This window comes from Cydia fagiglandana, chromosome 9 (genome assembly GCF_963556715.1).
Source record: "Cydia fagiglandana chromosome 9, ilCydFagi1.1, whole genome shotgun sequence".
Classification (NCBI taxonomy): Eukaryota; Metazoa; Arthropoda; class Insecta; order Lepidoptera; family Tortricidae; genus Cydia; species Cydia fagiglandana.
This window is the reverse complement of record NC_085940.1, coordinates 5,721,931-5,866,109: the sequence shown is the minus strand read 5'-3', so window position 1 is coordinate 5,866,109 and position 144,179 is coordinate 5,721,931. Positions and strand designations below refer to the sequence as shown.

Genomic DNA, 144,179 nt, shown 5'->3' with positions numbered 1-144,179 from the left:
GCGAATTTTGTTATGTTTAAGGCGTGACAAGCAACGTCAATCACAATGATATGGCGTGGCGATGGCGTCCATTGAAGACAATATTTATTTTGTATGAAAAATAGGGAGTCTTTATACTTCATAATTTTTAAAAGTTGTTGAACAAAAGTGTCACCGTTTGAGGAGTACAATCTATGTTTTAATCATTTGCTCGTGTTACAGGCCACACCCGGTATTTAAGATATGTAACTTCTACTTGCTATTATCCTTTCTCTAGGTAAGTTACCGAGAAATTTTGAATGCAAATAAATCACAAAGCGGTACATAATTTCTTTATTACATTCTTCTTCCTCGTTCCCTCAATGCTGAGGATCGCGACCACATGCAACATGTCTCCATTGATTGCGGTCATAAGCCAAGTGGACTGCACGGTGCAGGCTGCCGCCACTCGTCTTCTTCATGGCGTCAGACCATCTCTTAGTAGCCCCAACTTGAGCGCGTTTGCCATTCATTCGCCCCAAGATGATACACTTCTCCATTATTACATACCGGGTGTGGCCTGTAATATGAGCAAAAAATTAAACTGTAGGCTGTACTCCTTATACTAACTAACATTTGTTCAGCGGATTTTAAAAATAACTTGTGGTTTGATTTTTAATACACTTTAAAGTTTATTCTAAGACGCAATGTATTGCGAATTTTGTTTTGTTTAAGGTGTGACAAGCAACGTCAATCACAATGATATGGCGTGGCGATGGCGTCCATTGAATATAGGTAATATTTATTTTGTATGAAAAATAGGGAGTCTAAATAATTTATAATTTTTAAAAGTTGTAGAACAAAAGTGTCATAATTATTTGCTCATATTACAGGCCACACCCGGTATATTTAGTACTTAAAAATTAAAACGTAAACTGTAGTATAGCGCCAAAAGAATAAAACACGTAATAAATATCAAAGTATAACCTCAAAGTAACATCGGTAAAAGACGGTATAGTCGCGGACGGTCTAGAACGCAAAATGACTAGTGTAATATTTTGCCTATATCGCTTAGTTTAGTCTACATCGCGAACGGTCTAGAACGCAAAATGACCACTTTTTTATATCACACAGGTAGGTTAGGTTCGTTAGTTATCTTCGAATGGCCGAAGGCCAAACCGCACAGAATAGGAGCCCCGAGGTAGCGGGGCTTCGTCGATTTCGCTAACGTAAAGATAAAACGACGCAAAATGATGTAGGCATTTTGCGTTTTGGACCGTTCGCGATGTAGACTAAGAGCGATATAGGCAAAATGTTACACTAGTTTTGCGTTCTTCTAGATCGTCCGCGAATAACCCTAACAGACATGTTGATATTTCATTTTGTCCTTCACTTTATTTTGCCACAAAAACTTCCATGTCTGATGATTATTTAAAGTTTTTCGGGCCAGTGGACCCCATGGTATGATTATACAAATAAAATAAAACTTTAATTTGCACGTTCAAGTTTTAAGCCAAGTTTTGTGTTTTGTTAGTTTTGTGTTATATTTGTGTGTTTCGTCTTAATAGAAATGTCAAAAGTTTGTAAGCAAAGAGCGTTATGTTAAGTTATTAAGTTTTTAATAAAAGTTGTTTGTGTTCACCAAGTTTTGTTTTGTTTCGGAATAATTAATTTTAATACTTGTTAATAATAGAGTGCGGTATGCCTGCGAAGTTTTCAGGTCTGAAATATACGATGTTTTACTTCAGTACTTTAGGAATCTAACTTTTGCGGTGTACTTCAAAGTTGGATTTATGTTTTGTGTAAAATTGATTAGGTACCAAACCAAAATGGCTGAGTTTATTATTATTTATGTACAGTCAGCAGCAAAAGTTGCTAAGCGGGCCAGGTGGTCAAAATGATCTTGACACGACTGTATTGTCAAAAGAATAAGAGCGCGTCAAGGTAATTTTGAACACCTCGCCCGCTTATCAACTTCTGCTGCTGACTGTACCACAAAGCATCATTGTGATTTTGTTATCTCTCTGATAAAATGAAATTTTTGGTATGGTGGTCTCTATCAAAGACATGATGGAAATATTCGCTATCTCGGTTGGTAGAGCGGCGGGCTAGTATCCCGGACTCGCGAGTTCGAGTCTCACCCAAGACGGTGAGCTAAAAGCTTTGTGGATAAACAAAATCTAAAATACGCTGACTGAAAAAGATAGGTGAGTAGGTTGAAAGCGAGTTTTTGTGATTTATGTATGTGATTCATTGATTGATGTTTCCTATACAACTTTTGAAAAACCAACTAGGTACTATGAAGTAAATTAAGTGTTCATTCACTAGTACACTTACCCTATTTAATTATATTTATAAACTATATAAACCATTCACTAACGTGTGACAGAACTAATCAGAGGCATCAGAGCACGATCACGATTCAACCGGCCGCAGACTATCGATTAGGTACTTTATACTGCAAAACGTAATTCAAGACCAAAAAAAGTAAAAAAATGTTGCCACTTTTTACTAACGCGTCTTGTATTTAAGCAACAATAATTAAATAAAAGTACTCTTTTAAATCGTAGGAGTAAAATTACTAATAAATAAATTATCTTAGAGTGATTATTTATCAAAAGGAATTTACTATTTTACAAACAAATTATTGCAGTGGCAACATCGTGTTACTTTTTTTGGTCTTGAATTACGTTTTGCAGTTTAGATAGATTGAATTGAACGTCACCGCCCTGTTAGAAATGAATATAACTAACGAATGTAAGTCCTATGTCAAATTATTTATTTATTTTTATTTACATGAGTCTAGTGTACCACTTCTGGGTAAGGCCTCATTTGGAGGAGGCATCCCCATTGCCACGTATCCCGGTTTTGACCCATCTCCCACCAGTTCAAAGGCGTCAAGGTCATCTCGCCATCGCTGTCGTGGTTTGCCGCAACCTCCAGTGCTGGATTAATCCTTAAGCAAAATAAGCACTTGCTTAGGGCACCTCGTCTAGGGGGCACCAAAAACTTATGCAATAAAACGCGCAGGCTGCATCAGCATTGCAGTTGTAGTGGAGTGTACAGCGCCATCTGTTTTGGATGTCAAACTAAAGGGCACCTTTTTTTCTCAGACTTTACCTCTCTATTAGAATCAATTATCTTTGGTAAATTGCACCAACAAGTCCGAGAGACAAATACAGAATGGACTTTCAAAATGAGACATGCTAAAAACCATATTCTGCGGCAAAAGAAGTACATACATGGGGGAGGGCTTGTTCCGGACGAAAAGGGTTAAAACCAATCGTCCGTGTGCGCCGGACCTATCCCAATCAGAGCACGCCCGCTGCAGACTGCGCTCGTTCACGGTTCACTCGTCCGCACACATGCGACTGTATCGATCTTCCAATTTCAAAGTGCAAAAGACAAACAGCCATTTAGATTTGTTACAGACAGTTACATATGTATTTGAAACTGAAGTTGGTGCCATTATAACCAGTGATCGAGGGGGAAGGGGGGGGGGGGGCACTTGGGGACAATGAACTAAATTTTATTTTATTTACAGTCTTATATTTTATAAATACATTACCTACGCTTAAAGCGTTATTTTTTTGTAATATTAAAGGTATCACGGGTTTAAAGGTTAAAAAATCCATGTTACTAGGATTTCAACTTGATACACCGCAGCCGCAGTCAAGGTTAAAAATATCTTATGATAAAAAGCCAAAAACTATCTACTTACTTATGTCTTAGTCATATCTATTGATCATTTAATGACATGGCAATCATTTCATGAAATCATCGGTTGGCCACGAAAAGTCAAACCTAACCTAACCATAAAGTGATAAATTATTCTAAGAAATGGCATTTCATGAAATGACCACATTCTATGAAACCACGTGACAGGGACGACATATGCACAACTTTAATATCTAAGGTCTAGGCAATAAGTTCACACACGCTTTTGTAAGTCATCCGAAAAAAATATACATATAATAGGTACCCACAAAAAATACCGTAGGTATACTTATTGAAAGTGATTTCGCCGGTGTTCTGACTAACGACTCACGCGAGCGGTGACACTGAGTCCTTATGCAAACACTCCAGTTTCCTTTGACCAGCGGCGCGCGGCTGAGCGAGTGGCTCCGACGCAATAACTCTGATATTGCCCGCCATACACATAGAGTAGTATAGAGAAGAGACGCGATATATCTCCTAAGTAACAAGCGTTTAACTAGATATCCCTAGAAAGCCCCCAAAAACCTTGAAAATGACTTTTGACACTGAGTCCTTATGCAAACACTCCAGTTTCCTTTGACCAGCGGCGCGCGGCTGAGCGAGTGGCTCTGACGCAATAACTCTGATATTGCCCGCCATACACATAGAGTAGTATAGAGAAGAGACGCGATACACCTTTAAACTAGGATTTAACCAGAAATTCCCCAAAAAACCTTGAAAATGGTAATGGTATCACAACATTTTACAAGAAATTATGTTATGAGCATAAATCTAAAAAAACCGGCCAAGTGCGAGTCGGACTCGCGCACGAAGGGTTCCGTACCATAATACAAAAGAAAAAACAAAAAAAAAAGCAAAAAAAAAACGGTCACCCATCCAAGTACTGACCACTCCCGACGTTGCTTAACTTTGGTCAAAAATCACGTTTATTGTATGTGAGCCCCATTTAAATCTTTATTTTATTCTGTTTTTAGTATTTGTTGTTATAGCGGCAACAGAAATACATCATCTGTGAAAATTTCAACTGTCTAGCTATCACGGTTCGTGAGATACAGCCTGGTGACAGACGGACGGACGGACGGACAGCGAAGTCTTAGTAATAGGGTCCCGTTTTACCCTTTGGGTACGGAACCCTAAATAGTAAGTAAATATTGTTTATTGCACCAATAATTTACATACATAAGTACATGTAAAACTACAAAGAAAATTAAAATAGTCATTAAGAAAACCTAGTACCATCGCCCACACTGTTAACTGACAGTTCGGAAACCTTATTACTTAAGGCATAAGGTCCACCGATGGACACTTAAAAGTGTTGCTGTTTGTAAAAGTTATGATGGAATTATGTTCATGCCAGGTCGGAGTTAGGTACATATATACCAACTAAAGTCAACTTCAGGATTTTCTTTTGCCTGCCCATATTTAAAAAAATCGGACAAGTGCTAGTCGGACTCGCCCACCGAGGGTTCCGTACTTTTAGTACCATTTGTTGTTATAGCGGCAGCAGAAATACATCATCTGTGAAAATTTCAATTGTCTAGCTATCACGGTTCATGTGATACGACAGCATGGTGACAAACAGACGGACAGTGGACTCTTAGTAATAGGGTCCCGTTTTTACCCTTTAGGTAGGTATGGAACCCTAAAAACAGGGTTGGATGACATCTGACGTGCAGTCTGTTTTTTGATTCCACCTACTCTGTGCCTCATTGAAATCTGCACGGTTCACTTGTTATTGGATTCTGTATGGAGCCCTCTGGATGGACCTTTATTATTATTTGCCTTTCAGCTATTCGTGGAGACAGCACTCATTCGTTGAGGACTCCGGATTTTATAAATGGGAGCATTACGTTATAGAAAATACTGTCAAACAACATAATACAATGTATTTATTTGTTATTTTTTTCAGCCAAAAAGGCCTGCGATCGATAAATTAATAACAATAATTCAAACAACAACAGTTCTTACATTATAATAATATACTTATCAAAAAAGATCGATTTCATTAATAGAACTGATTTAACTTTATTACTTCATAATCACACGCACTTTTATTGAGGAGTTTTTGTACACTTCCGCCAGTATTGAAAATGTATCAAAGTCGTCCCGCCATCTCCGTTTTAGTTTTCCTCTGCCCCGACATCCATACTGTGAGATTCAGTCTGTGGCTAGTTCGGCCAAGTTAGTGTCCCAAGTGCATTATGCAGACGTGCCCTGCACAGCCCCACTTTAGATAACTCGTATCAAATGCTAAAATAATACGGAACTTATGTACGAAATATCATTTGGACGTAGTTTAGAATAAATAATAGTACTAGGTACAGAAAACTCACTCTCTAACAAAACGCGTCTGTCACGATCAGCACAGATATGGCCGCCAGGTGGCGACAGCGCCACGCGCGGCTTATGGCAAACCCCAAAATTGGGGTCGAACGGATGTACTTTTAGCTACCTGTAGCAAAGCGACGAAATCGCGGAGTAAGCCACGCCTGGTTTAGGGTAAAAGATCCAATCCACAAAAATCTGTTAGTAAAATTTGAACTTTCTGTCAAACGGAAAATTCGTTCATTTAGGTATATGTATGACAAATTTTAGAGGATGGATCTTTCACGCTAAACTACGTCCATTTGTAATTTACCCGACGCAATTCGTTGAAAGAAAACATCGTGAGGAAACCGGACTAATCCCAATACGGGGCTATTCATAAATTACGTCATTTCAATTTAGGGGGGGGGTCTGGGCATCGGATGACGGTAGCATGAAGTAGGAGGAAATGGGGTCATTTCAAGCATGATTTTTGGATGATTATAGGGGGGGGGGGGTCAAAAATCGTCAAAAATCGATGACGTAATTTATGGACAGCCCCTAAGGCCTAAATAGTTTATCCTCTGGGTTGGAAGGTTAGATAACAGTCCTTCCGTAAAAACTAGTGCCTAAGTCAATTCCTGGGATTAGTTGCCAAACGGACCCAGGCTCCCATGAGCTGTGCCAAAAATGCCGGGACAACGCAAGGAAGATGAATCATATACTAAAATGAAACTCTTTGTCATATAGGTATGGTTAAAACATACCTATGGTAACTCACGTACAGTCAGCAGCAGAAGTTGCTAAGCGGGCCAGGTATTCAAAATGATCTTGACGCGACTTTATTGTTAAGAGAATAAGAGCGTGTCAAGGTAATTTTGAACACCTCGCCCGCTTAGCAAGTTCTGCGACTGACTGTAGGTTTGCTTTGTTTAACTTTGAATGGCATTTTCAAAACAGTCAATGCAATCAGAGAATCAACATAGATCGGTATCAGAGATAACATCGAAAACCCGGTTCAATTTTAACCTGAGCCAGATGCAACCTATTTACGCTTTGTACTGAAAATTTGACGTTCGGAAGCTCAAATAGATCCATCTAATAGACTAAGAGCTAGCGCTGGAAAATTATATTTATTTATTTTACCAAGGCACTAAACTACAAAACAAATGACATAATATATTTAAACACACATAAACAGTAATTTGATTTGTAATCCAGTAACTTTGTCGAATTTTGTAACCTGGAGGGCTATGATGGTTATGTCACCATATCATTAATCATTTAATGCATGATATGACGACTATCTGATAAATTATATAATTCGGTAAAAAGTCGCGAGGATAACGTATAAGTGGCTAATGATAGCGTGATATGTTTTGAGGTTTATAAAAATCAATTTTAAACTCGATGACTTAAGGTGTATATTAAAGAAAAGATGGTTAAATCACATTCTACCACTTATCCACATATGTCATTGAGAGTTAAAACTTATCCATGAATTGAGCTTTTGAAAAATCAATTCTAAACAAGTTTACTTAAAGCGTATTTTAATTAATAGTTCGCGAGGATAACGTATATGTGACTAATGATAGCGTGACATGTTGTGAGGTTTTGAAAAATCATATTTATACTCGATGACTTAAGGTGTATTTTAAAGAAAAGATGGTTAAACCACATTCTACCACTTATCTAGATATGTCATTGACAGTTAAATTTATCCATAGTATGAGCTTTTGAAAAATCAATTCTAAACAAGTTTACTTAAAGCGTATTTTAATGAATAGTTAGCTAAATGACATGCCGCACACACCACTTATGCACATGTGGCATTGATAGTTAAAAGTTATTGGATGGTTTAAGATTTTGAAATATAGATTCTAATTGAGTTTATATAAGGTTTTTTTGAAGTGAATCTCTTATTCCATCGCCTCAAATTTAACCGTCTTTATCATGTCGCAAAATCTACTTTATTTCTAGTACTTAGAATTCATAGTCTTTGAAATAAGCTAATACATTATCGGACGAAAGTAGACTCGGCTACAATACTTAATTCACGATTACTGATATTTGCTTGTAATGTCATACAAAATTTTAAAGACAGTAGTCGACCTTATTAACCTAAAATCAAATAAATAATTCTGCCGTGCTTATTAAGAGCAGTAACTTATTTTGAAATCTCTTTCAATTGTAGAACATATTGTACAAGTACAAAGTATCCAATTGAATGACACTTCAAAATGAGTTAGAGTTGGACCAAGAAAAGTGTGCAGCGGATTTGATAGCCCACGCAGTGCAAGTGTTATTTATACGTCATAATTTCATAGAAGTTTGACGTCTAAAATAACACTTGCACTGCGTGGGCTATCAAATCCGCTGCAGACATTTCTTGGTCTGACTCTATTGCTCTTATTAAAAGCACGGCCGAATTGTACAGTCATCAGCAATAGTATCTTACACAACTAGGGCCGCAAAAATATGTGACACGTTCTTATTTGGAGCGCAATAAGAGCGCGTCATATATTTTTGCGGCCCTAGTTGTGTAAGATACTATTGCTGATGACTGTACAATCACACACACTGTTAACTGCACATCGGTGGACTTTATGCCTTTTGAAATAAGGTCCACCGATGTACCTACAGTTAGGAATGTTGCAGTTTAGAAAAAGAAATTGTTTATTTGAAAATAAAACATAACCTATTAGCGAAAATAAAAGAATTAACAAAATAATTAAACTAAAAATTAAAATTAAAACTAAAACTAAACTCTAACAACTATATACACATATTTACAGATAAAAAATGGGAGCTAGCTCGGCGCCGGATGGTAGGGTGCCCAGAAGGCTGGTGGCATTGCCGCGCTGAATGGCAATGCCAATTCGTTGGGCAAGGAAGTACCCAGCCCTCTGGTCACCCGTAGCATCATTAAGACGCTTCGCCAGCTCCCTAAATATTTGGTGTGCCCCGGGTCCCCAAGGCCCGAGGGTTTCCACCCCAAACGGCTCAAACATGCAACCAGAATCAATGGCTGCATATTTGCGCCGTTTGAGGTGCTCGGCCGTTGCAGCGGCCGTCCCGGCCTTGGTCGAGGTTCCCGGGAGGTGGGACTGCGCCATTGTGTCGACGCACGTGGCGTCCCACACTAGGGGCCGGCCCAGCCTCCAGGGAACCAAAGTCATCCCGTCGGGCCTTTTGCCGTCGTCCCTGGTCAGGCCTGTGGGTTCCAGGACGGCTGGTGCTCCGGCACTGGTAAAGGCCCGGCGCAGAATGTCATTGATGCTGGCGTGGCGTGTGATGCGGCCCGCGCTCCTGCTGCAAGACAGACCGTGCAGGCCCCTACCAGTGACGGTGGAACCACAGTGGCATGTGTGCGGGGCGACACAGACTGCACCGAGTCGCAGTGCCACCGATAACCTAAATGTCTCATTGCTGAGAAGAGTGCCAAGATTTTTGGAGGGTAAAGCGTGTAACCACGCCCCCGACTCCCACTCGGAACAAGCAAGGAGACGAGCACGCTCCACGGGACTGGTGAACGTTTCGTGCAGGTGATCCCGTACCAGAGCGCAGAGCGGCTCATCCCATTGTCGTTGCGAGCAGGGGGTCGTAGGCAGGTCAGTGTTGGGGCAGTTCGCCCTCCAAAAATCTATCGCATCAGTGGCAAAGGAAATTTTGAGATCAGGAGGATTTTTTAGAATTTTGGCAACTAAATTTTGGGTGCTGTGAATTGATGAAAGAAATGCAGGAAGAGATATGATCGAAATTTTGCGGATCCCTATACCTCCGTGTCTAATAGGTAGGGAGGCTTGGGACCATTGGTTGTAGTCCAAATCAATATTTATGACTGATGCAAGGGTGGTTTTAATTACATCATCAAGTTTTTCTAAAAGGTCGGGGTACATCCAAAGATGGCTGCAACGAAGGGCATATGTAAATTTTGGAACGAAAAGGCAGTATTTAATTAAAGTGTAAGCCATGTGAACATTGATTTGTCGCTGGGTGCGATATGACAGCGGACTTTGAAATGTCACATGGCTGGCTGTCATTACGAAGAGAACAAATAATTTCAATGAAATATTGTAATTTACATATATTCTATTTGAACACGTAAATCTTCATTTCCCCTCTAAAATGGCATAAATGGCACAATCAATAAATTTCAGGTAGTACACACACACGGACTTTCTCATGGCTGACTTTACGAGAAGTAAAGAAATAAAAATCGAATAACGCATTTCATATAGGTAACTAAATATCTGGAAGACCGAGCTATGCTCGGAAAACATATAAAAACCTAGCTAGCAGTGGCGGCGCGTCCATTAAAGCCGATTCCCACCGGCTTGCCTGTTTTTGAATGTTTGAGCAGAGTTGTAAAGGAAATATCTAAGCCATATTAGCCCCGGGTTGCCTATGGATATGTTTGACGCGCCGCCACTGCTAGCTAGATCAATTTTTCGCCCCCGAAACCCCCATATAGCAAATTTCATCGAAATCGTTAGAGCCGTTTCCGAGATCCCCGAAATATTATACATATAAATAAATAAATATCCAAAAATTGCTCGTTTAAAGGTATTAGATAGATATGACTGTAGTGTCGTTAATAATGCAGACTTTTCTTGTTTTTCCAAAAGGATAATAATAGGTTTTGGCTTAACATGTGCAAGATGTACCTAAAAGAAATCAAATATGAAGATCATAAGAGCCACACCATTGAAGCTCCTGTACCTAATTCGTCAAGCTTCAGTGACAAACGTCCTTGAATGTAAGCTGTTTTTTTCTGTTTTTGCAATCTTTGACGTAGTACATACATAATATTATGAATATTATGATCCATTAATGTAATAGAAAGTAAAGAAATAATTTATTTTTTACAGATTGATTCTAGTCGTTATGTTACGAGTGGAAAATGTGATTGTGTGTACGTTAGGAGTAAACATATCGCGGCTCTGATGTACTACATCAACTACTAAGAAAACTTCCCAAAAACCAGTGAAGATCAGCAATTGGGCAGACCTAGTGCCAGACAGTTCGCCAAAGAAAATAACTCAAAAGGGAAATACCTACTTTGAAGAAATGTATGCACCTGTAAAGAAAATTAGGTGTAATCCTTTGCCGTTACATGTTGGAATTGAAGGGAGAGTCAACATTAAAGTTAATAATGGAAGCTGGTGCTTTATTTATTATTATTACTTTAAATACACAGATACGTAGGTAAACTCCCTAGTAAAAAGTGACAGTTGGTCTGCCGAAAGTTTCTTTTTGGGCCACGGTGCGCGTTGCGATCGATTCGTGGTTCTCCAACCCAGCGAATCATATGTATATCTTCTAGTAATAAGTAAAACTAAATGACTTAACAAATACAATATTACCCCCACTCTGATTATAACCCGGACGTAATGTGCCAAAAATACTGGCGGCATTACCTCGCTAAATGGCCAGTGATATTTGTTGGACAAGGAAAGAACCAGAGCGAGGGTCACAGCCCCTTTCCCGTAAGCGTCACCTTATACTAGTCCTATATGTTGCGGCAGGAGCAAATATCGTCAGTCATCGCCTCCCGCTTAATACTTTGTCTGAGATGATAGTTTCTTAGATGCTATCGTGAATTAAAAAAATGTCAGCCGGTTGTATCGCTGTGGAAAGACCGTCAGTTGATCACATGAACATGTAAAAAAAATTTTTTTTCAATCATCGCCTCCTGATACTTTGCCAGATGATAGTTTAGATGCTATTATAAATAAAAAAACCGTCAGCCGGTTGTATAGCGGTGGAAAGACCGTCAGTTACTTGCATAAACATGTAAAAAATACGGGCCTACCATTTCATGCCTTAAAGGGGTGGAATTTTGTATGGGGACTTAACAACAACTGCACAACAAACATTGTCAATAGGAACTGTCCCGCCCGCGCGGTGTAGGACCGGCGCTGGTGCAGAATTTAGTCAAAATTTGGTACGGAGATAGTTTGAGTCCCGGGAAAGGACAAAGGGTGATTCAAAGGGGGATTCAAGAAATCACCCTTTAAGGGGGTGAAAAGGGGGGTTGAAATTTGTATGGGGAATCAACAAAACGCAGATTGAATAAAATAATAGCTACTTACCTAAATTAATAATTCCACGCTGACGAAGTGCGGGCAAAAGCTAGTATTATAAAGGCGAAAGTGTGTGTGTCTGTCTGTCTGTTACCTCTTCACGCTTAAGCCGCTGAATCGATTTAGTTGAAATTTGGTATAGAGATAGTTTGAGTCCCGGGGAAGGACATATATTAGGATAGTTTTTATGTCGGAAATTATCAAAGGAAGGAAAAAATCAAAGGGGTTGCATGTAGCCCTTAATGGCCCGTCGTTGGAGTTCTCTATGCTAGTTTTCTTCGATAGCAGCAGCTGCCAAGAAGAAATGATATTATTATCTTGCCATCCCTACAAATAATGTACGTATTGATAATGTTATATGTAAATTCAAATATAATTCAAAGTTCAAATTGTATATATTATATTTAAGAAAAAAAAAACAGATACTTACCTACTGATATTTTAACTTCAAGAAATTTTTCACCACTTATATACCACAAGAGCACTTATGACTTATGAGTGAAGTGCAAAAAATTTGTACATAGTTAAGCACCTGTAATTAGTCCAAAGTTAATTGATTCCATTGTGTTACCACAGTTAAGCCATTTCTATTTAAGTTAGATGCATGAAAGTGTGTTAGCGAATGCTATAGACTTATATGTGTACGATTTAAGTACAATAAAATACAAACAATACAATTTCCATAGTTAATTTTCGTAACACAAATGAATCAATTAATATAACACTAATCACAGCTTCTTAACTGCGCTTATCGTGACCCAGTGAGCACTACGATAAATTAATCAAAGGCTAGCCGTCAAAAATCGACTATATGTCTAATTATCCAACAATCGTAGCCATTTACCGTGTATTGTTGTCCAAGTGGACAAAACGGTATGAATGTTATAAAACTGTATAAATCTAGACAAGTGGCATTTATATCATTTAACTTATCCACTTATCCACTAAGTTTAAGTTGGAAATGTAGACAAATGACATATTATCCAACGACCATGTTATGCAGTTAATCATTTAACGATTATCGCTGTCAAAAGTGGAAAAGACGACAAATCAATAAAAACTGGATAAAATGTCAGTTTTATCATCATTTATACAGCCATATCATTTATCCAGTCGACCATCATAGCCTTACTGGCTGTTTTGCGTCAAATCCGGTAGTTCTGATTTTTTGCAGACTTGTTTATGATGTTGGCCCAATAAATAATCCAAGTTTGTGACCTCGAGCGCCGAACGCAACTTTGTCAAAAATCGAATAAACCGCAATTTTTTTTACATTTGGGCGATTATAACCCTAAAGTACTAGTTTTTGGTAGTAACTTCTTAGGGCGTTTTTAAAGTAGACTAAATTTGCTACAATAAGACACTAGAATTGTCTCTGAACATCTAATATTTTCCAAGATAAAGCCTTTCAAAATTTCTTAGGTATAATATAAGGGTTAGGTAAGTAATTTATATGGAATTCATCACGGCCACGATCTACAAAATATTTATTTTCCGTAATTTTTTTTTTCGAAGTAGGCACTCATACATTTTTTTTATGGATAATAAATATTTGATAGAACGTGCGGTGATGAATTCCATATAAATTTCCTACCTAACCCTTATAGCTAAGAACCGATGTAAAATTATAAAATTTTGAAAGGATTTATCTCTCGGAAAATATTTGATGTACAGAGACAATTCTAGTGTCTTATTGTAGCAAATTTAGTCTACTTTAAAAACGCCCTAGTACTGGTTATAATCGTCCAAATCAAAAAAAAATTGCGGTTTATTCGATTTTTGACAAAGTTGCGTTCGGCGCTCGAGGTCACAAACTTGGATTATTCATTGGGCCAACATCATAAACAAGCCTACAAAAAATCAGAACTACCGGATTTGACGCAAACGCAAAATGTATAATTTTACTGTATTATTGGGCGACGACGTAATTGCGGGGCTCTGTTGCGTCTTTTGATCCACAAACAACATGAAGTGCACTTAGTTGCGCGACGCGGCGTGTAGCCAGTCTTCTTTTCTTTGATATAATACATATTAGATAAGGAGGTAAACAAAACTGATCTACTTAGTTTGCTACACTATCTTTATTTCTTTATTCCAACTGTAAAGTTTTGCTGGCGTGTCTTTCTGACCTTTACCGACGAACCGCTTTCAGCTTCTTAGTAGACAGCTTAATAGCATGACAAACAAACAAACGTTAGTATTTAATAGTACAACAAACTAATTGTGTAGTTTCGATGTTTTCATTATCATTTTCCGGGGTTATCTCTCCGTGCACAAAGGCTACACAATCCATTGTTTGTGAGCTTACAATGTTACCTATTTCCGATAGCCGATAGGAGATAATTTATTCATTTAGGTATTCGCTGTCCGGGTGAATAGGCAGCAAGCACCTCACATTCAAACTGTACGTTTTATTCACAGATCTACAATGTACAAATCACATACATACATAAATATAATCAAACTGAAAACTGGCGAGAAATGGTACATGGCCTGGATCAGTGGCGAGCAATCGTGTTGGAGGCCAAGACACACTTTGGGTCGCTGCGCCAGAGGAGTAAGTAAGTAAGTATATAATCACGCCTGTTTCCCGGAGGGGTAGGAAGAGACCACGGATTTCCACTTGATACGATCCTGACATACCTCTTTCGCTTCCTTTACTTTCATAAAATTCCTCATACACGCTCGCCGGTTTAGGGTGCTCTTGACCTACAAAATCTTAGTGTACAAATTGCCTGTCAAATAGCAAAAGTGTGACCTAAATCGAAATGATATCACGACCGTGTCATTGGAAGTATTGAATTCAGAAATAAAACGTGATTGTGACAATAATTTACTTTTGTAACGGTATATTCCAAGATTGTATACCGTGTTTTTATTGAATTCCGTTAACTTCGGGGTATGGTTAAGTACGTATAAGAGTACTAAATGGCATAGTTAATTTGCAAAAAAAAAATATTTTTTGTTTTTTTTTTTTAATTTTTTTTTAGTTTAAAAAGTAATTAAATGTAGCATATAGCGTTGTTGTAACACGGGCATTACATTTAACTCGACCAAACAATTGAAATCTGTGACATATCAATGTCATTTCGAACATCGATCGACCGAGATTGTACTTAAGTTTAGTAGTAAATGTACGAACTCATTCTAAACACTAATCAATATGTAAACCGGCCCTAAGGCAAGTGTACACGCTTGTAGAGGCCTTATAGGAAAAAAATAAATTATTGATTATCTCCGAAATGGAGTAAATTAGAATATCGGTGTCTTTGGGAAAGTTACTCGATTTAAGCTCAGGAATGCACCCTTGAAATTAACGGAAATAAAAAAAAACACGGTGTATACCCGCTGCAACTCCTGAATATAGCTTTTTGTAGTTTCCAGTTCAGTAACTTTACGTTTTGGTACATTCAAGTAGCTTAATAGTCGTCACGTTAATAGTATGAATATGAGAAGAAAAATGCATTAGATAATAGATACTTACACTTTTTCCACCCGATATTGTGACCCTCGAGAAAACCTATACACAGTATGAAATTACAGTACAGGGACCCGGGTATGTCCTTAAACTACGTCCAAGACCACCGGTGGACGGGCAGCAGCGTCCCTCAAATTCGGTGTACTCGACTGCGATCGCCAACCCGCCTGTCAAGCGTGGCGATTATGGCATTCACCCCCCATCCGGCACGCATGGAGGTCCAAGGGGGAGGCCTATGTTCAGCAGTGGACGTCTTATGGCTGAGATGATGATGATGAGTATGAAATTACAAACTGTATTTGGTTCATAGTCCTAGATATCGAGTTCTGTTGATCACCCAAGGTAAAGAACCTTAAAAAATGTGAATATTGTAACATGGTAATATGTATTTTTATAAATAACTATTAAAGTGTTTTCTTTATGCTGTAACAGTAACCATCAAGCCACAATGATACAGTAATCAATTTTCTCCGGCCTTCCAGTGAGTTTTGCGACACTCATTCAATAAAGGAAATTGTACCTTATAGAGTACTATTACGGTTTAAATTTCTTAGTTCAACATCTGTGACTACAAACGCCGTTGGATATCTTTTGAGAAGTCTTATCGCGCCGTTTATGTTCGGTCTAATTTCAACTTTATGAGGAACATGTTAAGGTCGTATTTTATGTGTTTTACTCGAGATCTGTAAGACTAAGTAAGGATTACAGTTAACACGCCATTAGCGGAGGTGCCATCAAACTACACTTAGCGAAATGACGGTGATGTTAAGTGTTTTTAAACTATCAATTTGTATACTGTTTTTCTTGATTCAGGGTTGAAACAAATGAACTTTATCGAAAAGTTAAATGATTTAGGCACTTGCATGTTACATTGTACTTATAATATAAGGTCTTGCGGGGTAAAAGAGACATACCTAAGGTACTTGGTTTATTTTCTCCGGAAAAAATGACAAACACGGAATCATATCCTCCGGCTCCGAACCTTACCCCATGTAACATATAATAATACTTTCTACTTATCTATTGTTATAATAGGTACTACTTTATTTTGTACTTGTAACTCTACTATTAGAATTAGACCAACTTGAGCTGGCAGCGATTTTGATTGCACAGACTATGCAAGTGTTATCTTTCTATAAAGTGTCTAACTTTTATGAAATTATGAAGTTTAAAATACTTAACACTAGCACAGTCTGTGCTATCAAAATCGCTGGCAGCTTAGCTTGGTCGCTCGCTAATTGACACCCCAGTTCACCGATCCAACCCCATTAAAACCCCGATAGCATATGCGATGTCAGACTCCAACAACAAAGAAGAAGAAGTCACATACCTACACCCAACAACGGATGACGCCTACATAATGCTTATTTTGTACATGTAACACATTACATTTCATGGTATCCGTCTTTGAATGATATCATATTTCATGCTGGTTCTGGTATTACTGGTTCTAGTGATCTACTCGCTCGCTAATTGACACCCCAGTTCACCGATCCAACCCCATTAAAACCCCGATAGCATGCGATGTCAGACTCCATTGCTGCTGTAACTCCCATCACAATTTATAACCGCAATTCCGGGAAAAATTGTAGGAAGAATTTATTTATTTTCTACTTGTAAAACATTACATTTCAAGGTAACTGTGAATGATATAATATTTCATACTTAGGACCTATATACTATTACTGGTTTCAGTGATCTACTTGTTCGCTAATTGACACCCCAGTTCACCGATCCAACCCCATTAAAACCCCGATAGCATGCGATGTCAGACTCCATTGCTGCCGTAACTCCCATTAAATATCGTTCAACGGAACTGTCAGCCGAAAATTACTGAGGTCATTTAAAAGGCTTTTAAGTGCTTATGAGAAAATTGAGAGGTTCTGGAAGTTTGACAAGCAAACGTGGGTAGACGTGAAGAACTTTCTGTATACTCTGTATATTTAGGTACTTAAATAATTTGTACATTTTCGGGTAGTTACAACATTTATTGATTAACCAACCAAATATAAAACCACCTGGATCTGACACTGAACGACATGACTTTAACCTACATTATTTGATCATGTAATGTTTTCATCTACCCTTAATTGGCTTAACCTTTTCGCCGCCACGTCAATAAAGTAATTAAGTGTCATCAGCGCCATGTCAAAACTTGCTCGTATACAAACCTGACCAAAACTCCGACTTGATATCAAGTCGTGGCGTGGGGGGCACGAAATGTTCGGACTTCATATCAAGCCAATGGCGGCGAAAGGGTTAAGAAGCCATTTGAGGGTAGATTTTGTTTACCTACTCTCTTTTAAATACCTACAGATGCAGACTATAGGTATGATGACTGCTATATTAGGTAATTATAGTAATACGCGCTTACATAAAGGTAGGTAAGGTATATAGGCGCAGATAAAACCCTATCTTAACAACGCTTTAATTAACTCGTAAAAAACATAAAATTTATGAAATACTACCTACTTAACTTTAATCAATTCCTATGAACGTACGATAAGTGCGATATACCTACATAGTTAGATCGTAAAAAGTCTGCAGCGATTTTGATAGCCCACGCAGTGCAAGTGTCATTTTAAACGTCAAACTTCTATGAAATTATGACGTATAAATAACACTTACACTGCGTGGGCTATCAAATCTGCTGCAGACTTTTTTTGGTGCGACTATATCTATGGAATAGGTAGAATAAGTGGAAAATAGGTACTAAAGGTTTATTTCACTTCTGCAGCCAGGTTCCTTATTAATTACTATTACCATACAACTAAAGGCAAGGACACAGAAACATTCTTGTCATGTGTAAGGTGATTTGACTAAACTAATAATAATTTGAGGGTAATATTAGAATCGGTTGCAAATTAGTTGTCACTGTCAGTTATGACAGGTTGGTTGGCGGGAAGTGAAAGCATGGCGGGCATTCTCGTGTTAACGGTCGAACGGGTCGGACGTCTCGGTCAAGCGAAGAGTGTTCAACCTAAATTGTATAAGTACCACACAGTACCTAAGTAGTGATCAAATAAACTGTATATTCTATCATATTGTGGAGTTTTACTACAGATCAGACGTGGTAAGTACATGCCCACACATTTTGTCAGTGTCGTGATTTAAATATGTGCTGCGTGTGTGTAGATGTATAAGTGTTTAAACATTATGTTTCATTTTTGAATGTTATGGCTAGATGCGCGTACAAAGAATTATTTGATTATAGGATTTTAATAATATGATTTTCGCTTAAAATGACATTTTTTTGAATGTACTTTTGATTTTGATAATACTTACTTGCTCTGACGGATCTCATGATTTTTACAAAGTGTTAAATTTTGAAGCAACAAATAACGGCTCTTTTAATGAATTCGCCATAATGAGGTCGCCATTGCTGTATGCTTTGTGTGTGCAGTCTTAAAAATATATTTCTTTAAACAATAGAAATACATCGTGATATGATGACGATGACATACCCATATGTGATAGGTTATTCAGAGTGGGGTTTATAAAAGGGGAATGAAAATTTGATTATTTTTGTGCTACGACGCACGGTTTAGGAGATACAGCTCTTTAAAGATATTCTACTTTGTATGACTGTGACTAAGTTTTCCTTGTTTACAATGGTATTTGATACTGGCAATACGTTTATAACATATCTTGGCAGTGAGTATTTGAACGTTAATTTAAATTACTGAACGTTTTTACACATTGTTTAGCAACCACGTGGCTGAAGCATTGTTTAATATATTATGTATATGCTATCTAAAAAGTTTATAGTGTCTTTCATAGCTGTTGGAATACCTTGTATAAATAAATAAATAAATAAAATATTAAGTGTACGAGTAGAGAAAGTTGGGTTAAGTTTAGTTTTACGAGAATAATAATATAATAATTGCTGTACATATGTATGCAATTGGTTAATGCGTGCAGAGAGATAAAGGATCTAGATACTAATATTTCTCAATAAACATGTCTTAAGTAACTATGTGTAATTGAGACATGTTATTGTTTATGAGTTCCAGAATATGAGTGACAAGGAGCCAGATCGTAGCCGGCGCTTGCGAACGCCTAGCGTTCGGCGCGAAAGCGGAATGAGAGACAATCGTACCAGCCGGAAAAGCCGAACTCCTGAAAGACGAGGGGATTCTCGTGGAAGTCGCACGCGCAACCGAAGCCGCAGTCCAATTCGGGGAGACAATCGAGGTAGTCGACGCAGCCGAAGTTATACCAGACGCAGCGGATCTAAGGTTAGTCGCACTCGTCACAGGAGTCGCAGCCCTGGTAGACGCAGCGGAACTCGCCGGGGTACAGAGGAGGACCTGCAACGAAAATGTGAAAAGCTGGAACATCTAATGGCAGAGCTTCGCTCAGAGCAGCAAAGATTGCGTGGCACTACTAGTAAGGTTTCCGTCGTGACAAGGCCAAGCTACGCAGGACACGGTGGACAATCTTCGCAGCCACTAGCAGGGGAGGAGCGTACACGTCACCATGAAGAGGAGCGAAGTAGAACCCGTGGTAAACGGTCGGCTAGCCCTGGTTTTTCTGCTAGAGATGTAGCTAGTATTTTGAACTCTATAAAAAAAGTAAAACCACAGTCGTCTCAGCCGCAGCATAGCTCATTCGATAATAACAGCGGCAAATTAAACCATAAAAATATTCTACCAGAGTTTGATCCGTCTGTGAAGACGCAAACGATAGACACCTGGCTTAAGAAGGTCAATGAATGTGCCACCGTCTACGGCTGGGACGACAAAACGATAATACATTTTGCTGTGCAAAAGCTTCAGGGATTGGCCAAAACCTGGTACGATAGCTTGCAAACCATCCTGTTTACTTGGGCAGAGTGGCAGGATAAACTTAAAGAGGCATTCCCGTACGAACAGAATTATGGCCAATCCCTCGAAGATATGCTTAGGCGTAAAAGTAAATACAATGAGCCTATCGAAGTCTACTATTACGAGAAGATTGCTCTCCTGAACCGATGTGGCATTGAAGGTAAACATGCGGTAGACTGCATAATACACGGATTAAATGATAGAACTATGAGATCTGCAGCCAATGCAATTCGATGCTCACAACCCGACCAATTGCTACAGTTTTTACTTACAAATAAAGACATTCCTCAGAGTTTTGAGCGTCCTCAATTTAAGAATAGATTGGTTGCAGATGCCAAGTCCAGTAATGGTAATGCAGATAATAAAAATGGCGATAGATTTAAAGTAAACAATCAAATTACTTGTTACAATTGTAAAGAAAAAGGTCATCCTTACTCGAGGTGCCCTAAGCCCTTATCTAAATGTGCAAATTGTAATAGGCTTGGTCATGCGGCTGACAACTGTCGAACTAAGCTAGGCAGCACGGAAACTAAAGATGAGGTAGCTCGCAAACAGATGTGCATTAATTCAGTTGGATCAAACACAAAATATTATAAGGACGTTTTGTTAAGCAATACGCAATTTCCAGCTTTCATAGATTTCGGGAGTGCAGCAACCTTAATAACAAAATTCGCGGCAAATTCGTTAGGGCTCGTGTCTAACAATGCTCCTGTTCCTTTTAAAGGATTTGGCAATAAGATTGTGCAATCTTACGGAAGTGTAGTTGCTGATTTATCTGTTGACGGTGTGTCAGCTCAGATTAAAGTCCATATAGTTGATGATGACCTTCTTGACTCCCCGATACTGGTAGGGCAGTCTTTCACGGAACTACCCCATATAATTGTCATTAAGGACCCTCTAAATCTGATGTTCTACGATATTGGGAATGAAATTCCAGCTCCAAAGAGCGTAATAGATGGCGATAGGTCTGTCAGGGTTAAGGTTTTGTCATGTGTTGATTTAAGTGGACCTGCTACTGTTAGAGTCGTTACTGACCCGATTATTGATGGCGAAATTCTCGTAAGCGGCAAAGTTGTAGGAAAACCGAGTCAACAGCATTTCATAAGTGAAGGTATTTGTCAAGTTAAAAATGGTCAATCTCACTTAAATATCATACCCATTTCAAGCCGAGTCCAGCTGCTGGCCGGAATGACTTTGTGTCGGGCAGAAAAAGTTCAAATCGTCAAGCGTATTATTCCTGATGGTAACAATTCGATTCGATTGCCCGAACAGTTGGACAAGGACTTGGTACATATAGGAGAATGTGCCAGCGAAGCTGACAGGCAGAGACTTTATGATATATTGCATAAATATAGACATTGTTTTGCGTTTGAATTAAAAGAGTTAGGCTGTACTGATGCGGCAGAAATGTCTATTGAATTAAATAGCAAGCGCCCTGTAGTTTACCGCCCATATCGCTTATCGCACAAAGAACGCGAACAAGTTCGCAGTATGGTAAATGATATGTTAGATGCAGACATTATACGGGAGAGCGTTTCGGAATTTGCGAGTCCAATAATATTAGTACGCAAAAAGGATGGTAACATGCGCATGTGTGTTGACTATAGGTTACTTAATTCAGCTACGGTTAAGGAACGTTACCCGATGCCAGTAATCGAAGATGAGATAGCGAGGCTTTCGGGGCAGGCATATTTCATCACGCTTGACCTGGCATCGGGCTACTATCAGGTCCCAATATCGGAATCATCCAAAAGTCTGACGTCGTTTGTAACACCGGACGGGCAGTACGAATTTAATCGCATGCCCTTCGGTCTTGCAAACGCGCCCGCTGTCTTTCAGCGTATGATGAACCGGGTATTGGGATCAGCCCGTTATAACGAGGCTACTGCGTACATAGACGATGTGTTGATTTATGGCAAAACTAAAGATGAATGTCTAGATCGATTAGACAAAATACTGGGATTACTTGATCAAGCCAATCTGACGTTGAATCTGGGGAAATGTAAATTCTTGCGAGAGTCAATAGATTACCTCGGTTATGAAATAAGTGCTGCCGGTGTTAGACCGGGTGACAAGAAAATACAGTGCGTCTTAGATTTCCCTCGACCCACAAATCAACACTCGGTTCGACAGTTCTTGGGATTGGTTGGATATTTCCGCAAATTCATTAGACATTTTGCCCAAGTAGCGCACCCATTGTGTAAATTATTAAAGAAGGAGGCTGTCTGGTCTTGGACAGACGAACAAGAAAATGCGTTCAAGCTTCTGAAAGATAGACTTGTAGAGCGACCAATCTTAGCTATATTTGACCCCAATGCAGAGACAGAACTACATACGGACGCAAGCAAAGTAGAAATAGGCGGTATACTTTTGCAGCGCCCGCGAGGCAGTAATGATACTTTCCGTCCGGTTGCATTTTATAGCCGACAGACTAGCCCTGAGGAAAAACATTTCCATGCTTATGAGCTGGAAACTTTGGCAGTAATATGCTCCCTAAAGAAATTCCGCGTGTATTTGATAGGTCAAGATTTTAAAATCGTGACAGATTGTAGTGCTTTAAGGAGTACGTTTTCTAAACGAGATATCATACCACGTGTGGCCAGATGGTGGCTTCTCTTACAAGAATTTCAATGCTCTATCGAATACCGCTCCGGTTCCAAAATGACGCACGTGGATGCGTTGTCTCGTAATCCTATTCCAGATAAGGAAACACTTGACGCCTTAGATTCTTATCCATCAGTAATGTCCATTACTAGTGACGATTGGTTACAAACTCTTCAACTAGGGGACACTGAGCTAAATAGAATCAGGGACATTCTTTCGTCAGATATAGATGTTGAAGAGTTGAAAGACATTAAGGATAGCTACGTTATTCAGGACAATAAGCTGTACAAATGTATAGATGGTGATAAAAGCCAATTACGTTGGGTCGTTCCGAAGGGCGCGAGATGGCAGTTGTGCCGTCTCAATCATGATGAGATGGGTCACTTCGGTGTTGAAAAGACACTTGATCGAATTAAAAATACTTATTGGTTTCCGAAGATGGCAAAGTTTGTGAAAAAGTATGTGAACGCTTGTGTCCAGTGTGCTTACGCCAAGAAATCGTCCCATTCAAAAGAAGGACAGTTGCACGTCATTGAAAAGGTTGACATAATTTTTCACACCGTGCACATCGACCATCTCGGGCCCTTTGTGCGGTCGAAACGGGGAAACACCCATTTATTAGTCTTGGTGGAGGCCTTCACCAAATTTGTCTTCATTCGTCCTGTCAGGAATACGAATACCGCGAATGCAATACGAGCGTTACAAGATGTATTCTATACATTCAGGTTTCCAGACAGATTGATCAGTGATCGAGGTTCGTGTTTCACATCCAATGCTTTTCGTAGATTTTGTCTTGATAAGGGCATAAAGCATATTTTGAATGCCGTGGCGAGTCCGAGATCGAACGGGCAAGTGGAACGATACAATCGTTCTATCTTGGACTCACTGACGGCGCAAAACCTGAATCATGACGAGAGGGAATGGGATGAGAGAGTTGGTATTGTACAGTGGGGCCTTAACAACACGAAACAGAAGACAACCGGCAGGGCTCCTTCTGAGATCATGTTTGGTGTTTCAATGAACTCTGAGGTAGACCCGAGGCTTAATGAAGTTAGGCAGAGTTTACAAGAAAATAGTGACGTGACGGCTATACGAGAAGAGGTTAAGGATAAAATCAAGGAGAGCCAGATAAAACAAAAAGAGAATTTCGATAAAAATAGGAAACCTGCTAAAATTTACAAAATAGGAGACTTGGTTAAAATAACGAAGGTGTCTTTCAACAATGATGGCAAAAGCACAAAACTTATGCCATCATATATTGGTCCTTATAGAGTAGTTACAGTTTTAGGTCACGATCGTTATAAAGTGGCTGCTATTCCTGGCTTAACTGGTAGTAAACACAAACGAGCTACAGTTGTTGCGTCAGACCGCATGATGCCTTGGGTGCATATAGCTGCCCTTGAAGTTCAGGATAGCGATTCTCATGATGATATAAGTTGCTCCACGTCAGATGGTGATTATGATGCATAAACATTGTATTTATCGCACACGGCGATTGAATATGTCGATTTTGCTGTTATTATTATGTATATTATGGTTGTGGTTGGTACCAAGTATACGAATGTAGAAGTTTTCATGGATAAAGGTTTAATATGATTTGTTAATGATTGATTGTGGATAATGTTACGTTATGTTGAGCTGGATATTGTGATTTATTTTTGCTAATATGGATTGGCTAGCAAAATAAGATTTGTTAATATACTCGTGAGAATCGATGGGTTCACGAGATTTGCTTTGGTTGTGTTTGGGATGAAATACATTTTACTAGAATGGATGGGTTAGTAAAGTGATATTTCTTAAAATAATTGTGCCTCGTGAGAATGGATGGGTTCACGAGGTTGTGAAATTAATTTCGCTAAAAGAGAGAAAAAAAATGGAAAATTGAAAAGTTGATAAGCGAAAATCAAAAGAGAGAAAGAGAGAAATATAGATACATCTCCTTTGACAGTATAGGAGAATGGTTGTTTTGTTGATTACGTTGGATGGATTGGATAAACTAATGTTTAAAACATTTGTAATAATAATGTTGTTTTGATATTGATGTTCGTAATCATAATCATGACTTTAAATTAAATATTTTTGTAAACCCACGATGCTCTCACTTGCCGAGTGTAAGGTCAAGGTGTAGTTTGATTTAATACAACCACCCTGGCTTCGTGTATGGGGACATACACGCGGTCAGGATGGACGAGTGTAAGGTGATTTGACTAAACTAATAACACACACACACATACACACACACACACATACACACACACACATTACAGCATACACATTTCAGGTCATAATGGATTGCATACGTTGCGTACGTGGGCACAAAATAAATAATAGTACTAGGTACAGAAGACTCACTCTCTAACAAAACGTGTCTGTCACGATCAGCACAGATATGGCCGCTAGGTGACGACAGCGCCACGCGCGGCTTATGGCAAACCCCAAAATTGGGGTCGAACGCATGGAGTTTTAGCTACCTGTAGCAAAGAGACGAAATAGCGGAGTGAGCCACGCCTGACGTGGGATAAGTGTGTCCCGAGCTTAACACTTTACACACACACAAACACACACGCGAATATATAATTCAATCACGCTCAAGACTTAATTCCCACCGCCGGATATTGAAAGTCTAAAGATAAAATTAATATTAGGATACCTTCAAGCGGAGGTTAGTCGGAATGGGTTTTAGGTTGATTAAATTTGAATTGAAAATTATACTCTATTCGATTCGAGATTTTCTCATACGTAGCTATACGCCATATTTACACTTACGAGCAACTTGTTAAGAGGATTTTAAATTATAACGTGATGTTAAAAAATGTTAGCCTGGGAAGTTGATTGAGTACCTACCTAAAGTATTATATATTCTTGGTCACTTTACAAAAAACAGTGCCCAGTAGGGTGGAAAATGGACATACATGTTAGTAAACTGGAGATAACGGTCACGGTAAAGTGTCATTCTAAAGAACTTGCTAACTATGTAAACAAACCGCCATATTGAAACTGTCACTGAATGATGATTTCAGTATGGCGGTTTGTTTACATAGTTAGCAAGTTCCATAGAATGATTAAGTACTTTACCGTGACCGTTATCTCCATTTTATTAACATGCATGTGCATGTGCATTGTCTAACCTACTGGGCACCTCTTATAAAGTGACCAAGAATTTAGGAAAAGAAGGCCAACCAAAATAAACCTTAAAATCTTGAGGGCCTACCGCGAACCACGTTCGTCGTTGTTGCACTTGTAAATTCGTACGTAAGTGTGACAGGTCGAACGTGGTAGGCCTTCTGATATATTACTCTGATGATAATGGTATATTACTAGGGAATGCAATCTCGATCTCGCAATTTCAAGATCTCGCGAGATCTCGCAGGAATTTTCGAGATTCAATCTCGTTAACAGGAAATCTCGATTTTAGCAATCTCGGTCGAGATCTTGATTAATATTTTCGAGATCTCTAACGAGATTGAACGATTGATCCATGTGAATTACTTTGTTTTGAGTAATCTTTTTGACCTTAGGTTCATGTTGTTCAGGCAGTGCTATTGTATGCGGCCGGCTTCAGCTGACGATAAAAGCACTGTGGCGCGCTCTGTGCGGAAAAATCGGATAAACTTAACGTACCAGTCACAATTATTTATGATTTTTGCTCGCTTATCCTACATTTTTTTGTAAGTTGCTGAGTGCTTGTCAAAAATATCAACTGAGCATGTTACTGCCTCTGCTTACAATTTTGTAAAATTAATAGTACATTTCGATGCTAGTGCGGAAGGTATGTCATTACTTCACGAGTACCGAGTGGCAAGACTCGGGACGAGTGAAGAATGACATTTCCGCACGTGTATCGAACGACGTTTTTTAATACAGTTGCGAAAAAATAAGAAAAACATTGTTAATCGTACACTAAACAAAAGTGGTAACAGTGACAGCTCGGTTAGACGTCGTCTTTAAGTATATTATATCTCCAATATAATATACTTAAAGACGACGCTTATATTATCTTTCCAATCAGCGTGATCTGGTTAAGTACTAACCTTTATTTCTACTTTAAACTTGTATATATATATATATATATATATATATATATATATATATATATATATATATATATATATATATATATATTGTATTGTATTGTATGTATGCTAGTATGTATTTTATGTATTTTATTCGATAATATTATTTATGTATTTTATGAGTTGACAATACGTTAGTTTACTTTTTCTAAATATTACTGTACATCCCGTAAGTTTGTCTATCTGACCTGACTGGAGTTTTCCTCTCATCTAATCGAAGGTTAGCTGGAAGAGATCCCTTATAGGGATAAGTTCGCCTTTGTACTTCCATTACTGTAATTTATTTTTGTAAACCTGTGTTGTGTACAATAAAGTGATTACTACTACTACTACTACTACTATATCTATGGGCGTTTGGCAGCTATTCCGTTCCATTCAGTCAACTTATTAAGAACGGAATTTTCAATATTGAATATTAAAAAATAAACGTGTTATAATGATGAAGAGGTAAGTAATTAAATATGAAATATGTAATATTTTTCGTATTCTTACATTAACGGTAGGTTTTTATGCTGATTACGACGTTTAAAGGAAACTAATATTAACACTCATCAATAAGTAGTCGTGAATTGGAAAAAGTGTAAATTTAAAAAAAATGGAAAAGTAAAAAGCACTAGTTCGAGATAACCAACTTTCCGCACGCTAAACAGCTACGTAAAGTAGCACTTTTTGAGCTACTGTATTAAAAAAATAATTAATAGCACTTTTTCTTAATTACATGCAAATTAGAGCCACACATACATTATTAGATTTTTTTATAAAATAGATTGTTTTATATAATAAAATCACTTTTTTTTATGAATGTTTATTAATTTGAAGATCTTCAAAATAAAACATGACGTAGGTACTCTAAATATTAAGTAGTATATAGGGAAATTTTAGAGATTATTGCTCAAAATAACTCAATTTTAATTACTTTGTCAAATCTCGATCTCGTCGAGATTAATCTCGATCTCGAAAGTGTGACGGTCGAGATCTCGAAACACCCTATCTCGATTCAGATTTTTCGTGCGAGATCTCGAATAGCCAATCTTGGTGCGAGATTGTATTCCCTATATATTACAAATGGAAATTTCAAGTATTTCCTCCTCCATAATCCAAGAATTCCACGTCTTTCTACGAAAACATCACAATGTACGGGGGACTATTCACGTAGCCAAGTCGATACGACACGACACGGTTCTATGTGAAACGTATTGTACCCTTGTCGGTGACGGCTGACAGCTGAACTATTATTCTCGCCCCGATTGTGTTCAAAATGTACGCTTTAAATTATATTTTATTGTGTACCTTTGAATATGTAAGGTGTATGTAGATATGCGTACTAGAAAATATAATCTCATTTCAATTTATAATAATAGGACCTGGTGTTGACTAAAAATGGTTTCGTTTTGCTATTATGACCACGCATAGACCTAGTACTACATAGATGAGCTATACGCGTGCCTCCGTGAGGGACAAAACATACGCAAAGCGACAATATTAAAAACACGTTTTAATATTCCTGACAAATACCAAAAACAATCTACGTAATTCGGTCGGGTTAATTGTTGCCCACCATAAACCATACTAAATTTTTGGTGGGGAACAAACAAAAAATGAGACTGTGACAAGGACAAGCAATAATACCGCTTTCTCTGCTACTCCTACTGAAATTTCCATAAGTGCATCTCTTTCGCTCGTTTGGCCCCTCCCCCGTGTCATCTCTATATTGTTGTACCTATATGTGACCACGGGAGTAGTCAAATGATTAAATGCGGGTAGTTATTTGACTCAAACTCGTGCAACCAGAATAACCTCTTCAAATTATGTTTTATCCCTTTCTTACGGGGCAGAGGTGTACGGTTGGAGCCGGTAATAGTACATTATTGTCGAGGCTCGGAAGTAGCTACTTGCAGGCTGAGGGTTCGTTTTAAACGGACGACCTTGGGAGTCCGTTTAATTGAATCCGAAGCCAGCAAGTAGCCTTCCAGCCGAGTCATATATAGTGCTTTTCTCAAAAAAGGTGCAAGAAATATAAATATCATAGAAATATTTTACAAAAGCAACGTTCTTACATACAGGGTGAAATTTAAATCACTGGCCATATTCATTCCCGGCACTAGGTTACACTTAAGGAATCTATTTAGCGAAAAAAAAGAGTACACTTTTTTTTAATTTTCATTTTTCAATTTTTAAATATTTTCCACGAGTCGTGGTCACCCTATTACCACAAATGTAAACAAACCTAATAGTAGGTTTTAACAACAACATCAGCAAAACCCTTATCTGACCTTCACTAAACCTTATAATCGTTGCAATAGGGTCCACCCAGTTACTGTTGGCGATAGTAGGCAGGTTTATCAATTCGAGGGTAGTCTAAACTAAACCATTCCGCGCTAGCGGTAAACATAACGGTAAGCATAAATGATTAGTTACTCGTCACTCGCCAACCTTAAAATAATAATCGCGCGCGTACTAAGGTTAAAAAAAATGTTTTCGAACCGGGAATATTACGAAGTGGTACGGTGTTATTTATTAAGTGGTGAGTGTTTACGTGGTGCACAAAGATTATACGAAATGGAATCCGTTCCACGCCTTCGCAGACAAGGATTGAATCCAAGAGTACCATCTCGTGGGACTTTCGTTAATTGCGTCGATTTTTAATCAAATGTACGTAAGTTGATTCAATTTTTTAAATACGCCTGAATGCAAAGATTCCTGACCTAGTTTTTACTCATTGTTTTTAAGCCACGGACGTTTTGTTAATAATCATTAGTCAGAAATAAAATTTTAGATTAAAAATGGGTTGCCTTTCCATTTTGACGGTTCTAAGCCCGTTAATATGAAAGGAAAAATTAGCAACTTATGTAGGTAATCTCGCTGCAATAGGGTTCATAATTGGTGACGCGATTGCAAACAGCGGGAGGGGCGGGGTGTCAATGACCTTAACTGATAAGAGAGATGCGGGTGTAGTGGGTAGTTGTTGGTTCACCATAACGTACGAGGTTTTTAGGACAACTTGATGATGAGTTATTTCGAAAAAAATGTACTGAGCGGTATTAAAAGAAAAAACACGTGTTTAATATTTTTTCGAGTTCTTTCGGTTGTTTCAATTTGGCCAGTGAATTAAATTTCACCCTGTATATATTTTGACAGAAAAAAGCCCTTGCCGCCTTTTTATTTTTTTTTATAAAAAAATAGAAGTGTATTTTTCTGCCAAAAATACGCCAACCTATTTGAGACATCTAAATAGTCGCGGTATTAATCATCTGTTTGGCTGTTTAATGGGCCTGTGCCTTCATTTGATATGGTCATTTCAACTTTTAAAAAGTTTGGAACTCGACAAATAAAGGAATTTGTATGCAACATTGCAGTCCCAAAATCGAGACTGCAATGTTTTTAACTTTTTAATTTTTGACTGACCATAAACTACGCGCTTCGCGACCTATTTTTTAGACGGCAAAGTCGACTTTGCCGTCCATTTTTGAGAAAAGGTTTATTTGACGTTCATAAGCGCATTGTAATATGCCTACTTGAATAAACTATTTTTTATCTTATCTTATCTTACGAATACATTAGTTAAAATGACTGATAAAGGCAGACGATTCAATGTATTAGCTAGGCCAGTAACGCGTTTATGAATAACCTACCTACATAATTTAGTATTCTTCAAACTATGATTTTGATAAAAAGTATAGAATATTTTGGTGTAAATAAATATAAGTTTAGCGTGTTTCAATGACCTACGTTTTAGTGAAATAATGTGTGGAAATGGTAAAGATTCTAAAACTGTTTTAGTACAGTTAGGTAAGCGTATGCAATATAACTCGCTATAAATAAGGTAAAATCTTTCATCTTTTTTTTTATTTTAGTATAGCCTCAGATAATTATAATGGATATAATTGTGCTATTCTCAGCCAAAAGGGTTCTTATTGTCGCTTGTCAATAAGCAATAAGGTGTTATTTCAACTTATTTCCATAAAGATTTAATTTGAAATCAACCTAATCGACAACAGACAATGTGGTATCTTTTTAGTCTGTAGGAATCCGGCCTGTTTTGAAAAAAGTCGTCGACATCTCTTCTAAATACCTAAAACTGGTATGGATGTGTTCCTCGTGATCTCTAGAATACGAATTGACCGGTTTTAGTTTATGGAGGGGGGGACGTAACGAAAAAAAGGGGGGCAAAGATGGCGGCCGACCATCATTGATATTTGTTCACATCTTGAGTCCTATGGGACCGATCGGTTCGTGTGAGGTGTCTTTTGAAAGAGTATTAAACGTGCTATTATTGTTTCATAATGACCGTAGTTATAACTGTAGTCGTTTACAAAATATTTTATTATATTTGATTTTTTACCGTGCATGGATGGCATAAGTACTGCTTAAATATGCGTCTAACTTAATAAATTACAACTATACCGCAATTATTTTATTACAAAATATACGAGACATTTCATTAGCTTACCAAAAACATAAGTTTTATTGGTGTATGATATTATATAACCAAGTAATAACGCATTTTGTTCAGCATGGGTCACTACACAGCGTCACGTAAATGGCGGGCGACCGACGTCAACTTTTCATTATTTCTCGGGTTCTAATTTATTGATAAATTGGTGATAGATACCATTTGAAAGAATATTAAACGTACTATAATTGGTTTTCAATAACTGTAGTCATAACTTTAGTCATTTTTAAAATAATTGAAAACATATAATTTTTTACCGTGCATGCATATGAGTACTAATAAAACATGCTTCTAACTCAATAAATTATAACTTTACCGCAATTAATGTTATTACAAAATATACGAGACATTTCATAAGCTTTCCAAAAACATAAGTTTTATTGGTATATGATATTATATAACCAAGTAATAAAGAATTTTGTCCAGCATGGGTCACTGCGCACTGTAATACCATAAATCCCAACAGACAATTAGGCGACACTTAGCACCTATTTTCTTACCTAAATACATAGCCTGGCTAGATATCTAGAATAGCTACATATTTAGTCTTAGTTTACAGTTTACAGGCTCTGGTGACATAAAAGTGTTTAAAAGGTTCATATAAAGATTTAAGATCTACAGTAGCTGTTTTGGGCGCTATAATGCATGTTAAGCTGCTAGTGTTATAGCTTGTAGCTCAAAGTGAATAGAACAAGCTTAACAGCTATATGAGTAATAATCTGCAATTTGCACTTAAGGTTCTAAACGTGTGATAAAGTCTTCTACTTATAGCTTTTTATATCGCAATCGCTACTTAACTCTCTTGTATGACTTACAGTCGAATAGAGAAGTTATGAGTCGCTATTATAGATCTAAGATCATGTAGTTACAGACGAGCGTTATTTAAATACCGTAGCACTCTAATCTCATAACTGTCAATAGAGTCATACGTATAAGCTAAAACTATAATGCCAAACGCCATTCAATGAATCAATAGATAAGCGAAAACTATAAAATAGACCGTAAAATAAAATAGTAAATAAATAAAGATATTTTATTCAATAATGACTTGTTTTTATTTACTCTCCATAAGATTTTACTTCAAGTGATCACATTGTGAGCTTACAAAAATGCAACGAAAGTAGATAGTGGCAAAGGAAAATAATGTGCAATTACCTTCTTGAGTGCCTAATCGCCTATTACAAATGTTGACCATAAATGTTTTTTTAACTTCTAAAGCTGAAACTATCACCTATGTGGACCTACGCTGCTACTCAAATAGTAGTCACTTATTTTGCATCCTGGAGCGTGCGGCGCAAATATCCATTTAAAACGCCACAAGCCTCAGATCTCAAGGCAATTTTAAATTATTAACTACGGAGTGGGTTTGAAAACGTTTTACGTGTAGACGTGAGTCAAATAACAACACAGATATTAAGTACTTTATATGCAGTTACTTACAACTTAACGATGTTATAAACCTAGAACTGGGCTTTTGTCAAAACATACTTAAGTTTCCTGTGATAAAATACAAAACAAACAAACCATCATTTTATATCGATATTTTATAACATAACCTCACATTTTGGATACCTAAATTATAAAATGTACTGTTTAACAATAATAGAATGCTGCTGGTAGACCAACAAGCAAACACACGGCGCGGCGAGCGCCTTCTACCAGGCGCTCGCCGCGCCGTGTGTTTGCTTGCTTGCTTGGCGAAATTGGTCCTGACATACATATATGTTTATAGTTGTACGGTAACTAAACAATATTTTTGGAAAGTTAATCAATAGTTTGTTGATTTTGTCCCAAAAATTTCTCGCTATATTTACTACATTATCTCTTTCTCAAATTATTTCAGCCACTAAGCAAACCTCTTAGGTAAAAATTAAACATCATATTTAATATTTTTTTAAATGGTTAATTTTGGGCCTGAGATTTCAAACAATCAAGTATTCACAGAAAATTTAATATAATGCACATGTATCCACCAAGTATTAGAAAAATAGAACCGGAAATATAATGAAAACTCAACGATGGCCGGGCGGCATTTACGTGACGGTGCACAGTATCTTTGCTGAACAATTAATGATTACATAGTTATACAACATTATACAGCAATAAAACTTATATTTTTGGATAGCTAATAAAATTTCCCGTATATTTTGAAAACATTTATTGCGGTGATGTTATAATCTATTGAGTTAGAAGCATGTTTTACCAGTACTTGGTCCATGCACGGTAAAAATCATATATTTTCAATTATTTTGTAAATGACTACAGTTATGACTACGGTTATTAGAAATCAATTATAGTACGTTTAATATTCTTTCTAAAGGTATCCATCACCAATTGATCAGTAAAATATAACCCGAGAAATAATGAACAGTTGAGGTCGGTCGCCCGCCATTTACGTGACAGCGTTTAATGACCCATGCTGAACAAAATTCGTAATTACTTGGTTATATAATATCATACACCAATAAAACTTATATTTTTGGAAAGCTAATTAAATTTCACGTACATTTTGTAGGAATATTATTGGTGTAAAGTTATAATTTATTGAGTTAGACGCATATTTTTTATCAGTACTTATGCCATCCATGCACGGTAAATAAAACATATTTTAAAATATTTTGTACATTACTAAAGTTATGACTACAGTTATTAGAAACCAATTATAGTACGTTTCATAACCTTTCAAATAGTACCTATCACTAATTGATCAATAAATTAGAACCCGAGAAATAATGAAAACTTGACGTCGGTCGCTCGCTATTTACGTGACGCTGCGTAGTGACCCGTGCTGAACAAAATTCGTAATTACTTGGTTATATAAGATCATACACTAATAAAACTTATATTTTTGGAAAGCTAATGAAATTTCTCGTATATTTTGTAATAACATTAATTGTGGTAAAATTATAATTTATTGAGTTAGACGCATGTTTTGTCAGTACTAATGCCATCCATGCAAGGTGAAAAATCGTATATTTAATTTTTTTTTGTAAACGACTACGGTTATGACTACAGTTATTATGAAACAATAATAGCACGTTCAATACTCTTTCAAAAGACACCTCACACGAACCGATAGGTCCCATAGGACTCAAGATGTGAACAAATATCAATGCTGGTCGGCCGCCCACTTTCCCGCCCTTTTTTTCGTTACGTCCCCCCCTCCATAAACTAAAACCGGTCAATTCGTATTGTAGAGACCACGAGGAACACATCCATACCAGTTTTAGGTATTTAGAAGAGATGTCGACGAAAATCGTGAAGGAGAGGACTTGTGTTTAATTTGCCTATAGACTATTTAGTTTAAAACGTCAATTATATTCGTGTAGTGTAAAATGTCAGTAGTTCGGAATCAGGACTGCATTTTAAAAAGCTTAAAGTATTATTTTATGAGCGAATTCTAGGTCTATGATTTTATCACGACCCAAAAAGTATGTTGACAAAGAAAATTTAGGAATATTTTTCTTACTAACATGTTTTTTACAAAATGACATAAATAATTAGAAGTACATACAATTATTTACCTAAAACAACCGCAAAAGTATGTTAAAATTATGTACTATATTGCGTATTTTTATTTCAACGTAGTTTATACACAATAAGGTAAACGTACTGGTGCTCGACGCGGTCCCAGTATATGTCATCTTGAAACTGAAGTCATTGTCAATAGAGGTGACAGCAAGGTGTCATCTATTAGGCATTAGCATGTCGAGCACTAGTACGATTTCCTTAGCTAACAATTAATATTCTAGTCTTTGAAGAGCCCAGGGGAGTTCGTAGAAAGTTAACAATGTAACCGGCGTCTTATGGATTTCCAATATAATACCTACATTAATGTCACGGGGTATTCTATGGACGAAGCTATCGAGTGTCTCTTTGTCTTGCTAAAATACGGCTGTCACAAGCAAATTAACAAGATTTTGGGATGTTGAAGGGGTTTTTAGGGGGCAAAACCTACCAGTACTTAATCACTACCACTAGGGTCTCTATTGTTTCCCAAATAGTTTAAGTCATAAAATGTCATAATGTATTGTTTGTCCGAAATTTCGTTAGTCATAATTGGTTTTTCTCAGAAATGCGTGACTTCTTAGGATTGTCATAAAATAAACCTAACCTAACCTGTCTATAGAATAACCTTACGAAAATCCTGAAAAGTTAACCGTTTCAGTTTTATGACTAACGGTAATATGACAAACAATACATTATGACTTAAAACTTTATGGGAAACAAAGGGGGGTCCCTTATTATTATCGTTATCTTTATTATTATCGATATCTATAGCAACTACGCCTGCCCATGTTTGATTAACTCAGAAGACAAATACTCCATTCAATTACAAACGTGTTACATATTCACCTCAAACTAACTCAAATCGATTAGTCTAACTCTAAACACTGGTGATTTAGCGTTATGTTTTGTCACCTACATATAACAAGTTTACGTTCAAGAGAAACACTCAATTTTGCACCTTAACCCATCGTAATAAGGCGAGAGATGTGTAGATATTTTTGACGTCAACTGTACGTATGTCGATAGTACAGACACAGATCACTTGCCTATCAGATGAATCGTGAGACTCACGGTCATCAACTCATCACAAGTTGACACTCCGAAACATTATGGAACGGAAATGCAACAGTTTATTTCAGTTCGTCCACGTCCACGAAAAGTCTGTATAGGTACTCCTTTTTTGAAGATAATGTAATCAAAATAATTTTAGTTTATAGGAGAAACATAGGCTGCTGTAGTAAGCGGTTTAATAGAATCTGATAACTGATTGTGCTCAGTTGCATGAAATCAATGTGATTACCGGCTACCACCTTCAAACGCAATGCATCTTACTTGCACCGATATCAGTACCTACGAAGGAGATGCATTAAATGTGACTTAGTTTATGAAGTCGCTAGTGAATATGACAGTGACAAACTCTTGGTAAGGTAAGGACACTATTATAGTACAGTGTATTGCATCCTTAGATTCCTTAGGTGTACAGCTCGCGGCACAGTGTTAAAAAATAATAAGCAGTTTCGATTTATTCACAGTGTTAGTGATGGTACTTGCCATAACTATTCCAAATTTCAGGTACCTACATCAAACGGTCTTTGAGAAAAACGCATTTAACCGATTTGCAAGACCGAAGTGATCCCATAAGAGCACCGTGAACAAATTTTTGTACGGTGCTCTAAAAAGTAGCTTAGTGACCCGCCCCGGCTTCGCACGGGAATAAATTATACACTTAATTCCTTAAGAATCACTCTATTGATAGGTGAAGACCGCATGAAAATCCGTTCAGTAGTTTTTGAGTTTATCGCGAACATACAAACAAGCAGACAGACGTGACGGGGCACTTTGTTTTATAATATAAGGTAGTGATAAAGTGGATTGTTGTGTGTTAATCGCATTTTTGTAACTGCTATATGAACAACTACCTCCAGTTTTGACATAACTCCAATACTGATGGAAGATATTTAAATAAACTTCACTACTTGCCGTCATTTCTTCATGACAATCCCTACATTATCACTAAAAATGTCATTCCTTCAAAGTAATGTCAGTATTCATGATAGTATCCGGCCCATATGACATTGACAGATACGCTCGCGTCTAACGTCTAAGTAACTTACTTTCGGCGCGATTCGGGAAATGAATTAGACATTCACTAGATATTAAATAGTAACGATATGTGACGTTCCACGACAAAAGGTACCTTATGGCCGCAATCATATTGGAGCGGCGTTAATAATAGCGTAAGCACCAACCGCCATAGGGTACCTTTTGCCGTGGAACGTCACATATCGTTACTATTTATTTTCATATCTAGTGAATGTCTAATACAGTTCCCGAATCGCGCCGTTTCTATGCATCTCGCTCGTACTCGCATATTAGTGCAAGCAAGATGTATAGAAAGAATTCACGTAGACGCGAGCGTATCTGTCAATGTCAAAACTGGTGGTAGCCGTAATGGAGTCCATCACCGGTGGTCTATCAGTCCAGCACTCATTATATGTATGCTTCGTTGCTATGTCAGACGCTGCCGCCATAGGATTGTGCGCGTTTCCATACCTAAGTTTTGATTTATTGAACTGTTGCTGAAAGTAAAATGCATAAAAAAACCGGACAAGTGCGAGGACTCGCCCACCGAGCGTTCCATACTTTTTAATATTTGTTGTTATGGCGGAACAGAAATACAGCATCAGTGAAAATTTCGAGTATCACGGTTCATGCGATACAGCCTGGTGACAGACAGACAGACGGACAGTGAGGTCTTATTTATTTTAGGGTCCCGTTTTAACCCTTTCGGTGCGGAACCCTAAAAAGGCTGGAGAATTGTAAAATGCTACTTCTAAATTCAATACGATTTATCCTCAGTCATCACTCTCCACACCTCTCATAAAATCACTAGCTCATATCCCTGTTTCATTTCATAAGGTCTAAAGTGCGTGAGCTTAGACAATTTTCATAAAATTATACATTACTTACCTACTTAATTATGTAAATTCGGTTATATTATGCAAATAGGGTACTTTGTGTGCAAAGTCAACATGACTTTAATATATGGCTTAATATCAGAGTCGTTTTGTTTCAAATGATAATTAAAGGAAATAAAGGATTTTTCACCACACCAGCTCGGAAAGAATTACTTTCTTCTTCCTCGCGTTATCCCGGCATTCTGCCACGGCTCATGGGAGCCTGGGGTCCGCTTGACAACTAATCCCATGATTTGACGTAGGCACTAGTTTTACGAAAGCGACTGCCATCTGACCTTCCAACCCAGAGGGTAAACTAGGCCTTATTGGGATTAGTCCGGTTTCCTCACGATGTTTTCCTTCACCGAAAAGCGCCTGGCAAATATCAAATGATATTTCGTACATAAGTTCCGAAAAACTCATTGGTACGAGCCGGGGTTTGAACCCGCGACCTCCAGATTGCAAGTCGCACGCTCTTACCGCTAGGCCACCAGCGCTAAGAAAGCGCTCGGAAAGAATTACTTTGCACTTCAAAAACGAATAGCAAAGTTGCATTTTATCCACATGTGAGGCAAAGTAATCAAATGCAAATTTTGAGTTGTTTTCTTATTTTTGCTGGTAAAATTGACTTTTAAATGATGATTTTGGATGATAAATATTTAATAACATTCATTTGGATTTGATTTGATTTGAATTTGTTTGATATTTTACATTTAATATTTGCTTCGGGTTGGTGTGGTGAAAAATTTTGTGTTTCACTCGGGGGCAAATTTTGTTTAACCCTCGTGCTTTGAAACCCTCGCAACGCTCAAGATTCCGTTTTTCGAATCTTTCGCTTGCTCGGGTATCAATATTAGCCCGAGCGGTTAAACAACAACTTTGCCCCCTTGTAAAACAAATAACTATTGACTTATAATACAGTAATTCTATACATTTCGCGTTTGCGTTTAATCCGGTAGATTTTTTGCAGACGTGTTTATGATGTTGGCCCAATGAATAATAGAAGTCGGTGACTTTGAGCGCTGAACGCAACTTTGTCAAATATCGAAAAATCCCCGAAAAATTCGGTTTTCTTTTAGATTTGGGCGATTATAACCCTAAAGGACTAGTTTTTGATAGTACCTTCCTTAGGCGTTTTTAAAGAAGACTAAATTTGCTACAATACGAGATTAGAACTGTCTCTGTAGATTGAATTATTTCCGAAATAATGGCTTTTAAAAATTAAATATTTTTGAAATTGAGCTCGTAAGCTAAGTGAGTGCAGTGAGTATGCACTTTTGACTCAGGCGATGCCGCTTGGCACGATTTTTCCTAAGGTCAAACGTAAGGACCAACGGCCCACGTTCTTAATTGTCCATCGTCCATTATGCCTTTTTAAAATAAGGTCCACTGATGAACAGTTACGAGTGTTGCTGTTTATGTTTGTACGTCATCGTAGATCTGTGTCATAGACATACTTGACGTAAGACAATGGACACGTACCCTAGCTAGCTCATAGCATTAAACGGTCAATATGCATCCACCCACACACGCGTAGGCACCTGTGTGCGGCTATTAGCCCGTCGATACATCGCCATAACGTGGTAAGTGAAAATTTTCATTTTATAATCGATGAAACAAAACCGAATTCGAAATATTATTTATACATTATGTTTAACGCCGGTATTTTGATAAGACCCATTTAGAGGGCCTCGGATTTTTGCTCAGCAACGTGATGTGACCTTTAATTGACATAATATCATTAAAAAAATATATTTATTCAAACATTATTGCACAATACATGAAAATAAGTACAAATGGTGGACCTGAAGTACAATTGCGGCCATAACAAATTCTCTACTAGTTACTCATGGGTGGGCTACACCGAATATTCGAATAAGTATTCTTATTCTTACAAATGGCGGACTTGAGGCCAGAAGGCGACACCAGCCACCCATGGGTGGCCTAAACCGAAAGATTGAGTTGGTGCAGGGTCATTTTACAATCATACATACTAAAACAAACACACAACTAAGTATAGTATACATAATTTCGTACATAAATAGTATATACAAAATAATATATGATTATTTTTGTAGGGTGTTTCTCAAGATTTAACTATAGATATGTCATATTTAAACACAATATGTAAGATATATCAAAACAATCTACCCTTTTAAGATGTTAAGTGTACTCATAAAATATTTATTTTAGTTTTACGACCGTTTTGATGAATCCTTTCTCAAGGGGAAGACAGGCAAGTTAAGTATCTATAATTAGATACACTTTTATACTATACATACCTAATTATACATGTAAGTGCGTGTTTAAGTTATAAGTTATACAATTAAGCAAGCACACGTTTTCAGATTAGAAAGAAGTTTAGAGACATATTATTGCAACATTTTCATAAGTCATAACGTAAGATAGAAAAATCAGGAGAAATTTAAAAGTGATTAGTTTAAAAAACACTCCAGCCTTAAATCCTGAAAATAGTTAACTATTCCTTTAATTAAATGAAGAGCTTTCTTGCAATATACTTCAATTATACGGCAAACTAATTTACTCGCTAATTAATCACGAAAACGCAAATAGCTTTGCGAATCCGTGATCTAATTTATCGAAATTTAAATACACTCATTAACCATTGTCAGCTGCTACACGCAGATAGGTAAATCAATGGAACATCCGTTAGTTAATATTCACAGCAAAAGATTTTAATTCCCCGTTGTATGATACATGCTTTCCCAATCAGAGCGTGGCGCGAACAAGCCCATACTAGGTCTGTATTACAGTCCCAGTAGCACTCAAGATAGACGGTTGTTTTTCATTAGGGCACGATCTAAAAACGGTACGATTTTAAAATTAGAGCACTTTTTTTTCTATTCCTGTCTTTGGTGTTTAGTGGCCAGTGTTGCAAACAAAAGTCAATCGATATATCGATTGATTTTATTTTCTGCCTCTTGTTTTTGAGGTAAAAAGTGACGTGTTTTTGAGGTAAATTCGTGGCAGTGTCGTGTCAAGCGGGGATTATTGGAGTAATCAAATTAGCTCTAATTGAGTTAGTGTCTCGTCGGCGGCGAACGTCAGAGTAGGCCAATGTTTTTGTTGAAATAACTACATTTACGCTTGTTTTTGGTGTTGTGCGCGATTGGATTGTGCAAAGTTTGTATATTTTGCTTGGTTTTACTTAGTTTTGCTTGGTAAAATTATCATGTCATAAAGCTAGCTCAACGTTGTACCTACAGGTATTAATGTTAGAAAAAATAGTAGAACTGTTAACCTCAAATTCTCGAATATGCATACATTTAATTGAGTGTTCAGTGTATTCATATCATATGTCTTATTATTCGTATTTTACCCGGCGGCCCAATAGCAAAAATAAGGTTATGATTTTGGCGCGTAAGTACCTATAAAAACTTTAAATTTTGAATTTAACTGATGAGCGGAATATACGAAGAAAATATTTACAAACATTACTGAATTTTCATTTCACCAGGCGGGCGGTTAGATTAGTATACAATTGTTTTAATAACACTTGCTAACTGTAGGTATTAGGTATAAAGTAGATTGCATTTGCAAAACTCCATACTATACGAACAATTGCACCTGCTGTATTATATCACACGTAAGTATAAACATTTGTAACATTTTCCGAGTTTTTAAACAATACTATGAATCATTGACACACACGCAACTCTATCTGACAAGAAAATAGTGATTTGATTCGTAAAACACGTATTATAATTATTTATTTTTAATTTTACTTAACTATAGTTAAATATTAATAATAAGGCATAGGTATATATGGCTTACACATAAAATATGTTAATAAGCTAATATATATTCTGGAAATACGAAAAGATAAATGATGAGGTAGGTACATTATAAAATACCCATTACCTCACGCACAAGGAAAACTGTCCAACAATCGTTTTTTTTCCCTTCGCGGACTTATTAAGCCACGATGCGGTAAAGTAATCCAATTGTTCTGTTGTCAGGCAGCGGCTTAAAAGGACTATTATTTCATTTGCCCCTAGCAAACATTCACAGGCAAACCAATATAATCGAGACCTCAAGTTCCCTTACAACTCTGACTACTTAAAGACCAACTAATACTGGTCGATTTGAAGCGAGTACTTGTGAAATAGAAACAACAACTCGGTTGCCATCTTGCGGAATTCTCTAGACACTAATTTTAATTAAACTCATTAACTCATTTAGAATTTGAGGTTAGCTGCGCGACACTTTGACTGGACTACAAATTGGTAGGCATAAAGTCTTAAATGGTCTTATGGATGAAAAGTGAATTGCAAATTTTAAATGCGATTACGCATGCGCGACGCATTTATACATAGGTACTTACGTATTGCGGGTCGCTTCCAACCGGCACGTATGGAGGTCCAAGGGGGAGGCCTATGTTCAGCAGTGGACGTCTTATGGCTGAGATGATGATGATGATGACTTACGTATTATACAACTAAATAAATAAGACCAAAAACATTTGTAATAAAAATCTAAATAACATCAACACATTACATTTACAATGCTATGAAACAATGATTGTAATATCGATGACAGACAATCGATTCAATCATGATTACGATTGTAATCGCTCATCGGTTACGCGATGTAATGTTTCACGTTGATTACTTAATACACATCATTAACTCCTAGCTTAATCATCCATTATAACACAGTTATAATGGATGGTTAAGCTACGAGTTCCCATAAACTTTTTGCGTCTTTTGATTTTCCTCCACCCTCCTATCGTTTTTTCGAGAGACGCCTGTTGAATCTAGAGCGAGTTATTTGCCCAAATTAAAATGCATACATTTTAGCAAGGAATTAACTAATCATGGAATCTTGAGCTTAGTGAATCCCTCTCATTTACCTCCCTGAGATATTAAGTAAACTTGCTATCGTTTATTACACGGCAAATGGGAAAGATGTTTGTCAATAATGTACATAGTTAAGTTTTTTCAAGCGCACGAGGTCTATTTTGATTTCCGTGCATGCATTTGATTTCGGTGTTTTGAAAAAAGGTAACAATATCAATAGTTATTTGAGAAACACCATTTCCTAAAGCTACAGCAGCAGCAGCAGTTTGAGCTACGTACAAAATAGACAATAAGAAATGACCACCGAAGTCACGCCAAATTGCTTAGCCCAGAAAACCGCCTAATTATATTCATATTCGTTACGAATTACCTTTTAAAACTGTTACTGCCACTGGCATAAGTAGTTTAAGAAACAATAGACGTGGCATGGAAGGTCATACGTGTAAAGTAAGCGATAGACTAATTAGATACACTCATGCTAAATGGATACATCGTGCAAAATGTTAACTGACAATTCGTCAACCTTATTGTAAAGACATAAGGTACATTGTAGGTCAGTTAAGATTGTTGCTATTACTCGTAGTAGGGGTTTTCCACAAAAAAATACTTTGTCGGGGATGTGACGCGGATGGCAGCTACCTACCTTAATACTGCCGTATTCGAACTTCAAGATATTCACAAGAGACGACTCGTACTAGATCCATTCTAGATACGTTATAGTTTAGATATCAACTAGTTCTCTTTTGCAGCGCAATTTGGGCAACCAATGTCACTTTCACGTTATATATGTAGAGTAAGATATCTATTAGATGTGAATTAGATCTCTAAGTCATATCCTGTGGAAATCGTTCAAGAGTATCTCGAGAATCGCGCAACAAATTTGACAGGTTAGATCTTAAACATACCGTTATCGTATCTTGGTGATGTCTAAAAGATGTCTATTTCATAATCCGAATCGGGCCCATAACCTGCAGAAATATATACTGTTGAACACCTATAAAGCTGAGTTCAGTAGTTCAACCTGCTAAAAAGATTTCTAATACGGAATCTGTTCTTCACCCTGCTAAAAATCTGATTATTCTGTAGAGTCCATACGGAGTTTGTTCCGAATTGATTATTTTTGTCACTGCCATTTCGGCTCGAATCTTTATTGGAGTTGAGCGAAATCATTAAAAAGTCCGGTGCCCACTCGCAGTTGAAAGAAACTCGACTAGAAATACCTGCCCATCGATCTGAAGGCGGTCTGTTTCCATTACACGCTTCTAATCCATTGATGGAGTATATACTGTAGTACCTATTGGGGGGCGATTTGTGAATCGATCGCTCGATTTCGTGTTTTCACATTAATCTCAACTACTATAGGCATTTAAATTCTACTAATAGAATTGAAAACGAGTAGTCAATACCACTAGATTCCCAATTTCTATCGCTCGTATTTCAAAAATTCACCGTTATCACAGATTTTCGAGTGACGAAATCGAGCGCTCGAAATTCAAAAATCGGCGCCCGTGCCAACGAAAAGGTTACTAAAATTTCTTACAATTAGTAAAGCAATTTGTTGTTAATTTAGCACGCTGTGTAGTGATTTTAACCCAGGAAAATTTGCTTCGTAGTAGGGATTGCTAACAACTAGTAGGTAGGTTAGGTACATGCGGGCGTCAAAATCATAAAGTTATACAGGTACATCTTAAGAACGTATTAGGGATAGATTTTTTCGGCAATTTATAAGCGACCGTCGGCTACGGTAACCCTTAATGTTGGGTGAAACGCAAGCTTGTTCGCCACCGATGCCGTATAGAAGTAAAAAAATATGTTCAATATAATAATTATATTTCAAAATAATGATAAATTTTCTGAACCTTTCGATCCAGAGGATTAAGTTCAAGTCTCACCAAGTACAGTAATTTTTCCACTTTTAAATTAATTCTAAGCTTAATGATAATCTTGTTTGTTTTTCAATCGCTTATTTATTTTTACTAGGTAAGTGTTCCATTTACTGTCACATCATAACATCACATTTTAAAATAACTTCCATCTCCAGTTCTCTTAATCCGATCAGCGATCGATTGCCGATCGACAATCTTCAAGTCATACGCCCAACCAATCCAAGCGAAGAAATCAATGAAGGCCTTCGAAAAATTAAGCCAACTCCCCAACTCCGCTGCCCTATAATCCCAGGGAAAAATGTGATGGTAGTTATGAGAACCTTCACCAAGAGTAACCAACATTACAGAGAAGTTTTCCGTGGCTTTGACCTTTTTGTCGTAAGGTCTGTTTCCAAAAATGTGTGCAGCGCTGTTTATCAGACAAGTGTAGTTCATGCTGAGAACGAACCGTAAGATATTTGCGTGGAAGGCGATGTTAAAGGTCTCATTCCAGAAGTACATGGGAATGGCGGTTGGTATTATGTAACCTATCAAAATAAATATTGGTAACGCGTATCTGGAATAAAAAAGTTAAAATTAACATAGGAAATTGGTATTAACAAGTTTGTATGAAATGATACTCATTATACAAATAAAAAGTTTAGTTCGAACATCCAATTCATCAGAGAAAGTCGTATTTCAGTATTATAAATTCAAAAAATCAACAGGATGATTAATTAGAACGTCTACTGGCTACTGGAGAAAATAAATAAGAATCAAATTGAGTACATGACAATTTCTGGTTCCTTAATGTAGCATTCCATATTTATACAATACAATACAATACAAATACTCTTTATTGCACACCTCAATAAAAGAAGACAATACAAAAGAAAACAGAAATACAGGCAGAGGTAAACAACAGGCGGTCTTATCGCTAAAAAGCGATCTCTTCCAGACAACCTTTGGGTAGCGGAAATTAATAAATATACATATGTTAGTAGGTGTTGCAAATGCAATGAAAGAAACTTATCACTAAATACATCGAAAACAGACAAATTACCATGCAAAAAATAAAAATAAACAGAATAAAAATACATATACAATACATAAACATACTTACATAGACATACATAAATAAATACATATATTGTACTAGCTGTTGCCCGCGACTTCGTCCGCGTGGAATCTTATCTTCAACATTTTACATCTTTAGTACATATAATTTTCATATCCAAGCAATGTTGAAATAAAGTACTTTTCTTTTTTAGCAAGTTGTATGAAGTTTTAAGTCAATTGGATTTTGATGTTGGTTGCTGAAATTACTTTTCTTGTATTCTCATAATTAGGTACCTATGCCTTTATACAAAGATTCAAGTTCCGCACTCACAAAATATCTGATCTCCATACAAACTTTTAACCCCTTTCTCACCACTTTGGGGGATGATTTTCAAAAATGCTTGAATTAGTTTTCATGTTTTTTAATTTAATACCTTTTTTTGCAAAAAGTTCAAGTTCCTAGCTTAAAATTAAATTTACACCCAAAGACGAACTTTCATCCCCTTTTTTAACCCCCTTAGGGGTTGCAATAACTTTTTTTTGTAATCGGCTATTATGTCTTTCTAAGAAGTTTCAAAGCATTTGTAATGGATTCAAACTTTGAACCCCATTTTAACCCTGTTAGGGGATGAATTTTACAAATCGCTGAAATCGCTTTTATTGTCTTCTAATAATATCCCCAAATACAAAGATTCAGATCCCGCGCTCGAAAAAATGTATGATATCCATACAAACTTTCAACCCCGTTTTCACCACCATAGGGGATGAATTTTCAAAAACGCTGAAATTAGTTTTCTTGTATTTTAATTTAAAACGTTATTACAAAGTTTCAAGATCCTAGCTTAAAATAAAATTTGCACCCGAAGACGAACTTTCATCCCCTTTTTAACCCCCTTAGGGGTTGAATTTCCAAAAACGTTGCAATCACTTTTTTTGTAATGGGCTATTATGCCTTTCTAAGAAGCTTCAAAGCATTTATAATGGATTCAAATTTTCAACCCCTTTTTAACCCTGTTAGGGGATGAATTTTACAAAACCCTGAAATCACTTTTCTCGTCTTCTAATAATATCCCTAAATACAAAGATTCAACTCAACCACTGGAAAAATTTTTTGATTTCCATACAAACTTTCAACCCCTTTTTCACTATCTTAGGGGATGAATTTTCAAAAACGCTAAAATTAGTTTTCTTGTATTTTAATAATATATCTTTTAACGAAGTTTCAAATTCCTAGCTCAAAAGAAAACTTTAACCCCATACAAACTTTCACCCCATTTTTAACCCTGTTAGGGGATGAATTTTACAAAACGCTGAAATTGCTTTTATTGTCTTCTAATAATATCCCCAAATACAAAGACTCAAGTCCCGCAATAGAAAAAAATATTCATATCCATACAAACTTTCAACCCCTTTTGCACCACCTTGGGGGATGAATTTTCTAAAACGCTGAAATTAGTTTTCTTGTATTTGAATTTGATACTTTTTTACAAAGTTTCAAGTTCCTAGCTTAAAATGAAATTTGCACCCGAAGACGAACTTTCATCCCCTTTTTAACCCCCTTAGGGGTTGAATTTGCAAAAACGTTGCAATCACTTTTTTTTGTAATGGGCTATTATGCCTTTCTAAGAAGTTTCAAAGCATTTATAATGGATTAAAATTTTCAACCCCTTTTTAACCCTGTTAGGGGATGAATTTTACAAAACACTGAAATTACTTTTTTCGTCTTCTAATAATATCCCTAAATACAAAGATTCAACTCAACCACTCGAAAAAATTTTTTATTTCCATACAAACTTTCAACCCCTTTTTCACCACCTTAGGGGATGAATTTTCAAAAACGCTGAAACGTTTATTGTATTTTAATAATATATCTTTTTACGAAGTTTCAAATTCCTAGCTTAAAAGAAAACTTTAACCCCATACAAACTTTCATCCCCTTTTTAACCCCCTTAGGGGTTGAATTTCTCAAAATCGCTTCTTATCTCTTGTACACTTTTTAAATGCAATCTGGTGTGCAAATTTCAACTTTCTGGCTTTTGTAGTTTCGGCTCTGCGTTGATGAATCAGTCAGTCAGTCAGTCAGTCAGGACACTTGCATTTATATATATAGATATAATATAATATAATATAATATAATATAATATAATATAATATAATATAATATAATATAATATAATATAATATAATATAATATAATATAATATAATATAATATAATATAATATAATATAATATAATATAATATAATATAATATAATATAATATAATATAATATAATATAATATAATATAATATAATATAATATAATATAATATAATATAATATAATATAATATAATATAATATAATATAATATAATATAATATAATATAATATAATATAATATAATATAATATAATATAATATAATATAATATAATATTACGCTGTTACGTCGTCGCCCAAATCTAATGTTTAATTTGTCTTTGGTTTTTATTTGTAGTTTCTTTGTACTTATTGTATTTTATTTTGTAGTTTCACAGTGCCTTGGTTTTACTGTAATGCTGTGTTACTTATTTGACTAATAAATAAATAAATAAATAAATAATAAATATTTATGTTGTAACAACATTTTTTTTAAAGCCTCATAGGCATTAATATCTTTCGTTTCTAATATAAAGGCCATCTAGCGTTGAGCGTTGGTAATACTGGTTTTAATACTTGCATTGATCAACAGAGGGCGTGAGTAGCTCGCTATTGGATTTTTCTTCAATAAAATGTTTACTCTTATTAATTTACAGAAATTAAAATCTTATTAAATATTTTACAACTTTCTTCTTTCCTTTTTGGAAATTATTATTAAGTATCTTTTCTTATTGAAACGAGTTTTGGAAGCTGTATTTACATCGTGCGCGCAACGAAACGCGGCGCAGCAGTGGAAGTATCTTCAGTTTGATCTGTCAGCTGTCATTTTCAATTCGGATGAGATGGTGTAGTTCGATTCGTTTTCTTCAAAGGCCAGTGAGCCACATTGTTTTTAAATCGCGGCTTAAACCGCTTAATCGTAAGTATTTTTCTTGATCTACGTATCAAATTGTTCGAGATGTGTTCAGTGCTTATTGTTTTATTACTTATTTTCAGGGAGAATATTATGTTCCTCTTACCATAACCTCTGAAGGCCCCATGCATCGACATGAAAGCACGGACTTACAAGCCGGCTTCTTTTCTGCATTGGGTAAGTTGCTCAACCGTTCTGGCGAATTTTAACTCTCGTCGAGGATCGGCCAAGCCACTCATACTTATTGTTTTTTAAATTATTTCCAGGGCCTTCAGGAACGGCCTTCAGGCAGGGCTTTTAAGATGAGGTATTTCAAGATGAGGTTTTCGTTTACCCCTTCAGTACCCCAGTTAGTCGAGGGCGTCGGTATGGGCAAGGATGTGCTCCAGGCCGCGCGAAGCTGGTGCTTCCTTGGCGGCTTAACTAGCATGGACGTTCGGAGGCGGCGGCTGCGGCACCGGAGTGGTTGCTCACCACCACGAATCTGCAGGGCTCATTTCTCATTCCTTATCTAACTGGAGGTCAGACGGTTTTTTATTATTTTATAAAGGCGCCCAATATTTAAATATTTTTACCCCTAGTTACCAAGGTCTTCCAGCCTATTGAAACACAGACTCACCCCCTGTGCTCTAAAAATTAATACCTATTTATTTAAGTTACGACTGAGCTAGTTATTATTATAATATTACCACTTAAATTTCTTGTCGGAATGGTAAATATACTTGTTAATACCAATTTCTTTATTTTTTTATTTTATACCACTATAGGGCTCCCCGTACCGTTACAATGTCTAATTTTTTAGCCAAATGTTATGTCGGTAGCTATTAATAGTGCGGAAAACCTCTTTATCGACAAGCATCAGTAATTCAGTATTAAAGGAAGGATATCCAAAATCTCTCTTGGGTGGCTTACCTTTTTTGAAACGCCAACAAAGGATTGTTCAATATATCGGACATGTCCATATCTTTTCCTCGCCTTTTAACTTCAGGGTGTCTATGTACAACCATGTGCTTGAAGTGCGAGAAAAAAAATCCCCTGGTGGCATTATGTGGGTCACCATCCGTGTCACTATATCGGTGGTGCATGCGGTGGTCCCGAACCCAAGTGTAAACGGAGTTCTGGCCACCCAGCGTTTGAAGGATGACCAGGATTATTTGGAGAGGTAGCTTGGCTTTGTAACCCGTGTGACACCAAAGACGATGTGCCCCACAGAAGGTGCCTAGCGTTGATAGCTCTGTCATTACTGCGGCTGGAAAGAATTGAACAGTTACATGAAAAACAGGGTATTTAACATGTATATGAACAGCAACGTGTAATGGGACAGAGACAGACCAAAAAGAGATGACGGGTTGACTTCGACGCTTTTCGCAGCGACTGACGGGAGCATGCACCAAATCGTGATGAGTGGCGGGAGAAAGGGGAGGCCTTTGCCCAGCAGTGGGACACAAGATAGACTATTTAATAAAACATGTTTATATTTGATTTCCCTATATTTCAGCACAGTTGCACATGCCACCTTGTCAGAGTGACGTGTTGCGATTTCTAATTGTAGTCTACTAACACCCCGATTCTAGATTCTGCCTGTTGGGCTACTTTGAAGCTAAATGTTTTTGTCCAGTTGGCTTTTAACCATAAAACAATTACCGTAGAAGACGGTAGGCCACCGAGCTGATGTAAAACAGAGGTAGAGCCCGTAGAGGGCAGCCACGTGACAATATAAGAGGAAGCAAACTTGGAACCGATAGGAGTCCGCCTGTGGAGCAACCAGCTTCGGTAGGCCTCTTGGCTCTTCGTTAACTTCGTCGTGGGTCACGTTTGAAGCCATTTCAAAACTGAAAAAATGGATTAACACTTGAATTATAAGTTAACCCTTATAGACATAGGCGTACGGGTATTTCTTACATACATTAATACAAATATTTTGTAAACTTAATTTCGATTTAATTTTCTTATTTATGTATTCATAAATAAAAAGATATAAAATAATAAGTCGAAGATACAAACATTGATTCTAAATTCTAAGGAGATATTTGTTGTTGTCTGTGAAAAAGATCTTTTTATAATTAAATTGTGTTTCAGCAACATAATTATAAAAAAAAATCTTTATTATTATTTTTGAACGTTATGCAACTTATGTATTCGTTTATTTACTTTGAATGCTTTCAATTTACCACGATTAACTTTTTTCTGCTACTTCAGCACACTGATTTCAAGCACTAAAGGCTGACTTTGTGGCAAAATAATCCTGACATTAAATTCAAAGATATATAGGTATATGTAACTCATCTCTTCATTTTATTTTAACAACTAGCGGCTCGATTCGGGAAATGAATTAGACACTCACTAGATATGAAATAGTAAAGATATGTGACGTTCCACTGCAAAAGGTACCCTATGGCGGCTAGCGCCGCGATTCGGGAAATGAATTAGAGATTCACTAGATATGAAATAGTGAAGATATTATCTTTACTATATCGTATCTAGTTAATCTTTAATTCATTTCCCGAATCGCGCCATAGCTTCGTGCCGCCCAATGTACATTAGGATGTACCTACACTCAGTTTCGATAGAATGTCAACCTTAATTAAAAACAAATAGCATTTCATTTGTCTTGTAAAATGTTTCGAGCAAATGAACTTCAACCCAATTGGAAATACAGCAAGATTCTAACTTCCTTGGCTATAATTTTGTATGGTGGGCGGCACGACGCTGGAGAACAAACCAAATTATATCATTGAATAATTTATTTTATTATTTTTATCCACAGTCGTATACAGTTCAATTATCTTTTCACATCACCTTTTCGGAAAAAGGCTTTTGCTTCCCTGCTAGGAGGGATCAAAGTGGCACTTTTCTTCCCTGCTAGGAGGAATCAAAGTGGCACTTTTCTGTTCAAGCACACTATTTTTAAATTTTTTTGCACATTATTTTTTTAGCTTAAATAATCTGTTTAAGCATCAGATTGTGTCAACACTAAGATTTTTTTATTTTCCTCATAGTTGATGTGAAAAGCAGTATGTGTCACACGGTATCAAAATTATTTCATCTTGGGCGTTAACACTTGAATCCCTCATTACACTCAGGATTCAATATACGCCCTTGACGGAAATATATCATTTTGATCCCTTGTAACACAAACTACTATTACCTATTTAGAAGTGAAGCACACGGTCGTTCTTATTGGGCCCAGTCGCGTTTTTGGATGCAAAAAATTAACATAAGATAATGTTGGCCTACCCCAGGCCTCGTTAATTTTGTACCACTGACGTAAATCCGACGTAAGTAATTTCACACACAGGATGCTCCTTTTATACACTGCCAGAAATTAAGTAATCCAATCACTTCTTAATCTTTCGAGTTTTGGAATCACTTTATCATGTAACCAATATTTACTTTGATTTTCTTTCTATTTTATGTGTTTGCCGCTGTCTAAAAAAAATATTGTGTGCAACGGTACATAAAGTTAATACTAAACTTTTTGGGCATGTCTTTATAAAACTGTCGTTTCGTTTTGTAATCGGCCCTTGAATTTTAAGGACCCTTTTTATGTACATGTTGCACAAAATACTACTTACTGTATTAGAGACAGAGTCCACGGTATTAGAGAACACCAATGTCGTGTTAAACATGACACTATTTAATAATATTTTTTTTAATATTTAATAATACTTAAACTGCAAAACGTAATTCAAGAGTTTCAAGACCAAACAAAGTAAACAATGTTGCCACTTTTTACTAGCGCGTCTTGTATTTACCTATGTAAAAATAAGTAAATAAAAGTACTTTTTTTAAATAGTAGGAGTAAAATTACGAATAAATAATTTATCTTCTTTAGCATGATTATGTATCAAAAGGAATTTAGTACTATTTTACAAACAAATTATTGCAATGGCAAGATTGTCTTACTTTTGTTGGTCTTGAATTACGTTTTGCTGTTTAAGTATTATTAAATATTAAATAATAATATTTTCATTAAATGGTGTTCATAGGAAATAATGTTCATTTATATTATGTTAATTCATTATTGTGAAAAAGTAATTTGAATCAGCCTATATTCTATATACGGCGTACCATAGATGTTTTTATTTTTTGCACATTGTTAAGCGATGTTAATTATGGCCTTGAATGAGTGAACAAGGTTTCTAACAACTAAAAATCATGTTTCATCTGTGTCAGTGACATCCATGGCATCTCAGATTTTCTGTCCGTGACTTCGTCTGCGTAGTGACCCCTCTTTATACGTTATACCACATTATACTTTAATGAAATTAAACATTTTCAATAGTAGCAAGCAACATTTGAATAAAAAAATGCAAATTACTAATATTTCCTGGGTCTAGTTCAAATATGGTCTGTGAATAAAACTGATCCTATAAACAAAAGACTTTCGAGCTCGCAAAATCCTGTCTTTCCACCGTGATGTTGTCTCAACTCAACTTCTAGCATAACTAATATAACTTGAACCCTAGGTCTGTAACAACTGTGCCCAATCCAAGGTTGAACTTATACTGGTCTTATGGTGTCAATATTTTACATTGTACAAATGCATGACATGATAAAGTCAATAAAGATGGTATTCAATGGGTCTCGTCGGCGGTAAGTAAATATACGGGAACGGTACGACCATAATGCGCAAACTAGACAGGTTCAAAAATTCGTGAAGAAAATACTTTTATATATTTTCTCCACACCAGATGGTAAAGGCTCTCTTGGATGTTCAAAAACTGATAAGGAAGTTGTATTTTATCCACATGCGAGGCAAAAGTAATCAAGTGCATTTTTTGGAGTTGTTTTCTTATGTTTGCTGGTAGATTTACTTTTAAATGATAAATATTTAATAACATTCATGTTGAATCGATTTTCTTTGATTTTGTGTGATATTTTACAGTTAATATTTTCCTTGTGTCGGTGTGGTGAAAAATTTTGTGTTTCACTCGGTAGCAAAATGCTTTGAAACCCTCGCAACGCTCAAGATTCCATTTTCTGAACCACTCGCTACGCTAATTTACGAATCTTTCGCTTGCGCGTAGGGTTTGCACGACGGATCCGAAATGTATGGGAATATCCGCGGATCCGGATCCAGATCCGGATAATTTCATACATTTCGGATCCGGATTGCAAACCCTACTTGCGCGGTTATCAATATTAGCACGAGAGGTTAAACAATAACTTTGCCCCCTTGTAAAACAAATAACTCTTCCAATTGTGTCGCTTAACTTCAAACTCGGGTCTTACACTATTATTTACTTAGTGTCCTGTGGCTCGTCTACACGATGGGCCAGCGCCGGCCACTCCAAGGGACGCAGCACGCAGCCATGCGGTAGAATTAGATAGCAATATCACTTGCTCCTTCTAACGCATAAATGCGTCCCTTGGAGTGGCCGGCGTTGGCCCATCGTGTAGAGGAGCCATTAAATTGTATATAATTTTACTGTAGTCAATTGTCAGCCACCAATGCATTGATGCACCACATACAGTGCAATGGAAACTTGCACGGATTCATTAAATATTTCTAGAAACTTCGATCGTTTCATAACTGCATGTTTTCAGGTCATTCCCGCATCAAGAGGCTAAGGACAAACACTAGTTAACTGGAAGATATCTCACTCTACGAGGAAACCACAAGTGAGTAAAGTTATCATTTAGAGTTAAAGTACACACAAAGAAAAACTTTAAGCCGCAACTTCAAAGCGCCTCGCCTACGGCTCATAAAACACATCTTACATCTCGGTACTCGAATACAATGACACATATTACAAGTTTTTATTTACTTTTACCTGACCGTTGTCTGTCTGTCTGTGTGTAATCAAATCTTGCAAGTTAAATTTGATCCACTTCCCGGTTTCCGATTGAGCTGAAATTTTGCATACATACGTAAGTCAATGCAATATTATGGTGTCATGGAGCTGATCTGATGATGAAGACCGGAGGTGGCCATAGGAACTCTATGATAAAACAACGAAACCTAATTCTCGAGTCTCGATGAGTATTTAGTTGCCAGTGGAAAGAAAAGTGCAGTCAGCGATAAAAGCTTTTAATAAAAATGAAATTTTTGCCAAAAACTTATTAATAAAATGTACTTGAGGTAGACCAAGATGAGTCTGCAACGATTTTGATAGAACACGTAGTGCTAGTGTTTATTTATACTTCATAATTTCATAGAAGATTGACGTTTAAAATTTTTCCGTGATCGGGGTGGCCCTATAGCAGTAAAAGTTGTTTCAGTAGGTATAACCTACATATTTTCAACCCTCAGAGCACTGACTTCCTCACTGAGTGGTTGAATGGAAGAGAACCCTTATAGGGATAGGTTCGCCTTTGTACATTGTATACTTTCTTTTAATTGTATCCTGACGAGTCTTCCAAATAGCGTGTCTGCAATCCAAAATCGGTTCGTGAATGTCAAAAACGTACAATGTTCAATATTAGGATGCCGTCCATTTGGATGAATCCATTGTAACGGCATCCATTTGGAAGGCTCGTCAGTGGCCTGCTTTACACAGGCCAAAAAGATGAAATTCTAGGAAACCCCAAATCGTTTTAGCCTTCATCCTTCAATACACTGAACGAACGAGTCACACATCATGCACTCTAGATGGCATATTAAGAATGCTTTTGTCTGCCCGATTCGAAATTTAAGATACGTCAATTAATAGATCTAGAAACGAAATGGATTAAATATGTCAGTGTCAAAAGTGATGTTTTTGTTTGAAGAACACTGATATGTCTTATCCATATCGTGTCTCTGTTAATAGACGTATCTTAAAGTTCGAATCGGGCAGAGTGTTGCATGTTTAAAAACATAATATATTGTATTGTACCTACTTTTTATGAAAAGCTTTTTTTAGGGTTCCGTACCCAAAGGGTAAAACGGGACCCTATTACTAAGACTTCGCTGTCCGTCCGTCCGTCCGTCCGTCTGTCACCAGGCTGTATCTCACGAACCGTGATAGCTAGACAGTTGAAATTTTCACAGATGATGTATTTCTGTTGCCGCTATAACAACAAATACTAAAAACAGAATAAAATAAAGATTTAAATGGGGCTCCCATACAACAAACGTGATTTTTGACCAAAGTTAAGCAACGTCAGGAGGGGTCAGTACTTGGATGGGTAACCGTTTATTTTTTGTTTTTTTTTTTTTGCATTGTGGTACGGAACCCTTCGTGCGCGAGTCCGACTCGCACTTGCCCGGTTTTTTAATTTTTACTTTTTAACTCATTTCATTTACTTATTCCTGTAAGCCCGCGAAAACCTATAACCTACTTAATCCTGTAATATAATTATAGTAATCATTTTGTCAAAAATCACATTATAAATACCCTTTTTAAATAATCATAAAACAAAATAACATAAAAACAAGATAACGCGGTATCTATGGGAGGTAAACTGCGGTATGTGATCACGCCGACATGACTCAGCACTTGTGCAAATCGCCCGGCGTGTGCAATTGGGCATGCACTTGCAACGCGGGTGCACACTGCACAAATTGTGCATGAGATTGCACGCTTGTTACGGGATGGGTAAAAATGTGCACAAATATAGAGAAAAATGTAAAAAATAACAAATGTGTGAACAATTGAATAGGTATCGTTTGATTGGTCTTTTGAAATAACTATAAGGTTTATAAATAAAAAAACCGGGCAAGTGCGAGTCTGACTCGCGCACGAAGGGTTCCGTACCATAAAGCAAAAAAAAAAGCAAAAAAAAAAACGGTCACCCATCCAAGTACTGACCCCTCCCGACGTTGCTTAACTTTGGTCAAAAATCACGTTTGTTGTATGGGAGCCCCATTTAAATCTTTATTTTATTCTGTTTTTAGTATTTGTTGTTATAGCGGCAACAGAAATACATCATCTGTGAAAATTTCAACTGTCTAGCTATCACGGTTCGTGAGATACAGCCTGGTGACAGACAGACGGACAGACGGAAGGACGGACAGCGAAGTCTTAGTAATAGGGTCCCGTTTTACCCTTTGGGTACGGAACCCTAACAAGATAGGTTAGGTTTTGTTTTATGGCAATCCTGAAAAGTTACTATTATACGGGTTTCTGAGAAAAATCAAATTATGACTAACGAAAATGTGGACAAACAATACCTACATTATGATTTATGAAATTATGATTAAAAACTTTATGGGAAACAATAGACTCTTTATATTTATAAAGATTTTATCCCAAAAATATAAAAAAAACCGGGCAAGTGCGAGTCGGACTCGCGCACGAAGGGTTCCGTACTATAATGCAAAAAAAAAAACAAAAAAAAGCAAAAAAAGAAAACGGTCACCCATCCAAGTACTGACCACTCCCGACGTTGCTTAACTTTGGTCAAAAATCACGTTTGTTGTATGGGAGCCCCATTTAAATCTTTATTTTATTCTGTTTTTAGTATTTGTTGTTATAGCGGCAACAGAAATACATCGTCTGTGAAAATTTCAACTGTCTAGCTATCACGGTTCATGAGATACAGCCTGGTGACAGACGGACGGACGGACAGACGGACGGACAGCGAAGTCTTAGTAATAGGGTTCCGTTTTACCCTTTGGGTACGGAACCCTAAAAACAACACGTTAATCGAGCTTAATAATATGTAGAAGCTTAGAGCTACTTCGCTACTTAGTAGAAGCTACTTCGAAACTTTTTGGTTGATTTAACCAAAACTACCTACATCAAAGCTTATTACAAGTAAAAGGACGTACGTAGTGCTTGGAAGATACGCCCTTTTTGTCTTTACCTTTTACGGAAGGAACTGGTACGAAACGTTTCTAGTACCTATACACTTCGAAGGTACTTATTTCTTTATTTGCGTTGATTTAAATATTTACAATGACATTTTTTTGCAATATATGTAGGAAAGTGCTAACACTAAAATTAAAACGTAAGCATTACTTACTTGTTTTTGACACGACTTGTAAATTAATTTCTGTTGATCATCTCACAAATAATCAACTTTTTTACTACGCCACATCTTGTACTCTTATTTAGAAGCCCGGACTTAAGTAAGTATAAGGTTTTATGTTTATTATAGTAGGAAATACATGTAATATAAACAAAAAAAATATTAACTAAAATTAAAAACTACATAAAGCTACAACTAACTACAACATAAACTAAAATAACCTATAAATAAAAAACTAGCTCCAGTATAAGTATATCAAAAGCTTCAACATTCTATACCCTCTTACTTTATACAAGCCGCCATCGCCTTCGCGCCAAAATTGAATACAATCAATATTTTAAGTAGTCCACTTGACCCCATTGTCCCCGTTCGGGGAGACAGGCCGAAAGGCCGTCCAGAATTATCCACTTAATACGATGAATAGGTAATTTAATTGAACGAATTGGTATCTGTCTATTTAGATATAGTGGGGCGTACCCTAGTGACAATCGTATATCGAGAAATGCCAAATGAGAAGAAACAAGACCGAAGTGATCCCATAAGAGCTCCGTGAACAAAGTTTTGTAAGAAGCTCTACCTACTTTATGGGTTAATGTAGTTACTAAGTAGCTCTTTTATTTCTCTATGGATTAATTTATTTACTAACTAGCTCTCTAATTCTCTATGGATTAATCTAGTTACTAACGACTTAGCTCTTTTGTTTCTCTATAGGTTAATGTAGTTACTAAGTAGCTCATTTATTTTTATATGGATTAATGCAGTTACTAACTAGCTTTTTATTTCTTTATGGATTAATGTAGTTACCAGTGGCGGCGCGTCCATAAAAGCCGATTCCCACCGGCTTGCCTGTTTTTGGACGTTTGAGCAGAGTTGTAAAGGAAATATGTAAGCCAAATTAGCGGCTTGCCTATGAATATGTTTGACGCGCCGCCACTGGTAGTTACTAACTAGCTGTTTTATTTTTCTATGGATTAATGTAGTTACTAACTAGCTCTTTAATTTTGTATGGATTAATGTAATTACTGACTAGCTTTTTTATTTCTCTATGGATTAATGTAGCTGCATGGCTACTGGTAACTATATTATAACCAGTTGGCTCTCACCCTGTCCGTTTTATCCGTCCACGGCTGAAAGATGACAATATAACTCAATTTGTCGCCATCCAACTATTACTGCAATTACGCCATTTTGCCTGCGAAATGACTGACGTGATCTAATCAAGCTGCCCTGTCAACTTGTGAAGGAAATGCTGCTTTATAGCGTTGATAGAGGGTTTAATTTAGCTTGAGTTGTAGTGGATGTTATTGTTTGTGGATAAATATACTTATGTACCTATGTACTTTTTTTTTTAAAAGATTCAGAATAAATAATAAATATTTAGTGAGTCTTTACGTTCAGTTTAATTGCGTTTCCTTACATAAATATTTACGGTACAGTCAACAACAGAGCTATGAATACAGGCAAAGTGTCAAAAATATGTAAGTATACAGTACTTTATTGCCTGTACATTAAGGTCGTGTATACATATTTTTGGCACTTTGCCTGTATTCGTAGCTCTGTTGTTGACTGTACAATATGCCATTAGTAAAACTAGTCACTATTATAGTATGCAAGTACATTATAAATAGGTATGTAGGTATTTATTACCTGTGATTATAATCATTACTGGTTAGAAAAATATAATATCGCTTTCTTGACGACACATTTGTGACATTATCAATGAAAAGCGACCTTATTGTCGATGGCGCTTACGCCATTATTAACGATGCTTCGATATAAATACAATGCCGCGCGACGCTGTGCGGCGTAAGCGCCATCGACAATAAGGTCCCTTTTCATAGATAATGCCTCATTTAGTTTAGGGACAACGTATTTCCTTTTTTAAACACAAAAACGGTGCAAATAATAGAGGTAAGTATATCATAATTTTAAGCAAAAAAAAATATTCGGTGATTTGCTAAAAAGTGTATATAAAAATCCTTTCATTACCTTATCAGAGTTGTAATAAACGAGTAATTAGGTCTTGAGAAAACAGCATGAAAATATACGCTCCTCACGAAATCTTCGATAAACGTAATTAGGAAGACAAATCCGTGTAAAAAGTCGTTTATGGGCCATTGTGGCTTTATCTCGACGGCTGCCTGTGATGAGAAAAACAATAAAAAAATAATTATGAAATGTTATAGGAATTGTTCTGTGAGTTTACCGCTACCAGCGGTTTTACGCGGCGTCAGAGCTAAGTAATATAGAGTAGTTCATCTTTGAATAAAATAATTTAAGCGGGCACGCTTGATCTTGATACAACACGTATCCATACGCGTGGACACCGCGTCCACACTGGGTGCGTAGACAAGATGCCAATCATTCACGCTCCGTAGCGTAGACTAATACCAATTCCACCTCAGTGCGTCTCACTCTCTCATTGGACAAACACAATTGGACAAAGAAATTGGACAGGTGGAATACCACCCGTAGTTATATCTCTCTAATTTCTCTATTACTCTTCCATATTAGTGCGACAGAGACTTGTCTACGTACTCAGATGTTGATCCGCACTTCACTCGATGTGCAAGCGAGTTAGTGCTTTACACGCACGTTCCGCATGCAGGAGCGGTGTGGGGATCCACATCCAATGTGAAGTCTTCACTGAAGAGTTGAAGACCGCCTTGCAGAGGCACAGTTGTCTTGGAGTTACGTGAATTAGAAGGGATCGGGCATGAGTTAACTGGAATATGCCGGGTGTGGCCCGTAACACGAGCAAATAATTAAAACATAGATTGTACTCTTCTAACGGTGACACTTTTGTTCAACAACTTTTAAAAATTATGAAGTATTTGGACTCCCTATTTGTCATACAAAATAAATATTATCTTCAATCCATTGAAGACTTCAATGGACGCCATCGCCACGCCATATCATTGAGATTGACGTTGCTTGTCACGCCTTAGACGTAACAAAATTCGCAATACACTCGTCTTATAATAAACTTTAAAGTGTATTAAAAATCAAACCACAAGTTATTTTTAAAAGTCGCTGAAAACATGTTGGTCAGTATGAGGAGTACAGCTTACGGTTTAATTTTTTGCTCATATTACAGGCCACACCAGGTATGACCGTCGAACGTACATTTCAAAATTATCATAGATAGATTACTGTGTTAGTCCTTCTACTGTGCATGCTTGTTCGACGAGCTCTACAAACTTTTTACAGGAGTTTGTTAAGGTTCCGTTCCGTACCAGGTGCAAACATTCTGATGCCAGTGCGGAAGGCATGTTTTATTCAACTTTTTTTCTATAACAAGTTATTAGAATTCTTTGTTCGAGATCCGATCCGAACTTCACTAGATAGAGATCGACTCATCCAATCTCGTCCAATTGACCTGGGGCCTTACCATAATGTCCTTAATCCTTATTGCGATTCTGTTTAGTAGTAGTAGTAAACACTTTATTGCACAAAACAAGTACATAATACAGAGAGAATACAGTAAATGTGTACAAAGGCGAACTTATCCCGTTAAGGGATCTACACAGAGACAGACACACAGTCAGCGACAGACACAGGCGACAGAGACGCGAGAGGTCTCTGTCTCCTCGCGAACTGTCGCTTATGTGTTGCCTATGGTCAAGTGATGGTCGCGGCGCGAACCTCCACCTTCAATTCAGCAATTCAGTTTAGGTTATATAAACATTTAGAACACTTTTCCATTCTGGCGGTCTAGCATAAGTTGCGTTCTCGTTCTGTATGGAGTCGCGCGCGAAAATGCGACTCATGCTAGACCGTCAGATACAGGCAGTAGCAGAAGTAGCTAACCGGACGGGATGATCAAAATGACGCTCTTATTCTCTGCATAATAAAGTTCAGTTTAGTTCATTTTTAGGGTTCCGTACCTCAAAAGGAAAAAACGGAACCCTTATAGGATCACTCGTGCGTCTGTCTGTCCGTCTGTCCGTCTGTCACAGCCAATTTGCTCCGAAACTACCGGACCAATTAAGTTGAAATTTGGTACACATATGTAAGTCTGTGACCCAAAGACGGATATCTAACGTCAACAAATGAATTTTAAACATAGGGGCTACTTTTGGGGGGTAAACGATAAAATTAAAAAACAAAGTTTTGAAAACTATATCGTGTTACATATCAAACGAAAGAGCTCATTTTGGGAATCTCAAATATATTTTTGTTATAAATTTAGGATAAAAATTTTAGAAGTTATTCTAGAAAATAGACAAAAAATGACCATTCCCCCCCCTCTATCTCTGAAACTACTGGGTCTAAAATTCTGAAAAAAATACACAAAATAGTCCTTTACCTAAAGATGACAGGAAAACCTATTAGAAATCTAGAGTCAAGCGTGAGTCGGATTTAAGAACATAAATGCGGTTAACGTTTTTTTAGGGACACAGCCGCAATGGTTTAAGTGAAACGTGATGTAGACAGCTATTGCGAAGGCCATAGGCCGATATCCGCATAAGGCCGAAGGCCCGAAGCGTCCCAAAGTGGCGTTCCTTTAGCTTCAAGCGTGAGTCGGACTGAAGACAAAAAATGCGACTAGGCTGTAACTGGCACATAGCCGCAATGGTACTTGTAGTACAGTCAACAGCAGAAGTTGCTAAGCGGGCGAGGTGTTCAAAATTACCTTGACATGCTCTTATTGTCTTAACTATAAAGTCGCGTCCAGATCATTTTAAACCACTCACCAGCTTAGCAACTTCTGTTGCTGACTGTACTGATTGATTAGGTTACTATTGTTACGTGTTTTAAAAAGCACTAGGTATACAGGGTGGCTAAAAAATAAACTAAGTGTATTCCCGTTGCCAATGTTGCCAACGTGCAACCCTGAAATCGCGGGGAAAAATTTGGCTGTTTCATACATTTAGGCTGGTCCGTTTTCTATGGGAGGATACTTCTTTTTTCGCGATTTCGGGGTTGGTCCCATACTAAAAGTCGCTCAGTAGAATCCCAAAACCTCCCTGGCTACGGAAATACACTTTTATTTTTGGCCATCCTGTAGGTATTATCTCTCTTCGGCCTTCGCTTTTAAAACACTTTCGGAAGTTGTAGGAAGCGCGACCCGTCGGACGCTCGAGTTTTCACTGTTTTCAGCTCTACGCATTTGGACACTTGTACTATTGTTCGGCATTTAATCTTCAGAGATGTAAAGATATAAGCCACCACGCCAGAAAACTTCATGTTACATCTGGTTTTTGATTGACCCATTCGGGTTTTTCAAGACGTTTCACGTACAAAAAAATGTTGAAAATTATGTGATGTACGGAACCCTTGAAAGGCGAGTCCGACTCGCACTTGACCAGTTTTATTCATTTGGAACCCATTGCTGTATCATTGTTAGTCTTTAGTCGACACACGTATCTGGGTGTGTATGGACAATTTGTATGAATCATGTATTGTTTGTAAGTGATCTATTGTATGATTAAGCATCTATTGGCATAATTATCATTCACGTAGCCGTTTAGACTGTGTTGTGGATGTGTATGTCTGCAATTAGGTATAGTCACAGAATAAATAATAGTACTAGGTACAGAAGACTGACTCTCTAACAAAACGCGTCTGTCACGAACAGCACAGATATGGCCGCTAGGTGGCGACAGCGCCACGCGCGGCTTATGGCAAACCCCAAAATTGGGGTCGAACGGATGGACTTTTAGCTACCTGTAGCAAAGCGACGAAATCGCGGAGTGAGCCACGCCTGGTACAGGGCCGTTCAAAAGTGCATGGAAGATGTCGACCGTAATGCTTTAATATTACGGTTGATTGTTGAAACATTTCCATGCACTTTTCAACGCCCGTGTAACTATGTCTTCCCATACATGAAAGAGACTAGCGATCCGCCCCGGTTTTGAACGTGGAACGTGTGTCTATTTTATTAAATAGAGTGATTCTTGAGGAGGGTTTAGGTGTATAATTTGTTAACACGTTCAAAACCGGGGCGGATCGCTAGTCTCTTTCATGTATGGGAAGACATAGTTACACGGGCGTTGAAAAGTGCATGGAAATGTTCAGTAGGTGAAAACCGCATGAAATACCATACCATGATAGCCACGCCACCTTCTACTGTCAGTTTCTCTAATCAAATAGTGTATTGTACTGTCACAGATCATATAATACTAGTACAGATACCCAATCCCATACTAAAAACGCGCACCGTCCTAAGTTTCTTATACTTGTAGCTAATTTTTTAGTTCACAGCCACGAACTAGATGGCGTGCGGAGCAACACGGAGCTAAAAAACTCTTACGATTAACATGCGTTGAAATTGCGTTGAAATAGCCTTCTTGCGACATCTGTTGTAGCTTTGACGCATTAAACCTACGCGTCACATTTACTTTTAAGGTTTATTATCACTAGATGGCGTTTCTGATATCGGCGACATAATTAAAATTTATTTACATATTAAGTCAATTTACGATAATGAAATCAATTTGACTTTTTTGTTACTTTTTTTGTATTATTAAATTGAAGTTTGATCGTGTACTTTAGTAAGGCGTCAAAGTATCGTTACAAAACACAGAGGGGCTACCGCGAAAACCGAAATTCGCAAATTGCGGGGATCTTTCTCTTTTACTCCAAAGAAGGCGTAATTAGAGTGACAGAGAAAAATGCCTGCAATTTGCAAACTTCGATTTTCGCGGTTATAGGCCTGGTCATGTTCTCATCGCTTAGGTACCTTGCTTCGACGCAAGGCCCCAACGTTGTCTGTTCTCTTTGACGGCACAGCAACTAGTATCAATTCCCTATCCTCGCTCTTTTAAAAATGCTGTTTGTCAAAAAATGACAACCATACTGTTGACAAGATGGACTTCAAATCAAGGTGTTACCGTTTTAGGTGGTGTCAAGTTGTGTATGTGTGCGTAAAAATGTATATAATAATAATTTAGCCTATATACGTCCCACTGCTGGGCACAGGCCTCCTCTCACTCGCAAGAAGGCTTGGGCTATAGTCCCCACGCTGGCCCAATGCGGATTGGGGACTTCACATACACCTTTGAATTTCTTCGCGGATGTATGCAGGCACAGATCATATAATACTAGTACAGATACCCAATCCCATACTAAAAACGCGCACCGTCCTAAGTTTCTTATACTTGTAGCTAATTTTTTAGTTCACAGCCACGAACTAGATGGCGTGCGGAGCAACACGGAGCTAAAAAACTCTTACGATTAACATGCGTTGAAATTGCGTTGAAATAGCCTTCTTGCGACATCTGTTGTAGCTTTGACGCATTAAACCTACGCGTCACATTTACTTTTAAGGTTTATTATCACTAGATGGCGTTTCTGATATCGGCGACATAATTAAAATTTATTTACATATTAAGTCAATTTACGATAATGAAATCAATTTGACTTTTTTGTTACTTTTTTTGTATTATTAAATTGAAGTTTGATCATGTACTTTAGTAAGGCGTCAAAGTATCGTTACAAAACACAGAGGGGCTACCGCGAAAACCGAAATTCGCAAATTGCGGGGATCTTTCTCTTTTACTCCAAAGAAGGCGTAATTAGAGTGACAGAGAAAAATGCCTGCAATTTGCAAACTTCGATTTTCGCGGTTATAGGCCTGGTCATGTTCTCATCGCTTAGGTACCTTGCTTCGACGCAAGGCCCCAACGTTGTCTGTTCTCTTTGACGGCACAGCAACTAGTATCAATTCCCTATCCTCGCTCTTTTAAAAATGCTGTTTGTCAAAAAATGACAACCATACTGTTGACAAGATGGACTTCAAATCAAGGTGTTACCGTTTTAGGTGGTGTCAAGTTGTGTATGTGTGCGTAAAAATGTATATAATAATAATTTAGCCTATATACGTCCCACTGCTGGGCACAGGCCTCCTCTCACTCGCAAGAAGGCTTGGGCTATAGTCCCCACGCTGGCCCAATGCGGATTGGGGACTTCACATACACCTTTGAATTTCTTCGCGGATGTATGCAGGTTTCCTCACGATGTTTTCCTTCACCGAAAAGCAAGTTGTAAATATCAAATGATATTTCGTACATAAGTTCCGAAAAACTCATTGGTACGAGCCAGGATTTGAACCCGCGACCTCCGGATTGAAAGTTGGACGTCATATCCACTCGGCCACCACCGCTTCACGTATATGTGTGCTCTTTTAGGGATGTGAAATGTCGATTTTAATCATGTTATATATTGATAAACGCTACACAGCGGAACGAAATAGCGATTAATTGAAGCTTCAATAAGTATCTTCGTAAAACATAAACAGCAAGATGGATTCACATTGTTAATCGTCATAGAAGGTAGCATCCTATAGAAGTAGTATACGCGTGCCTCCGTGAGGGACTAAACCATAGATATAATATATACTTAAAGATTACGTCTAAGCGAGCTGTCACTTTTACCACTTTTGTTTTAACAATGTAACTCCACCTTGCTGTAGCCATGTCGATAAAGTCATATCGATAAACTATCGACATATCTTGCAATTTTAATTTTACTTCAAAGGTTTAACGATACCTAAAATGAACAAAAACGCTTTTATTCTTTATTGTGGTTATCAGATCACAATTTTATCGTCACGCCCCAGCAGGGAAGGGAAAGTTCAGATATTTAGTTAAATACATAAATACCTACTAAAATATGTGTCCCACAATAATTGAATTGTTTTATTATATTATATATTATCCATTAGCATTTCAATTATGTTTATGTTTAACGAAGATATTGAAGCTTCAATTAATAGCTATTTCGTTCCGCTGTGTAGCGTTTATCGATATATAACATGATTAAAATCGACTTTTCACATCCCTAAAAGAGCACACATACATGTTTTTACGCACACCTACACAGCCTGGATGAACCAAAAAAGGCAACACTTTGATTAGAAGTTCATCTTGTCAACAGTATGGTTGTCCTTTTTTGACAAATGGCATTTTTATAAGAGCGAGGAGAGAGAAGTGATACTAGTTGCTGCGCCGTCAATAAGCGCTATGATTTATTTTAATAATAATATTCTTGGCGCTATGCGATCATAGATTAGGAATCCTCTAGACCGAGTTTAGAGCAATTATTTCATGCAACCGATGATGCCAAAAATGCGGAGGTGCGCGGGACGAGGTGAGCGAAGTCCCGTGCCGTGATTGTTCCGTTCCTACACGGACGTCACACAAAGACACTTTCGACTCGAACATGGAGTAAAACTACCGTATGCATGGCAGAGGGGGTAGCGCGACTATGCTCAGTCTGTAGGATGTTTTGTCTGTGTATGCGATGCATTGCTTGCTGTGCACGTGGCCTTGAGAGGCCCAAGGTTGCGCCGATACGAAAGATTTGATACTTACGTTACGTTCATTAAAATCGAAACTAAGCGAATGTAGCTTTAGCATGATAAACGCTTAATAATCTTAATTTCAAGTTAAATATTAAATAAATGAATGTGAAGTTTTTCTATGAAAAGGGACCTTATTGTCGAAGGCGCTTACGCCATTATTAACGATGTTCCGATAAAAATACAACGCCACGCGACGCTGTGCGGCGTAAGCGCCATCGACAATAAGGTCCCTTTTCATAGATAATGCCCCAAATAACTATCATAGTACATTCTTAGACTGATTGACTAAGTCCCACCCCACGATAAGCATAAGGAGGCTTGTGTTAATGGGTAGATTGGGTAGGTACTTTCTCAGAAAACGTACGATATATATATATATATCTCGGCTCCGTGTATTTTTTATGCCATTTAGGGTTGTGAGACCCTTGGTCTAATGCTCTACAGCTTTTTAAAGAGCTATCAAAAAGACTGATCTATTTCACTGGTGACCGAAGAGCTGGCAGCTTTCTCGCACAACGTTTTAGCATCGCAATATAGTGGGGAAATACTGCCAGCGTCCTCGGCACCAAGCCAAAGGAGCCAAATTTCTTAGATTTTTATTTTATTCAGTATTCGTTTTTAGTTTCAATTTAGTTTTATTTTATAGATAAGTTTAAGTTACTTTATTTTTTTAAGTACCTACCTAAAACAGAAAATAAACAATGAATACATAGAAAACACCCATGACTCAGGAACAAATATCTGTGCTCATCAGTCATCAAGTGTTCGGCAAAGACGGTGCCACACCACGGGATTCCTACTAGAAATCTTAATAAGAACATGACTCAAACGCCGCGATCTTGGTCGAAGAAGTAATTTGAGTATGAGAAGATTGAGTGTTATTTATTTATAAATGGACTTGTATACACTGAATAAACACATAAATTGTATCAGCCTCCCTCAACCTTTTCCCAAGCTCCTTAAGGAGCATATGTGCGCCTCTGCCCCACGAACCAAGTGTCTCGACGCCAAATGCGACGAATTCGTATTGGGCGCCGAGACAGCTGTACTTGGCTACCTTTAGACGCTCCCGAGTGTCCGCCGCCGCGCCAGCACGCCTGCTGGTCGATGGGACGTAGGACGCCGCTAGCGTGTCAGCGCAAGTGGCGTCCCATACCAACGCACGACCCATCTTCCAGGGAATCAGTGACATCCCGTCAGGGCGCTTACCGTCGTTCCGCACTATTTGGGGCTCTAGAGCGGCGGGAACGCCGGCACTGACAAGCGCCCTTCTCAGGATGTCATTGAGGGCGGAATGGCGAGACAGGCGACCGGCACCTGAAGAGCAGGCGAGCCCGTGGTGGCCGAGGCTATCCACTTCAGATCCACATGAGGCGCAGTTGTGGTCGGCACAGACAGCAACACCTTAGCCGGAGACCAGCGGCTATGCGAAGTGTCTCTGGGTCTATAAAGGTGCCGGTGTTAGGCGAGGGATACGCGTGTAGCCACTGACCTGATTCTGGCCTAGATGATGCCAGAAGCCTCGCAATATAGAGTTGTCTAAAGTAATAAATAACCATTCACCTGACTAGCTGGCTTGTCGAATCGAAGGTCACAGTTGGAATTTCTATTGTTTGCGTCTAATCTAAACTAGGACGAAAGAGACGGCAAACAGTGTCCCTTTATTAGTTAATTCTATCCTTTTCTAGTTTAATGATAAGTAATTGGTTGATAACCCATTTCTAGTAGAAAATATGTTTATTTATATTCCTCAGACCATTAAGTTCGCATGTTGTGATTTAAAGTTTATTTGCTTAGTGTTTGTATCTATTGTAAAACCTTCACCCCTGGTCCTTATTACATTTATTAATTTTATAATACTGTAATTTTATTTCAATAACTTATTAAAATTAGAAACATTGTAGAAGTAAGTCATACAACACGAATCCCGGAATTCCCACGGCACGCGGCATATTAGCATATTGATTGAGGTCATTAACCCCGTGTGGCACCAACTCTGCCGATCACCTTATCACACAAATAAATGCCCTTAGGGATCATCCATTAATTACGTCATATGATTTTTTTTGACCCCTCCCCCCTCCTCGTCACATTTTGCAAATCCCTCCCCACCTAGTGTGACGTCACATTACAGGCAATTTTGTTTTCAACGAAATCGGCAATACTAACTCGGCATTTGTTTTTAATAAAAAAATATTTTTGGTAAAAGAAATATTAGTAATTTTATAACACAAAACCAATTAGGACTCAAAATTACCTACTTCCAAAACCTCATTATTTAAAAGTACAGCGAATAAAAAAATATAAATTAATTTTCGGTTACTGATGAATAGTGATGAAGTTAAAATGACGTCACAATCTTTGTGACTCCCCCCTCCCCCATGTCACATTTTCTTGACCTCCTCCCACCCCCTAAACGTGTGACGTAATTAATGGATGACCCCTTACCGGGATTCGAACCCAGGAGCATCGGCTTCACAGGCAGGGTCATTCTACCCACTAGGCCAGACCGATCGCCAAATAAGGTAATAACATGACTCATATTAGGAGTCATTAGGAGATTCATAGTTGTATTGTATTGTATAACAAATTATAAATAAATAAATCGTAGATAAATATTAGGGCCTAGAGGGTAGATCAAGCCGCAGGACGTAGTGCGTGCCATCATGGCATGCCCCATACCGTAATTAGTGAACGTCCTCTAACAGTACCTCCTCAGGGCTCTCCAGTGTCCTCTCTCTCTGATCTACTGTCTTAGCACAGTAGGAGCGCTGCGACAGCACAGAATAAATAATAGTAGGTAGTACTACTACCGTACAGAAAGGACACTTCCTACAAAACCCAAGTTTGACAGCGATTCAGGAACAAATCATGCTATCCCTTTCTACTGAATGTCACTATTTCTTTATGATTTTTTTATTTTGGTTATTAAGGGTTGTCAAAATTCAAGTCTTAAGCTGTGGTTGTGCACGCAATAGGACGTCAAGTGGCGACGCACTGGCAAAAGTATTTCGCTTGCGTGATAGACTACTAGGTAGACTAGGTACCCATCCGTCTCATATAAACTAAGTTATAAAGAGCTCGGTACCTACCCATCGTTTGATTTGTGCAGTAGACACGCGAGAGGCAATTAGCGTGACTCACGCCTGAGTCGCGCCATAGTACATTGTGCTAGCCTCGCGCCTCGCCGTTCTCGCCGGGCATTCGCCGGGCGACTGGACGAGCTTGATTCGGAACGAGTGTTGCTTTGCGTGTTTTAAACTACCTATATGATTGAAAAATAAAACACAGTAAACCTTTTTTTTTCTTCAGAATTTCATTGTCATTTGGATTTTTTAATTACCTACTTATACTGCAAAACGTACCTAATTCAAGACCAAAAAAAGTAAGAAAATGTTGCCACTTTTTACTAGCGCGTCTTATATTTATCCAAAAATAAGTAAATAATAGTACATTATTGTCGAGGCTCGGAAGTAGCTACTTGCAGGCTGAGGATTCGTTTTAAACGGACGACCTTGGGAGTCCGTTTAATTGAATCCGAAGCCAGCAAGTAGCCTTCCAGCCGAGTCATATATAGTGCTTTTCTCAAAAATGGTGCAAGAAATATAAATATCATAGAAATATTTTACAAAAGCAACGTTCTTAAGTATTTGTTTTCACAGAAAAAAGCCCATGCCGCCTTTTTATTAAAAAAAAAAAATAGAAGTGTATTTTTCTGGCAAAAATACGCCAACCTATTTGAGACAGCTAAATAGTCGCAGTACTAATCATCTGTTTGGCTGTTTAATGGGCCTGTGCCTTCATTTGATATGGTCATTTCAACTTTTAAAAAGTTTGGATCTCGACAAATAATGGAATTTGTATGCAACATTGCAGTCCCAAAATCGAGACTGCAATGTTTTTAACTTTTTAATTTTTTACTGACCATAAACTACGCGCTTCGCGACCTATTTTTTATACGGCAAAGTCGACTTTGCTGTCCATTTTTGAGAAAAAGTACTTTTTTAAATCGTAAGAGTAAAATTACTAATAAATAAATTATCTTAGCGTGATTATCAGTGTTCGGCAAACTTGGTGCCACGCGGGGTTAATGACCTCAGTCATTATGCTAATACGGATATGCCGTGGGAATTCCGGGATCCGTGTTGTATTACTTCCTTATTCAATGTTTCTAATATTAATAGGTTAATGAAATTAAATTATATTACAGTATAATAAATATAATAATGAATAGCGGTGATGGTTTTACAATACCTAGGTAAACACTAAGCAAATAAACTTTCAATCACAACATGCGAACTTAATGGTCCGAGGAATATAAATCAACATATTTTCTACTAGAAATGGGTTCTCAACCAATTTCTTATCTTTAAACTAGAAAAGGATACAATTGACTAATAAAGGGACATAGTTTGCTGTCTCTTTCGTCCTAGTTTAGTTTAGACGGAAACAATAGAAATTCCAACTGTGACCTTCGACAAGCCAGGTAGTCGGGTAAATGGTTGTTTTTTACTTTAGATAAGTTTATTATTTTAAACAATACTATATTTAACACGGGTGCAAAAAATAAGAAGACAAGTATGTCTTATAATTTATACGGGAAATTGAAATAATACTCGGTTAAAGAGTATGTTTTTTAAATAATAATGATTTTTATTCATTTTCATTTACAAATAAATAACACTTAGGTACTATTCTAATACTCAAATTACTTTTTCGACCAAGATCGCGGCGTTTATGTCATGTCCATATAAATATCGCGGCGTTTATGTCATGTCCATTTCTAGTAGGAATCCCACGGCGTGGCACCAAGTTTGCCGAACACTGGTGATTATTATCAAAAGGAATTTATTATATATAATTATTGCAGTGGCAACATTGTCTTACTTTTTTTGGTCTTGAATTACGTTTTGCAGTTTAGGTACCCAACTAAGTGTGTTTTGTATCTTATTCAGTGCGGCTACCATGTGTTGACATTACATGTTTACGATCCCATAGAAAAAGTTGTACAGTATGACCTACCTAATCACTTCGAACAAAATGGCTAACGGTCCAAAAATGACCCTGTATGGCCTTTATTTATAACTTTATCAGACATTGTCATTTGTCAATATTACATACAAAATAGCCAGGGAGGCTCGCGAGCCACAAGTGAGTGGTTAGCGGGCCGCATGCGAGCCGCGGGCCGCCTGTTGCCGATCGCTGCATTGAAATGAGAGTCGGGCCACAGAATAAATAATAGTACTAAGTACAGAATACTCACTCTCTAACAAAACGCGTCTGTTACGTTCAGCACAGATATGGCCGCTAGGTGGCGACAGCGCCACGCGCGGCTTATGGCAAACCCCAAAATTGGGGCCGAACGGATGTACTTTTAGCTACCTGTAGCAAAGCGATGAAATCGCGGAGTGAGACACACCTGGTCGGGCCTTCAATATTGAGAGGAAAGGGGCGGCCGCTTCTCTCCATAGTTACGTAGATCCCATTTTCCTCATTATGGAAAACATTTGTAGGTACATAATTTTATGTAGGTACATAGGTAAGAATAATATTAACCTTAGCTATGCCACTACGTCTGACTTTTTTCGAATTTTTGATTGTTGTAAAAATTAGGAGCGTAAAACAGATTTCATACAAATATAAAATATTTAAATGCTCCTAACTTTTATAATAACTAAAAATTCGTAAAAAAATAATAATCGTAGGGTCCAGGGATGTTGCGGATGCAGATTTTTGACATCCGCGGATGCAGATGCGGATATTTAAAGACTCACATCCGCGGATGCGGATGCGGATGTCAAGATTTGGTAGTTAAAAAAGGACAAATATAATTATATTATACTTACGCCCCATGTTGCACAATGTAGGTCTTCGAGCAACACGGAAGGGAGGCGGCATTCGCACTATTTCCCCTCTGCCGAGGTACAAGATTAGCGCGTCAATATAATCTACCGCGGGTAATAAAACTAGTTGCACTTGGATTTTTCACTAGACCGAGTCCAGACGCGCGCGTGAACACTGCTGCACAAAAATGCCTGTTTGCTCGGTTTTTTGCTATAAAAAGAGGTCGGGGACATCAAATTTACAAAAAGAAAGTGTTACATTCCACATGTAATTTTTTTTTTACATATCATACGTTAAATTACATTTAAATACAATTATTATATTTTAGTCTCAAGTATTTGTTGGATTTATCGATTTTGTTCGCTCAGTACAAATTGCGGATCTGTCGAGCGACAAATCCGACTTCTCATCTCTCAGAATACAATGACATACTTCAACGAAAATGTGTTAGTGTGCGTGTTGTGACACTAGTCACTCGTCCGTACACAAAAAGAGAACGACGTTTGCAAGATTTGTCTTTGACGTGTGTCATTTTCTATGTATTTGTGTCGTCATTACAGAGGGCCTACCGCGAACCACGTTTGACGTGTTGCCTCCCTGTCACACTTACGTATGAATTTACAAGTGCCATAGAGAGGCAACACGTCGAACGTGGTTCGCGGTAGGGCCTCTGATTGGATTTTGTATGTAAGTGTGTGAGAAGTGCGACTGTGTGCACCTTCCCCCCGCGAAAAATGGCAGAAATATTTGTACGGTGAGATATCGCTTGGGCCCCTCCCTTCCGACGTGTCGGAAGCCGGTGTTGCTCGAAGATGTAGGTACTATACTTTTAAAAAAGCAAAACATGTTAATGTCAGGTTCTATGTGATTCTATTTCTTAAAAATAAACAAAAATTATATTCCTATAAGTAAATTGATAAAACATTGAGTTACTTAAATAAAAAACAACAAAAAGTTAAGAGAGGACATTATGTTTATTTTTGATAGCCAAAGATAACCGTGGAGTAGACAACCTGCGATTTATAAGCTCGCTCGGTGAATACTCGTACATTGGACAGGGTGCTGTTGCGGCTGCCGCGCTGTGCCGCGACGCTTTGCAAAGTCTGCGTCAGCCGCCACAGTCACAGCCTCCTGAGCGTAGTAGCGGGGAGGTGGGACAGTGGCCTAGTCAGGAACTGGGCCTCGCTTCACAGACGCACAGCTGTCTCCATGCTCAAGACAGCGAGCGAATGATCACCCCACACGATGGGGCGCGACATGCAACAGTCTCAAAAGCAGAAATGCAGACCTCTCACATCCTTCCACAAGAAGGGCGTCGAGTGATTTACCTACCTATTCCTCACTTCTCTTAAGTTTAGGCACTAAATATAGTTGTTTAAGTATTTTCATATTACCTACTAACAAACTATGGACACATATTCGTCTGAAATAAATGCGTTTTTCTTTGTATAAAATCTCGGATATAAAATGGCCTTCGAGTATTAATCCTCTGTGCAATTGAATTATGTGGCCAGGCTACAGATGCGATTTTTTCACAGTGTAACAGCTAGAATTTTAAAATGAATTATACAATATTTCTGAAAAGTGCAGCACTAGTTGTTGCTCCACCGCAATACTATGTCACAGATCATATAATACTAGTACTATGTTTACCTTTTCATGCAGCATGCAGCAAGCATAATCAACTCTAGGATCTAGGACCTTAGGTGCGACGATCACATACACAGATTATTCTGACCTTAATTACCAATAATTCGCCTCATAAAATAAATGTAATGATATCCGTCAAAACGATATACATTGCAAGTTGCAGTTGATTAACAGTCGCATCACGGGTCGATAGCGAAATTAAATGTTAAAATCATCAATTATAATCATCTTTATTAGTGTTGCAAAATTTTTATTTTAGATTTTGAATCAAATGATGACTTCTTAGATTTACAAAAATCGTGAATCTTAACTTGAAATAATTATCTTATCAAAAAATCAAGATGAGTTGCATCGTGATAATCATCAGGAATTTCGGTATTATTAATCAAATTTGTAATCAAGTTCCTCTCATGAATGAAGTCCATTCTATTATTAAACAATGTAAGCAGTCGATCGACTAATTGTAACAAGGAATCAGTAGGCGATTTAACGTCGGTGTAAGCATATTGCTGTATGTTTTGTTAATCAATAATAATTCCCTTTTATCTAATAAATCAACTTCATTCTTGAGCAATACTTGTTTACAGATTGAGCAATCAAATTTTTCAACGCACACCTTGCCCAACCAACCTGCAAAATATACAACCGAACATGTTTCCAAAGTTATTTCGTTCGTGGATCCTGGGATGTTTTCAGATGCTACTATTTCTGAAACAGAAATGTTAGCTCCTGAATTGGAAGGACCAGCAATAGCTTCTTCGCTTTCAATACGGTGTGTTGAAATTGAAGACGCTGTTTCTGACCCTTCAAGTCGTTGTGTATTCGGTTGGTTGGTGGTTGACAAAAATGTGTCATTATCTGATTCGCAATTTGTATTTTCTAATTTGATTAAATTGTTCAGTAAATTTGATCGGAACATAGCTCTTAAACTTTTTGATGTTGGATTTCGATTACACCCACCTCTAATTCTGTAAATTCCGAACAAATTTTCGATCACGTCTTGATTTAATCTATTGGTCATTAAAAAAATTACCTCGGTGCCCTCAGAAAATTCTTCGGCGGAGAACTGAAGAACGGCATTAATTGTTTGCTGCATACCCTCGAAGCAAGGGGGGGTTGTCAATTTAATTGAATTATTTTTTCCCATCATCTTTTTTTTCAAATCAGCAAATATTTTTTTCCCTTCAATTAAGATTTCGTATACACGTGATTTTTTATTGTTAGTTAAAGCGCATTTGTATGGATTTTTATCGAATTTATTTTTTGAATTTAATGAATCAAATAAATCATTGACATGCATTACAAAATCAGCTGTGTTTTTTGCCGTGTCGCTTTTCAGTTCTCCGCTATCTATTGCCGTGATTATCGCTGCACCGACCGAGTGACTCAGAACTTGGGTCGCAAGTTTAACTTTCATTTTTTGAAAGTTATTCGGTTTAAGATGCACCGGGGTTAATTTTCTTAATGATTTACTTTTATTATCTTTATCAATATTGTACACCTCAATTATATCTTTAAATGAAATTTCATTTCCATTTAAATCAAAATTATTATCAATCAAATTATTTCTTATATTTTTAATCAAATGAGGCACATCATTAATTGCAAAAATCTTGTGATCATCAATAAAAAAGAAAGGATCGTCTTTCGTTGCCCCCAAAGTTTTAATTGCCTTTACGTTTGTGGTGGCTTGGTCACACACCACGACTTTAGGCAACAGCCCACATTGAAATAATTTATTAATTACAGATCTAATCAAATTAATCAAAATATCAGCAGCAACGGGTTTGTTCGAGAGAAAATATGCCAGAGGGATTTTCCATTTAGTGTAAATTCCTCTGGCAACAAACACCAGTGCATGCTGGGCAACTTTGGGGGAACGGTCACCTTCACCAAAATCTTCAAAACCTTCAATCATATCAAATTTCATTGTATAATCTAAATCAACCTTAATGCTCATTTCATCGAAACATACAGCGCATGCTTTGTCTTTAATTGATGAATCAGCAAACTTATTCCTAATATTTTCAAATATATCATCGTTTAGTCCGGGTAAACAATCGGTGGCTTGTAACCACTTCTGGATGGTGGTCGGAGCAGCTAGTACTACACCTTGCTTTCTCAAATGATTATATGCGGCTGGGGATTTGTAAAAAAGTGACATACAAAATTTTTTTTCGGCCTCGGTCCACTGTTGCTTATTGCTTTTTCTTAACTGCATCTGCGTCAACACCTTCGATGCATCACTTTTAAACTTAGTAGCACTTAAATTTATGAATTTCTTATTTTGGATTTTTTTCTGCAATCTTCTATACTTCATTCTTTCCTTCTTCAACATTTTTTTGGTATCTTCAATAGCAGTTTTTAATCTTTTACAATTCGGTGTGTCGCTATCGGCTGGTCGCTTGCGTTTTTTCGGTGTCGTAAATAGTTCTGTGTCATATAAATCGCCTTCGTCCTCATTTTCTTCACGATTTTTAACACCAGGGTAAACTTTTTTTGGTGTTAATACTTTAAATTCTGTCGGTCCTTGGCCTAGAAAAAGAAAATAGGTACATAATATTGTAACGAACCGCGATAGTTATTCATGAAATATAACTATGGAAACGGATCAAATCAATGGGATTCAGTTTTTCTTTAAACATATTAAATGTCTGACTTTGGCCATAACTCAATTTAAATGGAAATATATGAGTGCCTATTTTAAAGTGATACTTTTTAGAATGAGGAATACTTATATGAACTAAATTGTCCATTTTTTATTTAGTACAAATCGCCACTGTGACTGTAAAGGCCAAAATTGTCCTAAAAAATACATATACTTAATTTTCATTTATTGTGCAAAAATCAGTTTATTTGTATGAAAAGGTAGAACGATTATTTTAACAATTTTTAAGAAAAAAAACCGACTTCTATGGGCCCGGTGAAAGATTATGGTAGATGGTGCACTATGTAGAAAAGGAGGTAAAACCAGTACTTTCTAGTAGCATTTCGTTTCCGTAAGGGTCGTAGTTCTAGCCTAACCTAACCCACTTCTCTGATAGCAGTTCGGTTCTGTGAGGATCGCAGTTCGAACCTAAGCAAACCCACTTTTCTAGTAGCATTTCGTTTCTGTAAGGCTTGCAGTTCTAACCAAACCTAACCCACTTTTGTTCGGTTCTGTGAGGATTCGAAATCACCAAACGTGTACTATGCGTTGTTGAAGAGTTCTGTTTTGATCATCATCAGCAGTTCCACTTCATCAAATGCGACAGTTTTTAGGATTCCGTACCCAAAGGGTAAAACGGGACCCTATTACTAAGACTTCGCTGTCCGTCCGTAAGTCCGTCCGTCCGTCCGTCCGTCCGTCCGTCCGTCCGTCCGTCCGTCTGTCACCAGGCTGTATCTCACGAACCGTTATAGCTAGACAGTTGTAATTTTCACAGATGATGTATTTCTGTTGCCGCTATGACAACAAATACTAAAAACAGAATAAAATAAAGATTTAAATGGGGCTCCCATACAACAAACGTGATTTTTGACCAAAGTTAAGCAACGTCGGGAGTGGTCAGTACTTGGACGGGTGGCCGTTTTTTTTTTGCTTTTTTTTTGCATTATGGTACGGAACCCTTCGTGCGCGAGTCCGACTCGCACTTGCCCGGTTTTTTATTAATGTAAATGCTTGATTTTATGATGAGAATATAGAAAATTCTATACGTACGCCTTTAAGATTTGAGGAGTTCCCTCGATTCCTTATGGATCCTATCATCAGAACTCGAGCTTGACAGAAATGTGGCTTAAAAACTAAACTTGCTTAGCAAACATAACGAAGAGGACAAATCGCCAAACGTGAACTATGCGTCGTTGAAGAGTTCCTTTCTGATCATCATCAGCAGTTCCACTTCACCAAATGCGACAATGAAAATGCTTGATTTTCTGATAAAAAATAAATCTCTATACGCATGCATTTAAAATTTGAGGAGTTCCCTCGATTTCTCATGGATCCCATCATCAGAACTCAAGCTTGACAAAAATGTGGCCTAAAACTTAACTTGCTTAACAAACATAACGAAGAGGACAAATCGCCAAAGGTGAACTATGCGTCGTTGAAGAGTTCCGTTCTGATCATGATCAGCAGTTCCACTTCATCAAATGTTACGTTTTTGAATGTATATGCTTGATTTGTTGATAAAAACACAAAAATCACTATATGTATGCCTTTATGATTTGAGGAGTTCCGTCGATTCCTCATGGATCCCATCATCAAAACTGGATTTTAACAAAAACGGGACCAATCTGTATACATATATATACAATCAAAAAAAGAATTTTCAAAATCGGTCCAGTAACGACGGAGATATGGAGTAACAAACATAAAAAATAAATAACCGGGCAAGTGCGAGTCGGACTCGCGCACGAAGGGTTGCGTACCATAATGCAAAAAAAGGCAAAAAAAGACGGTCACCCATCCAAGTACTGACCCCGCCCGACGTTGCTTAACTTCGGTCAAAAATCACGTTTGTTGTATTGTATGGGAGCCCCACTTAAATCTTTATTTTATTCTGTTTTTAGTATTTGTTGTTATAGCGGCAACAGAAGTATCATCATCTGTGAAAATTTCAATTGTCTAGTTATCACGGTTCGTGAGATACAGCCTGGTGACAGACAGACGGATGGACGGACGGACAGCAGAGTCTTAGTAATAGGGTCCCGTTTTACCATTTGGGTACGGAACCCTAAAAAAAAACATGTATCCAACCGAATTGATAACCTCCTCCTTTGGGATTTGTAAGTAGGTTAAAAATGAACTCTCCGTCCCTAAATTATACAAAAACGATATATAACTTGACCTAGTTGCTAAGAGCATGAAGAAATATAGCACAGATTGGACCTGGGGAGTCGACCGTTTCCCCTCTCCGCTCCTTTTTGGTACACGGTACGAGTACATTATTTGGCAACAAAGGTATGCAAGGCATCTAACACAACCAATAAAACCTCCATGAACTTAAATGGGAGACATATTTCAATCCATGAAGAATCTTCAGATATACTTACTTATTAACGTCAATTAAGCCACCAGTGTTGGGTTGCCTATAATTATATGCCCACTTCGATTAACAATGAAACTATTATTCCGTGAATATTTTTTTACTTAATAACTTATAAATCACATTTACAAATAATGTGAAAACAACTACTTATATAAAAATCTAAAAAAATTATAATTTGTTTATTTTTGGATTTCATACAACGTTGAAAATTTTCAAAGTGGTTGAGCACCCCCTTGTAGTTGAGATAAAATTACAAAACTTGGTGTACATTATCAGCATAATAAGTGTAACCAAATAAGGGGGTGCCGCTTCTTCTAGCTACAGTTTTAATTTTTCCCATACAAACGTGAACCACCCTAAAGTACGTAAGAAGGACGGCCTGTATGCATTAGTAAGAGATTTTTACCTTGTTGCCACAAATGGATTTTTTTATAAAAGATATATTTTATGCAATAGTATATTCTGCATTAAATAACAAAAAATGTATCTCACAAGTATTAAAAAAAAGTTTAAAAAATTAAAAATATATTTTTAAGCCTTTATAAACAAGTTACTATCTTATTTTTTTTTTTTTGAAAATGAACTACCATTAGGTGCATGTAACATCCAAATTTCAAAACAATAGAACCACTAGTTTAGCCACAAAAAAAATTAAAAAAAAAAATTGTCAAACAACAAAATTGTGTGTAAAAAAAAAGGGGATTCTAGGCTTGAAATTTGGTAAAACGATATCTTATAATAAGACAAATAAACGCGCCTAAGAAAGGGCATTTCAGCCAGGGGCAGTTTCACTATGGGATTGTGGCTAGACCCTTTCGGGCATCTTTTATCACATCACCAGCAAAGACACTGAATAATCATAGGTAATCACAATAATCACATACCTTCTGATGTTGATGCAACTGGTGAGTCTGGGAAGTTCTCTGTCGATTGATCTCCTTTGTAATGGACAGGTACGGCTAACTTATTCAATCTTTTACGTATACCATCTTCCTTTTGAATGAACCGCTTTTCGAAATGATCAATGCAGATATATTTGTGTCCAAGAGCATTTCGAGACAAGTGGGCAATGGTCATGTTACCTGAAATTTATGAAATGTATTTAAAATTATTTGTTTTGCACTAGTGCGGAAATAAGTACTTTCCGTGCCTATGTCAAAAATTTAAACCGCCATATGTACTGTAAAACGTTGTACGATACACGTGCGAGTAAGTAGGAATATCACTCCTTCAGGTTTGCATGATATGGCTAGTGTTCGCTATTAGGCAGATCACGAAATGGCGGCCTTTCAAGATCTCTCGATATGCCCGATTTTACGATCTGCCGTTGGCATATACACGGTGGCTAAAAATAACTGCATTCGATTTATACGAAGTATACCACTTTCTTAGGAGGTCACATTCTGAGTTCGTCACTTTCTGAGGTCGTCATATTCTGAGCACGTCACTTTCTGAGAATACCACTTTCTGAGGACGTCACTTTCTTTTCGTAGTAAGATTTAAGCGCGAACAATAGATAATCATGTTAGCTGTACGGCATAAGGCCACTTTTATTTATACAGGGTGACATATCGACGTTGCTACCCGGATTTTTGACATTTGTGGCAGCTGGTGCAGTTTGTGTCCAAACGGAACCTTAAGAGTGCTTAAGACATTTTCCCGTTATAGTCTAATTAATAGATTCGTATTTCCCTTCAATTAACCACTGAAAAAAAACATCCTGTAGGTATATGTCATACATAAAATCGACCGTATGCCATACAGCTGATTGCTGATAATTCCGTTGTTTGTGCAGGTATACGCTTAAATCTTAGTAGGAAAAAAGTGACGTACTCAGAAAGTGACGTCCTCAGAAAGAGGTGTTCTCAGAAAGATACGTACTTAGAAAGTGACGTATGTACTCGGAAAGTGACTCGGAAGTATGAAATCAGCATGTGACGTCCTAAAAAAGTGACGTTCTCAGAACGTGGCTTAACTATAAGTGACATTTTAAGAAAGTGACATAATCCGCCTAAACCAAAAAAGGGGCCAGCAAAAATGTATAAAACAGCCAAATTTTTTTCGCGATTTCGGGGTTGATCCCATAGTGAAAGTTGCTCAGTATAATCCCAAAACTTCACTGGCAACGGGAATGCAGTTATTTTTTAGCCACCTTGTATATTTTATTCTTATATCATATTTAATATTGATTTAGAATAACTGTTATTTTTTTTGTAATGGTGATATTGAACAACCTATGTTATTTATTTACCCCCTTATTCATAAACGTTTACTAAAGTTGAGAAGCCGATAATAATCGTTTGTCCCTTTCCATCATACCAATGAGTCGGAAAGGGACAAACGATTATTATCGGCTTGTTAACTTTAGTAAGCGTTTATGAATAAGGGGGTTAAACTTTATCACACCATTAAGATAATAAAAAAAATATATTTGATACAAACTTTTATCATCAACTCTAGGTACACTATATTTCCACAGACAACTAATATTCATCGAGACAATTCTAACAACTCCAAACAAAATTAGGTTGCATTGTTATAACACAGAGTTCCATTAGCCACCTCCTGTCTCCATCATCAGATCAGCTCGATAGAATCATAATATTATTCACATTGTCATCCATCTTACATATGTAACTATACAAATTTTCAGCTTCATTGGTAACCGGGAAGTGGGCCTAACTTGCAAGATTTGATTACAGACGTCTCTTTACACTACACAGACAGCAATGAAGCAATGGGACAAGTGAAACTAAATAAATACTTATGCTAGGCAAACCTTGTGTCAAATAGCAACAGAGATAGGAGTTATTAAATTACAAGATTTTTTTACTGGTATATGTAAATATTAATATAAACCAACAAAAATATTATATAGTTATATTATACTAGTTATTTGCACATAGCATAACCCCTGGTAGCCAAGCGGTAAGAGTGTGCAATTTTCAATCCGGAGATTGCAGGTTCAAACTAGTATTATATGACCTGTGCCTGCTTGTACCACCTTGTACCAATGAGTTTTTTGGAATCTATGTAAGTGGCTCTTCGTTGAAGGACTCATATTATTTTCATATATTTATTCATAAAACATACCTATACCTACCATTCTTTATATCCTGCTACCCCAAGGTTGTCTGGATGAGATCGCTTACAGCGATAAGACCGCCTGTTGCTACCATTATTTACACTGTAAATCTGTTATTGTATTTTTCTTTGTGGTGCAATAAAGTTTATTTACTTACTTACTTTTTACTCAATTTTTTTTCTACAAAATCAACTACATTATGAGAATCAGACTAATCCCAGTAAAGCCTAGTTTCCCCTCTGGATTGGCAAAATCAGTAGGAAGTCACTTTCATCAAAACTAGTGCCTATGCCAATAGTTGGAATTAGTTGCCAAATGTACATATTTAATATCCACATAAAGCCGCTACATCAAATTTTATTTTTAAAATATGTAATATTAAAATTTAACAGTAAAAATTTGGTGCTTGTAAAACTATGTATGTATTTGTAAACCTGATTTCCTAAACATCTATCCATGTGTTGAATTGTGTTTCATACTTAAAGTCAAACTGCTCATATATTCAACTATACTTGATATTTTCCAAGACAAAAGCAAAATTTCAAAATGCAATGGATTGGAACACATTTTAATTGGCATCTACACAACAATACGCAATACTAACATTATTTGTCTCTGTATGTATGTAATATTTATTACCTGTTACACAATAAATTATAATACATATTTCCGTACTTGTGGTCCATAAAAATAACTGTAGTATTATATATACCTATCTACTTAGGTACTGTACCTAGACCTGTATATATTAATATCATTCAACCGACCAGTCTAGCCTAGTGGGTAGTGATCCTGCCTATGATGCTGATGGTACTAGGTTCAAATCCCGGTAAGGGCATTTACTTGTGTGATGAAGCATATATATGTTCCTGAGTTATGGTTGTTTTCTATTGTTTATTTATTTATTTATTAGAAATCTATATATGTAAATATTTATATATTTTATACATCAATATCTGAATACCCACAACACAACCGTTTTAGAGCTTACCGTGTAGGGCTTAGTAATTATGTGTAAAAATGTCCTATAATATTTATTTATACCTACATTATGATATGATGTAAGTAATTCTGGATGGGTCAAAATGTTAATGACAAAATATTACTGCATTAAATTTTATTCCCTAGTTTATTTTGTTATGAACTTTTACAGCTAGCGTTCTATCTGGGGCAAATTACAATCCACAGTGGCATCATATTTTACTTACAAACCTATGTGAATATAATCAGATCGGGCATATTGTGTTAGATAACAGTTGAAATGGTTCTCAATATATTTTTATGAAAACAAAATCAGTTTAGGTATATTCTATATCAATAGACTAATATGTACTGACACTACTGACGTACTGTACGTTGTCAATACAGCGTAAAGGATGACTCACGTTAGACCGGGCCGTGTCCGAGCCGGAGCTTCGTTTACTATAGAAAGTACCACGCGATCACCGATCAGCCGTCATAAAAAATTACATGTCGGACGCCCAGGTCCGGGCACGGCCCGCTCTAGCGTGAGTCATCCCTAAACTGTAAACATTTTTAAAAGCAATTTTAGAATTGGTTGTAGGAAAGATAAATTTAAGAAAATAGTAAAAACTTACCACAATTGTCAATCCAAGTTTGCAATCGAGCACTGTCGCCAGTTGGGAAGTGGAACATCGACTTCTGACCGATCATGGTCTTACATTGGTAATACGAACACGTGGGTGGCATTCTTCTGCAGCACTTCTGTTTTCAAAACCCTTCGGCGTATACAAATCCAAGCCAGGTCGTCGTGATTGCAGTAATTGTCGGAGTCCTATTAATTGCCAGTCGCGTATATGGAACGTCCGTAAAAAGTCCGTTTGAAAGCCAAGTCGTCGTTTAAGATTAAGGGAAACTAGTAAATAAAAAATTAAGGTGCGCTTTCGACTCGGAAACCAGCAAGTTGAGCAAGTGAAAACTTGGATTGTGTTTACAAACAAAGTATTCACGCGTTTTGATAATGCAGTAGTGAAAGAGAAAGACATCGCGCTTTGCGTTTTTAATTTGTATTTTAACATCAGGTAGGCCTGATGAAAGTAGGCTTTAAAACACCCATTTAGATTATTTGTATTCACCGGTCACTTTTTTACATTTTGTGGTCATTTTCGTAATTTATAACTTATATGTAATTGTTTGAAATCAAACATCACATCATGTCTTAAAACGAGAAACAAAACGCAGGATAGATGGATGGAACGGAACGCACACACTCGTCCCGTTTTGATGATGTAAACATACCGGAATCGTGGTGGCTCCATCTAGTGACAATATTCAATATTATTTGGCTAGCCTCATAACTGTCGCGTGCTGTTGCTCATGTCGTAGACGATCGCAATATAGTTGTAGCAACTTGTATAGTTCGTTTTTTTTAGCATTAGAAAGAACTTGAAAGAAGGTAAGCGATCTTGGCACGTCTTTTAATTGAAAAACACTTTTTAAAAATCAATAACTATCACTTATGAAAGCAGAAGAATATAAATGATCGTATTAGATTCATAATTTGTTACATATTTGCCGTAACTTATTTTTAAAATGTGTTTTTCAATTAAAAGACACATCAAGATTGTTTACCTAATTTCTAATGCTAAAAAAAACGAAGTATAGTTTATAACTTTCTAAAATAATGCATTGATTTCGTGTTTTTATTGATGCTTGTATTTAATTTATAATGTTTTTAATTAATGACACCACAGATGAAACTTAAATATCACTTAATCTGTAGGATAAATATTTCGTAATGGTCGATCGTGACATATAGCGCCATCTATGATATCGATTTGAAAATAATTATAAGCCCTTCGAGATGGGAGGGCATGGTACTGTATTTAAAATAAATTATTTAACACTATGCATGAAACAAAGCACCACATTATTATTAGATAAACACAGATACGCATTGTTTTTAAACACAAATTCTATTTAATAAATCTGATAGAAATATAAATACATACATACATACCCACATACATACCAGTCAAAATCATAACTCTCCTTTTGCGTTGCCGTATTCGGATAAAAATCACCGTTGTTCATTCATATTTATGTCTAATGGCTCCTCTACACGATGGGCCAACGCCGGCCACTCCAAGGGACGCATTTATGCGTTAGAGGGAGCAAGTGATATTGCTATCTCATTCTACCGCATGGCTGCGTCTCTTGGAGTGGCCGGCGTTGGCCTATCGTGTAGAGGAGCCATAAAACACCACCTAATTCACATTTTTAGGGTTCCGTACCAAAAGGGTAAAACGGGACCCTATTACTAAGACTTCGCTGTCCGTCCGTCCGTCCGTCCGTCCGTCCGTCCGTCTGTCACCAGGCTGTATCTCACGAACCGTGATAGCTAGACAGTTGAAATTTTCACAGATGATGTATTTCTGTTGCCGCTATAACAACAAATACTAAAAACAGAATAAAATAAAGATTTAAATGGGGCTCCCATACAACAAACGTGATTTTTGACCAAAGTTAAGCGACGTCGGGAGTGGTCAGTATTTGGATGGGTGACCGTTTTTTTTGCTTTTTTTTCGTTTTTTTTGCATTATGGTACGGAACCCTTCGTGCGCGAGTCCGAATCGCACTTGCCCGGTTTTTGATATCCTCTTCATATTCTTTACAAACCGTCCACCATCTTGTGCCCTATTGTCCTTTAACGGCGCCGAGATACGCCTTTTGTTTCGTTGAACAGAATTATTTAAATATCCAGACACTATTGTACATTTTACGTAGATTTTAGTAGTAGGAACTTATTAACAAATTCAAAATAAGTTTTTGGCAAAACTTAAATTTTTAGTACTAACTTTTATCGCTGACTGTAGTTTTCTTAATACTCACAATTCACCATTATAAAAAACCCAAACACAATTAGGTTTCGTTGTATTATCACAGAGTTCCTATGTCCACCTCCTGTCTCCATCATCAGATCGGTTCGATGGTACCATAATATTGCATTGTCACCCGACTTACATAATTATGTACCTATGCAAAGGGTCTAGCCGCAATCCCATAGTGAAACTGCCCCTGGCTGAAATGTATACCTTTCTTAGGCGCGTTTATTTGTCTTATTATAAGATATCGTTTTACTTTCCAAATATCAAGCCTAGAATCCCCTTGGCTTGGCAAAAAAAAATTATTTAAAAATCGTTTTTATGTTTTTGTAGCTAAACTAGTGGTTTTATTGTTTTGAAATTTGGGTGTTACATGCACCTAATGGTAGTTCATTTTCAAAAAAAAATCAAGATTGTAACTTGTTTATAAAGGCTTAAAAAAATATTTTTAATTTAAAAAAAAAATTCTAAAAAAATATAATTTGTTTATTTTTGGATTTCATACAACGTTGAAAATTTTCAAAGTGGTTGAGCACCCCCTTGTAGTTGCGATAAAGTTACAAAACTTGGTGTACATTATCAGCATAATAAGTGTAACCAAATAAGGGGGTGCCATGGGTTTTTTCCATACAAACGTGAACCACCCTAAAGTACGTAAGAAGGACGGCCTGTATGCATTAGTAAGAGATTTTTACCTTGTTCACACAAATGGATTTTATTAAAAAAAATATATTTTATGCAATAGTATATTCCGCATTAAATAACAAAAAATTGAGGTTGTCGCTATCTCACAACTCACAAGTATTAAAAAAAAGTTTAAAAAATTAAATATATATTTTTAAGCCTTTATAAACAAGTTACAATCTTGATATATTTAATTTAAATGAACTACCATTAAGTAGGTGCATGTAACACCCAAATTTCAAAACAATAGAACCACTAGTTTAGCTACAAAAAAATAAAAACGATTTAAAAAAAACATATTTTTTTGCTAAACCAAGGGGATACTAGGCTTGAAATTTGGTAAAACGATATCTTATAATAAGACAAACGCGCCTAAAAAAGGTATATATTTCAGCCAGGGGCAGTTTCACTATGGGATTGCGGCTAGACCCTTTTCAGCTTCATTGGAAGTCGGGATGTGGGTCAAATTTAACTTGCAAGATTTGATCCGTACAAACATATTATAAGGTACATACTTATAGGTACTTACATAAATTTGCAAGTTAATAAAAAGCTTATAAAAATGTTTAAAAATCAAATGTAATGTCAATGTGGGTAAGACCTACAAACTTTTTCGAATACAAACAAATTAAGAGCTTTAGGAAATATATGCAATAGGTATCTAAAAATGCCCGTGTTTAATGTTAGTAAGTACCTAATAAGTAAATTGTTGCAATAACACTAGGTACTTACCTATTATACCTAATGTATATAACCTAACTAAGTACCTAATGAAATTAAAAGCTGCAAAATGAATGGATTTACTCCATAAACTGTTAAACACACTGCATCTTCGCATACCTATCACTACGAGCAGGCAAGGCGCATGTGACACCCCTAAAATTGCAAGCACTATGGATGGCATCCATTTACCATCAAGGGGACCCGATTAATGTCATCGTTTCCAGTATCCTTTGGAGTTATTGAACTACATTATATACTAAAAAAATAAAAAAAACTGGTCAAGTGCGAGTCGGACTCGCCTTTCAAGGGTTCCGTACATCACATAATTTTCAACATTTTTTGTACGTGAAACGTCTTGAAAAACCCGAATGGGTCAATCAAAAACCAGATGTAACATGAAGTTTTCTGGCGTGGTGGCTTATATCTTTACATCTCTGAAGACTAAATGCCGAAAAATAGTACAAGTGTCCAAATGCGTAGAGCTGAAAACAGTGAAAACTCGAGCGTCCGACGGGTCGCGCTTCCTACAACTTCCGAAAGTGTTTTAAAAGCGAAGGCCGAAGAGAGATAATACCTACTGGATGGCGAAAAATAAAAGTGTATTTCCGTAGCCAGGGAGGTTTTGGGATTATACTGAGCGACTTTTAGTATGGGACCAACCCCGAAAAAAAAGAAGTATCCTCCCATAGAAAACGGACCAGCCTAAATGTATGAAACAGCCAAATTTTTCCTCGCGATTTCAGGGTTGCACGTTGGCAACGGAAATACACTTAGTTTATTTTTTAGCCATCCTGTATACCTAGTCCTTTTTAAAACACGTAACAATAGTAACCTAATCAATCAGTACAGTCAGCAACAGAAGTTGCTAAGCGGGTGAGTGGTTTAAAATGATCTGGACGCGACTTTATAGTTAAGACAATAAGAGCATGTCAAGGTAATTTTGAACACCTCGCCCGCTTAGCAACTTCTGCTGTTGACTGTACTACAAGTACCATTGCGGCTATGTGCCAGTTACAGCCTAGTCGCATTTTTTGTCTTCAGTCCGACTCACGCTTGAAGCTAAAGGAACGCCACTTTGGGACGCTTCGGGCCTTCGGCCTTATGCGGATATCGGCCTATGGCCTTCGCAATAGCTGTCTACATCACGTTTCACTTAAACCATTGCGGCTGTGTCCCTAAAAAAACGTTAACCGCATTTATGTTCTTAAATCCGACTCACGCTTGACTCTAGATTTCTAATAGGTTTTCCTGTCATCTTTAGGTAAACGACTATTTTGTGTATTTTTTTCAGAATTTTAGACCCAGTAGTTTCGAAGATAGAGGGGGGGGAATGGTCATTTTTTGTCTATTTTCTTAAATAACTTCTAAAATTTTTAGCCTAAATTTATAACAAAAATATATTTGAGATTCCCAAAATGAGCTCTTTCGTATGATATGTAACACGATATAGTTTTCAAAACTTTGTTTTTTAATTTTATCGTTTACCCCCCAAAAGTAGCCCCTATGTTTAAAATTCATTTGTTGACGTTACATATCCGTCTCTGGGTCACAGACTTACATATGTGTACCAAATTTCAACTTAATTGGTCCGGTAGTTTCGGAGCAAATTGGCTGTGACAGACGGACAGACGGACAGACAGACGCACGAGTGATCCTATAAGGGTTCCGTTTTTTCCTTTTGAGGTACGGAACCCTAAAAAAGGGGTATTTTGTTTTTAGTATGAGCTAGGTATATTCTGCAACTTTCCTGTTGACATTATAAAATATTTTTCTCAAACATGCAATGAAATATTGATGTTATGTTCCTTATAATAGGCTGCGAAGTATGACGTTTCAGGTGCGGCTAGGACAAAAGGTCGTTAATGGAATTTCATACACATCTTGCAGGCCTAGGCCGGCAAAGTCCTTTTTAGGGTTCCGTACCTCAAAAGGAAAAAACGGAACCCTTATAGGATCACTCGTGCGTCTGTCTGTCCGTCTGTCCGTCTGTCACAGCCAATTTGCTCCGAAACTACCGGACCAATTAATTTGAAATTTGGTACACATATGGAAGTCTGTGACCCAAAGACGGATATGTAACGTCAACAAATGAATTTTAAATATAGAGCCTACTTTTAGGGGGTAAACGACAAAATTAAAAAACAAAGTTTTGAAAACAGTATCGTGTTACATATCAAACGAAAGAGCTCATTGTGAGAATCTCAAATATATTTTTCTTATAAATTTACAATAAAAAATTTAGAAGTTATTCAAGAAAATAGACAAAAAATGACCATTCCCCCCCCTCTATCTCCGAAACTACTAGGTCTAAAATTCTGAAAAAAATACACAAAATAGTCCTTTACCTAAAGATGACAGGAAAACCTATTAGAAATCTAGAGTCAAGCGTGAGTCGGATTTAAGAACAAAAATGCAGTCACGTTTTTTTAGGGACACAGCCGCAATGGTTTAAGTGAAACGTGATGTAGACAGCTATTGCGAAGGCCTTAGGCCGATATCCACATAAGGCGGAAGGCCCGAAGCGTTCCGAAAAGGCGTGCCTTTAGCTTCATGCGTGAGTCGGACTGAAGACAAAAAATGCGACTAGGCTGTATCTGGCACACAGCCTCAATGGTACTTGTAGTACTGATAATCAATAGGTTACTATTGTTACGTGTTTTAAAATGCACTATACAGGGTAGCCAAAAAAAAGTGTATTCCCGGTGCCAACGTGCAACCCCGAAATCGCGAAGAAAAATTTGGCTGTTTCATACATTTCGGCTGGTCCGTTTTCTATGGGAGCATACATTTTTTTCGCGATTTCGGGGTTAGTCCCATACTAAAACTTGCTTAGTATAATCTCAAAACCTCCTTATCTACGGGAATGCACTTATGTTTTGGCCAACCTGTAGGTATTATCTCTCTTCTGCCTTCGCTTTTCTAACACTTTCGGAAGTTGTAGGAAGCACGACCAGTCGGACGCTCCGAGTTTTCAGCTCTATGCGGAGCTCGGTCTTCAGTCTTCGCATTTGGACTTGTACTAATTGTTCGGCATTTAATCTTCAGAGTTGTAGAGATATAAGCCACAACGCCAGAAAACTTCATGTTACATCTGGTTTTTGATTGACCCATTCGGGGTTTTCAAGACGTTTCATTCACGGCACGTTTCACGTACAAAAAATTTTTTTGAAAATTGTGTGGTGTACGGAACCCTTGAAACGCGAGTCCGACTCGCACTTGACCAGTTTTTCAATAACATAATTGTTACTTTTATTTACGATACAACTGCGAAAACGAAATTCGCAACGAGTGGCGAATTTTAAAAGCTGATCGAAGGGCATAGTCTAATAAAACATGGTCTTCACTTCCCAGAGTGACACAAGCCTACGTCACAATAACATGGCCGCTATTTTAATTTTCATTTCACAGATATTTGTGACAAAGCATCGTGGCATTCATCCATTAAAAAAAACTAGAGGCAGTATTTGCTTTATGGTTCGTTTCGTAATGACACTCTGCCACTACGCCTATAAAAAAAAAAACAAAAAACAATGTTTGCTGTAATTTGCAGTTTTATTTGTATAAAATCAACATGAACTTAATAAATAATACATTCCATAATTTTATAATTTTAAATTATAAATTTAACTACACAAATAAAAACATTTAAAATATTTCATCTAAACGTTAGCGGTAAAAAGGTCTACTCAAACACGCGTAGTTATATTTTTTAAATTGTTATGGAGGTAAAGTTGAAAAATATTCATTCTGTTTTATTGGATTTATGGGTGCGTTGTTGATTTTTTGACTTTAATATGAGTTCCGACGAAATAATGAAATTAATATTAATTGTAATCGTAGGTTTTGGAATTGGCAGCGTAAGCAGAATTGATTTTAAATAACTTGCTACCTCTGCCGCCAAGTCAAAGACGAAGTACCTATGTATATGGTTGCTGATGGCAATTTTATTATTTGAGAAACTAAGAAAAATGGCTTACGGTTTATTAGAAACAGTTTTGTGGCATATTTTAAATGAATGTAACTACAAATTCGTCAACACTGTGGAAATTATACTTATTTACTCCGTGCATAAAGCAACGATGTATGTGAAACATGATATCAACATAAAAGACTATGTAAACTTATGTGACAAAAACGTCAGTCAGACTGATATAAGGCGAAAAAATCAAAGATACGTGAAAATATACGGGTAGTAAAAATACACGACTCGTGTAAAACATACGCGTGATTGATATAGGTACGTGTTGGTTATAATTTGGGTGTAGTTTACTTTTAGTTTTTTCTATAAATAAAACTTGGGTTTCGTGGATTTTTTTTTTTTTTTTATAATTTATTTAACAGAACACAAAGTACAGTGTTACCTATAATTAAAGTTTCGCCAAACTGTAAAACAGTTTGTTGGCGATGCGCTCAACTAAACTAAAAACAACAATAGTACTTAGGTAGGTAATAGATATCAACAACACACAACTGCCTGCCAGCCTGTAATAAACCCTATTTCGACGCAATACGTACCTACTATCGTTCGGTAAGTACTTGCGCCGCACGGCTCGCGCTAAACGTATTGTCATCATTTGTTATAACGATTACGGTCTCTTTCAGGTCAAAATAGGGTTCATTATTGGATGCAGTTCATTAATTAGTGCACGCAGGTGCGTGAGTAGTCCTTATTTACATAAATTTTAGAAGTTACTATATTATTAAAATTATATTATAATTAAGTTATGTATGTTAGTTTATATGTAGTTTTAAATGCATTCGTTTGTTTTAGGACTAAGTTTTATGTATTTGAGATCTTATACTTATCTAGTAACAGTTTTTTGAGTTGTAATTTCAACCTGCCTATTCCTAACTTATTTTCATCTAGCAATAGTGGGTATTCATTATAAATCTTTGGAATAATATATTCTCTTGTTCTTTTTCCGTAGTAATTTTTAACTGAAGGTTGCAATAGCTTAATTATTTTAGTTGATCTAGTAGTACGTTTACTTATTCTTTTTACCTTACATTCTTCACTATAATAGCTACACAAAATATTCAAATATACGACCTTACATTGCACGGGAAGAATACCACATGTTGAAAAAAGTAGATCGTAATTATACCTATGCCTTTGTTTAGTGTTTTTATCAACCAAATATTTAATTAATCTTAACTGCAGTTGCTTTATTGTATCCAGATACGATTTAAAGGTAAGCCCATAGCAACTGAGACCATAGCTTATCAATGCGTCAGCGAGTGCATGGTAGACAATGTGCAGTGTGCGTCTATTAACTATTCGATTTAAATGGTAGAACTGACCCAGTATAGAAGTTAGTTTGTTGCATACTTGATTAATGTGTAATTTCCAGTTAAAGTGTTTGTCAATGAAAAGTCCTAAATATCTAAATTCGTTAACTAATTCTATTTTATTACACGTGCAATTACATTTATTTAAATATAAACATTGATATGAATGTCCTATGACGTTAATATCGCTAGGCAATATAGTTTTCGCTACTTTATTATATGGGGAGTGTAGAATCATACATTTCGTTTTGCTGATGTTTAAAATTATTCCATTGTCATGCGCCCACCTGGTTATATTCTCAAAGTCCTCCTGCACTTTATTTCATTGCATGTTTGAGAAAAGCACTATACATACCTCGGCGGGAAATGGGGTTGCCCGCGCTCAGACCTATCCGGCCTCGCTTCGCTCGTCCGTCTATATGTCTTCGGCCGGCAACCCCTTTCGTCCCGGCCTCTGTAGTAATGTACTATAAATGGACTTATACAGGGTGCTTCCTGTAATAGGAGCAATAAATTAAACTAAAGGCTGTACTCCTCAAACTGACCAACATTTGTTCAGCAACTTTTAAAATTATGAATCCTTTAGACTTCCTGTTTTTCATACAAAATAAATATTGCCTTCAATGTACGCTGACATCAGTGTGTTTGACGTTACTTGTCACGCTTTTGACATAACAAAATTTGAAATACATTCCGTTTTAGAATAAACTTTAAAGTGTAATAAAAATCAAACCATGAGTTATTTTCAAAAGTTGCTGAACAAATGTTGGTCAGTTTGAGGAGTACAGCTTACAGTTTATTTTATTGCTCCTGTTACAGAAAACTCACTGTATTTAATATATCTAAGCCTAATATTAGTATTTTATCATAATCATCTTCAAACCTTCTACTTCTTTAAAGTATGATGATGTTTTACAAAAATTTATTAAAATTAATTTTTGGAAATGGTCACAGAAAAGTTGGCGGGTTTCCGACCGCTTTTGACCCAAACAAGTATTTATTAAATAACTATTTTCAAGTGACATTAATTGATACATTTTAACAAATAATCTAAATAAAAAACTTTTATTTAATAATTATATAAATTACCATTACAGGTACAGTCACCTGCAGTTAGAGATGGGTAGGGGTGAGTAAATACTGAGTATTTACTCGGTATTTACTCAAAGCACTCAGTAAATACTCGTATTTACTCATTTCGGTGAGTAAAAACGAATACTAATAAAATATTTAATAAAAATGATATTTAAGAACTTGTAACTTTTTACTTTGAAAATATGGAACTTAAGTCGTATCTATGTTATAGATAAGTTCATGTCGCAAGCTGATTCGCATATTTTACAGTTGTTATAGTTAACAAGTTGTTTATGGAAAAAATAAACTACCACAAAAATACTTTTCAATATTATAGCGCTTATCTGATAGCGTGGCGATTGTTAGCTAAATAATATTAGTGAATAAAGAACATGGAAATAATGACCATGAAGGGTCAAACTGCGAACAAAAGACCTAGTTTGTGGCTTGGGCTTAAACTACATTCTCTATTACAATTGTCTAAGGCATGGACATTTTTATTATAAATAGACTGATTTTTAAAAGGGTTATATGGTGTCACAGAGAGAACAAAAGATGCTTCGGCCAGCTGATTGTGCGGATTCCATATTTTGATTGGGTGATTACCAGACGGTAACATGTGTAGTACGACTAGCATCCAATGAGAGTGCAGGTAGCCTGTAGCTGCGCCTGGCACTTTAAGCGCGGTCAGTTGCTGTTGATCAGTCAACCTGTTCGGACGACTACTTGCTCATTTTACGCAAAGTGCCTCGTGTGATTTTTTGTTCGACCCTTGCTTTATTATGGACTTTGATGGTGTTTTATATACGTTACTGGACTTTTGATTTGTATTAGTGAATATTTATCTTGGATCGGCGGTATAAGTAAGTAGTATAATTATATGTTATTAACTTGATTAGTATTAAACAATTAAGCTATCATTCCTTTCGCGTATACTTTCATTGTTTATATTTAAATGTAATTTACAACATGCAGCTTAAACGAGTGCTAGTTACGTGCAGTTAATGTAGAAATATAAGAGATAAGAGATCTTTATTTGCATACCATAGTACAGATGTTAAATACATGGACCCTGGAAAGGGTGTAGCAAAAATTGGTGGTTAACAATTTCATAGTATTGGTTATTATTACTACTGACTTTATACTTAGGTTCGATACTTATACATTTATATAAACGATAATGATGAGAAGCTTTAGAATAATGCACATCAGAAATTCCATAACTCATATAAATTAATGCTAATTTTATTTTTAGGGATTCATGCCATGGGACGACCCAAAAAGGACGCAGTCTGGAAGAATTATCGAGTGTCAGATGTCAATAACTCGACCATATGTTCTTTTTGTGACCATCTATTTAAAAAGCCGAATGTAAATAGAATGGAAAATCATTTATTAAGGTGTTCAAAGTGTCCAGCAAATGTGAAAAATGAACTGCAAGTAATGCCTACAACGTCTACTGTAATCAACGCGGATAGCAATGATAATAATTTAGAAGATACTTCACGAAACAGTAGTACAAGTAGTGAAGAAAATCAGCAAGAGAGGTTCTCTGCAGAATATAAGCAAGAGCTGAATTCGGATTTAGCAAAAGCTATATATGTTACCGGTGCACCTCTTTCAATGGTTGAGCATCAGCTGTGGATTAAGTTTTTTGAAAAACTTCAACCTTTATACAAGATACCAACTAGAAAAACACTATCAACGACGGAATTAAACAAAATGAACGCAGATATGCATAAAGCGCTGAATGATGAGTTTGAAGCTCAAAACTTCCTACATCTACAATGTGATGGCTGGAGCAATGTGCGCAATGCAGGAATAATACATTTTATTATTTCAAAGCCCGAGCCAGTCTTTGTCAAAAGTTTGGATACGACTACTCATCGTCACACAGGAGAATATTTGGCTGATGAAATAATGACCATTATGACGGAATATGGGCCAAATAAGTTCGTGGTCCTCGTTGGTGATAATGCCAAAAATATCCAAAAAGCTTTTAGAATCGTCAAAACTGTTCACCCTCATATAATAAATATAAACTGCTCTGCTCACACCCTTAACCTTTTGTGCCAAGATATTCTGGAGACGAACGTGCTGAAAGCTTTTATTCATTTGACTACGGATTGCATCAAGACTGTCAAAAGAAGTCAAACTTTATCAGCTTTGCTATCAAAAATTGTTCAAGAAAAAGGGGTCGGCGAAACTCTAAAGCTGCCGTGTAAAACACGCTGGGGAAGTCACTGCGCAAGCTTAGAAAGTTTGCAAAATACAAAAATTGCCTTGCAATCTTTTGCTGTTCACGAAGAGGCAAGTAACCTGAGTCTGGATACAAAGGCAGCATTTTTGGATGAAGATTTCTGGAAGATGACAAACCAGTGCATTACACTTCTAAAACCAATTACGTCTGCAATTTTCAAATTTGAATCGGACAAACATAATATGCATACTGTGTATATTACACTTCGCGATATGAAATCGCAAATTGAATTCGCGATGCTTGACATTAATATTGTCGAGCAAGTTGATAAGGATGTAATCCTAGCAGCTGTTGCAAGAAGAATAGCTATGTGCATAAAGCCAATTCATTTAGCGGCATATTTACTTGATCCGGTGTATCAAGGTGCAGAACTAGATGAAGCCCAGGAAACCGAGGCTACTGAGTTCATTTACAATATGGGCACAAATCTCAATTGTGACATAATGTCGAATCTAGCTGAATACAGAGCCAAAGAAGGCTTGTGGAGCAAAAGCTTCGTGTGGAACCACGTGAACGGCATGAACGCTGTGACGTGGTGGAAAGGTATTTGCGGCTCCAAAAAACTGAGCAAAGTTGCCGTAAGAATTTTGACGGCACCGTGCGTCCGCAGCAGTGGAGCGCTCATTTAGCGTGCACGCAAATATCCACACCAAAAAACGTAATAGACTGACTTCAGAAAGGGCGAGTAAAATTGCCTTTATATCATACAACTGGAATCTTCAGCATCGTCATTTAGAAGAGGACGACAGTGATGATGATGAGATTTCAAGGCGTCCTAGTACGGAAAGTCAAGATAGTGACTATAATCAAGATAGGGAGTTTATTGACGTGAATAATTTGAGCGAATATGATTTTTAAAGCGATTCTTAATGATTATTGATTCGCGCATTAAAGCGTTACTTATGTTGATTGTTAAATATAATTTTATTAGATATTAAGTTAACTGTTGATTATAGTTAATATAAATAAATGTTTAGATGTATATTTAGTCTCGTTACCTTTTGCTGTAAATATGTTACAACTGCAAAAATAATATACAGGGTGATTCAGGAGACGTGAGCAGGACTAACACTGCGCATTTTGTAAATTATAAGCAACTGTTTCCTATCAATATTAGTGAGGTTAACGTTAATTTTCTAGTCGTGTTGAAAAAAAAAGTTATTAATTTATTTACGACATAGATGGTCACCCTAACATTAGAATACTAAACTATCGATATTCTGTGTCAAATTGAATGTCATCACTGTCATCACGGTCTGGTTACTTTTGAAAACTCGTATCTCACTCAGGTTTGACATTTTATTTTCTTCGTAAAAGAGGTTTTATGTTTATTAATTAGGTCTTCTAGGGTGACCATGATTGTAGAGAATTAAATTTGCCCTCACCAAAAAGTTGAAAAATAGGAAAAAGTGTGGTTGTTTCACTTAAATACGACGGTGATCGATCAATTACCAGTCACTGAGTGTGCAGGATTAGTCCTGCTCACGTCTCATGAATCACCCTGTATACTGTTTATAATATTAACACGACGTACTGTGATTGAATTGTTGATTACTTCTATATTACTACTATTTACATATTACTAGAAAAATTGATTATCAATTACTCTTAAAAAATGTGATTATGTGTTTTGAATAATAACAGTAAGCTAATTACTATCTATGATTTTTATTTTACTGTCCAATTTTGTCTCATTTATTAAAGCTTAAAATAAGTACCGGTATCTGCTATTTATACATCCCTGAGAGCGTCATTTAATCAGCCTAAATTCCATTGGGTAGCGTTTGTTACGTCGGCCACATTTCAAAGTGCATGTTTACGCGGCACTTACGTCATTTTTTGAAAAGTTTTTAAAGGAAACTCAAAAATGGCCCAACCAATCATGTGCAAAGTATTTTCTAGGCTCTATTCTCTTGATATTTATTCATATCTTTTGAACATTCTTCCGAAAGTTATAGACTAGAGGGATAAACATTACTTTGGCCCTTGGGAACGGTTTTTTCTCAAAAGTATAAAATTTATCCAAAAATGTCCTTTAAAACAATGAAGCTATTTTTAAAGACTACCTAATTTCATGAATAATGATGTACCATACGTTGGTGGTTTTTGATTTTTTGATTGACATTTAGTTACATGTATGGAACGCCCCTCTTAAAAATGTATTTCTCATTAATTCGACTACTAAATCCAGTACAAAATACACTTTATTTTCAAATATCTATACCCTGTGAGCAGTGTCAGCCCTTTAAATAGTTTATACCCACCAATTTGGGTATAAACGAGTAAATACGGGTATATTGAGTAAATACTGAGTATTTACTCGGTATTTACCCGTGAGTATTTACTCACTACCCATCTCTACCTGCAGTAATATGTAACTCTTCGAAAGCGGCAATAATACGTGACACGCTATGGTTCTACAAATAAGATCGCGTCAGATATTTTTGCGGCCTTTGTTGTGTAACATATTATTTGCAAATGACTGCACCTCGTATAAGACTATACTATACACGGTGTAACATGAGGAAACCGAATAATCTCGACCACGCATTTCTGAGGTCAAAAGAAGTAAAAAATGTAATATGAGTTTAGGTCAATTTCGCCAAAAAAGAAATACTTTTTGTTTTGTTTTTGAATGTACATAAAAAATAAAAGTTATTCGTAAACTTGTACCAAAGAGTAAAGTAAGTATAATAGGTAAAGAGAGCCCTCTTGAAGCATTTTATGGAAACTCATTTGAAAGCGCCATCTCTGATTCTCCCCCGAAACTAACTAAGTATGTATGTGTGAGTGTACAACTACATATGCATCCATACGTGTACTTTCGTCCCACATAATATTAGGTCTACTTGGTCGGTTTAAAAGTCCATTTTTTGATTGGTTTCTTGTAACAAATAACTGTAATTGTTTACAAGAAGTCAAACAAAAAATGTACTTGTAAACCGCCCAAGTAGACCTAATATTATGTAGAAAAGGTTTTAAAGAGTGGAATGAATATAACAGAAACATAATAGTAAGTAATAGTAAAGTATTTTATTGCCTTCAATTTGGTATATACAGATAATATAGTACCTATTAATAGCAGGAATCTACCGCTTGCAGCTTCTGACTCTATATCCATTGTCTAAGCAGGTACCTCCATAATATGCGCTCCAGTTCCTCCCACGACGTGTCTTTAGCGGAATCAAGACGCACGATTTTTTGCAGAATGTCATAGAACATGCTTGTCGTGACCAAAATTAAAATTGCACTATTATAGTTTCGAACTTATACACAGGTCCTTTTCATCGCTATTTGCAGTCAGCGCTAACGATGGAATTTTTCATTTTTCGTTCGAGAATATCTAAACCTCCCGGCATTTTCTTGAGCACTATTAAAATTTTTAAACCTGTTGTAATATTGGGAGGCTAATTTCCCTATTTTCGTATTTAATGCTTGCTCCATTTTTACTCGGTTACACTTTAAAATTAATAGAGAATAATTATCTTATATAATTTGTTTACGACATTTATTTTGGTCTGACAAGTAAACAACAGTTGCTAAGTAACCAACATTATAAATAAAGAAAGGTGTTGACAAACTAGGTATGTAACCTTCTCATTCTTCTCAATGTTGTATTCATGCCTTAAAATTGTATCAATTTTATAGTGACACATCTAATGACGTAGTTTGCATAATCGGAAGTCTGCTTTACGCAATTTTTCTTTCTTTCTAAATTGACGCCATCATCCGCCATCTTTACTGACGTTAACTATGTTCCGAGTGTCCCCCCCCCCTGCATAGAACCTACTTTTTGCAAAGTGGTACTTGTCACTTTTTGACGTCTATCAATAAGGATATTTAGACTACGTCCCAGAAACATCACCATCAAAAAGGCCTTTTACACTATGTCACAATAAAAACTTTTTTTTAATTAACAATATCTCTGAAACTAGGCGAATTTCAAAAAAGTTTATAGGACATTTTTGTCTCTGAATATGATCAGGAATACGCTTTTAAAATTATTCGGTTTCCTCATGTTACACCGTGTATACATCTTTCTTTGTTGCAAAGCAATCTTTGTATATTCCCCAATAACTATTTATTACATTACTTACAATACATTAGATAAATACACCCATTATCCTTAATAGTTGACTTGTTCGCGAGCGTGATATATATTTCGGCCATATTTCCCAATATGTCCTAGGGAAACCGCCGAAGAATAATGGAACACGGAACATCAACAACTACCGGGCCTTAATTCATTAATTTTACACCACAATAATATCACAATAATAAACTTTAACCTCATACAAATAAAGTTAAAAACCGCTTGCATTCAAGCAAGCTAACTTTTGTGTGTATAAAGGGGTTGTCATAGAAACTTAAAATGTACTGCGCGCGCATAACTCACACAAACGCGATTGAAGCTCTCCCCTTATTGTGCGAGCAAGATAAAAGATAACGTACAGTCAAAAGCACACTTTATTACAATCAATTAAAGATTACCTTTCAATAAACTATTTCATTTTTAAAAATTAACACATTTTTGTTTAAATTTAAATCCTGGCCGAAAACAGCGCGTTCCATTTACAAATTCCGAATTCGAACGCTATTCAGAACGCCGCGTTCCGTTTCAGGCGTTTATGTTATCGAATGTACACTCCCCCGTCCCTGTCTAACATTACTCATTCACTCTAATACATTACACGTGTTTATGTGTGCGTGCTTTATACCACAGATTCTGCGCGATGGACCCCAGTATTCTCGCAGCCATGGACAAAGAGGCACTGAAAAAGCAGATCGAAAACATGAAATACCAAGCCTCCATGGAGCGCTGGCCGCTATCAAAAAGCATTGCTGCGTGAGTAAACATTCCATTCTTAATTTAAAAAATCGAACGCGTGACGTCATACGTGTAGTGTACGAATTAGGGCGACGCATCGCCCGGGAGTGCCCTGTGGATTGTGTATATATATGGTGCTTTTTTCAACGTTACGGGATTATTGAGATGTGTAGGCGTCTGTCGTACAAGGCAGCTTTTTGTGGCTTTTACGGATGCATGAAAACCAAAGAGGGGTTTTCTGTGAAAATTATACGCGATAGTTTTTAAGGTTATGTTGCTAAGGTGGAGTTGCCTGTTGCAATTTCTAGTTTTCTTATTTTATTCTTGTAAGAGTGATATTTTTTATATCCATTACTTAAAGTATTTACGTTTAACGTAACCAAATTACTTACCTTATATTGTGATAACTAACGAATTTTTGTTATACTTATTATATCATAAATACTAACTTACCTACTACAATACATTACTAAAACAATAATATATAAAATTAATCAATAATAATATTAATTAAGTGCCTAGTGTCAATTATATTATGTTCATTGTTAAATGAACGTAGTATATTTAGTTTCAGTGACAGACTCTAATAATGTCATAAAAACATTACTCAAACAAAAGAAAAATACTAAATAAAAATTTAACTTTGAATATCATCAAAACAATATATTTTAATAGTGAAAACAATTAAGTAATTAAAACGAAGTAGTCGAACGATTTCATTTAGCTAAACACCACAAAAATAAGTTAACATAGTTTTTTATTTTAATATTTTTCTTACTAACGAAGTTTTGTACATGATTATGTTTAATGAACTTGAAAATCTGCCTAAAAAGATACAATTTTCATCTTATTTTAAAGTAGAGGTACCTACATTTGTGTCTGTAGCGAAAACTAGAAATATAACTCAAATCATTATTTTGTTTTTGTGATAATACTAGGAAGTTAGAAACCATATATATGTTATATCTGCATTTGTCACTTATACCCAAAAGTTATGAGCAAAAAAACAGAAACAATTTTTTAAAAGGTCTCATCTGGTTTAATCCTTAAAATAACGAAAAATTCAAACAGCGGGACATAACCGGTGTTTTTACATGAAATTATGTGAAAATATTTTCTATTATTTTAATCTCTAGCAGCCAGTAAAATGGGGACTTAATCCAGGGGTGGGAAGTCAAACCCGATAAATCGAGATATTTTGTCACTTAAGAGCTCTACGCATGTCACATATAGGTAGTTCTAATTTCAAAAACCCGTTTTCACGACTTATCGGGTTTTACCGCACACCCCTCGATTTTTTAATGGATAAGCGGTCACGTAACTTCGTCGCCTTTCCCCTTAAGTCTATTTCACAGTGCCACAGTTGGGTTGCATGTTATCTAAGTATTCTCCACCATAAATTTACCGACAAAAATATTGTACATGTAACGTAAATATACCTACATATAATATATTAGTCATATCTTCAGTTTTATGCGATAAAGGGATTGTGTGCCCCACTTACTATATTTTATAGGTCATTGTTCATTTCTCTTTGCTTGGAGGCAGATGTTATGGTAATTTCCGTAAAAATATTATTCTTTTGTAGGAAAATATTCATTCCTAGATGTTTTATATTACGACATATTGTTTTCAATATACATAATTGAAGAACACAATATGCATCAGAGAATCAACATTTTATGACACGCAAGCATTTTAAAGTTACATTAATAATTGACTTTAAATATACATAATTATATTATGTTTGTTTGTTCGTATTTATTATACATGTTTTTAGAGTAGTAAGATTCGCGTATCGAATACCATCACACAATTGGATTAACTATAAAGTTTTTTTTTTACAATTTCAAGGTTCATACTTGTTCCAAAACTTTTCGTGGATCACTAGCCCCTTAACTTGCCACCAATGCTGCTGTAACCACAGCATAACCTTCCCTTTTCTTTACCCAATTCCAAACTTTTACTTAGCTTCTAGTGGTTAGCTGAGGTTTTAAAAAAAAAACGTGACACTCGCCAAGAAAAAGAACTAAAAATCCTAATATGTCAGGAGAAATCTTAACATAGCAACTCTAGCTGTGGCTAAGACAACGCGAAATTAAAGCCAAACCCGACCCAGCCCGTCTTAAAAATCACTAGGGCGTTATACTGTTTTTAAAATAAATGATTTTACACCATGGATGAAATAAAGCACCAGATAATTATTAGAAAAACACAGAATAGATGGGAGTTATTGTTAAACACAAGTTCTATTTAATAAATCGGATAAATAATAAAAAGTAGGTAGGTGAGTTGACCGTGACGTCACGATGTAATGTTTCATATAAATTCCATATAGATTAGCAAATCGTTTAGACAGTTCTAATAAGTTTTTTGCAAAAAAATCATTTTTGGTACAAGCTTTTATCGCTGACTGTACTTTTCTTACGACAGACAAATAATACTCATTGAGACAATTCTAAAAACCCCTAACACAATTGCGTTGTTTCATCACAGAGTTCCTATGGCCACCTGCTGTCTCCATCATCAGATCAGCTCGATGGTACCATAATATTGCATTGTCATCCGATTTATACATGCATGCAAAATTTCAGCTCAATCAGAAACCGGGAAGTGGATCAAATTTAACTTGCAAGATCTAATTACAGACAGACCAGACAACGGTCAGTGGCCCATTTTATAAAGCTACAAGTTACAATTTACAAGCCGAAGTCTCTTTCTAACCCTATGTGTTAGAACGAGACTTCCGCTTGTAAATTGTAACTTGTAGCTTTATAAAATAGGCCACAGGTAAAAGTAAATAAAAGCTTGTAAAAAAGTAACCGATTGGACTAGTAGGATAATACCCTATTTAGTTAAATCATTACACAATGAGCGAGTTGAGCGCGCAGGTTAACGCTACGTCTTACGTAGGCGAACAACGCGCGAACGCGGCGCGGCGCGGCGCGGCGAAATCAATCCTTTGATGCCCATAGAAGTGTCCTACGTAAGCGATCTCGTTGCGAACGCGGTGCGACGCGATTTGCACGCGAATGTCAGGCGGCGCGGCGCGGCGGCGGCCGCTTTCGCCGCGCCGCGCCGCGCCGCGTTCGCGCGTTGTTCGCCTACGTAAGACGTAGCGTAACAACCCACTGCCTCCAACCCACTCCCTCAGGCGTTCATTGAACGCGCTACTTGCCTTATATTTATTTACTCACGTTCATTTTAGATATTTTTAGAATACACATTTTCTTACTATGACCTTGATTGTTTGACAACACAGCGAAATGTGCGTGGGTTTGAAAAGGGAGATAAACAAACTTTGTTACCAAGAGAAGAGCATTTCTGAAGAGCGAATGTGTAAGGAAATCTGGTAACAAAAAAGGTTTCATAGAAACTTTCTGGGACATTTTGGGAAATATGGTGGAAGTTGTTAAGCTTCATGTACTTTACCAGCATAAGTACCAACACCGCTGTCTACTGGGTATCCATCGTATAAAAAAAACCGGGCAAGTGCGAGTCGGACTCGCGCACGAAGGGTTCCGTACCATAATGCATAAAAAAAAACAAAAAAAAAAAGCAAAAAAAAAAAACGGTCAGCATCCAAGTACTGACCCCGCCCGACGTTGCTTAACTTCGGTCAAAGATCACGTTTGTTGTTTGGGAGCCCCATTTAAATCTTTATTTTATTCTGTTTTTAGTATTTGTTGTTATAGCGGCAACAGAAATACATCATTTGTGAAAATTTCAACTGTCTAGCTATCACGGTTCGTGAGATACAGCCTGGTGACAGACGGACGGACGGACAGCAGAGTCTTAGTAATAGGGTCCCGTTTTACCCTTTGGGTACGGAACCCTAAAAAAGGTATGTTTCATAGAAACTTTCTGGGACATTTTGGGAAATATGGCATAAGTTGTTGAGCTTCATTGGTACAACCAGTATACCAATTTTTATAGAAATCTAAGATGTGATCGAAATGTACGAGCTTTTTGAGAAATGCTCAGAAACACAATTGCTTTCACCTTTCACCACACCAACGCGAGGAAAATACTAACTGTAGTTATAACATCACAATTCAAATCTTATTGACAATATTATATACATTTATCATTCAAAGTGATCATGTAAAAGTAAATTCCACTAGCTAACAATCTTAAAATACTTAATCTCACTGCCGTATTCGAATTTCAAGATATTCACAAGAGACGACACGTACTAGATTAGTTTAGATATCAACTAGTTCTCTTTTGCAACGCAATTCGGGCAACCAATGTCAAATTTACGTTAGATAGAGTAAGATATCTACATATTAGATGTGAATTGGATGTCTAAGTCATATCCCGTGGAAATCGTTCAAGAGAGTATCTCCAGAATCGCGCAAATGTCAAATTTGACAGGTTAGATTTTAAACATATCGTTATCGTATCTTGGTGATGTCTAAAAGATATCTATTTCAAAATCCGAATCGGGCCCTCAAACTTTTTATCAAATTACTTTGCCATCTTGTAGCGTTCGTTATAGTAGCGCAAATGATTATCACCTTGGCTAGGCACTGCCCATTTGTCGATACAAAATCTCCAAAAAGGCAATTTATTTCCGACTAACTCTTACACACCCCTGCTTACAACCCACTGCCTTGCGCCCTCAAGCGTTCACTGAACATTGTTGTTAACCCTTACTAACTTTAGATGTACCTACTTCATTTTCCTTGTATTGATTTGGCCTTGATTTTGAAGGGTGTATGCAGTACATCACCATTGAAATGAGGGTTTTGATTATAGAAAACTTTGAGATTAGTTTTTTTTGTGTCATTACTTGTTAGCTTCCATTGTGACTCGCATTAAATTTTTAAGTAAGCCTGTAGAGCCATGAAGTTCCCAAATTGTAGCATAGGTACAGTCGCCATCAGATATATCGGAGCGGCCAAGGTGCTCACAAATAACTGCTGTACAAGAGACTGTACAAGAACAATTATTATTTACTACGAAAATAGAAAATAACGTTACTGTCAAAAACACTGTCAGGACAAATGAAAAATGTCCAGCTATTCTACTGGAGTCAGTTACGGATCGCTGCCATATATGACCCAAATTTTTTTTATTAAGCTATGAGCTTCATCACATATGATCTCTGAGTAATTCTAAGCATTTCTAGCCTCGGAGGCGATAAGAAGCGTGCGTCTAGTCGAGGAGGGCGGAGTACAAAGATGGCCGCCACCCGTCATCATTCAAAAAAATCTGTTCTGGTCTTGGTGGCTACTAGGGCAAGTTTGGTATCATTTTCGTATAAACCGAAGACGTGGAATTCATTGCTGATATTTGTTTTTTTCAGTTTGATAGTAATTTTGCAAGAAAAACGTAAAAAGATAAAAATTTGGGATGGAGGTTTTTGCTTTGAGAGCTAATAACTTTTGTATAGTGGCCAAAAGTATCATACAAAAAATACTATAATAAAGCGCAATTCATGCAGCTTCTAAACATATACATGTTTAGTAATATCCTACTGGAAAAAGATGGTGAAAAAAATATTAAATGACCGCAGCGCGGGTAGTTGGACTCTCGCTAGGCGGCGTTTATCTTACAAAATGGTCGAGTACGAGTATCAACGTAGGTAACTATGCTTACTTTGCTAGATTTTATGATGACGAATAAAATGCTTTCTGTATATTTAATGTCCGCAGTTTCCAGTACACAGACATAATTCTGGTATAGGTTAAAAAAATACACACAGGTATCCCCATGTCTAAAGAGGAGGGCGGCTCGCTTAACAAATAAGATCATGTACAACCGCAATTTCAGGTTGGGTTAGGTTAGGTTCGTTAGTTACCTTTTATCCCTCAGAGGGGCTTCGTTGGTTTGTCACCAAGTCATACTTGCATAACCTATATTAGTATGACAAATATACATAGCTGTTATGATTTCTAAATGTAAGCTCTCCGCATAATAGGTAGTTATTTGTTTTACAAGGGGGCAAAGTTGTTGTTTAACCGCTCGTGCTAATATTGATACCCGATCAAGCGAAAGATTTCAAAATTGAACCACGAGCGTAGTGAGTGGTTCGAAAAATGGAATCTTGAGCGTTGTCAGGGTTTCAAAGAACGAGGGTTAAACAAAATTTGCCGCCGAGTGAAACACATAATTTTTCACCGCACCAACCTGAAGCAAATATTAAATGTAAAATATCAAACAAAATCAAACCAAATCAAATCCAAATGAATGTTATGTGCAGGTTGAATTTATTTATTAAAAACAACAAGTAAGTACCTATAAAATTACTTAAAGTGAGTTATAGCATGAAAATTATCGTGAAAAGAGGCAAAATATTTAGCCTCTTCCTAAGTAGTACAATTTCTCTCATAAATAGTGTTTTAATATTATCAGCAAAAATAAGAGCGCTATTTTATTAGAATAATTTCATTTATAATAGTTATTTCTCGGACCCGTGTATATCCTTAAACTACGTTCAAAAGAGAGGTATGGGCACTGTGAATGTCATCTCGCTTTGTGTGGTAGGGCACAGCACAGCGGATGTCATTCCAGATCTATCCGAGCAGAGCCCAACTGGGGAAGTACGTACTTACCTCCACCTTACAGAAAACACCGGTCAAATAACACTAGGCCCCACTCAAATCGTTGCAAGTGCATTAAAATTAAAGTGCATAAAATTATGTCTGTATGATGAATTATGTCTGGATGAAAGTATTTTATTCGTCATCATAAAATCTAGCAAAGTAAGCATACCGACGTAGATACTCGTACTCGATCATTTTGTAAGATAAACGACGGTCCGCAAGATAAACGAAAGTCCAACTACCCGCGCTGCGGTCATTTAATAATTTTTTCACCATCTTTTTGCAGTAGGATATTACTCAACGTGTATATGTTTAGAATCTGCATGAATTACGCTTTATTATAGTATTTTTTATATGATATTTTTGGCCACTATACAAAAGTTATTAGCTCTCAAAGCAAAAACCTCCATCCTAAATTTTCATCTTTTTACGTTTTTCTTGTAAAATTACTATGAAGCTGAAAAAAACAAATATCAGCAATGAATTCTACGTCTCCGGTTTATACGAAAATGATACAAATCTTGCCCTGGTAGCCACCAGGACCAGAACAGATTTTTTTGAATGATGACGGGTGGCGGCCATCTTTGTACCCCCCCTCCCCTTATTGCTTCCCAGGCTTGAAATGCTTAGAATTACTCAAAGATCATATGTGATGAAGCTCATAGTTTAATAATTTTTTTTTGGGTCAACTTCATAACTGACTCCGCTATTCGTCGAAATATATCATTAAAACGTTAAAAACTAGAACCGGTAAATTGTCCAAAATTATCAAAAAATTTACTGATTGCAAGGTGATTTTTGTTTTATCATTTTTCCTTGAAATAAACCAACATACTAAGTAGGTATATTCACAAACACAGGAAAATAAAACTTATTTATTTTATAGGTACGTAAAGACAGTAAACTAAATTTCCCTTTAACAAAACAGTGTTTTGCTTTTCAAACGTCATCCTGAGACTTTCTTATAAATCCAACTTTAACCAGACTGTAGCACTAACATCAATCACTAGCCATCAATATCGATAAGACAAAAGAGCCTAAACTCCTGGCATTTCAACGGCGCTTACGACTTTTTACTCAAGCGTAACAAAATCGGTAGACAAAAAAGCCTAAGTTCATGCTTTTCGAAAGGCGCTTAAGCCTTTTAGTAAAAGCAGCGGTGTCTCTTGGGAGATATACTGAAAGCCCCACAGTTCACGGTTTTCGAACACGTATACTGAATTTTATTGACACACATTGGGTTATACAACGTTACGGTTGAATGTTGTATTATTTACGCACAAATACAGGTATTCTATATTCCATTTCGGTATTTCGGTTATCAGACAGACTCGATTTGACATTTCATTTCAATGGATCAATTTAGAGGGGTGAGTAGTAAAACCCGATAAGTCGAGTAAATGGGTTTTTGAAATTGGAACTGTTACGCGACGTGCATGGAGTTCGTCTAAAAGAGAAAATATCTAGACATATTTATTTATTTATTTTTTTATGAATTTTTTAAACATTGTCTAAAAAAACACTTTTTTCGTATCTAGTTTGTAGTAAAGGATCTTACATGTACGAAATCTACATATTTGGGTTTGTCTTTGAAGTCTCGAAAATCGTGTCCAAGGTTTTAATTTTAAACTAATTAACACAAAAGTTATGGCCAGAAAACCAGTTTTTTAGCCTAAAATGGTTCAAATTTGATGCCAAATATCTCGAAGACAATGAACTTTAAAGTAAATATGGGTTACTATATTGCTTAAAACCGTTGCTGTTAATATGGTAAGCTACAAAAAACATTAGAAAACTAAGGGATTCAGATCTAAGGTCATTGGCGTGGGGGAGGAGCCCCTTAAGTTTCAAGATGACATGTACTGGGACCGCGTCGAGCACCAGTACGTTTACCTTACGAGTCGGGCACGCATTCCGTCGGGAATAACGTGTCATAAATTATGTAAGCACCAAACACTTGTACCTAATGGCTCCTCTACACGATGGGCCAACGCCGGCCACTCCAAGGGACGCATTTACGCGTTAGAGGGAGCAAGTGATATTGCTATCTCATTCTACCGCATGGCTGCGTCCCTTGGAGTGGACGGCGCTGGCCCATCGTGTAGAGGAGCCATCAAAGATAATTTGAATTCAAGGTCACACTTTGTCACAGTCGTTCCCGTAGGTAGGGGAGCGGAGGGTTTGTTGTAACAGTTTTGGAAAAAGGCCTGTATTGTCTAAAATATGAATAATTTTATGATTTTGAGTAAGAAAGTTTGTGCGTTACTACTTACCCCTGTTACATTAAACCCCCAGCTCCCCTACCGTGTATATCGATTTTGATCCCTTTGCGAGCCTGCATCATATAAAAATGGGTTAAGAATTTAAAGCCCGTAGGTCCACTTTAGATGCATATAGGTACTATCATACCTACATATCTTATCTTATTGTTTTCGGGGGCCCTTGCCCGTGCTTCGACCCATAGGGATCTTTTGTGCAGTTATCCCCTAGAGAAGAGCCGAGCCGTCAGCTACCCAAGAGCTTTTCTCACCATATCCATGTGTCGGATGATGGAGCTCATGGGTAGCGTTTTAAAGTCCTTTGGTTCCAGATATCCTGCTCCAAAGTCCTTCATTCTTTGTCTGGCGAGGGCGTGACATTCACACATTAAGTGTTTCACTGTCTCTTCCTCTTCACCACACATACGACAATCGGTGTTGTCAGAGTGTCATACCTACATAATTATGTACATATTTATTCCATAATGTATCATACATTATCCAAATACATAACTAGCTTAAATTAATTGACTTCTGATTGCTCTGATTAAGGAATGACTCACGCTAGAACGGTATCGTCTTGGGTCGTCCCATTAGTTTTTCGTCAAGTTCATAAATTAGTCCTGTTCTGCTTTCGTCACTCATTCTACATTGAAAGCCACCGACGATTGTGACGAATGTAGAATGAGTGACGAAAGCAGAATAGGACTAATTTAAGAACTTGACGAAAGACGATACCGCTTAGAACGGTCCGGGTAAAAGTTATTTTTGATATGAGTGACGAAAGCAGAATAGGACTAATTTAAGAACTTGACGAAAGACGATACCGCTAGAACGGTCCGGGTAAGAGTTATTTTTATTGAACCCTGAAATCCGATTACATTTTAAAATTAATCCTTGACTTGACTTTTCACGTGTAAGCGCCCAATTAGCATAACAAAAGACCTAATGATCTCGTTAACTTTACTGAGCTCGCTTTAACGTAACGTTATACTTTATTATACCTGTTATAAAAATCCTGAACTCGCGATAAAATTTATCGTTATAATATCCGGGGGCTTCGTAAGCGTGTTTTATAACATGTGGAGACACCGAGACACGGAGATTATAGTGAGAATTTATCGTTACTGCTGGAGCGTTGCTGCCGACTGCATGGCTGCAAAATGGCAATTTTTAGTATGTTATCCGAATCTTATCAACTCTAACGTATAATTACTTATTCTTCTTCTTCTTCTTCGTGTTCTTCATTACTGAAGGTCGTGCCTGTCTTGAAATGCCTTCACCGAGGCCTCGACGAGCTGCTTCCATTTCACCCTGTCTTCGGCTTGTCTAAGGGCAGCAGTGACAGTAAGTCCTGTTATGTTCTTATGTTCCTTACTTGATCGGACCAACGGGTGGGTGACCGTCCTCTCGGCCTCTTGCCATCCTTTTCCAACAACAACCAGTTTCTCTAGGTTATCTGGCTGCCTTCGAGCAATATGTTCAAAATAGGACACGTTGGTAACAGATTGTGGATAGTCTGGATTTGATATTAAAATACGTTTCTCTTCCGCCAAATTGTGTTCAATTTGCTCATGGCGCCTTTTGCTATCTGTGCGCGTCTTCGAATTTATTTCTCACAGCCGCCCTCATTGCTGATGAGTAAACCTAGGTAAATAAACTCTTTTACACATTCGAGGTCTGACAGTTCATCATCTGCAGCTGCTGTCAGCATTACATATTCGCCGTAGATGTTGAAAAGAAGCGGTGACAGAATGCATCCCTGGCGGACACCCTTATTACCTCGCAATCCTCGCATACAATTATAATCCGCTCTGGTTCAAAAGATTAACCCACACTGTGTTAGTATGTTGACCGATTGGGTATTTTATCGTCGGATATACACTTTTACAAGTTGCATAGAGATAATAAAGCATAGGGATTATGCTATCAGACGATTACTCATCGCAATAAAAGCAGGATAAAGTCTGTTAGGAAAGAGAAGAGCCGTGGAATGTATTGAGCCCTATATATTCCAACTACCGTATTCGAACTTCAAGATATTCACAAGAGACGACACGTACTAGATCCATTCTAGATACGTTATAGTTTTGATATCAACTAGTTCTCTTTTGCAGCGCAATTCGGGCAACCAATGTCACTTTTACGTTATAGATAGAGTAAGATATCTATTAGATGTGGATTGGATCTCTAAGTCATATCCTGTGGAAATCGTTCAAGAGTATCCCCAGAATCGCGCAAGTGTCAAATTTGACAGGTTAGATCTTAAACATATCGTTATCGTATCTTGGTGATGTCTAAAAGATATCTAATAGATGTCTATTTCAAAATCCGAATCGGGCCCAAAGTCTGTTCGGAAAGAGAAGAGCCGTGGAATGTATTGAGCCCCATACATTCCAAAACTCGTCTCTTTCCGCACAGATGCTAATAGATTGGTTTACTTTTGGGTATTTTTGTATTATCGTTCTCACGAGGAATCCGAAACATTTTAACCAGCGACGGAATAATATACATGTCGGCGGCCGATCGTAAGGGCCCCCCCACATCTAGCGTCTTTCGAGCGTCGGCGTCTGGTCAGCGCTATAGGAAATGACGTCGCTGCGCAGTTGCGTCGATGTTGCGTCGAGCAGCGGCCATAGAGTTGTAGACGCCGACGCTCGAAAGACGCTAGATGTGGGGGGGGCCCTAAGATCAGGCATATCGTGAAATTCCTAGGCATATCGTGAAACGTGAAAATCTTTGACCCGTTCTCTGAGTCGACGGGGCTCCTATTTCTGGGCAGTTTGCCCTTCGGCCATATGAAGCAACCTAACGAACCTATCCTACCTATATATTGGTTTAATGTGACTATCGTCAAAACATTACACAGGAACATTACGATCTGCCTGATCTTACGATCGGCCGCAGACATACACACAAAGCTCTTAGGCACTTTTTTGACGATATGGCCATATGACTGGCTTTTGTCTTTTACATATTATTAAGTCCGCCATTTGTACATTTTATTTGTATTATGTGCAATAAAGATTAAATACGTAAGGCCCGATTCTAATTTTAAGATATGTCAATTAATAGATCTGGAAACGATATGGATTAGATGTGTCAGTGTCAAATGTGACGTTTCTTCAAACAAATACGTCACTTGACACTGACACATCTAATCCATATCGTTTCCAAATCTATTAACTGACGTATCTTAAAGTTCGAATCCGGCAGATTACTATTATAACTGAAAGTTATATCTTCTCCATTAACTTACAGTCAGCAGCAGAAGTCGCTCAGCGGGCGAGGTGTTCAAAATTACCTAGACACTGTTATTTTCTTAAAAATAAAGTCGCGTCCAGATCATTCTGAACACCTGGCCCGCTTTGCAACTTCTACTGCTGACTGTACCTCGTTCACAGCTTTAAAATACCTACACAATTTTCCGCCAGTTAAATTAGGAAGTACACTCTTGGACACATTAAAAGGAACGATAAAAAAAGTTTAATTACTAACTTTGAAATTACTTTGGTGTTGTAATCCAGTAACCAAACCTTTTTTGCGTTCCTCTAAAGCCGGATACTCATTAGCGAGCCGTAACCGTAACCGTTGCACCATTTACGCAAACCTGCGAACCACGTACCTACACACCATGTTTTTTTGGTTACAGTACATGCAACGGTTACGGTTACGGCTCGCTAATGAGTATCCGGCTTAAAATGAATTTGTCCATGAGTTCCATGAGTAAATAATTCGTAATAATAAGATTGTTTGTTTGTTCGGCTTTATCTGCTGAAGCTCAGTCAACGCCGTACCAGGAAACACGTAATTAATTATAATGTTTGTTGTTTTATAACTTATAGCATATGTTTGAAAGGAATAATAATATTGAAATTCCTTACCATACCATCCTACTTATATTATAAAGGATTATGAATAAACCTTATATGGGATGTCTTTGCCCAGCAGTGGGCTGATGTGATAATGATTATTAATGTGCAAGCTTGTATCCTACTCAATCCCCCAACACGACTGAACACATTTAAATTACTTACATAACTTCCTACACCTATCAGTTTAGAGTATTATAATAATATAATTTTTTTTTTAATTCCGGGAACCTAACTAGATAATTAGTAATCAATCTTTTTGTTTGAAGAAATATTACTACTGACAGTCTGACACCTGACAGATCATAAGATAGGTACACAACCGTTTCATAATAGTTTTTTTGTGCAACAGGTACATAATAAGGGTTCTTAAAATTCGAGGGCCTATACAAAACAAAACGAAGCTGTTTTGTAAAGATAACTTAATTTTATGACCTAATTATGTCCCGTTGCACATATTTTTCTAAGACAGCGGCAAAAACCTGTATTAAATAAATAAATAAATATTGAGGACATCTTACACAGATCAACCGAGCCCCAAACTAAGCAAAGCTTGTACTATGGCTGCTAGGCGACGATATACATACTTATATAGATAAATACATACTTATATACATAGATAACACCCATGACTCAGGAACAAATATTAGAAATAAAATCAATTAAATAAATATTAAAAAATAAAATCATAGTAAATATTGATTTGTAGAGCTTTGCCTAGAAGTCTGATTTTTTTGTGTCTTTGAAAATACATTTATTTACATAAATAAAAGATATACAGGGTGTCCCAGAATTCGACGTCAAGCCGTAAACGGATGATAGACCAAGTCATAACAGTTATCATAAAAATACAAAAAAAAATCCAACTCATGTTCTTTAAAATTTATGGTCACTTTAAAAATTCACTAAAAAATCCACAATTCAAGATTACACAATAATAAAAAAATTAGAATAAATTATGGAATTTGTAGTAACAAGAGTTAAAGAACCATTACCGGGTGTGGATTTTTTTGTGAATTTTTAAAGTGACCATAATTTTTAAAAAACATGTATTTTTATGATAACTGTTATGACTTGGTCTATCATCCGTTTACGGCTTGACGTCGAATTCTGGGACACCCTGTATACAGTACTACAAAACTAATTAATCACTAGCTTAAGTCTAAAATAGGCCCCTGAGGCATTGTATAAGAGTGCTGGAGTAAGGTTGCCAACTTTTTTTTGGTGGAATATAGTATTTTCCAGAATAACGCATCAAAAATATAGTACATTTCAAAAAAATATAGTACTTATAGATAAAATACTAAACATGAGTGTAATATACGTTTAATCGGAAATATATTTTAGCGTACTATATTTTTTTCCAAAAGTATATAGTAGAGAGAGCCAAAATATAGTACAATACTATATAATATATTAGTATGGTCGGCAACCCTATGCTGGAGTAGAATAAAATACGGTCTCAATAGGAAGTAATTCCCTAAGCAATAATAACATTAAACTTCTATCGCGGAAATCGTCCCCTTAGCTGGAAAAACAGGCGTGACGGACGCATTTTGTCAGGAACGCCCTACAACAACAAATATCACGTTCGGCCCAGAGGGCCTACCAACCACGTTCGATGTATTGCCTCCCTGTCACACTTACGTACGAATTCACAAGTGCGACAGAGAGGCAACACATCGAACGTGGTTCACGGTAGGCCTGCAGAATTAAGATGTCAACAAGGTCCCCGAGGACAGAAATAAATGGGTCTTTAGAACTCTGTACTCGTTGTCACGGGAAAGTTTGATGTTTCGACTAAATAAAGAAATATTTTCAGTAAAGTAGGTAGTTTGTTGCTAAAATATTTTGAATCATCATAAAATACACTAAGGGTAACATTCCATTTCCAACGACAGCTGCACTACTGTCAATTTTACTATGGAAATTGACAATGACAGCGACGCATTCAGTACCGGTAGTGCAGCTGCGGTTAGAAATGGAATGTTACCATTATGGAGAAAAGGACCGCAAAAATATTTAAATTATTAATTTTGAAATTATTTTAGGTGCTGTTATCTAGTAGGTAATTAAACCTTTTTTTTGTGTTCCTCTGAATTTGACCATGATTACCTATATACGAGTACAGAGGACCGATTTTTGAATTTCGACCACTCGGTTTCGTGTATTTCGTTAAATAATATCTACTAGTACTAGGCACTTAAATTCTACGAATAGAATTGAAATCGAGTGGTTAATACCACTAGATTCCAAATTTCGATAGCTCGTATTTCAAAATTAGCATAGCAATAGCGATCGCAATTCAAAAATCGGCTCCCGGTACCTTAACATTTAAGAAAGAAGATTACATCTCCTAAGGTCTTTTAACCTTAAAAATTCTTGGATGTATGGCTTAAAGGCTTGCTACACGGTCGCCGACAAGCCCCCAGACCGCGTGGCCTTGGCCGGTCCCGGACCGTGTAGACAGTTGTTACCAACAAAATTTGACCAAAACTGACCAAGGACAGACCAAGGTCAGACGGTTAGAAGGCTTGTCGGCGACCGTGTAGCAAGCCTTTTAGCCCCGAACCCTTGTGAAGGACATTAAATTATAATTATTAGAGATGCCAGGAATATTCGGCAACTATTCGGTATTCGGCCTATTCGGCCACTTTGCCGAATATTCGGTATTCGGCCGAATGTTGCTTACTATTCGGCCGAATACCTAATATCTGTTGCACCTACCTAAAAAGAAAATAGACACAAAAATAACCAAAAACTAGGTAAGTAAGTATATTTAATATTTAAAATATATTCTTGGAAAGTAGTGAAATACGAAGGCACGTTTTTGAGCATTTGTTGATTACAAAATATTTTATTTTTGTCTTGGGTCTGATTGATTGACTCTACCTACATTCATTAATTCTGTTCAGCATAAAAATATATCTTAGCAAACGTTGTGTTTTGTTGGCGAACAGTTTTCATAATAATTGTGACTCAAAATGTTCGCATGTCATGCTGAATATTCGGTCGCCGAATATTCGGTATTCGGCCGAGAGAGGAGCCGAATATTCGGTATTCGGTATTCGGCCAAATTCACTATTCGGGGCATCTCTAATAATTATAAAATTAAACGTAACTTTGCTATGCTCCAGAAGTGCTTAAAGCAAGATTAATTTACCGTCAAATTTAATTACTGAAACAAAGTTAACTCCTTTATGATTCTAATAAAGATGATAAACTTCAATTACCTACCATGGGAAATTAATTTAACTACCCTTTCATCGGATACAAGGATTCGGGAATAAATAATTACGATTCGCAAATAAAGCCATCGTACAGTCAGCTTCAAAGATATGTATACATTTTTCGCCTTATTACTTATTACAAAGGTTTAAGGTGACAGTCCATTTCCAACGACAGCTGCATTACTGTTCATTTTACTATGGAAATTGACAATGACAACGACGTGTTCAGTACCGGTAGTGCAGCTGCGGTTAGAAATGAAATGTTACCATAAAAGTGACATTCCATTTCCAACTGCAGCTGCAATACTGTTCATTTTCTATGGAAATTGACAATGACAGCGACGCGTTTCCGTAGTAAAATGAACAGTATTGCAGCTGCAGTTGGAAATGGAATGTCACTCTTAAGGTGCAAAAGTGTAAACATATTTTTGCCGTCGACTATACAGTCGCCATCAGATATATCGGAGCTGCCAAGGTGATCAAAAATATCACTCATAGAGAGTCATATTACCCGCCATCAGGAATACAATACGAAGAACGGAAGAACAAAATAAATAAGTGTTGTTTTGAATAACGTAATGATTGAGTTCTGGTACCTATGTAATTAAATCTTTATTTATAATTATGTTTACAAGTTACAAGGAAAATTAGTTCACGTTCTAATTAAATAGGATATTCGTGCTAATAAACCGTAGATTTATGGTAACATTCCATTTCTAACCGCAGCTGCACTCCCGGTACTGAACGCGTCGCTGTCATTGTCAGTTTTCATAGTAAAATGAACAGTAGTGCAGCTGTCGTTGGAAATGGACTGTACACGTTTTCGCGCGTAGTGCAGTTTGCAGCATGACTGTTGCAATATTGCGGCTCGACATTACTGCCGACTGCATGGATGCCGCAAAAATCCGGGCAGCAGCATCAATTTTGAATAACCGCGTCGGTGTTATTGTCAATTTCTATAGTACAATGAATGGTAGTGCTGCTGTCGTTGAAAATGGACTGTCACCTTAAAGCTGGTATCAGGATTTTTGACATTTGCGGCAGCTAAATATGCAGTCAACAGCAATATACCGCCGCAATATTGCCGCAGTAATAATCTACGATAGCAATTTCATGATGAAATACATACGTACGCATTCACCTCAGAGTATTTTGAATACGCGACGTTCCATCCAATATCTGACCGCAGACTGTGTGCTTATTGGTCGGAATACACACAAACACATGTGAAACAATACATTTTGCATTTAACACCGCAACATGTAACGTAATAACGAGTTGCAGTAAATTTGGTTTGTTGTCTGACCATAATAGCATTATCGCCATAATGCTATTAATTCGTCGGTCGGTCGGTCGGTGGTCAGGTGTACGACTCAATTTGGACGCGCTTGGTCTATCGTTCGAGCAGTATAGTGAAATTTTTTAACATATCTAATGGTAGGAGTTCATGAACATTTCTTCTTTTTCTTTAAGTGCCTTCTCCATCTCGGAGGTTGGCGACCTTATATTTATATGCCATTCTATCTGAAGTCATGCGAATTAGTTTCTCTGTGCTGTCCACGTCCAACCAGTCTCTTATGTTCCGTGTCCATGATATTCTCCTTCTCCCACGTCCTCGTTTCCCTTCAATCTTCCCTTCAATAATTAGTTTTAATAAGTCATATTTTGAGTTTCTATATATATGTCCGAATTATGTAGCTTTCCTTTCTTTAATAGTTGTTACGACTTCCACCTTTTTCTTCATTAATATGACTCTTTCGTTACTAACTTTATCGGTCCATTTTATCTTAAGCATTCTACGATAGATCCACATTTCAAAAGCCTGTAAGTTACAAAAGCCTGTATTAAGAATATAGCATTTCAAGAACATTTGGACATATCTTGAGAGAATAGTAGATTTTGAACAAACAACAACAAACATTGACTTTGCAATTGTGTGATTGCTTACATTACTTCATTTTGTACAGTAACCAAAGACTCTTCCAGGAGTAGGTAGATATTTATCCTGTTTTCTAGTCCAAAGTGCCCCCTCCTCCTCCTTGCGTCTTATTCCTCAATCTTGAGGGTCGTGACCTCCCTTTTGTATCACTTTCTCACGATCTTTCTCCATCTGTTTTTATCTTTGGCGGTGTGGAGAGCCATGTGAACTGTGGAGTCAAGAACGGTGCGGATCTGGTCAGACCAACGTATTGGACCGCATCCACATCCACTTTGCCGGTCACAAAGAATTTCTTTTACAAAACATGACACTTTCAATGATACGCTGATTACTTATTTTACATTATCAAATCTTGCAAATCTTGCAATCTTTACCAAGTCTTGCAATCTTAACTCGAAAACAAAAGAAGATCGAGGACTGATATTAAGCATAGAGTGTTCTTAAGACCTGCCAGTACACCACCTGAAAGAATGACCAAATCCGTAATTGGGGGCACTTCTTGTTCGCTTAGCCTTTAATATTTTGTGTTCTATCGGTTATCTTTTTCCTTAACTGAATCTCTTTATGCATTAGCAAGATCAGTTACCTGTGAATATTCTACGGACTCCTTAAAATGGCCAATGCGAACGTAAACAACTCCCCTCATAATGCACATGTTATTTAATTGCTTATTATATGTCTCAGTTTACATAAAAACGGAATTCTATTACTTACATAACTACAAAACTTCGTGCCCCGTAAGTAGGTTAACTGGTTTTTGTCGAAGAAAAACAAAATTTATGCGTATCCCAGCCCTGCCAGTATAATACAGCAATAACATGTCATCACCATATTGCGAGCACTTCTTCGGAATAACTGACCCAAAAAACAACCCCCTACCGTCTACCCCCTGCCACCGATTAAATAACACCTCCACCAGATACACCATTATGATAAAAAGGTGTCTGTGAATTATTAATGCTCGCGCCGTCAAATTTTCCATTATAAGGAAAGCGATTTTAAGTCGAAGGATGAATAATTATTAAAAATTTTGGTGGGTGGTATATCTCTTCTTTTCAGGCTGCCGTGTCGCGTTTCGGTAATCAATCAAGTCATGTATGTGTATTCGACAAATAAAGGAGGTCTCATAAGTGGCAGAGGACTTTTGTCACTATTGGTCATTCCACGAAAATGTAGCTTACGAAATGTCGTACTTTTAAAACTTTTGTGGCGGATTTGCAGTTTTTGCCGCCCTGGGCCCAGGCCCTGTAGCCGCCCCTTTCTCAGCACCCATCATATTGACAACATTTTGAGTTATTCCTTGTTACCGTCAGCGATTTTTTTGTCAAAATTTGCCGCCCCTAGTATCTCGCCGCCACTGCTTCTGAAATAATCAAATTTGATACGGTAATATTTTATGACTTGGCTTAACAATTGGCAGTATGTTTTTGAGCTTTAAGTGTCGATTGAGGTAGACAGGCCTCAGTGTGAAGGTCAGTCACCGGATCCCTTTGTTTCACAAGTTATTGAAAGTCATAATGATTGTCAGATTAAAATTAGTCATAATTCTGAAACCGTTAACTTTTCAGGATTTTCGTAAGGTTGTCCTGTATATAGGTTAGGTTAGGTTTTGTTTCATGGAATTTCGAAAAAAAATACACGTCTCTGAGAAAAACCAAATTATGGCTAACGAAAATGCGGACAAACAATAGATTTAGATTTAGATTTATTTATTTCATAATATAAAATTACAATATAAATAATTTTACACTAATCTATACGAATTTATATTATGATCGTCAAGTAGGGAAATAACAATTGATTATAACTATACAAATGTCAAGCAATACACAATTTAAAAACCATTATTAGCAATCAATTAACTAAATTATTAACAATGTCAAATAATATAAAAAATTAAAAACAATGTCAATATGGCTAAGATAAGCACGGATATCTCATAAGGATCGTCAAATTAAAATAGAATAAAATAAATGAAATACAGGTCTCATAAAAAATTAACTACATTCAATTTATTATATTAGATACATGTCATTTCCATATATTCCTTTACAGAATATAATGGATTATCCAATAAAAAGAGTCTCAATTGGCGTTCAAATGTTTCGTCAGATGGTTCAGTTCGCAATTTTGCAGGTAGACGTTCATAGTACGTTGGTCCAATCACCCTCGGATTTTTGACTGAAAGTGCCATGCGACGCGGCACTGTGCGTAGTCTCCCCGTGGATCGGAGCTGTTTGCCCGCAACCTCGACACGTTTGAACATTGCCAAATTATTTCTTACAAACATTAATACTTGAAATATGTAAAGTGAGTAATGTGTCATTATGCCAATTTGCTTGAATAGTTCCTTACACGAATGTCTGGCTTGGACTCCAGCTAGTAATCGAACCGCCCGTTTTTGAAGTATCAAGACTCGCTTTGAATCCGTGGAATTTCCCCATATTAACGTCCCGTAAGATATCAATGAATGAAAATGGGAAAAATACACGGCCTTCAGTGCTTTTCGTGATATAAGTGGCTGTAAATTAAGACTTCAAACTTGATGGGTAATAATAGAGTCCCGTCGCCCACACTAACTTACCCTTGTACCACTTATCCGTATACTTAGACCCTATGAATATTAGTTATATTGTGGTGTATCTGTGCATTGTGTTATCTGTCACCCAGTGACAGGGGGTGGGCCTATTAGTGACGTCAATATGGCACTAATTTTGCTTCTTTTGCTTTTAGGAAATTGGTTCAAAGTTTGGAAAGTTTGAGTGACGGCGCGCTATTTAGGTTAATGTTATTAGTTTATAATTTATTTAGAGTATTTTAGAGAGATGGCAGTGGAGAGATTTGAGGTCAAACCCGGCATTGTGGTTTCGAACACCTATTTGCTAACCCAATTATAATTATGTGACACACTTAACTACGTAATCCTGACCCTGACAGTATTGCGAGTATGATCATAAGGGCTCATTTAGACGATGCGAGAATTCGCATGCGAGATTCATTATGGCTCCTCTACACGATGGGCCAACGCCGGCCACTCCAAGGGACGCCGCCATGTGGTAGAATGAGATAGCAATATCACTTGCTTCCTCTAACACTCTAACGCATAAATGAGTTCCTTGGAGTGGCCGGCGCTGGCCCATCGTGTAGAGGAGCCATTACATTGCGTTATTTGATCGGCCGGCTGAATGTAACCTCAATGGTCCGAAATGTGACTAGAATCTCATGCGAGTTCGCGCACCATCTAAATGAGCCCTAAGTATGCAAATTCTAATCCAATTAATTTACATTTTCGGAACAAAATTAATTTTCTTCATTAGCTCTTTGGGGTCATTCATTAATTACATCACACGTTTAGGAGGAGGGAGGGCGTCAAGAAAATGTGACATATTGTGACATGGGGGAGGGGGGAGATACAAACTTTGTGACGTCACTTTAACTTCATCAGTAACCGAAATTTTTTTAAAATTATTTTATTCGCTGTACATTTAAATAAAAAGTTTTTAAAACGATAATCGTTTTTATTCTTTTAATTTTCTTTCCTAAGCAGTTTTGGGTTATAAAATTACTAATATTTATATCGTCAAAAATATTTTGATAAAATATTAATAATACTTAGGTACTTACTTAATTCAATTTGGCGATTTCGTAGAAAAAATGTGACGTCACACTAGGGGGGAGGGGTTTGCCAAATGTGACCAAATGTGACAAGGAGTGGGGAGGGGTCAAAAAACCTAGAAATTCGTGTGACGTAATTAATGGATGACCCCTTTGTAAACAGTGCCTTCAGATCGCACTTCGATAATACGAACAGACAATTTATTACGAATAAATTATTTAAAATAATAATTCCCACCACAGCATGAATTCTGTTTGATTAGAATGAGTTTTTCTAATAAATTTATCTGCACAAAAATAACTTTCAATTCAAATGGTTAATATCAGTCGAACCAAACAATAACTTCATATACAAAACAACTTATTATTCCAAGCATGCCTCTATGAAATAACATTATAAAGTCCCCAAACTTACCTAATAAAATAATTCTGGTTCATCTTATGCGGTCCGCGGCGCACTTGCACGTTTAAAATTGAACCCTAACACAGAACAAATAATAGTACTAGGTACAGAAGACTCACACTCTAACAAAACGCGTCTGTCACGATCAGCGCAGATATGGCCGCTAGGTGGCGACAGCGCCACGTACGGCTTATGGCTTTCCCCAAAATTGGGGTGGAACGAATGTCCTTTTAGCTACCTGTAGCAAATCGACGAAATCGCGGAGTGAGCCACGCCTGCCCTAACTATAGCTCGGCTATTCGATATAGATAGGTAACAAAACATGTTGAGGAGGATTTGCCTCACTGCGTCCTTCTCTACTGTCTACGCTGTCCCAGGTCGCCGCGGCACACAGTTTGGGAACCCCTGAAATACCGGGTGTGGCCTGTAATATGAGCAAAAAATTAAACTGTAGGCTGTACTCCTCATATTAACTAACATTTGTTCAGCGACTTTTAAAAATAACTTGTGGTTTGATTTTTAATACACTTTAAAGTTTATTGTAAGACGCAATGTACTGCGAATTTTGTTTTGTTTAAGGCATGACAAGCAACGTCAACCACAATGATATGGCATGGCGATGGCGTCCATTGAAGATAATATTTATTTGTATGAAAAATAGGGATTCTAAATAATTCATAATTTTTAAAAGTTGTAGAACAAAAGTGTCACCGTTTGAGGAGTACAATCTATGTTTTAATTATTTGCTCATGTTGTAACACACCCGGCCGCTGTAGGCCACACCCGGTATATGTTACTTATCTGTTTGCGGCAGAACCATAGCGGCCTCTAGGGCAAAGTTTAGAAGTAGCAATTTCATTTTTGTGTACATTGTAAGCCGGTAGACGATTCTTGTTTAATCATTTGATAATGTTTTCATTATTTTGATACGATATTGAGTAGTGTCTCTCAGTCGCAATTGTAAATTCTTACATAAGTGTGACAGGGAGACAACACTTCGAACGTGGTTCGCGGTAGGCCCTCAGATTAGTTGATTACATTTCGTGAGAACCAATCAGCGTTAAGGATGGCTCATGCAAAATCAAACAGTCCGGGTGCGGGCTGTGGCTTTCGACACTTAGTTTTATGGGTATTTTCACGTAACTGTGTACCATTAACCGCCGGTTAGCAATCGTCACAAAACTCTCGGTCAATGTCAAACCCCATACATGTTGTCAGGAATAATGTTACGGTTAGACGTTACTGAAACACGACTTCGCTTTAAAGTACTAGCAGGCGAGGCGTATGGCTCACTCCGCGATTTCGTCGCTTTGCTACAGGTAGCTAAAAGTACATCCGTTCCACACCAATTTTGGTGGCTAGCCAGCCGCGCGTGGCGCTGTCGCTGTAGCGGCCATATCTGTCCTGATCGTAACAGACGCGTTTTGTTAGAGTGATTATTTATTCTGTGGTACTAGTTAAAATGAAAAAGCCCTTATATTATGGCTCCTCTACACGACGGGCCAACGCCGGCCACTCCAAGGGACGCATTTATGCGTTAGAGGGAGCAAGTGATATTGCTATCTCATTCTACCGCATGGCTGCGTCCCTTGGAGTGGCCAGCGTTGGCCCATCGTGTAGAGGAGCCATTACTTGTGATGGTGATCACGTGACGTTTTCTATAGAAAAAAAAGTGCCGGACGCATCGGTCCGGTCCGGATCCGGACCTTTCTAGCGTGAGTCATCCTATAACGGCTTACTCTGATTCGTGCAGCGGCGGACGCTATCTCAAGCTCGTATCAAAATCATGTCAAAACAGAAAACAGAATCGGCTTTCTGGTCATATTACAGTGTAATGTACGAGTAAGACTGTCCTTAGAATGTTATTATACAACTTTTGATATAATAATTTCGACTTGAATGCAAATTTTATCGCTTGTTTTGCCCCAAAGGGACGGAATGAGAAAATGAAGGTCTTATGGCCATCTTATGTTCGTATGGGCGTTTAGTGGATAGATTCTTATGAGTTCTGATTAAGATAAAATATCTCCTTACTAAATATAACATCAGCATTTTTGCGGAATCGTCCTATTTTTTAGGGTTCCGCACCCAAAGGATAAAACCGGGCAAGTGCGAGTCGGACTCGCGCGTAAAGGGTTCCGTACCAATAATGCAAAATAAAAACGGTCACCCATCCAAGTACTGACCACGCCCGACGTTGCTTAACTTTGATCAAAAATCACGTTTGTTGTATGGGAGCCCCATTTAAATCTTTATTTTATTCTTTTTTTAGTATTTGTTGTTATAGCGGCAACAGAAATACATCATCTGTGAAAATTTCAACTGTCTACGGACGGACGGACGGACGGACAGCGAAGTCTTAGTAATAGGGTCCCGTTGTACCCTTTGGGTACGGAACCCTAAAAAGGGACCCTATTACTAAGACTTCGCTGTCCGTCCGTCTGTCCGTCTGTCTGTCACCAGGCTGTATCTCACGAACCGTGATAGCTAGACAGTTGAAATTTTCACAGATGATGTATTTCTGTTGCCGCTATAACAACAAATACTAAAAACTGAATAAAATAAAGATTTAAGTGGGGCTCCCATACAACAAACGTGATTTTTGACCAAAGTTAAGCAACGTCGGGAGTGGTCAGTACTTGGATGGGTGACCGTTTTTCTTTTGGTATTTTTTTGTATTATGGTACGGAACCCTTCGTGCGAGAGTCCTACTCGCACTTGCCCGGTTTTTTTTATCCCACTAAGTGCCACTTGCACCATTCCACCAAATCGGAGTTAACCGGTTAAACCTGGAGTTGCCATGATTACCAGTACAATTTGACACTGGGTTAACGGTTTAACCGCTTAACCCCGGGCTAGTAGGATGATGCATGTGGCCCTTAAGCATCGAAATGTGGTAAGTTTTCCGGGCACTTCGGGCCCACTCGGTATAGTTGATGAAATAATTAATTAACGTAACTGACAGGTATTGTAGCCGCGAGGTATTGTTTCAAATTACTGCCCGTATATTTATACGTCAAATTCGCTTTGATTTCCAAGCACCATCTATGTATTATGCACGCACCAACTGGTTTTAAATTGAATATGAGGTTATATTTCACCAAAGATATATGTAACTCCATATAAGATAGGTAAAGTCTAAGGAAAAAACACCTTTGGCCTATTACTAAATGGCGTTGACGACACCGTTTGATATTTAACAATTTTAACACATATCAGTGAAAGAACACGGGTCAAAGTCAGTAGTTCATTTTGAATCTTATTGCAATTTCCATATGAGTTGTAATTAAGGTGATTGTGGCACGTGGCACGAGCGGTTTTACTTAACAATAGACTCTATTAGGAAGCTACCAACTATACCTATGTCTAAAAACACACGTTCGGCAAATTGCGTGTTCGAGGCTCGTTAACGAGTAACGTTTATAAATTGGCCCCTAATTGAACTACACAGTAATTAGTAGTAGTAGTGATGTAATTAGCACGCTTTAGTATTGTATACAAGCTCGAGGTTAGATTAGATTATTGTGTAAACTCAAAATACTGAATTTGTTTCAGTAACATAAAATTTTTATTACCTACCTTTTATCGACTAGGCCTACTAGCCTAGTCGATAGTGACCTGTCCCGGGTCAGGCTTGGCTCACTCCGCGATTCCGTCGCTTTGCTACAGGTAGCTAAAAGTACATCCGTTCCGCCCCAATTTTGGGGTTTGCCATAAGACGCGCGTGGCGCTGTCGCCACCTAGCGGCCATATCTGTGCTGATCGTGACAGACGCGTTTTGTTAGAGAGTGAGTCTTCTGTACCTAGTACTATTATTTATTCTGTGCCCGGGTTCGAATCCAGGTAAGGGAATTTAAGGATGACTCACGTTAGACTGGGCCGTGTCCGGGCCGGTGCTTCCGGCACATCGTTTTCTATAGAAAGCATCACGTGATCACCCGTGTTATAGAAAAGTAAGCGCTGGAAGCTCTGGCCCGGTCACGGCCCGAACTAACGTGAGTTATGCTTTATTTGTGCGTTTATCACGAATATTTTGTTCCTGAACTTCCTGAGTTATGAATGGTATATTATATTTACAATTGTACATATTTATCTTTATGTATAAGTTATGGTACCTACAAGCAAAAAGAATAGATAGTATAGAGGGGTCCTGTCATAGTAAATGTTGTAGTCACTGTAAATTTACTGCCAACTATCGACACACGACTATAACTCAAAATAAACACGTGTAAAGTTATCAAAAAAATGAATATAAATGGTTAAATGATTTTATTATTTTTATATCATTTTGACCCATGTTCATTCACTGATATCTGTGTTAAAATTGTTAAATATGAAACGGTGTCGTCAACGCCATCTAGCCGAGCATAGGCCAGAGGTGCGTGCGCCATCTATCCGAGAATGACTTTTTCTTGATTTCCAACGCACGTTTTTTCCTTAGACTTTATTCATCTTATACGAAGTTACATATGTCTTTGCTACAAGCAAGCAATTTGGGGCTAGGTTGATTTGTGTTTGTCCCACAAATATTTGGCTATTATTTTATTATACGGATCTTTTTTAAAGCCTATTGTTTGACTATAGGACCGATAATAATCAGCTAAATGACATCAATCTTAGTCAACAAAGCGCGGTCACCTAAACTTTACTTTTTTTTCTTCTAAAGAAAATTTCGATAATATATTCGCTCATCCTCGTGGCGCATTCAGAAACCTTAAATATGAAACGATACATATTTTATTGCGTCTCTCTTGACCTAATCCATGAGCACAAGCGCGACGCATATCAAAATATATCAAATCAATTTCATATTGTAAAATCAGAATACGCTTCCTAAGATCGCGCGGCTCAGTACGACATTAATCATTTTGCGAATGGATATTAGGATTAATATATTTTTCATGATAAAATGATAACTTTTTTAAAGCAGATTTCGGAATGATTTGTTTTGTGGCTAAATTAAAAATACGGATTACGGGACGGTTGATAATTGAAAACGAAATGAAAATCTTTTATAATTATTTTTATTAGGTAACCAAATAAATCAGCTTTTATGGGCACCTGGTTGCCATGGCTGTCTCTCGGGTAACTCTTTTAAAATAGTAATTATATGGAGCTTATATTTTAGTAATTTTAGGATCATTTTTTCTCTATCTTCAAAAGTAGATATAATAATTATCTTTGTAACTAGGGGATAACAGGTCTAACATCAGCAAAAAATAAAGCGATTCATCTAGGTAATAACTGATAATGAATAAATGAATATTTGGGGACTATTTAACACAGACCGACCTAGCCGTAACTAAGCAAAGCTTGAACTATACTGCCGCCTTAAGAAAAAAAACCATAAGTGACAATTTTTGCGAAATTGAGTTATTGATACCCTCGAAATCAGGAAGAAAAATGTGATTTTTCTATCTAGCAGTTATTTCTTTATCTGTAACAGGTCACGATTTAGACAAGCATAACTACACACCATTTTGGTAAAGTTACTGCCTTTTTGAGAAAGAAAAAGCATAAGTATATATTCATAGACAGAAAAGTACTAAATTGACGACTTGTGTTTTTTTCCTTTGTCTTGAATTTGAGCCAAACAATTATTTCACAAGAAGAAAAACCATAATATTGGTTTTCTACAAAATTTCTATGTAAAAAACCCATAAGTTGACAGAAGTGTTCATACTTGTTAGTATAAAATAATTATTAGTCATAACTCTGGGAATCTGAAAAAACATAAGTTGCACGTTATGTTTTTTCTATCTCGTATGACTCTTCCTTATGCTTTATCTGCTTATTGTCGGTTGCAAAAAAGTAAACTTGTGCTTTATTTATTAAACGTTGTGGTCAGTTATGCATTATCAGGCTAGTAGGTAGTCCCCCTCCGGTCCCCTATAAGGACAGATTTTGGCCGGTTCACTCCTGGTTACTTTCCTTCGGAAGAGGTTGCGCGTACGACGCACGTATTAATTACCCCTGTGCCTACTTCAAAAAATATTAGAAGTGTTAATGTGTATACGTGATTGTAATAAGTGTCAAAAATTATTTGTAAGTATACTTATATCCATGTTACGTTACTCATCTCGTTGCGTATTCCAGATTTTGCCTATATTTTTGAATAACTTTAGGTATATTTGTCACGGTCATTCTAGTAGGTACCTACGTTAAGGCTTGGCGCGCGTATTCAAATGTATACATATGCGTATCTGGAATTAACATTATCTCTTTATTTATATTGGTGTTAAGTAACTTGTCTATTGAGATTAAAACATATTATAACCCTAACCACGAATTTAAGGTACAATGGCTTAAAATAACGTGGCTTAAAGTTTCGGTCCTATGTGTGATCACTCCGGCACCACCGAGCTTTATGTATGTTGCAAAATAACACTTACAGTTTTACATTGGCACATGGCTTAATTTTAGTATGGGATACACCGCCTAATGGCATGCTTGTTCATGAAACAGGCATTTCCCAACTATTTATTTTTCATTATGTTTGTTTCATGAGTATCGCTTTGTTGTTATTTTTATGATTGCAAGTTTTGTTATAGTGAAATAAAATTGATAATTTTCTGAGTGTTTGAGCTGTATCTAACATTCTAATTCTAACCATATTTTATTCTAGAACGCAAAGGCTGTTTGTGCTTGCTTCTTGGCTGTGGGTGCGTTTTTTTTGTTTTGGTTATCAGATTACTAATGGTAACACATTCTATTTCTAACCGTAGCTGCACTACCGGTACTGAACGCGTCGCTGTCATTGTCAATTTCCATAGTAAAATAAACAGTATTGCAGCTGTCGTTGGAAATGGACTATCACCTTAACGATGCGGCAGTCGTCCAGGAGCAGTCGGTTGCTTCTTATGGCCAGATGTGACATTCAAGAAAGTAATGTCTAGCCACAAACATCAGCAGCATCTCAATAAATTAAGGACTAGTACTTAGTACAATCTACTTGTACCTCATTTCAATTTTGTATTACATCATGTTCATGACATTTTAAAGATCCCTAATAGCATTTTTACTTAGGTAGTGCAAGTTAATTGTGCATTTTATTAGTTTTTATATTGTATTATTAATCAAATATCTCTAAAAATATCTCATTTGTTTTCTTTAAATAAATAATTATGAAGCATTTATCGTATTTTTAAGAACTCCTTTAACGAGATAAATCATAATTTGATAACGTTAACTAAGCAAAAAAAAACATAAAGTACCCAATTGTGCTTTTTCAGCTTCGAGATCGGTCAGTAACATAAGCACAACTGTGTACTTGTGTTTTTATTTCTTAGACATCGTAGTGCAAAACTAACACAAAAACCATAAGTACACACTTATGTCATTTAATGTTAGTAAAGATATTTTTATTTTATTTATATCACGAGGCAGTAACTATTTTTTCTAAATAACTTATTTAAATAAATAGATATCGAATAATTTACAACGCATAAAAATTCTACACAATTACTTTGTTCATAAACAAAAGTTTCAACTTTGTACTTTGAATTTAACCTATTTGAACAGGAGTGCAAAGTTTTTTGGCTTTTTCTCGAAACTTACTTTTTGTCAGTTATGGTTTTTTTTTCTTAAGGCGGCAGTATACGATATAACATACATAAATGGATAAATACTTATGTACTTAGATACATAGATAACATCCGTAACTCAGGAGCAAATATCAATCATAAACATGCAAATAAATGCCCTTACCAAATAAACCTTACCAAATAGGATTAAAATCCAGGTAATCATTAATCGCAAAGCGCCCCAATCCTAAAACGTAAATTTAGCAAGTCACTTATAAAATTCCAAATATACTTGGCAACCATCAAGCCAACTTAACTAAAACAACACGAAACGAACAAAACTGATACAAAAACGTTTGATTGATTTCAAATTAAGATTAATAGCCTAACTTTTTCCCATAAAACCTTTTTTCTGTTTCAATTTGGGTGTTTCCGTACTCCATTCATTCCGTATTCCGTGCTCCACAGATCTAAAATTCATGGTTAACTGGGGGTTACTTTGAATCGCGTGGAAATATTTTTAAACTATAAGGAATTGGTTCACGGGGGTTTCACATAAAGTTTCAAATCATAATATATTGCTTGTCATATTATCATTAGTCCTAAAACTGAAACCGTTAAATTTTTAGGGTTTTCTTAAGGTTATCCTATGGATAGGTAAGGTTAGGTTACGTTTTTTTATGGCAATCCTGAAAAGTTACGCGTTTTTGAACAGAATATGCCCAACGAAAATGCGGACAAACAATACATTATGACTTAAAACTTTATGGGAAACAATAGAGACCCTTATGGTTTACGCTTCCATCATGTATTTCTATTTAGGATGATGAGATTTGCATTATAGAAGTGTTAATAAGCTAGCGTTTAAAAGTCAATTCCCTATTTCTCAAAATTTGTTGATCAATGTTTCCCCGCAATTTAAAGTCTCCCTAGTTTACGATACAAGATTGCTTATCATCTTATCAACGTCCAAAAGCGCCACGACAATCATAATGTCAAGTATCATTGGAAGTATTGAATCCAGAATTAATATGTGATAGCATATATTATTTACCTTTAGTATGTACCGTTATTCCTCTCTTACGTACTACACTGAGAGAAAAGTACAACAAAAATACACTTAGAATTACAAAAATAAACTTAATCCGGGGCAAGGAGAGTTAACTAATAGGAACAAATTGACTTTTGCAATTTCTATTAGTTTTTGTAATTTCTATTATCTGTTTGTTGAAATTATATTTGGGATTACTGAAGTGTTTGTAGAAATATATAAACTTTACAGAAATAGTGAAACGTCGTACTAAAACTTCATTTTTTCCCCCAGTACAGAACTGTTTTTTAATTCCTGGTGATGATTTTTCTCTCAGTGTATAGTGTTTACTTACATTTGGACCAGCATAATCCAAAATATAATCACCTATCGTATTATCTGAATGCATTTTTTTCTCATTTTCCAGTCCAGTAATTTTATGTTTTGATACATTCAATACAAGCCTACCGCCAGGCCGCTATAGAATCTCAAAAGTGGTGACTTTTTAAATTGTTTTGCTTGTCTCTTTTGCACTTCACTTATGAAATGTCCTCTAGAGCGAGACCAAGAATAGTCTGTAGCGGATTTCATAGCCCACGCAGTGCAAGTGTTATTTTAAACGTCAAACTTCTATGAAATTCATCATCATCATCATTTCAGTCTATATACGTCCCACTGCTGAGCACAGGCCTCCTCTCATGCGCGAGAGGGCTTGGGCTATAGTCCCCACGCTAGCCCAATGCGGATTGGGGACTTCACATATACCTTTGAATTTCTTCGCAGATGTATGCAGGTTTCCTCACGATGTTTTCCTTCACCGAAAAGCTAGTGGTAAATATCAAATGATATTTCGTACATAAGTTCCGAAAAACTCATTGGTACGAGCCAGGATTTGAACCCGCGACCTCCGGATTGAAAGTCAGACGTCTATCTATGAAATTATGACGTATAAATGATACTTGCACTGCGTGGGCTATCGAATCCGCTACAGACATTTTTGGTCCGACTCTACCTATATTTTTAAACGTAAGCGTCATTCTAGGGACCACGCTTAGTTTTCATACCAAGTGCTACGTCAAGTATTTTGCTAAAGAGATATATTACGTATACGTTCTTACTTCCAAGGTTGTGCAAACTTAGCAAGGTCAGAGTTTAGATCTGTGGCCGACCATCACACACTGCCCAGTGTGGTAACAGATACAATAAATTACCTGTGTCAAAAATAATTTCGGGCTGTATCCCAGATTTGTGTATTATTGTTAGGGAAAGGTGTGTCGGGATCCGATCCCTTGTTGAATAATTTATCAAAGCCGGGGAACGTGAGAGGGCGCGGCCTGAGTTGTGGCGGGACAGGCTGGTCGTGTGTTATTGGATGATGTACTATTATATATATATTTGCATGTATTTATATGTGAAAAGCAAATAAATAATCTGATTCTGATTCTGAATAGTGACTCTGGCAACGCTAACTTCGCACAAACTTGTCAGTAAAAATGCATATGTCGTGGCCAGATAGATTTTGATAATTTCATGAAATGTCGTTTAGAATCGATCACTGCATGGTGTGGTTAATATCGGTTTGACTTTCTCATGATATCGCATTCTCTGCCAGTCAACAATTGGGTCAAAAACAAAACTTGTAGCTTACAAACTTAGCAAGAGTTGCAGTTACTACAAGTATAAACTAACCAAAAAAAGATAGCGCTAGACCAAGAAGAGTTTGCAACGATTTTAATAGCATACGCAGTTCAGTGTTATTTATAGGTACTTACCACGCTACCACGTCACAGGCATATCCTAGTGTGGGGCCACAGGATATTGATTTCTCTTAACAAGGTTCTTTTCAAATAATAGTTATTTGTTTTACAAGGAGGCAAAGTTGTTGTTTAACCGCTCGTGCTCAAATTGATACCCGAGCAAGCGAAAGATTCCAAATTGAACCACGAGCGTAGCGAATGGTTCGAAAAATGGAATCTTGAGCGTTTCAAAGCACGAGGGTTAAACAAAATTTGCCCCCGAGTGAAACACAAAATTTTTCACCACACCAACCCGAAGCAAATATTAAATGTAAAATATTATACAAAATTAAACCAAATCAAATCCAAATGAATGTTATTAAATATTTATCATCCAAAATCATCATTTAAAAGTCAATTCTAGCAGCAAACTTAAGATAACAACTCAAAATTTAAATTTGATTATTTTGCCTCACATGTGAATAAAATGCAACTTTGCTTTCAGTTTTTGAAGTGCAAAGTAAGCCTTTCCGAGCTGGTGTGGTGAAAATATTATTATTATTCTTAAATCAACTAATATTAACATCGCTCGCAGTGTAACCCCATCTTTTACACACAAACAAAGGATCATACCCTTTGCTAAACATTATTTCGAATTTAATGTAGATTTGTTTGGACAATTTACGGGATTTGCTGCCCTTCTTACATACACTTGTTATCGGTTTGAACAATAAACAATACAAAAAGTACCTAAGGGTAACATTCCAGTTCTGACCGCAGCTGCACTACTAGTAATAAGTACGCGTTGGTGTTATTGGGCCCGATTCGGATTTTGAAATAGACATCTATTAGATATCTTTTAGACATCACCAAGATACGATAACGATATGTATAAGATCTAACCTGTCAAATTTTACATTTGCGCGATTCTGGAGATACTTGAACGATTTCCTCAGGATATGACTTAGAGATCCAATTCACATCTAATAGATATCTTACGTTATCTAACGTAAAAGTGACATTGATGGTTGCCCGAATTGCACTGCAAAAGAGAGCTAGTTGATATCTAAACTATAACGTATCTAGAATGGATCTAGTACGTGTAGTCTCTTGTAAATATCATGAAGTTCGAATACGGCAGCAGGTCAATTTCCACAGTAAAATGAATGGTAGTGCTGCTGTCGTTGGAAATGGACGGTCACCTTAAGAGTTAAGACGAAAGTGGAGGACCTGCGCCCTTTTTCATCAAACGTAGTCTTCATTTTCCTCTCTGAATATTAACATTATTGAAAATATTTCGACACAATTTGTTGCATAACAACAACAGATTCTGATATGCCCCTACGTTTGGTTTTTATCGAATTTTTAGTAATTATAAGAGTTAGGAACATTTAAAAATTTCTATGAAATCTGTTTTTCGCTCATAATTTTTTACTATATAATCAAAAAAACTAGATCCAGAGGAGAGGAGATCTCAAGTCTCACTCAAATCAGTAATTTTTCCACTTCTAAATTTTTTCTAAGCTTAAATCGAAAAAAGTCAAACGTAGGGGCATAGCTATGGTTAATTAAAGTACATATTAACTCACATTTATAGACGGGTCTATCGCGAATTTATTTTATTACATTTATTTACCGACGTTTCGCCACAGGTTTCACTGGTCGTCGTCGCGGCTAAACTGATGTCCCAGCAAAATGTCAAAACAGAGTAGCACAGAAATGAAATTCCTTGTCTGTAGGTACTTAATCGCTAACAGTCCCACCACATATTTATGTTCGTATCCATACTCGTAAAACAAATAAGGGAGGTTCTATACAATTTTCCAAACATTACTCATCCTTTATTGTCGCTTTGTTTTTGCAATTTAAGGTATTTCCTTCCCATTTTCGCGTCTCTTTTCAAGTAGGTAAACATAATGAAAATCTTTAACATCCGCGAGCGGCTTTATTTACAAAGTAGCGTAGATTTTTAATATTTATAGAAACATAAATTTACAGAAAAAAATACGGCCCAATGTCGATTACTTAGGTACTTATTTAGTTATACTTATACGTAGAGGTAACATTCGATTTGGCAACAGCATAGCAGCACAGCGCTGCGGCAGACTGTGTTGCTGCAAGATTTTTTAAACCATGTTGTGGCAAACTAGCTAATACCCTGATAAGCAGCCTGTGGACGCCGGCAAATCCAGGAGTTTTAAATGCGCGTTTTTAACCTTTTAAAAACCTGGACACTCCTTTTTTACACGACTGCCCAAACAAAAAGAGTGTATTGTTTTCAGGGTTCATGTTTGTATGTGAGTTTCTTTATTCCACCATAACTTCTGAATGCCTTAACCGATTTAGATAAATGATATATCATTAGAATCCTTACGTCATCCCGACTAATTACACGACTGCCCAAACAAAAAGAGTGTATTGTTTTCAGGGTTCATGTTTGTATGTGAGTTTCTTTATTCCACCATAACTTCTGAATGCCTTAACCGATTTAGATAAATGATATATCATTAGAATCCTTACGTCATCCCGACTAACATAGGCTATGTGACGTCATAATAAAATCAATATGGCGGACATAATACATGATATTGCGTGATGATTAGAAAAAAAAAATTTGCAAACCTATCGAGTGGGGCCTCAAAATAAAGAGCTTTAAAAGACGATTTAAAATATATATGCAACATACGCGTTCAAGTCTTATTTTGGTAGAATAAGGATTCACAAAATGTGCTAAGAAAAATAAATCCTTCTATCTTATTTATTGAGCTATAAAATGAAAGGGTTTTTACCGCTGATCATAAAAATATATATAAATCATATGGTATACCTAAGGTAAATACAGGAACTAAATACAAACATGTTCTAAATCGCACTATTGAAATCTAAACGTGTGAACTTCTATTTAAGCGATGGGCTTCGAATAATTTCTGGCTTATTGGATTCTTATATTCCTTGTGAATAAAATTATCCGTGCCTACTAAACCTACTTAACCCGCCTGCGAAACAGATTGGTTTTGTTTTAACACGTGCGTAGGTAGGTACCTACCAACTTCGATCATTTTTTCTTAACTCTAGTAAGTACTAAACTAATTTTCATAATAGGGATACTGCATTGTTCTGCCGAATATGCAAGAGTGATAGCAAAATTTTGATATTCTTATTTTGCGGTAGAGCCCGAGATTGTGATGGATTTTAGTAGTGGCGCCCCTTCCTTTATTCATTCCTAACCTAAATAACTAGTAGTAGACATTTTTCTAAATTCAAAAGCCGATATGTGAGCTCCGCGTAGGGTCCAAGGGCCAGATCGCGCGCTTTTCGCAACTTTTCCCTAAGTAATATCTTAATTGTGAAGGCCAAAGGCCGAGCTGCGAGAGTGTTGTGTTCAAACACAGACCAATAGAACAAGTGTCTAGATGCGCAGGCCAAAGTCCGAGCTGGGCTAGGGTCGAAGGTCAGGATCGTCTGACAGGTGGAACTCACTTACTGCAATTTCCCCTAGTATAGCTGCAATCTCCCCTTTTATAACAATAAAAAGCCAATGGTCCGAATCGTCCGAAAAAGGCGCGTCTTTAGTATTCAAACAACAACAAAGTACCATAATATAGACAATAATACAAGTATCTAAATACGAAGGCCGAAAGCCGTGAACCTCGTATAGGGCTGAATGCCCGAAGCGTCCGAGAAAGGCGTACCTTTAGTATTTAAACACAGAACAATGCAATGTTACAAGTGTCTAAAGCGAAGCCCGTAGACCGAACTCCGCGTAAAGCCGAAGGTCCGGAGCGTTCGACAGGTACATGCGCTATCCTCAATTTCCCCTAGTGTCTTAATTAGGAAGGCGCGATTCCACGCGACGCCGAAGACCGACCTGCGGGAGTTTGGTACTCGTGGAACTCGGTCAGACATTTAAAGAAATTGCACCCGTGGGCCTTACGTAGAGCTCGGTCTTCAGTTTACGTATTTTGACACATGGTACAATAGTTCTGTGTTTTACCGCTAAAGTCCCGCAGCATGGCTTTCAGCCTCGCGTAGAAGCGTGCTTCTCTTGAACGTTTTGGGCGTTCGGCTATACGCAAAGCTCGGCCCTCAGCATCTAGTCTGTCGGGGCTACTTACCTAAGTATATTGGCGAATTCATCATTTGTAAGTAGGTAGTAATTACAGCCACATAAAGATATTAGCGTCGCGTAGACTGAATAATGAAATGCAATCTGACGCATATGATTGTTGTTCGATTTGTTGCTAGCAACGTGCTATTTTAGCCTAGGGCCATGTGCGTCCTGCTAAAGTCGCATCGAAGGTAATTGAGTCAATAACTTTTTAGTGGGAGTTAAAGTTATGAGTCTTTACTGTGGACCTTCAAACCCTCTTGGACATGTTAAAACGACTTCTACTTCTTTTTAAGAAGCTATATCGGAAAATGTCAAATGTCCCATATCGTGAACACATCCACATATTATCAACAGAAAAGACGCCGGTATTCCGGACCGGTGAGTTTAATTAAAAGGTCTCAGTCCCAGGAGCTAATATCCACATAAAGAGAACTTTGTGGACATACTAAATGCCCGGATAATCTTTATAAATAATAGTTTTAGTTCGTTTTGTAACTAAAATGTGTAAAATAAAATAAATTAATTAAAAAATTAAAAACACGACTGCTGAATTTTAAAGCGAACTGAAAAGCTAAAAATAATGTTAATATGTTAGTTACATAAGGGGTCATGCACATTTATGACCGTGACTGTAGGTAGGTACGTGTGCATTTAATTTCGATTGCAGTCGGGGGACCTTTTGAATGAAAGAATGCAGTAGGTAAATGAAGGTCCCCCGACTATAATTGAAATTAAATGTACACGTACCTACCTACAGTCACGGTCATAAATGTGCATGACCCCTTATGTAACTAACATATTAACATTATTTTTAGCTTTTCAGTTCGCTTTAAAATTCAGCAGTCGTGTTTTTAATTTTTTAATTAATTAATTTTTTAAGGTTATCATTACTTATCATAGTTACTGCAATAGTTCCTTTCGAAAAACCTAGGTAGGGAACTTATTTCACAGCTAAATAATTTACCTAAGACATTAATTATGAAGTTCCTGTGGTAGTATAGGTAAGTCTGCATTTAAATTTAGATAAACATAGGTAGGTACTGCAAGTTTCTTTCTTTGTTTACCATATTTCTAATGCTAAGTAAATCGGATTCCATTTTTTTCATATAAACATCAATTCAGTAACTAGACACTCAACATTTATTAATGTTTACATCAAAAATAAATTTACGACCGTCCGAGAATTATCGACTCGTAAAACGGCGGGAAGCACTTTACACGGTTATCCGGGTGAGTAAGCGAGACAGCGCTATGCTCGTATTATAACAATGTCCCGCTCGCACACACCAACAATGTAAAGACTTTGTTTAGAATAAATTTATAAGCGCATTAAAACAAATTAATATTAAGATTGATATTAATTTTGGGTTTTCATTGCTTCTAATTTGTGTAAACCTACGATGTGACGCAACAAGGAACTTTGCTCTTATCTTATTCACAATAAGAGCAAATTTCCCTGCGGTCCATTTCTCGAACGATATTAGTCTAATATTATTAGTGTATTGTAATGGTAACCCATACGATTTGACAGTTCGTGGACTAATAATATTAGTCTAAGGCCCCATTAGCACGACAGCTTTTTCAACGCGCGTTAAAAAAGCGTTTGAATGACACAAATGGATAACCATGTATGTATTCACACGACAGCAGTGGCGCTTTTTATAAAGCGTTGTTGGATTTTCGACTTTAAGAACCAACAGGTGTGGTTATTTCTCCATACAAACGTACTCGACTGTTTCCTCCGTGTCCGACTGTCTCCTTCAAACTTCTTTTTTATCTGCATATTGTTGATAACGTTTAAATGCAAACTTATCAAACATAAAAGAGAACAAGTGAAAGACAACACGTTTTGATTTATTTTTAAATCATCGTAGTTTTAATTTTTAATGACATTTTGTAAAAGACGTGTAGGTAATACCTACGTGTCTAAAAAGTAGTGTAAGAAAAATGACCCTAAAAATTATTTATCAACTAGGTTTTGGGCCATACTGTACAGTTCAATTTCGATAATTTACGAATACATGGAATGGAGACAACGCAACAAAACAAAATTAACAAATTCATAAAATTTATACTACTTCAGACGTTTCACTAAAATCGTAAAACCGTTACTATCACGCATAAAACTATTTCACTCGCAGTTATCCAAAAACTGCTCCGTTCAACCTCCGAAGAATGGGGAAGTTTAAAATGGAAGTCATACGTAGACGTAATTTACGATAACAGTCCAACTTTCGGTATAAACCGGCGGATATTTTGAGGGTAAACAGCCTCTTTATTTTCCATTTACTTGTGCGGATTTATCCTAGCGACCCACAATTTTAATACCGATACAAATTACCACCGATGAAATTTAAATCGTTATTAAATGGAACACTGGAACAGCTAGGGTTGCTTTTGTTTTGGTTTGTTCGAATTTACAACGAAACAAATTAAATTCTGTTTTCTAATAATTATTTTTTTTTGTATGGTGTGCCGCTAGAGGTAATAATTTTCTTGAAAGCAGTTCGTTGTGAAACTTCTTTGGTTTTGAATTGTACAAGGTACACCGTTTTGTGATTAATAAACTATAGACAGCTGGCGCGTTCTTCGCGCATTTTTTTATCTGTTCCGAATATGAAAAATGGAAACTTATCGCAAAGTTTATGCTCTACAATGTTTACCTACATAGATATAAATATAATCGGCGTAGAAACTTATATATTTAGTAAAAACCGACTTTCCAACTTTTAATCTTTTATTCCGAAACCCTTTATTTTACTGAATCATTGTTATTTATCTCTACTTAATATTAGAAACATACATAATATATAGGTACTTTTAAATATACTTATGTCAATAAAAATATTAGGTAACGGTATTATGACAGGCTTATTATACTCTGAATCTTGATGCAAGAATAACAAAGCCAATATCTTATTAAACTCAATTCGATTCAACCGGTAACAGATTAAATTATACCTGAAAAGAACGAGATTAATTGGAACGCCGCGACTCTCAACTAGTGAAAAGGCTGTTTTCTTTGGGGGCTGAGAACTTTTCAAGCGGACCTACTAATTTAATTAAACTTTCGATATAATTGATTTCATTCATACTGACTTCGTATAAAGCGAGGAAAGTTCAATTGCAAAATTCCATTGTGACTTTAGTGCACTATGTAACTTATTAAATGCTTAATTTGAAATTAAAGAGCATAATAAGGCTTTAATAATCTTTGACATTGTGGTGAAAACTAGTGCCATTATGGCTAAGGACATTAGTCCTGAGTGGCATCCATTTTGGTGTCTTGTATTAGATTTAGATATTTGTATTATAGGTTAAGCTTGTATTTAACACCAAATAAACCATTTCTATTTGTATTTCAAATAAGGTTTCACCATTTTGTCCAACTGCTCTTTAATGTTAACAGTTTTCTTAAGTTTCTTAAATAATTTTCTCACGTATGACGTCACTGAAAATTCCTTAATATTATGTAATATTAAACGGTAGGAAGGAGCTAAAATTTTTCTTGGTATTTTTACAAGATGTTTTCTTCCAACTGTGAACAAACATCCATCTTATTTTAATACTCGCAATGTACTACTAAATCACCATATATTATTCTAGCTTAATGAATGTTTATTCATTGTTACAGAATGAGGGAATACGTAGAGGAAAATGAGAAAAACGACCCCCTCATACACGCACCCGACAAGAAAAACAACCCCTGGGCCGAAAAAGGCAAGTGTGTCATCATGTAATCATAAATAGGTACTATAATATCACCAGATTCTAAAATATACACACATAAAGGATGAAGAGTGTAATATCACAAGGGAGTTGCTCAAGATAATCAAGGTTTTGGATGTCACGAAAGACCATCGGGCCAAAGCCTTTCGATGAATTCGATTTCGTTCGTAATTTTCTTTCACCATTCTAGTCTGTTCAGAAGAGTGTACATTTTGACTGCTAAGGATGTACTTATGAATGTTTCTTTTAAATTTAAAATGGTTGTAAATACGTTAAATTTTGTATTTCTAGTAATAGAATGTTCGGGCGGATCAATCGGTAGAGCTAACGGGGTGGTTAATAAATGAAAGTTAATGTAATGAGAATATAAACAAAAATTAAATGTGCTACAGCCGTGGTGTTCTGTTTTCGTATATTATGATTTGAGAATTTATTTTAATCTAAGGTATCGGGAATAGCTTCGATGGCTATTTGAGTTGAATCGGTTACTTTAGTGTCAGAACCCAAGCGGTTCCATGCAAAAACAAAGCAACTTCCTCTTCCATTAATTTGTATGGAATTGCTGTGGATTCTAAACTTCACGTATGTTTATGTCAACTTTTAACTGATCGTCGAAACTTTGCCATCGAAACATAGCATAAAACGACATTTAAATGTGATAATTCTCTGAGCTCATGAATTTTCGCATTTAAAAATATGTATTATATAATAATAAATCTATAGGGCATCGCATGTCACAACTTAATAAATGTTGGCGCATCACACGTTAGGAATGTTATCGTTAAAATTGGCAATAAAAGGTGTGTAGGTGATGAGATCGTGTTTAAATATAGATTAGTGAAAGAAAACTAAATGTAAGGTAACTTTGATGAATAAAAACAACATAATCTTGTTCGAAACCGAAGTATTATTAAGCTGAATTAGGATACTTTTTTATGAACACGGGTACATTCTGCAGTGCCATTATCTAAACTTAGCGATCTATCTTCTATTCTACTTTCAATACCATATTCAATATTATTAGGCTTTACCCCCTCTTTATTTATCGCTCTTATATTCTACAAATTTACTGTTTCGTTCCCTTCATTAGGTTTGTCTACAATTTTAACGTAGCATTCGATTAGAATAGCATAATTCAAAATTAAATTGAAAATAATCTACCTAAGTCGTTGAAAGTTAATTCGTTCAATGCAAACTATCGTAGTTTCCAAATAAACTTCTTCTAAATTATCTCTTAAGATTTCTCGGATGAAGACCCTGGAATGTTTTCAAAGCTAATGCTTTAAAAAAATCTCTGGATTTATTTAAAGTGTTAGTGGAGGAACCGTCTCAGTGTCCTCGTCCTAAGTAGCACTAATCTATTCCATTTATTAAAAGGATTAACTAAATCCTACTTTGATTAAAATAGAAAAGTTTAAAAACTTATGCACTGTAGATAATTTAGTATAAAAATAAAAATCTAACCTTACACTAAAAAGTCTATAAATTTTAAAATATCTTACCCCTTTACCATATCTAGAAATGAATTACGAGAAATCATTCTGGCTGTGAGTAATTCCAGTTTGTTTAGATGCTTCACTCATCTATCAGTCAGTCAATGAATTTTTTATACGAAGAAAATGCTAACACCGACAATAATTATTCATGCTCACGATTCATTTGTCTTAGGGCTTCCACAACTCTTTAAAATGGTCAGTATTTTTGCGTGTTGGATGAATGAATGAAGCTAGAATTTAAACCAGTGAATGAACTTAACGAAATAAATAACAACTGAGATAAAGTTGGTTTCTCGTCATCTCTAATGTTATTAGAAAAATGTACACACAAAAATGTATGATCTTTTTAAGATTGTGCTAAGTAGAAGCAACGAATATCAGGAATAGATAATGCTCCACCAAATTGTAACCTAAGTCAATTTCTCATACGTACGCTATCTCGTTCTTAGCCACATCTCCCTTCTGTTCTCCTTCTATCTCATCACTTAGTTCTCTCTTAGCTACGATAGTCTTAACTTAGGCTTAGTAAGTAATTAGTAGACCTAGGTTTAAATAAGAAACAAGAGAGTTGTTTGTTAATCTAATTATACTAAAAATGCAATTCAGAAAATTAACCTTAGACATAATTAAATAAAATGAAGTGTAATCGTCTATATAAAACTACATAGTTTAAATTAAGAACTTGGGATTACCTTTCGATGGCAAAGTTTGTAATTAATGTATGATTTGTGTGGAATGGGAGCTATTCTCGAAATATCGATATTCCGCTAAGTTGTTATTGTTTATTTTAATTTATTGATTGTAATCTAAGTTAATTGTGAAACCAAAGATTTCCTTGTGTGATTAAATGAGTTTTGTGATTATGAAGAGACAATGATATTTTGATAACATCATCAGATGTCATTATTACGTCATTGTATCGTCAATATCACATTTTTAAGCTAAGAATAAACTTAAACAGTAATTTTTAATGGATCAATCCAAAATTTAATAACTAGATAAGGTGATATTGGAAATGATTTTTTTAGAATCAATAGGTTTAAGGTATCGTATGTTATTATTAATATGTAAACAGTAATCACTGAAATAAATGAAAATCTGTACTTCTCTTGTTTATTTTCCTTTAAAGCCGACAAGCCGTCATAAGTAATGGAAGAATATAGGTACAGTCAATGCCGTAAATACATAATTATATTCAGTTGTAATCTTATACATATAAATGGTCTAAAATCTTATTAAATACATTTTTGGGATCTTGACTATACCTTTTAATCCACAAACATTAAAGTGTCTAAATCCATTTATGATACAATTTAGAATCTACCTAAATCTGTTCTGATAGTTAAAGGGGCCCACAGGTTAGCAGTTCGCCGGACGATATCAGCCTGTCAGTAGTTCGGAACTGTCACCTTTTGCGATTAACTG

At 36.8% G+C, this 144,179-nt stretch overlaps 2 protein-coding genes across 3 annotated transcripts; one reads left to right on the top strand and one right to left on the bottom strand.

Moving 5' to 3' along the window:
- Positions 1–40,720: 40,720 nt before the first annotated feature.
- Positions 40,721–143,857, top strand: LOC134667205 (guanine nucleotide-binding protein subunit gamma-e). 2 transcript variants are annotated; one of them, XM_063524531.1, is made up of 4 exons: positions 40,721–40,796; positions 54,295–54,369; positions 101,157–101,279; positions 141,164–143,857. In XM_063524531.1, the coding sequence occupies exons 3-4, from the start codon at positions 101,167–101,169 to the stop codon at positions 141,267–141,269; spliced, it is 219 nt and encodes a 72-aa protein (XP_063380601.1). In that variant the 5' UTR covers positions 40,721–40,796; positions 54,295–54,369; positions 101,157–101,166; the 3' UTR covers positions 141,270–143,857. The 2 variants fall into 2 exon arrangements, with proteins under 2 accessions (XP_063380601.1, XP_063380600.1); XM_063524530.1 differs by lacking the exon at positions 40,721–40,796 and adding an exon at positions 40,960–41,110.
- Positions 44,796–50,674, bottom strand: LOC134667219 (acyl-CoA Delta(11) desaturase-like). The gene is made up of 3 exons (XM_063524546.1): positions 50,389–50,674; positions 49,657–49,993; positions 44,796–45,228 (listed from the first exon to the last, which is right to left on the bottom strand). The coding sequence occupies exons 1-3, from the start codon at positions 50,567–50,569 to the stop codon at positions 44,799–44,801; spliced, it is 948 nt and encodes a 315-aa protein (XP_063380616.1). The 5' UTR covers positions 50,570–50,674; the 3' UTR covers positions 44,796–44,798.
- Positions 143,858–144,179: the final 322 nt, after the last annotated feature.

Excerpts from the sequence above, each read along its gene's own strand:
- LOC134667219 (XM_063524546.1), bottom strand. The coding sequence starts at position 50,569 with ATGGCTTCAAACGTGACCCACGACGAAGTTAACGAAGAGCCAAGAGGC. Across the intron at positions 49,994-50,388 it reads GTGGCCTACCGTCTTCTACG|CCGCAGTAATGACAGAGCTA; the intron begins GTAATTGTTTTA and ends AATTCTTTCCAG. Across the intron at positions 45,229-49,656 it reads TTGTTGGCGTTTCAAAAAAG|ATACGCGTTACCAATATTTA; the intron begins GTAAGCCACCCA and ends TTTTTATTCCAG.
- LOC134667205 (XM_063524531.1), top strand. The coding sequence starts at position 101,167 with ATGGACCCCAGTATTCTCGCAGCCATGGACAAAGAGGCACTGAAAAAG. Across the intron at positions 101,280-141,163 it reads CTATCAAAAAGCATTGCTGC|AATGAGGGAATACGTAGAGG; the intron begins GTGAGTAAACAT and ends TCATTGTTACAG.